The following is a 144,179-nucleotide window of genomic DNA, read 5'->3' as shown; positions in this document are numbered from 1 at the left end:
GCACCACCCTGCTCTTTGCCTGCTGTTGCCACAGTAACAGACGCGCCACCAATAGAAATACAAAATTAAATGGACATTCTCAATCAGTCAGTGCTTAAGTCATTCAATGGATTTAAGAATTGGAGTAAAGGGATATTTCAGCACATTCTTCAACTGCTCCCTGAACTTAGTCTGAGTCACGGCGTAAATCCCAGTGTTTGTGCAGCAGCTCAGGAGCTGCAACATGAAGCCCAATTCCATCACAATATAATCTAGGTCAACTTGCACATTCCCCAGGAATGATATCCGGCTCCATATAGAAAACAATATTAACAATGCCCACAACAGGATGAAATTGGCCGAGATAACGACCAGTAAAATGATTGATTTCCTCCGACTCTCCATCTCTGGGTCGCTGGGACTCTCCCCACTGCTGTGAGCCCGGAGTCTCCTGCGGGCTCTGCTGCTGACTAAAATGTGCCTGACGGTGAGAACATTGAGCAGCAGAATCAAGAAAAATGGGACACAGGGTGTAAGGATGTGATGGAGAAATTCTATAGTCATCCAGACCATAGAGAGCTGAACAGCAAATTATATATCGCAAAACCAGGGCGCGTTCCTCAGAAAATACCCACCTCTGAGCATAAAGTACCAGATGATGTTCTTTAAACAGCTCAGCACAGTCACTGTTCCCAGAACAACGGCCGCTGTTTTCTCGGTACAATATTTACTTTTCAGATTGTGGAGACAAATAGCCACAAATCTATCAAAGGTGAAAGTGACAGTGAACCAGACAGAACAGTCAGTGGCGGCATATAGGAAGACAGCATGGATATTACACACAGGGATAGAATACAGGAAACGAAACTGTTCCGCAAAAACGATCGGAATGTTACTCAATACCAGGTCGAGGATAACGACCAGTAGATCTGCCGCTGACATGGCCACCAGGTAGCGAGCGACACATTTGGATAGACCGCAGTTTCCCCGAGACAGAATGACAATGGACAATAAATTAACTGTGTGGAAGACAGATAAGCATGGAAATTAGCTTGGGACAAAAGTGTCCATTTTGATTAAGCAAGTCTTCAAATGATGATTTGTGCTCTTCTTTCCTGAGCTGTGTGAATATGATTGTGCCGGAACGAACAAAGGAAAAGCCAGTGATGATCTGGAAGGCTGGAGAGATTAAAGCAATAAAAGGTTTTTACAGCAATATTTGAATTCAAATCTATTGCAAATTCTGATATCCTTTCCCTGCATGACTTAATATCATTTGCCCCTTACATTCAACCAGATCTAAGCAAACTTCTCGACCTTCCTACGATCCAAGCTGAAATAGAGTTGTCACAATGCTGAACGCTAAACTATGAGTTCTGGATTGGACAGGTGTTTCTCTTCCAGTTGTGTAATCCCGCTTCCGCTGTCCTTCTCCTTTATTCACCCAGGGGCTGGTAACGCACAAGTTGGTTTGCCTGGGTTACTGACTGGGTTCTCCTATGGCCAACAGTTTTGGGAGTGGATCTCAAACCCCGGGCTTCGGATTCCATGGCAGGGCTTTTCCTGACTGGTCCACAACCTCTCCATGATCAAGGCTCACCGACCTGAAACATCACATTTGCTTCCTCGCTGCAGTTTCTGCCTGTCATATGGAGCATTTAAACAATAACATCAAAAACAACAAACATAAATATAGCACCTTTAGTATAGCCAAACATTTCTAGGCGTTTGACAGGAGCAATATCGGACCAAATACTACAACGAGCTGAAGAAGAAGACATTGGCCCCATTAAACCAGAGCTGGAACACAGAGTTACATTTTACAAAACGATTTAAAAGGAAGAAAGAGAGGCGGGGTTGGGAGAATATTGGAGAGGATACAATCCAATATAATGTAATCAATACAAACTCAATTGTCCAATTCAGAGGCAGTGCAAGGACAGAGAGACCTGGACATGTTTTTGCACAAATCTCTGCCGTGGGCAGGACAGGATAAGAACGCTCTGCATAGAGCTTATGGGATCCCCCACAATGTGAATAGCGGCAGAGGGAACACAATGCACGGCTTTATAATAAATCTACGTAAAGCACTATTTTGATCCCGCTCTGTATGTTGTTTCCAACATCGGGCGCCACACTTTTTGAAAGATGTAAAGGTTTGTGAGGGAGTGTAGGCGATATTTAGCAGAGTGTATCCAGTGATGTAGGATACATGGACATACTAGAGAAGCTGCAGTTGTTCTTGTCCCAACTGCACCCCACCTCTTACCACAACTCCAGCTTGCCATGGATGCTGGGCGCAAGCAGGGATGAGGCAGCGCCGGGGCAGTGGGTGCCGTGGAGGTAGGGACATGGAAAGTGGAAAGGGAATTGGCCTTGCGTTATGGTCTGCTGTAGGCTGTTGGCAAAATTAAGTCTAGGGAGGAAACTGAGGGGAGTAAACTGTGGCACAGAACTGCTCATCTGTGTGTCCGAATTGGGAATGTTGGCTGGCAGTTTGTGTGTGACTCAATTTCAATTCTCCCCTCCGGGTGCGAAGCCTGAAAACAACCTTGACAATGCAAGAAGTTAGGGCCAACAGAGCCCTCAAGTTCACCCATAACCCGCAACGTTAGAAATAAGCAGATAAGAAGTCTGGGGTACGTGGATCAGGAATAGAGTTATTGATCAGAACTTCACACAATGACACTTGTCTTACCAGAATTTAGACGACAAGCACTATAATGAAGTTAAACATGCTTCACAAGTTAATGTCAGAATGTAAAGACTTACCAGGGACACCGAGAATAGCGAGGATGGGATAGTAAACTCCTTGAATTACCAAAAGCGCACATAAAATGAGCCAATTTAACGTTATCCAATGATCTTCTGCAGAAAGTAAGTTAAGCGCCGTGGTGAAGCTCGTCCTCATTGTTGTAACATTCCAATCTATTCTTCTCAGGCCCTGATCCATTGTTGTAACATTCCAATTTATTCTTCACACGTTCTGATCCATTGCTGTAACATTCCAATCTATTGTTCTCAGATTCTGTCCTCTCCTCTGCCTCCCTATTTATCCGATGATGCCGGTTTGTTGCGGATGGAATGCTCCTGATAATACTGTGGGATAACGCATTGAAGAAGGCAAACTGTCAGAGGCACAGTTAAATTCCATGGAGACTGACATTAATTACTGCCACCGAACAAAATGGTTCAGTTAACCCATTTCATTCCAGCATTCCTGTTTCAGGACAGAGATGTACGAGTTTTGCTGAGTGAAGGGTGGTTGATTTAGTGACGCCCGATGACTGGAAGCTTGTAAATGTTCCACCCTGCTTTGAAAAAAGAACAAACACTCGAACTGCAGCCAGGCAGTCGAATGACGCTGGTGGCTCAATTTCTACAGGCCATGATGTAGGGCAAAAATAGTGGCCCTTCTGTATACAATGTATCGGTTCATAGAATACAAGGGACATGGGAATCTTTATAGGAAAGCAAACATGTCTGATGAATTGGATCGTGGCCGCTTCCGGAATAGCTGAAAGTGATGATGGTAGTCATTTTCTTGTCATACAGATAGTATTGCCATCGGCGTGCGATCAGACGTCATTAGTTAGAAATGTAATGGAAACGGAAACCCATGGGGTATAGAGGCAGTTGCAGAGTGGATGTGATATGTGATACTGTGATAGTGTGATACTGTGAACCCTGCGGCAATCTTCAATCCCTTACAGTATTGTTCAATATTCAGACTTCTTCAATTTGTTTCCAGATGCTGCCATGCAGTAACTGAACTTCTCTGAGACTGGGAAAGAGCTGTGCCTGTAGTGGCGGTGAGCGGCAGCAGAGGGTAGGGTTGTATCACTTTAATCCGAAGATAGTGAAACGGGTTTGACAAGAGGAATTCACCCTTTTCAAATTCATTCCTTGATCAAACGATCCAAAGAGACAAAAACTCTGACAAAAGATGCGAGTCCAGTCTGAGGCAGTCATTGTCGAATTGGGATGGAAGCCTTTATAGCCCATGTGAAGTGGCACTGATGTCTGAATACACATTGATGACACAATGAAATAGAATAACATCACTGCTGAGGTTTCTATTGGACATGATCAGTCTGACAGGAGGCAATTAATTTGATTTGAATCATTGTGCTCAGAAGTGGAAGTCCAGCTTGTTTTGGCTGTTGTGTCCACAGGAATCAAGTTGTGTTTTGCTGTGGAAGGAGGCTTTGTGCTGGGTGTGATGGGAGCCACTTTCTGATTGGAATCGGGGGCAGTTACATGGTACTTTGTGTGAGATGCTGATATATGGGCTTTTCCAACAGGGGCTCCAGGTTGAATAATCCCACCCTACACTTTCCCGAAGCCCAATATCAAATATAGGTGGTATCCAGAGTCTTTTCCCAGTTCACAGTATATCTCTGACAGTGCCTGAGGATGGCTCAGCCTGTGTCACAGAGATTTATAATTAATCACTATCACTGGACCTGTTGTGGAGAGTTGGGTCGGGCAGAGCATGAGGAGTAAGCGTGTTCTGGTTGTGAAATCATTCTGTTCAGCTCAGCATTGAATGAGTTTTAGAATCGGAGTAAAGGGGAATTTCAGCCCCTTTCAGAAGAAACTCGATTGCTGCCCATGTCCTTGAATTCTGAACATCCAATGTCACAAAACAAAAACAGGGAAAATTCATGCCCCAATACTGAGCCGTTTACATAAAATACCAGAACACATTCTTCAAACAGCCCAAAAAAGCCACTGTTCCCAGAACAACAGATGCTGTATTTGTGGTGCAATATTTTGCTCTCAACTCAATTCAGCTCAGCATTGAATGAGTTTTAGAATCGGAGTAAAGGGGAATTTCAGCCCAGCATTCAGATGCTCTCTGAACATAATCTGAGTAACTGCATACAAACTAGAGTTTGTGCAGCAGCTCAGGAGCTGCAGCATGAAGCCTATTTCCCGAATAAAAGTGATGATCTTACGTAAGTATAGCCCAAACCTACCATTCGCCACCATAGGGAAAACACAGTGAAGACAGCTCATAACAGGATGAAATTTCCTGAGAAATTAAACAGTAAAATGATGGATTTCCTTCGACTCTCCAACTCTGTGTCTCTGAGTCCCACTGCTCTGGGCCCGGAGTCTCCTGCGGCCTCTGCTCCTCAGTAAAATATACCCCTCCGGTAAAGCATTGATCTCTGAAACCAGGAAAAATTGGACTCCTGGCGTTACAATGTAAAGAAGAAACTCGATTGCTGCCCATGTCCGTGAATTCTGAAGATCCAATGTCACAAAATAAAACCAGGGGAAATTCATGCCCCAATACTGAGCCGTATACATAAATTACCAGAACACATTGTTCAAACTGCCCAACAAACTAACTGTTCCCAGAACCACAGATGCAGTATTTGTGGTGCAATATTTTGCTCTCAACTTACTGCAACAAATAGCCACAAACTGATCGTATGTAAAAGTGACAGTGAACCAGACAGAACAGTCTGTGACTGCGTAAAGCAGAACAGCATGGATATTACACACTGGAATAAAAAACAGGAACATAAACTCGGTAGTATAACGAATTGGAAGATGCCTCAGAAACAGATCGATGATAACGACCAATTTATCTGCTCCTTGCATGGCCACAAGGTAGTAAGTGGCACATTTCGAGAGCCCGCACTTTCCCCGAGAAATAATCACTATCGTCAGTACATTAAATCTGAGGAAGGGAGACAAACGGGTAAATTAATCTTCAGGCTGGGACGAGTTACCAGTTTAACAGAATATGGTTGCATTTTTTAAATGCCTCGTTGTACCCAGTTATTTCTGCAAATGCTGCTGCCCATGACACCGCTATCATCTTCAGAAAGCTTTTGTTTTTAAATAATCTAAACCACTCAATGTTTATTAATATCCGCAATGGGTTAATCCATCAGCACAAGTCGCCCCACAAAATGAGTTAAGAACGTGGCAAAACGACCTTAATATTACAGGAACCCAAACAGCGGAGTCCAATGCGACTGGAAGAAATAAGCCAGCCCTCAATCAAACGATCAAATTAAAGCTCTGCATTTCTGCAACATCTAATGTTGGTTCCATTAAAAGATAATATTCAGACCGGAGGTAGAGGCTCTACAAACACCCACATCCTCAATGATCTGGGCGCACAGCAGGTCAGCACAAAAGACTCGGCTGCAAGATTTGCAACCATATTCGGCCAGAAGGTCCGAGTGGATGATCCATCCCGGCCTCCACCTCACTTCCTCTGAATCGCAGATGCCAGACTGAAGCCACTCGATTCACTTCGATAATATCAAGGTACTTGTGAAGCCTCTGGGTACAGCAAAGGCCCCAGGGGCTGACTGCATCACTGCCAGAGCATTGAGGACTTGTGCCCCAGAATTAGCCGCTGCTCCAGCCAAGCTGCTGTAGGACAACTACATGACAGGCACCTACTGGGAGAAGTGGGTAATTGACCTGTTATGTCCTGTACACACGCGCACACACAAAGTAGTGAAAAGCGGGATCGATTTCAGTCATCAACAATGTGATGGACGGTGTGACAGGCAGTGAATTCAGGCGCCACTTATACATGTTAACCTGGGTACTGAGACTCACTTGATTTATTCCATATCTCATGAGCCAGAAGACTTGGAGACTGCTGCAGCAGATCGTGTATAATCTGATTGTAAACTCAACTCCACAGCCCTGCCTATCCTTGAAAATCTTTTACCTCCATTGCGTATCAAAGACCGAACCACCTCTGCCTTAAAAGAATTCAAATACTCTTCACCAACCACCTTTTGAGAAATAGAGTTCCGAAGGCTCATGACCCTCTAAGAGAAAGAAAAACTCTCCTTATCTCTGTGCACAGTGGGTGACGCCTTATTATTAAACATTGGGCCCCAGTTCTAAATTCTCTCACAGCAGGAAGGATCCTCTGCAGATTGACCGTGCCATGATCCCTCTGAATCTTTTATCTTTCATTCACTCCTCTAAACTCCAGTGGATATAAGATTAGCCCGCCCAATCTTTCCTCATCAGAAAACCCGCCCATTCAGAGAAGGTCTGTTAAACATTCTCTGAATGGCTTCCAACGCATTATATCCTTCCTTAAATAACGAGACCAATACTGTGCACAATACTCAAGTTGTTTTCTCACCAGTGCTCTGTGCATGTCAAATATAACCTCCCAACTATTGCATTAAAAACCCTTCACAATAAATGATAAACTTCTATTACATTTCCTATTTACCTGCGGTACCTACATACTAGCCTTTACTAATTCCTGCACTAGAACACCGCGACCCCTCTGCATCTCGGAGCTCTGCAATCCCTCACCATTTGGATAATAAGATTCTTGTTTAAATACATTTTCCAGCCAAAATTGACAATTTCACATTTTCCCACGTTATTCTCCTTTAGCCACGTATTTGACGACTCACTTAACCTATCTACATGCCTTGTAGCCTCCTTATGTCCTCTTCACAACTTACTATTCTCCCAATCTTTGTGTCATGAGCAAATTTACTAAATACTTTCATTTATTCATTCATATAAATTTTAAAAAATTAGCGCCCTACACTGATCGCTTTGGCAGACCACTCATTAGATCTGGCCAATTAGAGGAAGACCCATTTCTGCCAATCCACTGTTTCCTTTTAGATTATTGTTTACATTGGTTAATTGGATGTGGTCAACTTTTTAGCTTTCTAGGTCAACATTTTTTGCCCAACTCTAATTGCACTTGAGGAGGTGGTGCTGAGCAGCCTTCTCGAACGGCCGGAGTCCCTGAGGTACAGAGGCACCCACAGTGCTGTTCGGGAGCAAGTTCCAGGATATTGCCTCAGCGACAGGGAAGGAACAGCGATAAGTTTCCAAAACGGGATTGTGAGTGACTTGAGGAGAAATTCCAGGAGTTGGTGTTCCAATGTGTCTGCTCCCCTTGTCCTTCTACATGATAATGGTCGTGGGATTGGAAGGTGCTGTCTAAAAAGGCTCAGTGAGTTCCTGCAGTGCACCTTGTACATCGTACACACTGCTGCTACTGTGGTTCGGTGGTAGAGGAAGTTAATGTTTGCGGATGTGGTGCGAATCAAGAGCGATGCTATGTCCTAGATTTGCTCAAGCTTCCTGACTGTTGTTGGAGCTGTACTTATGTTGGCAAGTGGAGAGTATTCCATCACACTCCTGAATTGTGCCTTGTAGATGGTGGACAGGCCTTCTGTAGACAAGAGCTGAGTTACAATCCGCAGAATTCTGAACTATGACATCCTGTTATAGCCACAGCATTTATATGGCTGGTCCAGTTCAGTTTCTGGTCAATGGTAACCCCCAGGATGTTGATAGTGTTAGACGCCTTTGAATGACAAGAGGCAATGGTTGTATTCGCTCTTCTTGGAGATTGTCATTGCCTGGCACAAGCGTTGCGTGAATGTCACTTGCCAGTTGTCAGTGGTATGATCCGTGATGATGTTCCTACGGGAAAAGTCTGATCCCAGGGTGGTACCCAGCTTGAGAGATCTTAAGTTTGATTTTTTGTTTAGATGTATGGAGAGTGTCGACTGAAAAAAGTTACAGGAGACAGCTGATCGGTTTTTAACAATGAATAAAACATTTATTAAACTTGAAAAGATGATAGGTCCTTCACCATAAGTGTGCCTTTCCAGATATATACAGATTTACAAAGAAAGCAGATGTTAGAACATCTATCTTATACTCTAATGTTCACGGTCGTTACACAGTCCATGCAAAACAATGTGCGACTTGTGGTATGGATACCTGACATCTCCCCCCAATCGCTTGTAAAATCTTGAGCTAACCGGTCTCATTGAGCTCCGTCTTTCACACGAGGCTTCCCAACCTCCACTCTCCAAGAACCGATTTGGAATCTCCTCCCAAACCATGCTTTCTCTCAGACGCCTTCCATAACGGTCCATCTGCAGGGCTTCGAGCTCTCCTGGATCGTCACGGGCATTCAAGCTTCCTGCCATGTATTCTCTCTCACTGTCTCAGCCATGCCAAAAGAACACCATTGCTTCACTTGGCCATAGCAAGGCCTTACAGAACTCGAGCTGTCTCCTTGGACCTTCTGCATTTTTGCAAGCAGAAGTTGCTTTAAATCTGCATGCTGAAATTGTAAATTGAAAATTGAAACCTTTCTCTGCTTCTCACTCCCAATACTACCTACCAGGGCCATGTCCAGATTCCTGTTTGCTTCTTTTGATTAGAAGGTCTTCTTCAGACCACTCTTCTTCTCTTTCTGAAGTTCCCTACTGTACAGCTTCTCCTGCCAGCTGGTTTCAAATTTAGTTTCGGAGTTGCTACCAGCCCCTCTCCCAGGTTCCTTCTCCTGGCAAGTCCTTTCAGCATTAGAACATACACACCAAATGAACTCAAACTGCTTTCGGTTTATAACTGTGTGTATGTGTTTGTGTATGTGTGCTTGTGCATATGTGTGTGTCTGTGTGTATGTGTGTGTGTGAGTGTGTGTGTGTGTGTGTGTGGCCACCCTCTCTGGAATCCGACTGCTAGGAAACAGCAAATGTTTTGTACTTAAACTTCCCTAAACCACTACCCCACATGATAACACAGCTCTCCACCTCAAGGGTCATAAAAGTCATTGAAAATGCAGGCACTCAAACCGAGCTTCCACTTGCTCCCGCCTCTCAAAAATGTAACGACATCCCAGGTTTCACCATTTTAACCCACACTTCGAGAAACAGAAATCATACTTGAAAATTAAAGCAAAAAATATTTCCTAAACCAACAAATGCAAATATAACTTACTTAATCTCTCTCGTTCCTAACATCTGCCCAAGCTTGGATATTGTCCAGGTGTTGCTGCATTTGGACATTGGCTGCTTCAGTGCCTGAGGAGTCGAGCATGGTGCTGAACATTGTGAAATCATCAGCGAACATCGCAACTTCTGACCTTATGATGGAGGGAAGGTCACTGATGAGCAGCTGAAGATGCTGGGCCGAGGACTCTACCCTGAACATTTCCTGCAATGATGCCCTGGGACTGAGATGTTGGACCTCTAACAATCACAACCATCTTCCTTTGTGCTATTTATGACTCCAACCAGCGTAGCGAATTCCCCACTGATTCCCATTGACTCCACATATGTTAGGGCCCCTTGATGTCACACTCAGTCAAACGCTGCCTTGATGTCAAGGACAGTCACTCTCACCTCACATCTTGAATTAAGTTCTTGTGTCCATGTTTGAAACAAGAGTATAATGACGTCAGGAGCTGAGCGGACCTGGCAGGACTCCAATTGGGCGTCAGTGAGCAGGTTAATGCTAAGTAGGTGCTGCATGATAGCGCTGTTGATAGCCCATTCCGTTACTTGACTGAAGATCGAGAGTAGACTGATGGGGAAGTAATTGGCCAGGATGGATTTGTCCTGTATTTTGTGCACAGAAAATACCTGGGAATGTTTCCACATTGACAGTAAGTTGCGAGTGTTCTACATGTACTGGAACAGTTCGGCTAGTGCCGCAGAATGTTGTGGAACTCATGTCTTCAGTGTAATTGTCAGAATATCGTCACGGTGCATAATCTTTTCATTATCTAGTGCCTTCAGCCAGTTCTTCATAACACGTGGAGTACATAGATTTGGCTGAAAACTGGCATCTCTGACGCTGTGGAACCCCGGAGGAGTCGAGATAGATCATTCACTTGGCACTTCTGGCTGAAGATTGTTGCTTATGCTTCAGCCTTAGGTTTTGCACTGATGTGCTGGGCTCCTCCTTCATTGAGGATGGGGATATTACTGGAGCCCCCTCATCCACCGCCATTCACGAATGCTTGTGGCATGACTGCAGAGATTAGATCTAATTCTTTGGTTGTGAGATCGCTTAGCTCTGTCTATCACTTGCTGCTTATGCAAGTTTGACATGCAAGTAGTCCTGTGTTATAGCGTCAACAGGCTGACACCTTTTTTCAGATATGCCTGGCGCTGTTCCTGGCATGTCCTTCTGCACACTTCATTGAACCAGGGTTGACACCCACGCTTGATGGTAATGGTAGAGTGGGGGATATGCCGGGCCGTGAGGTTACAGATTGTGTTCGAGGACAATTCTGCTGCTGCTGATGGCCCTCAGTGTCTCATGGACGCACAGCCTCAAGTTGCTGGATCGGTTCGAAACCTATCCCATTCAGCACGTTGGTAGTGCCACACAGCACGATGGAGGGTATCCTCAATACGAAGGTGGGACTTGGTCACCAACATGACTGTGCAGTGGTGACTCCTACCAATACTGTCATGGACAGATGCATCTGCGGCAGGCGCATTAGTGAGGATGAGATGAAGCATGTTTTCTCCCTCCTGTTGGTTCCCTTATTCAACATGGAGGAGCACTGATTCATCAGCTGAGGGACGGCTGTCCGTGGTAATCAGCAGGATGTTTCCTTGCCCATGTTTCATCTGATGCCATGAGATTTCATCGGGTCCGAACTTCATGTGGAGCTCTCCCACCGCAACTCCCTCCTAACTATTTACTCTGTGGCCCTGCGTCTGCGATGGGACTGTCATGCCAGTAGAACAGGGGATACTCAGGGATGGCGATGGTGGTGTCTGGGACATTTTCTCTCTGTATGATTCCGGTAGGACGACTATGTCTGGCTGTTGCTTGACCTGCCTGTGAGACAGCTCGCTCCCGGCCCCCATGTTAGTAAAGAGGATTTTGCAGGGTCGACTGAATTAGATTTATTGTTGTCATTTCCAGTGCCTTCGTCGATGCCTGGTGATTTCTCCGGTCTCATTCCTTTTGGGATATTTCGTGTTCTGAAGCAACTTAGTGCCATTGCTGTGGATCTGGAGTCAGATAAAGTCCCACAGGTAAGAACATCGGATTCCTTTGCCCAAAAGAGGATTAGTTAACCAGATGGATTTGTACCACAAACAACGATGGATTCACAGTGATCTGTAGACGTTTATTTCCAGATTTGTATTATATTCAAATTCGAGTGAGATCCGAATCCGTGTCCCCCGATCATTACCCTGGGTCTCTGGATGACTCCTCTGGCGACGACACAACTTTGTCAACGACTCCCACGTGGTATGTTGAAATTTACAGAGTCCGGTGGTGGCTTTCTACATGTAATATTTTTACATGATGGCATTGATACAGATTAGCATGAGCCTGTTTTCAGAACAGTTCTAAATTCGATGTTTAATAAAAAGTAATCCAATTGTGATCTCACCAAAGCCCTTTCCCAGCCGCTTTGGGCCAGGGAACTGGAAATTGTTGACATTGATATGACGCCTCCTCGTAACCATGAGCGCCCAATCCCTCTACACATCCTCCAACCACCAGGTTGGTCTGAGGGATCTCCGCTTCTTCCTTGAACAGAGGCCCAAAAAATCAACATCCACCACCTCTCTCCTCCTCCTGGCTGAACTTGTTCTCTCACTGAAAATAATCTCCTTTAACTTATCCCTCGCCCTCCAAATAAAAGGGATGGCTACGGCAACCACAATGTCACTAGTTATGCTTGTTTATTTATGGGTAATGTGGAACAATCCTTGTTCCTGTCCTACTCAGTCCACATCCCACTGAAAAAGCTTTTTTAGGTGCATCGATGACTGAATTGGTGGCGCTTTGTGTTCTTGTCTGGGCCTGGAAAGATGTATCAATTCTGCTTGAAATTTGGGCCCCTCTATCACCTTCATATGGAAAATCTCCGACAGTTCCCTTACCATCCTTGACCTCTCTGTTTCCAATTCTGTTGATGGACTGCCCAGCAATGTTCATTACAAGTTCACCAGCTCCTACAGCTGCCTCGACTACAGCTCCTCACAACCCTCTTCCTGTAAGGACTCCATCTCAATCTCTCAGTTCCTTCACATGTGTTCGGATGATACCACTTTCCAAATCGCTTCTGACATGTCTTGCATCTTCCTTAACCGAGGTTACCCCCCTCCCCCACAGTGCTTGACAAGGTCATCAAAAGTGTCTGACCCATCTCCACCGCCTCTGACCTCAACCGCTTCCCTCCCACCCCGAACAATGATTGGGACCGCCTTGACCTTATTTTACACCCCAACAACCTCTGCATTCAAAGGATCATTAAGCACCATTTCCGCCTATTCCAGCATGATGCCACCACCAAACACATCTTCCTCTCAACCCCTCCATCAGAATTCCAATGTAACAGCTCCCCCCGGGACGCTCTGTTCCACGCCTCCATCACCCCCAACACCTCACCCCTTCCCACGGCAACTTCACATGCAATCACACAAGGCGCAACACCTGCCCATTTACCTCACCGTCCTCATCCTTCCTCACTGTCCTAGGGCTCAAGCAATCCTTTCAGGTGAACCAGTGCTTCACTTGCACTTCCTTCAATTTTGTCCATAGCATTTGTTACTCCAAATTCGGACTCCTCTATGATTGGGAGACTAAAAGAGAATTGGGTGACCTCTTTGTGGAGCACATTGGGTCTGTCCACAAGCATGACCCAGACCTCCCTGCCGCTTGCCATTTCAAAACTCCATCCTGATCTCAGCCCACATGTCCGTCTTCGGCCTGCTGCAATGTTCCAGTGAAGCCAAATGCAAACAGGAGGAACAGCACCTCGTCTTCCGACTGGGCACCTTACAGCCTTCCAGATTTTAGATTGAGTTCAACAACATCAGACGATGAGCTCTGTCCTCTATCCTCACCACATTTTAAACCCATTCCCTAGATTGTTTGTTTTACCCACTTATTTTTGTTTATTCTAAATTTCATTCATTTATTATCCCCATTTTTAATCCCTCTATCTGCCCCCCTAATTCCTTTCCAAGTCTAAGTGAATGATTCAATGTTCAAATATATAAATATCTGTTCCTTAGTGAGGCATTCTACCCTTTGATAGGATAGTGGTATTTAAAGAGGGCAGTCACGCCCCTGAGAGAATGAGAGAGTGAGATACAGAGAGGAAGAGACAAAAGCGAGAGAGAGAAAGTGAGACAAGAAAGGCAAGAGTGAATACAAGAGAGACGGTGTGGGAGAGTGAGTGAGAGAGAGAGAGAGAAAAGGACCGAGAGATATGGAGAGTGAGAGACAGAGTGAGGCAATGAGAGAGAAAGATAAATAGTAAATGGGAGAGAGAGGAGAGAGCGTGGAGTGACAGAGAGAAGAGTGAGAGACAAGAAGAGGAAGGCAGAGATTGAGACAATGAGAGAGAGACAGAGAGAGGGATGGAGGTACTGAGAGAGAGACAAGAAGAGTGAGACAAGGGGAGAGAGAGGGGGAGAGAGGGAGAGAGAGAGAGACTCAATTAATTGCAATTCAATGACTGAATAGCCACAGCATTGGGATCAGCATTTAGGAGACAATTTTAGATGTTGTTTTTGGACTGATGTTTCCTATTTTTGAGTGAACAGAGTCAATGCTGGGCGAACGAAACTTGTTAGCTAATGATGTGTTCAGAATTGTCCAGTGAAATCTCAGCGCTAAATATAGACTGTACTGCAGGGAATTAACTCACTTTCGAAGCCTGTTTGCTCAAGTTTAAAACAAATAAGCTGCAACTTAAAATTCCCGGAGGTGTTCGTACAGAGTATTAATTAAAGGCTTTGCGAATGTATCGCCCCACAGTTTAATACAGATAGACTGACACGAGACGAAGGGACAAATCACTTCAGTGAGAATATGATTGAACAGTTTAACAGTTTTAGAAAAATATATTACCTGACTTTGGCAATAATTGGTGTACCCGGTAAGTGAATATAAACATTTAATGTCTGTGAAGATGTACGTGAGCTGCTTTGTGATTTTATTCTGCTACTCATAATATTACATATATGGTGGATCTATATGGGCAGTCGATCAGTGGTAGCATTTTCCACAGTAAAAATACCCTGAATTATCTCTACCGATTCATTATATTGCACCAACTGAAGATCAAGTTCTGCTTATAACTTGCATAGAAACGGTAATATCAAATTATATTCTCCAGTGGCACATTACGTTCTATTATCTGTAAGTGTACAGTTGCACTGAGTATGGGTAACTAGCTGAAATGGAACACCCAGCCACAGTGCCTATGGGTGACTGGGAATATCTGTTAGTGCAAAACTACAGAGGCTGTGGGTCACTAACCCGTGGAATGAAGAGCTGAGGAAGGGATACCCAGTGGCCATGTATTACCGGGATTAACTGTTAGGGTAGACCTATGCTGAATTTGGTTCAATAACTGGCATGCAACAAACTGCTTTGGTTGTGAATGCTTGTTTAGGGTGACGGGTCTCTCCATTTCACATAGCTTTCGCTTTTATTTTTACGGATGTTACCTTTAAACGATGGGTGGATTATTGTTGTGGCTTGTGTAAGTGTAAGTGTATACAATAAAAATTATTGATGTGGGTCTGTCGCCGATTCAACTGCTCCACGAGAAAGAGATGCTTACTGTCAGTTAAACAGGAGAGCAAAACAGACTAATGAATAAGGTCATAAAATGTGGCGTCAAGGGAGAAGTGGCTGAATGGATTGCTAGCTGTATTGAGGACAGAAAGCAGACAGTGGGAATAAAGGGTCGTTATTCAGAGTGGCAGAAGGTAGGAAGTGGTGTTCCACATGGTTCAGTGCTGTGATCAGTGCTCATCAAAATGCATTAATGAGTTGAATTTGGTAATCAAAACACATTGTCGATGATTACCGATGAGAACAGCTTGAGACAGGGTGTGGTCAATACTGAGGAGGATTGCAAAAGTAGATCATTTATGATAAATCTGCATCAAACCTTAGGCAGAGAACATATTGAATACTGGATTAAGTTCAGTTCAGATATTATAGAGCCAAGGGTACGGAGGCACTGCCGAGGGTGGAGAGACTGTGTACATCGATCATATCAGATATACGTGGGTATAAATACCAGGAACGGATTGACAGGCTGTGACTTTATCTGTTGAAAATGGAAGGCTGAGGGGTGAGCTAATTATAAATGTAAAATGAAGAAAGGATTTGATAGAGTGGACACAGAGAGAATATTTCTTCCTGTAGAGAGGGGCATAAATGGAGGCCATCGTTTTGAGAGAATTACCAATAAAGCCGAGAGGGAGTTCAAAGGGAACTGCTTCAACCAAAGAGCGGTGATAATGTGCAACTCGCTACCACACAGAGTGTGTGTTGTGAATACTTTAGATTCAGTTAAGGGAATATGAACAAGGAAGTGAGGGAAAAAGGAATAGAGTGTTACGTTGTCAGATTCAACTGATGAAATCTGGGCGGAGGCTCCAGTGGATCATCAACACTGAAATGAGCTGCTTAGGGCGAATTGCCTGTTTCTGTTCTTTATATCCGACCAATCATATTTAACGCTTCCCCGTCTGAGCTCGGGATTTCACAGGATGGGGATGGGTTGGGGAGGGGTTTGGAGTTTTAATTTCAAAGTTTAGCCTCTGGCAGGGTCCAGAATGATCTGTTTTGTTGGTTGAATATTGGCCTTATTGAGCGTGAATGTTTGATCAGTTAATTTCCAGTCTCTTTACCCTTCTCTCTCTTACAGTTAATTTACTGGCGATTGCCATCTTAACCCGGGGAAAGTGTGGCCTCTCCAACTGCACCACCCGCTATCTGGTGGCCATGGCAACGGCGGACCTAATGGTCATTATCACTGAGGTTATCATGTGGAGGGTAACTTATTATTATTTTGGACAGAGTTTCCTGCTCATCACCCCAGTGTGTAGTGTTCTCGTTGTCCTGACTCGTGCAGCCACAGACTGTTCAGTCTGGTTCACCGTCACTTTCTCCTTTGACCGATTTGTGGCCATTTGTTGGCAGAAGCTGAAAACAAAATATTGCACCGAGAAAACTGCGGCTGTGGTTCTAGCATCAACCGGCATTCTGCACTGTTTAAAAAACATCCCGCACCACTTTACACAGGAACATGGAGAGATAATCGACAATGTTCAGTGGTTCTGTTATCCAAAGCCAAGCTATTTTACTAACCCCGGGTGGGTGGGATTTGACTTGTTTGACACTCTTTTAACCCCATTGCTCCCATTCGCTTTAATTCTGCTGCTCAACGCTCAGACAGTCAGACACATTTTACTGGCCAGTCGAGTCCGTAAGGGGCTGAGGGGTCAGAGCAGGGGAGAGAATCGCAGTGACCCAGAGATGGAGAGCAGGAGGAAGTCTGTGATTTTACTATTTACCATCTCGGGCAGCTTCGGACTGCTGTGGTCGGTGTATGTTATAGATTGCTTATTTTATACCATTACGGGAACAGATCCCAGTGATTACACAGATTCCGAATATATATGTAAACAATTCGGAATGATGCTGCGGAGTTTAAGTTGCTGCACAAACACATTTATTTACGGAGTGACTCAGTCCAAGTTCAGAAAGCAGCTGAAGGATGCAGTGGAATATCCGCTAACATCATATATTCATTTGTTGAAGAGTCAAAACAACTGAAAATAGCCCAGAGGCGGCAATCACGGTTTCCCGGCAATAAATGGTGTATTTAACCACAAACCTCCAATCGGCACGGGCCACTGAATCGCTGAGTCCTTGTGGTGAGGTGAAGGCTCAGGAGCGGATGGAAAAGGGGCAGTAGATGGGTCAAAGTATCCCCTGCTGGAGCAGGCACATGGACAGAAACCAATCTGTATTCTGCAGAGTCGTCGCCGTACTTCCAGAGTATCAGCTGTCCCAGATGTTGATTATGCATTGGGGAAAGCAATCCTGGCGTCCCGGTCAGCCACTAACAGGGACTTTATTCATGGGAACAGGAGAAGGTCATTCAGCCCGCGATCCTGCGACTTTTAAAAAATAACAACAAATTCAACAACCACAACATTATTGAAAAACACCAACATATTCAACAACAACCTCAGATTTGAAAAACACCAACAACTACAACAAACTCAACATTGAATAACACCAACAAGTTCAACAATAAAATCAACATTGAAAACCGCCGGCAAATTCAACAACAACCTCAACATTGAAAAAAGTGAAACAAATTCAACAAGAACCTCAACTTTGAAAAATACCAAAAAATTCAACAAACTCAATATTGAAAACCACCAACAAATTCAATAAAACTCAGCATTTAAAAACACCAACAAATTCAACAACAGCCTCAACCTTGAAATACACCAACAAATTCAACAACAACCTCAACATTGAAAAACATCGACAAAATCAAAAACAACCTCAACACTGAAAAACACAAACCAATTCAGCAACAACCTCAGCCTTTGAAAAAAAAACACAACTGCATACTCAACAACAACCTCAACATTGAATATCACCAACAAATTAAACAAAATCAGCATTGTAAAACATCAACATGTTTAATAGCAACATCAAGATTGAAAATCACCAACAAATTTACCAACAACTTTAACTTTGAAACACACCAGCAAAGTCAAAAAGATTGAAAACCAACAACAATTTCGACAGGAGCCTCAACATTGCAAATCTCCAAATAATTAATTAACAAACATAACATTGCAAAACAGCAACAAATTCAATAGGAAGATTAGCATTGAAAAATACAAACAAATTCAACAACTATAACGTTGAGCATCACCAAGAAATTCCAGAACAATTTCCACATTGTAATAGTGCACACAATCAGCAACAACCTCAACTTTGTAAAAACTCTCACAAAGTCATCAACAACTTCAACATTGAAAATCAGCAACAATCTGAACATTGAAACTCATCAACAACATAAACAATGTAAACATTGAATAACCCCAACAAATTCAACTACAACCTCAGCTTTGATCAAAAGCAACAAATTGAACCATAACTTCAACATGAATAAGCACCAACAAATTCAATAACGTTAACATTGAAAACATCGACTAATTCAAGAACAAGCTCAACATTGAAAAAGAGCAACAAATTCAACAACAGACTCAACATTGATAACATCAACGACAAATTCAACAACGTCAACATTGAACATCACCAACATATTCAACAACAACCTGAATATTGTAGAACACTGACAAATTTTACAACTACTTCAACATTGAAAGTCAGTAACATATTCAACAGCAGCAACAACATTGAAAAAAAAAATCAGCAAACATAACAACAAATTCACGTTTGAAAAACAGCAGCAAAGTTAAAATGATTGTGAATCACCATCAAATTCATAAACAGAGTTAGAATTGAGAACCATCAACAAATTCAGCAATTGTTTGTTAAACGTTGAGGTTGTGTTTGAAAATGTTTGCACTTTTAGTTGATGACATTTTTGTTGAACTTGGTGTTTTTCCGCGCTGTTGTTGAATTTTTAGATGTTTTTCAATGTTAACGTGAATTTGTAGGTGTTTTCAAATGACGAGGTTCCTCTAGAACGTGTTAATGTTTTTCACTGTTAAGCTTGCTGAATTTGTTGATGTTTTTCATTGATGAAGTTGTTGTTGAATTTTTTGGTATTTAACAATGCAGAGGTGGTTCATCGGTTTGTTCTTCATTTTCTATGGCGACGTGGTTTCTGAATTTACTGGAGTATTTCAATCTTGTTGAATTAGCTGGTGCATTTCAAAGTTGAAGTTGTTGGTGAACTTGTTGATGTTTTGCAATGTTGAGGTTCCTGCAGAATATGTTGGTGATAATCAGTACGGAGTTTCTTTATGAATTTGCTGGGGTTTTTGAATGTTGTAGTTGTTGCTGAATTTGTTGGTGTTTCCAATGTTGAGTTGTTATTGAACTGATTGCTGTTTTCCAATGTTGTGTTTGTTTTTCAAGTTGTTGGTGTTTCTCAATTTCGAGGTTGTTGTTCAATTAGTTGGTGTTTCTCATTTTTGAGGTTGTGGTTGAATTTCAATTTTGAATTTCAATTTCAAATGTTTTTCAAAGTTCACGAGCTTGTTGAATTTCTGGGTGTTTTTCGATGTTTATGTTGCTGAATTTGTTGGTGATTTACAATGTAGAAGTTTTTTGCTGAATATATACCTGTTTGTCAATGTTGAGGTTGTTGTAGATTTGCTGGTGTTTCTTAATGTTGATGCTGTTGTTGAATTTCATTGAGTTTTTCAATGTTAAACCACTTATTGAATTTGTTGGTGCTTTGCAATGCTAACCTTATTGTTGAATTTGTTCGTGTTTTTCAATGTTGAGTTTGTTAATTAATTAGTTGGTGTTTTGCAATGAACCGACAAAACAAGCGTGGTTCTTGGGACAGTGACTGTGCTGATATTTTTAAAGAACCTTTTCTGGGATTCCATGCTCACAGGAATGTATCAAATTGTAAACGAACCCTGGTTATGTTCTGTAATACTAGATTTTTATTACTCTACGGTCTGGGTAACAAGCGAGTTTGTCCATTACATTCTAAACCCGTTAGCCCCATTTATCTTGATTCTGCTGCTCAATGTTCTCACTGTCAGACGCATTTTAGTGAACAGCAGAGCCCGCAGGAGACTCCGGGATCACAGAAGTGGGGAGAGGGCCAGAGAGCCAGAGGTGGAGAGTAGATAGAAATCCATCATTTTACTGTTTGTTATCTCGGAAAATTTCCTCCTGCAGTGGGCACGATCATGGTGTGTTCTGTATGAGTCCGGATGTATAATTAGTGCTATGAGTCCATATTGCTGCATCCTTCTGCGCCACACATCCTTGCATTTATGCCCCGACTAAATTCCGGCAGCAGTTGAAGGATGTGCTGACATGCCCCTTTGTCCCTATTGCATAATTCATTCAAAAAGCAGAGAGGAGCTGAGTCTGGGAGTTTCCAGCATTATCTCATTTTAATTTCCATTCCCAATGAATGAGTGGAGGGCAGGGAATTTGGGGGTGGGGAGGGGGAGCTGCCTTTCGACCGAGTGGTGGGCGCAGTAAAATCTCTCCCCCAAAGGCTTTGGACTGTGCGGGAGGGACCTGTTCCCCATGGTGTCCGGCTTATGGTGTGGAGCATGACCAGCACAGGTCCCGGGGAGCGGGCTGGAGGGAAATATTCCCCATGGTGACCGGCTTGTGTTGTGGAGTCTGATCCCCACAGGTTCCCGGGAGCGGGCGGGCGGGACGTGTTCCCCATGGTATCAGTGAATAATATTAGAAAAAGGAGAAAAAGGACTTTAATCTCACCCAGTACATTTAAAAAGGGCTGTTTATTTTGATAAGCTGAGGCTTGAATTAATTCAGCAGTGAACCGGGTAATTAATAGATCCTCAATTAACCCTTCAGTTCGACAGAGACAGAACCATCAGGCAGAGTCTCAGACACTGAATTAGCGAATAATACTGACGTTTATTGAACAGAAGCAAAATCTAGCACTTATCATTCATCCAAAGACTCATCAAGCAACTTGGTCAATGAGGCAGTCCTTCAGTACTGACCCTCTGGCATTGCGGCATTCCATCAGTGCTTACCCTCTGACAGTGCAGTGCTCTCTCAGAGCTGACCATCTGACAGTGCATCATTCCCTCTGTACTGACCTCTGGTAGTGTATTACTCCAACTGTACTGGCCCTCTGACAGTGTGGAAGTCCATCAGCACTGAATATCTGACAGTGGAAAACTCCCTTGTACTGACCCTCCGACAATGCGGAACTCGCTCAATATTGACACTCCAAAACTGCAGCACTCCCGCAGCAATGACCCTCCGACAGTGCAGTACACCTTCAGTCCTGACCTCCCAACAGTGCTGCTCTCCCGCACTAATGGCCTCCGACACTGCAGCACATCCTCACTAAAGATCATGCAACAGTGTGGTGCATCCTCAGTACTGACCCTCAGGCGCCTTGGCCGCTCCCTCAATGCTGACCCTCTGACAGTGTGGCACTCCCTCAGAACTGACAAACCGACAGATCGGTATTCCCTCAGAACTGAACTTTCGACAATCCCTTAGTACTGAACTTCTGACAATATACCACTCCCTCAGTCCGGACCCTCCAACAGCGCAGTTCATCATAAGTTCTGACCCACTAACAGTGCTGCACTCTTTCACTAATGAACCTCCTACATTCAGCACTCCCTCAGAACTGACCGTCCAACATATCGACACTCCCTCGGGACTAACCCTCCGATAGTGCAGCACTCCCTCAGTCCTCAACCAACCGAAAGTGCAGCACTGCCTCAGAATTGATCTTCCGACTGTGCGACTCTCCATCACAGCTGAACCACCGATAGTGCGACATTCCCTCGCTACTTACCTTTGGACAGTGCGGTACTCCCTCAGAACTGACCCTCCGACAGCGCGAAATTCCATCAGAACTGACACTCTGACAGTGCGGCATTGCCTCAGTGCATACCCCCGGACAGTGCATTACTCCCTCAGGACTGAAACTCTGCCGGTGTGATATTACCTGAGTGCTGTCCCTCTGACAGTACGGCACTCACTCAATACTGACCCTTGGAGAGTGCGCCACTATCTCAGGGCTGACACTCCAAAAGTACGGCACCCCCTCAGCACTGACCCTCCGACAGTGCAGTAGTCCCTTATTACTGACCCTCTGACAATATGGCACCAGATCTTTACTGAGCCTCCAGCACGTCACTACGACATCAGTACTGAAGCTCCGAAAGTGCTACAATCCCTCAGTAATGACCCTCCCACACTGCAGCAAATCCTCACTACAGACCAAGCATAGTTGTGGCATATCCTCAGTACTGACTCTCTGACAGCTTGGAGCTCCCTCAGTACTGGCCCTCCAACAGTGCGACATCTCACTCCCAAAACTCCCCATTGTCCAATTGCCTGGTCCCAGTAATCTTCATCAATCCCTATTCACGCTAAAGTTACCACCTATGTCAATGTCTTAATGATGTTCTGTGTCCTAGCTTCTTCACAACACTGAACCTGATAGTAGAATGTCCTCTCCTTCGGCTGTCCGTCAATTTGAGGATGATACCTCGGGGAAGCCACTTCCTGCCGTGGGTCTTCATGTGGATGAACAGGCCGATTCTGGAGCCGCAGAGCTTCGGGCACATGGGGCAGGACGTCCCACCATGTAGTGGGATCCGGAGAGCAGGATTTGCTTCCTTTTCTTCCCGTCACTGTGGCCGCTCTGCATCATCATTAAGACATGGAGACTCAAAGCGAGATGCAGAATGATGGACACATTATCACAAATTTTACCAACGGGCAGCGACCTCCTCTGAGCCATTAACGTCGATGCTGCCACACTTCGATCAGAGATTTAACGTTGCCCCCTCGACCGTTGCCCATTGGAAAGTTGAGAAAACAGGACCTGGCAGCAAGAGACACGTTTCCACAATCCAGACACTGTCCATTCCATTAACGTCGACATTGCGAGAGTTTTTTTCTGAATGCTCATGCAGCCAGCTTCAAGAAGGACACGAGCGTTTGTTCGACAGTCCTCCCAGTGAATCCAGCAGAGTCATTTCTGACCCTCTGACAGTGCGGCTCTCACTCAGTACTTACTCTCTAATTGTACAGCACTACCTCATTACTGGACCTCCGACATTGCATTACCAACCCTCCAACAATGCTGTACGTCTTCACCACTGACCCTTAAACAGTGCTGCACTCCGTAATAATGCCTTTCTGAGAATGCGGCAAATCCTCAGTTCTGACCGTCAGACAGCTCGGTGCTCCCTCAGCACTGACCTTCTGACAATGCAGCGTCCTCTTATTCAAGTCCCACCAACAGTGCTGTACTCCAGCAATGGTGACCCTCTGACAGTGCGGCACTCCATCAGTGCTGACCCTCAGACAGTGCAGTACTTCTTCTGTACTTACCCTACAACAGTTCGATTCTACCTCAGTACTGACCCCCTGAGAATGCGGCACTCCCTCTGATAAATGGAAAATTATAATTTTGTGGTAAATATCTAAGGAGTCACTATTTTGTGAGAGCCCATTCACACCAGCAGCAAAATTTCGTAGCTGCGGATAAGGTTGTGTTTAATATGTGATCAGAATATGCAGTTTAAACAACTCAGCATTGGAAATTCATTCAAAGATGAGGAGAAGCATTTTCTCTCTGAGCTTCGTGGGTCTTTGCACCTCTCTTCATCAAAAGGTGGTGGAAGTAGAATCTTTGAATATTTTTAAGGCTAAGCGAGATACAGTCTGGATTAGCAAGGTGGTGAAAGGTTATCGGCGGGAGGCGGGAATGTGGGGTTGATGATACAATCAGATCAGCCATGATCTTATTGAATAGCAGAGGAGGATCAATGGCCCGAGTGGACTACTCCTGATCCGAATTGGTAAATTCATAGGTATAGCTGCTAATCAATTTCAAAAATAAATTCTCAAAAATTACCTTAAATTATTAATTAATTCCAATATATTATGAGTTAATACATCTAATTATTAACAAAATTGAACAGCATATTATCTATGATTGGTCTAAATATTAATTAATTGCAAAATATAGTGTGAAACAGTACACTTGATTATTAATTAAATTCAGCAGATTACTATGAATTGTAGGCATAAATATTACTTTCAATAAGGAATGGAAAAGTCTAAATATAAATAATAAATTTAGCATCTAATTATCAATTAATTTCTAAAAATATATTATTAATTTTTGGTCCAATTATTAATCAATTGCAACAACAAATTTTGCATTCAAATCCAATTATTAATTAATCTTCTTCCATCTCTAGTAAATCTAGTATTGACTTAATATCAGTGTCGCATTGCCGGAGGATCCATACGGAGGGAGTGTCGCACTGTCGGAGGGTAAGAACTGGGGATGTACGTCACCGTTGGAGGATCATTACTTAGGGAGCGCCGCACAGTCGGAGAGTCTTACTGGGGGTGTGCCTCTCTGTTTGAGGGTCATTATTAAGGGAACGCCGCACTATTTGATGGTCAGTACATGGGGTGTGCCGCACAGACGGAGGTTGATTACTGAAGGAGCGCCGCCTTGTCAGATGGTCATTACTGAGGGTGTGCCACACTGCTGGAGAGTCAATACTGAGGGAGCGCCGCACTGTTGGATGTTCAGTACTGAGGGTGTGCTGCATTTTCGGGGGTTCAGTACTGAGAGAGCGCCGCGCTGTCAGAGCCTCCGTACTGAGGCAGTGCCGCACTGTTGGAGGTTCATTACTCATAGAGGCTGCACGGTGGGAGGGTCATTACTGAGCGAATACCAAACTAGGGTCTTTAATGAGGGAATGCCGTAGTGTCGGACGGTCAGTACCGAGGGAGTGTCGCAATGTCGGTGGTCAGTGCTGAGAGAACGCCGCACTGTTGGGGGGTGTGCACTGAGGGAATTCCGCACTGCTGGATGGTCATTATTTAAGGAGTGCTGCACTTAGTGGGTCAGCATTGAGTCTGTGCTGCAAAGTTGGAGGGTCATTACTGAGGGGGCGCTGTGCTGCCTCGACGGTCAGCATATGTGGTTTGCCGCACTGTCGGAGGTTCATTAATTAGGGAGTGACGCACTCTCGGAAGGTCAGGAAGGAAGGAGTGCCCCACTGACAGAGGCTCAGTTCTGAGGGAGCAGCGCATTGATGGAGGGTCAGTTCTGAGGGAGGGACACTCTTTTGGAAGGTGAGTGCTGAAGGAGCACCGAATTGTCGGAGGTTCCATATTGAGGTAGTGCTGCGCTCTCGGAGGGTCACCGCTGACGGAGTGCCGCATTGTCGGAAGGTCAGTTCTGAGGGAGTGATGCACTGTCAGAGGGTCAGTACCGAGGCAGCGATTGCAATATAGAGGAATGATGTGTTTCCCATGTATGGAGATTACTGTGTGATCTGCTTCCAAGTGATATAGCCTTAAAATTAAATATGGGCTATTAAGGATTAATTTCAGGAATCACACAATCACACATAGGCCAGTGGAAAATTATTTGCTGCGTCAATTGGAAATTTCAAGAAATATATTGATGTGCCTTATTTACGTGAGAATATTAAAGGTGCTGGGTGCAAGCTGGGTCACTGTTATGATAATACAGATGTGCTATAGACCCTCTGAAAACTAGAACAAGGCTAAGGAAGTGCATGACCTTCACCTGTTCTCATATTTAAATCAGTTCTCCGTTCCGTTGCTCCTGTTTGTACATGTTCCTCAATTTGTGGTTTCTGAGAGATCTTACCTGCACCTCTGTTGTCAACAGTCGCTGTCAAACACAGTAAACTCATAATTATTTACAGGCTGACCTTCCCTTGCTCCTGATACGCGGCGTGCAGCATTCAAATCTGCTCAGCACAGAGCCTGTCTCCATCACACAACATCGGCAATGACAAAGGCCCCATAGTGTGGGTGGAGGAGCTTAAAATCTACCATGGACCCTGGAGTTAGCTCACTGAACCGGCCAGTAAATAACATTAGAAAAAGGAGAAAAAGGACTTTAATCTCACCCAGTACATTTAAAAAGAGCTACTTATTTTGATAAGTTTAGGCTTGAATTAATTCAGCAGTGAACCGCGTAATTAATAGATCCTCAATTAACCCTTCAGTTCGACAGAGACAGAACCATCAGGCAGAGTCTCAGACACTGAATTAGCGAAGAATACTGACGTTTATTGAACAGAAGCAAAATCTAGCACTTATCATTCAGCCAAAGACTCATCAAGCAACTTGGTCAATGAAATAAAACTTCTCCAATAGAAAATTAGGGGAGACAAAGTGGAAAATAGGTGTGTCAACAAACGCCTGCAGGACTCACATTTTCAAATTGACTGCCAATCTTTAAGAGAATGACAAACTCAACCACCACAACACCATACCACCCACCCACATCCCCAACTCGCCACTCCTCCCGCGCTGACAGCTGTTCACCAAAGGACTCTGAACCTTTCTGGAGTCCCCACTAGCAGAAATCCTCCTCTGTCTGCCCCCTGGGCCTAGTGCCACATTCACTATCTTTTATTTGTATTCATTCAGGGGATGTAGGAATTATTGGCTGGAACAGCATTTATTGCCTATGCCTATTTGCCCCATAAGAAGATGGTGGTGAGCGACCTTCTTGAACCGCTGTTGTCCAGGTGGTGTAGGTGGAGCCACAGTCCTGTTAGGAATGAAGTTCCAGAATTTTGACGCACCGACATTGAAGGAGTGGACGAGAAATTTCAATGTCAGTATGATGAGTGGCTTGGAGGGTAACTTCCAGTCGGTGTTATTTCAAATGTGCCTTCTGCCCTTGTCCTTCTAGATGGTGGAGGCCTTGGGTTTAGAAGGTGCTGTAAATGGAGCCTTGGTGAGTTTCTGCAGAGATATTGTAAATGGTATACACTGCTTTGGTTTTGCAGGGAAGGTCTGTTTGTGGATTGTGTGCCGATCAAGCGGGGCTGTTTTCTCCTGGATGGTTTCGAGCTTCCTGAGTGTTATGGGAGCTGCAACGCATCCAGCCAAGTGGGGAGTATCGCATCACACCCATGGCTTGTGCCTTACATTTCCTAGACAGGCTTTGGGGAGTCAGGTGGAGAGTTACTCGCTGCAGGACTCCCAGCCTCTGAACTGCCCTTGTCCCCATAGTATTTATCTGGCTTGTGCAGTTCAGTTTCTGGTCAATGGGAATTCCCAGGATATAGATAGTTGTGATTCATTGATGGTAATGTCATTGAACATTTCCGTGGCATGAATGTACCTTGCCACTTTTCAGCCCAAGCCTGGATATTGTCCAGGCCTCGCTGCATTACGACATGAGCTACTTCAGTATCTGAGGAGTCACGAATGTTGCTGAACATTGTGCACCATCAGCGAACATCCCCACTTCTGACCTTATGATGGAAGGACAGTCATTGATGTAGCAGCTGAAGATGGTTTGGCCGAGGACACTACCCTGAGGAACTCCAGCGGTGATATCATCTCCACCCTGGGGTCCACACTGACGGGAATTCTCCTCTGTCTGACCTTCGGCTCAGCGCCACACCCACCATCTCCACTCTGACAGGAACTCCCCTCCGACCCCGAGGTCCTGAAGAGGTTTCCCTTTGCTTGGTGTCCACATCGAGACTTTTCTGTGTTTCACATACCAGAGGGTTGTAACACCACCTTCGTCCATGTCGTTCCAAATGGTTCAGTGGTCACTCATGCTGCCAGGGCTATCGTCATTAGTTCCAGCTTATTTCTCACGTTGCCTTCAACCCAAGGCAATGGATTGCTTCAAGATTCATTCCCTATTTTTCGTACCATACAACAATCCCATTCATTAGGCCCAGAAATATAACTCCAGGGCAGTGTTTTCCGGGAGTATAGGCACCTTTCTCACATCTTCTTTGACAACATTTTCATTAATGTTCCAGACTCCGGTCTTCCAAAGGATGAAGGTACACCCTTCAGGACTGACACTCCAAAATTGCGGCATTACCTCAGTACTGAACCTTCAACAGTGCTGTACACCTTCACGACTGACCCTTCAACAGTGCTGCACTCCATAGGTAATGCCTTTCTGACAGTGCGACAAATCCTCAGTACAGGCCTTCAGGCAGCTCGGTGCTCCCTCAGCACTGACCCGCTGCCCATACGGCTCTCACTTATTACTGTCCCTCCAACAGTGCTGTACTCCAGCAATGCTGACCCTCAGACAGTGCAGTGCTTCCTCTGTACTCACCCTACAACAGTTCGATTCTACCTCAGTACTGACCTTCCGAGAATACTGCAGTCCCTCAGTACTGACCCTCTGAGAATGCGGCACTCCCTCTGATAATTGGAGGATTGTAATTTTGTGGTCAATATCTACGGAGTCACTATTTTGTGAGAACCCATTCACACCAGCAGCAAAATTTCGTAGCTGCGGATAAGGTTGTTTTTAATATGTGATCAGAATATGCAGTTTAAACAACTCAGCATTGGCAATTCATTTAAAGATGAGGAGAAGCATTTTCTCTCTGAGCTTCGTGGGTCTTTGAAGCTCTCTTCATCAAAAGGTGGTGGAAGTAGATTCTTTGAATATTTTTAAGGCTAAGCGAGATAGAGTCTGGATTAACAAGGTGGTGAAAGTTTATCGGCGGGAGGCGGGAATGTGGGGTTGATGTTACGATCAGTTCATCCATGATCTTATTTAATGGCGGAGGAAAATCGATGGGCCGAGTGGCCTACTCCTGTTCCGAATTGGTAAGTTCGTAGGTATAGCTGTTAATCAATTTCAACAATATATTCTCAATAATTACCTTAAATTATTAATTAATTCAATATATTATGAATTAATATATCTAATAATAAACAACATTCAACAGCATATTATGTATGATATGTCTAAATATTAATTAATTGCAAAATGTAATGTGAAACAGTACACCTGGTTATTAATTAATTTCAACAGATTACTATGAATTGTCCGCTTAAATACTACTTTCAATAATGAATGGAAAAGTCTAAATATTAATAATAAATTAAACATCTAATTATCAATTAATTTCTAAAAATATATTATAGATTTTTGGCGAATTATTAATCAATAGCAACAACAGATTTTATATTAAAATCCAATTATTAATTAGTATTCTTCCATCTCTAGTAAATCTAATGTTGACTTAATATCAACGTCGCATTGCCAGAGGATCCATAGGGAGGGAGTGTCGCACTGTCGGAGGGTAAGAACTGGGAGTGTACCTCACTGTTGGAGGATCATTACTGAGGGAGCACCGCAGAGTCGGAGGGTCATTCCTGGGGGTGTGCCACTCTTTTGGAGGGTCATTATTAAGGGAACGCCGCACTGTTGGATGTTCAGTACTGGGCTTGTGCCGCACTGTTGGATGGTCAGTACTGAGGTGTTGCTGAATTTTCGGGGGTTCAGTACTGAGGGAGCACCGCGCTGTCAGAGCCTCAGTACTGAGGCACAGCCGCACTGTTGGAGGTTCATTACTCAGAGAGGCTGCACTGTTGGATGGTCATTACTGAGGGAATACCACACTGATATAGGGTCTTTAATGAGGGAGTGCCGTACTTTCGGACGGTCAGTAACGAGGGAGTGTCGCAATGTCGGTGATCAGTGCTGAGAGAACGCTGCACTGTTGGAGGGTGAGCACTCAGGGAGTGCCACACTGCTACACGGTCATTACTTAGGGAGTGCCACACTTAGAGGGTCAGTATTGAGGCTGTGCGGCACTTTTGGAGGGTCATTACTGAGGGCATGCCGTACTGTTGGTGGGTCATTACTGAGGGAGTGTCGCGTTGCTGGAGGGTCAGTACTTGTGGTGTGCCGCAATGTCGGAGGTTCATTAATGAGGGAGTGCCGCACTGTCGGAAGATCGGGATGGAAGAAGTGCCCCACTGACGGAGGCTCAGTTCTGAGGAAAAGCGCATTGACGGAGGGTCAGTTCTGAGGGAGGGATGCCCTTTCGGAAGGTGAGTGCGGAGGGAGGACCGAATTGTCGGAGGGTCAGTATGGAGGGAGTGCTGCACTCTCGGAGGGTCACTACTGAGGGAGTGTTGCATTGTCGGAGGATCAGTTCTGAGGGAGTGATGCACTGTCAGAGGGTCAGAACTGAGGCAACAATTGCAATAAAGAGGAATGTTCTGTTTCCCATGTATTGAGATTACTGTGTGGTCTGCTTCCAAGTGATATAGTCTTAATATTAGATGTGGGCCATTAAGGATTAATTTCAGGAATGACACAATCACACACAGGCCAGTGGAAAACTATTTGTGGTGTCAATTGGGAATGTCAAGAAATACATTGATGTGCCTTAGTTACGTGAGGATATTTAAGGTTCTGGGTGCAAGCTGGGTCACTGTTGTAATAACACAGATGTGTTATAGACCCCATGAATACTGGAACAAGGCTAAGGAAGTGCATGACCTTCAGGTGTTCTCATATTTAAATCAGCTCTCCGTTCCCTTGCTCCTGTTTGTACATGTTCCTCAATTTGTGGTTTCTGAGAGATCTTATCTCCACCTCTGTTATGAGCAGTCGCTGTCAAACACAGTAAACTCATAATTATTTACAGGCTGACCTTTCCTTGCTCCTGATACGCGGTGTGCAGCATTCAAATCTGCTCAGCACAGAGCCTATCTCCATCACACAACATGGGCAATGACAAAGTCCCCATAGTGTGGGTGGGAGGAGCTGAAAATCTACCGTAGCACACTGAACCGGCCATTGAATAATATTAGAAAACGTAGCAAAATGACTTTAATCTCACCCTGTACATTTAAAAAGTGCAGTTTATTTTGATAAGCTTCGGCTAGAATTAATTCAGCAGTGAACGGGGTAATGAATACATCCTCAATTAACCTTTGAGTTCGACAGAGACAGAAGCATCAGGCAGAGTCTCAGACACTGAATTAGCGAATAATACTGACATTCATCGAATAGAAGCAAAATCAAGCACTTATCATTCAGCCAAAGACTCATCAAGCAACTTGTTCACTGAAATAAAACTTCTCCAGTAGAAAATTAGGGGAGACCAAGTGGAAAATAGATGTATCAACAAAAGCCTACAGGAGTCACATTTTCAAATTGACTCCCGATCTTTAAGAAGAGGATGACAAACCCAACCACCACAACACCATGCCACCCACCCACCTCCCCACCTCGCCACTCCTCCCACGCTGACAGCTGTTCACCGAAGGGCTCAGAAACTTTCTGGGGTCCCCACTGACAGAAATTCTCCTCTGTCTGCCCCCTAGGCCTCATGCCACGCTCACCATCTTCTATTTGTATTCATTCAGGGGGTGTAGGAATGACTACTGGAACAGAATTTATTGCCTATGCGTATTAGCCCAATAAGATGTTTGTGGTGAGCGTCCTTCTTGTACGGCTGTTAACCACGTGGTGTAGGTACAGCCACAGTGCTGTTCCGGATAAAGTTCCAGGATTTTGACCCAGCAACATTGAAGGAGCGGCAAGAAATTTCAATGTCAGGATGATGAGTGGCTTGGAGGGGAACTTCCAGTCTGTTATCTCAAATGTACCTGCTGCCCTTGTCCTTCAAGATTGTAGAGGCCATGGGTTTGGAAGGTGCTGTCAATGGAGCTTTGGTGAGTTTCTGCAGTGCATATTGTAAGTGATATACAGTGCTTTGGTGGTGCAGGGCAGGAATGTTTATGGCTGGGGTGCCGATCAAGAGGCGCTGTTTTCTCCTGGACGGTTTCGAGCTTCCTGAGAATTCCTGGAGCTGCAACGCATCCAGCCAAGTGGGGAATATCCCATCACACTCTTGGCTTGTGCCTCTCATTTCCTGGACAGGCTTTGGGGAGTCAGGTGGAGAGTTACTCGCTGCCGGATTCCCAACCTCTGAACGGCCCTTGTCCCCAAAGTATTTATCTGGCTAGTCCAGTTCAGTTTCTGGTAAGTGGGAAACACCAGGATATAGAGAGTGGGGGATTCATTGATGGTAATGCCATTGAACACTTATGTGGCATGAATGTAACTTGCGACTTTTCAACCCAAGCCTGGATATTGTCCAGGCCTCGCTGCATTACGACATGAGCTGCTTCAGTTTCTGAGGAGTCACGAATGTTGCTGAATATTGTGCACCAATAGCGAACATCCCCACTTCTGACCTTATGATGGAAGGGAGGCCATTGATGCAGCAGCTGAAGATGGTTGGGCCGAGGACACTACCCTGAGGAACTCCAGCGGTGATGTCATCTCCACCCTGGGGTCCACACTGACGGGAAAACTCCACTGTCTTATATTCGGCTCAGCGCCACACCCACCATCTCCACTCTGACAGGAACCCGCCTCTGACCCCGAGGTTCTGAAACGTTTTCCCTTTTCTTGGTGTCCAAATCGAGACGTTTCTGTGTTTCACACTCCAGAGGGTTGTAACGCCACCTTCAGCCATGTCGTTCCAAATGGCTCGGTGGTCACTCATGCTGCCAGGGCTATCGTCATTAGTTCCAGTTTAATTATCACGTTGCCTTCAAGCCAAGGCAATCGATTGCTTCAAGATGCATTCCCTATTTTTCTTACCGTACGACTATCCCATACGTTAGGCCCAGGAATATAAGTCCAGGGCACTTTTTTCCGTGAGTGTAGGGTCCTTTCTCACATCTTCTGTGACAACATTTTCTTTAATGTTCCAGACTCCGGTCTTCCAAAGGATGAAGGTACACCCTCAAGACTGACACTCCAAAATTGCAGCATTACCTCAGTACTGACCTTCCAACAGTGCAGTACACCATCAGTACTGAATCTTCAACAGTGCTGTACGCCTTCACTACTGACGCTTCAACAGTGCTGTACTCCATAAGTAAGGCCTTTCTGACAGTGCGGCAAATCCTCAGTTCTGACCCTCAGACTGCTCGACTCTCCCTCAGCACTGACCTGCTGACGATGCGTCTCTCCCTTTTTACTGTCCCTCCAACAGTGCTGTACTCCAGCAATGCTGACCCTCTGACAGAGTGGTGCTCCATCAGTGCTGACCCTCAGGCAGTGCAGTGCTCCATCTGTACTGACCCTCCAACAGTTCGATTCTACCTCAGTACTGACCTTCCGAGAGTTCTGCAGTCCCTCAGTACTGACCATCTGAGGATGCGACACTCCCTCTGATAATTGGAGGGTTATAATTTTGTGGTCAATATCTACGCAGTCACTATTGAGTGAGAGCCCATTCATACCAGCAGCAAAATTTCGTAGCTGCGGACAAGGTTGTGTTTAATATGTGATCAGAATAAGCAGTTTAAACTACTCAATACTAACAATTCATACAAAGATGAGGGATAGCATTTTCTCTCAGAGCTTCGTGGGTTTTTGGACCTCTCTTCCTCAAGAAGTGGTGGAAGCAGTGTATTTGATTATTGTTATGGCCAAGTGAGATGGTTTCTCGATTAACAAGGGAATGAAACGTTATCGGGGGGAGGCGGGAATGTGGGGTAGTGGTTACAATCAGATCAGCCATGATCTTATTGAATGGCGGAGGAGGATCGAGGGGCCGAGTGGCCGAATCCTGTTCCGAATTGGTAAGTTCATTGGTATAGCTATTAATCGAATCCAACAATATGTTCTCAATAATTACCTTATATTATTAATTAATTACAATATATTGTGAGTTAATACATCTTATTATTAACTAAATTCATCAGCATATTTTGTATGATTGGTCTAAATATTAATTAATTGCAGCATGTAGTGGGAAACAGTACAGTTGAAGATTAATTAATATCAACAGAATATTATGAATTGTCCACCTAATTATTACTTTCAATTATGAATGGAAAAGTCCAAATATTAATAGTAAATTAAACATTTAATTATCAATTAATTTCTAAAAATATATTACAAAATATTGTTCGAATTAATAATCAATTGCAAAAATAGATTATGCATTAAAATCCAATTATTAATTAATCTTCTTCCATCTCTAGTAATCTAATATTGACTTAATATCAGCACCGCATTGCCAGAGGCTCCATACGGAGGGAGTATCGCACTGTCGGAGCGTAGATACTGTTGATGTTCCGCATTGTTGGAGGGCCAGTACTGAGGGAGTGCCGCACCGTTGGATGTTGGAGGGTAATTACTAAGGGAGCACCGCACTGTCTAAGGGTCAGCACTGGGGGTGTGCGACACTGCCGGAGGGTCATTACTAATGGAATGCCACATTGTCGAATGATCATTAGTGAGGGAGTGCCGGACTGTTGGACGTTCTTTACTGAGGGAGCGCCGCACTTTTGGAGGGTCAGTACTGGGGGTGTGCCACACCGTCGGATGGTCATTACTGATGGAGTGCCGCAATGTTGGATGGTCATTACTGAGGGAGAGCCGCACTGTTGGATGGTCAGCATTGGAGTTGTGCCGCACTGTTGGATTGTCAAAACTGTGGGTGTTCCGCATTGTTGGAGGGGCATTACTGAGGTAGTGCCATACTGTCTGACGGTCAGTACAGAGGGAATGCCGCACAGATGGAGTGTCATTAATGAGGGTGTGCCGTACTGTCGGAGGGTGAGTACTGAGGGAGTTTCGCACTGTCGGGGGTCACTGCTGCGGGAACGCCGCACTGTCGGAGTGTCAGTACGGAGGTAACGCTGCACAGTTGGAGGGTGAGTACTGAGAGAGTGCCGCACAGCTGGGGGGTCATTATTGTGGGAGTGTCACATTTAGAGGTTCAATATTGAGGTTGAGCCTCAATGTTGGAGGGTCCTTACTGAAGGAGTGCCGTACTTTTGGAGGGTCATTACGGAGGGAGTGCCGAGCTGTTTGAGGATCAGTACTTTTGGTGTGCCGCACTGTCGGATCTTCATTAATCAGGGAATGCCACACTGTCGGAAGTTCAGGACGGAAGGAGTGCCACACTGCCGGAGACTCCGTTCTGAGGGAGCAGCGCATTGTCGGAGGGGCAGTTCTGAGGGAGGGACGCTCTGTTGGAGGTTGAGTTCTGAGAGGGCACCGAATTGTCGGAGGGTCGGTACGAAGGGACTACCGAACTCTCGGAGGATCAGTACTGAGGGTTTGCCGGATTATCGAAGAGTCAGTTCTGAGGGAGTGATGCAATGTCAGAGGGTCAGTACTGAGGCAGCGCTTGGAATGTATATCAATGATCTTCTTCCCATGTATTGAGATGATTGTGTGCTCTGCCTCCGAGTGATATAGTCTTAAAATTGGATTTGGGACAATAAGGAGTAATGTCAGGAATCACACAATCACACACGGGCCAGTGGAAAGCCATTTAGTGTGTCAATTGGGAATGTCAAGAAATACATTCATGTGCCTTATTTACGTTAGGATATATAAGGTTCTGGGTGCAATCTGGTTCACTGCTGTAATAATACAGATGTGCTATAGACCCCATGAATACTGCAACAAGGCTAAAGGAGTGTCTTACCTTCACCTGTTCTCATATTTAAATCAGCTCTCTGTTCCCCTTGCTCCTGTTTGTACGTGTTCCTCAATTTGTGGTTTCTAAGAGACCTTATCTCCACCTCTGTTGTGAGCGGTCGCTGTGAAACACAGTAAACTCACAAATATTTATAGGATGACCTTGGCTTGTACCTGATACACGGTGTGCAGCATTCAAATCTGCTCAGCACAGAGCCAGTCTCCATCACACAACCTCAGCATTGACAAAGGTCCCATAGTGTGGGTGGGAGGAGCTGAAAATCTACCCTGCTCCCTGGAGTTAGCTCATTGAACCGGCCATTGAAGAAGATTAGAAATAGGAGCAAAAGGACTTTAAAGTCACATTGTACATTTAAAAAGTCCTGTTTGTTTTGATAAGTTTAGGCTTGAATTAATTCAGCGGTGAACCCGGTAATCAACAGATCCTCAATTAACCCTTCAAACTGACTTAGTTCGACAGAGACAGAACAATCAGGCAGAGTCTCAGACACTGAATTAGCGAATAATACTGACGTTTATTGAACAGAAGCAAAATCAAGCACTTATCGTACAGCCAAAGGCTCATCAAGCAATTTGTTCAATGAAATGAGACTTCTCCAATAGAAAATTAGGGGAGACAAAGTGCAAAATATACGTGTCAACAAACCCTACAGGAGTCGCACTTTCAAATTGACTCCCAATCTTTAAGAAGAGGATGACAAACTCAACCAACACAACACAGATACCACCCACCCACCTCCCCACCACTCCCCCCGCGGTGGCTGCTGTTCACCGAAGGACTCTGAACCTTTCTGGGGTCTCCATTGACAGAAATTCTCCTCTGTCTGCCCCCTGGGCCTAGTTCCACACTCACCATCTGTTAGTTGTATTCATTCAGGGGATGTAGGATTCGCTGGTTGGAACAGTATTTATTGCCCATGCCTATTTGTCCCATGAGAAGATGGTGGTGAGCGTCCTTCTTTAACCGCTGTTGTCCTGGTGGTGTAGGTACAGCCACAGTGCTGTTAGGGATAAAGTTCTAGGATTTTGACCAAGCGATATTGAAGGAGTAGACGAGAAATTTCAATGTCAGGATGATGAGTGGCTTGGAAGGGAAATTCCAGTTGGTGTTATTCCCAATGTGTCTCCTGCCCTCGTCCTTCTAGATCGTGGAGGCCATGGGTTTGGAAGGTGCTGTCAAATGAACTTTTGTGATTTTCTGCAGTGCATATTTTAGATGGTAAACACTGCTTCGGTGTGGCAGGGAGTGAATATTTTTGGATGGAATGCCGATCAAGTGGGGCTGTTTTCTCCTGGACGGTATCGAGCTTCCTGAGTGTTGTGGGAGCTGCAACGCATCCAGCCAAGTGAGTCTCTTCCCACTGCATTCTTTCTCTCTGCCTAATAATTCATGGGCAGGTTTTGGGGAGTCAGGTGGAGTGTTACTCGCAGCAGGATTCCAAGCCCCTGAGCTGCCCTTGTCGCCAAAGTATTTATCTGGCTAGTCCAGTTCAGTTTTTTGTCAATGGGAAACCACAGATTATAGATAGTGGGGGATTCATTGATGGTAATGCCATTGAACACTTCTGTGGCGTGAATGTAACGTGCCACTTTTCAGCCCAAGCCTTGATATTGTCTAGGCCTAGTTGCATTATGGCATGAGCTGCTTCAGTGTCTGAGGAGTCACGAATGGTGCTGAAAATTGTGCAAGCATCAGCAAACATCCCCACTTCTGACATTATGATGGAAGGTAGATCATTGAGGGAACAACTGAAGGTGGTTGGGCTGAGGATACTAACATGAGGAACTCTGGCGATGATGTCATCTCCACCCTGGGGTCCACGCTGACGGGAATTTTCCTCTCTCTGACCTTCGGCTCAGCACCACACCCACCATCTCCGTCCTGACAGAAATGCTCCTTTCTGACCCCGAGGGTCTGAAACGGTTACCCTTTGTTTCGTGTCCACGTGGAGGCGTTTGTGTGTTTCACACCACAGAGGGTTGTAACACCACCTTCGGCCATGAAGTTCCAAATCGCTCAGTGGTCACTCATGTTGCCAGGGCCTAACGTCATTGGTTCCAGCTTATTGCTAATTTTGCCTTCAACTCAAGGCAATGGATTGCTTCAAGATTCATTCTCTATTTTTCTTACCTTACGACAATCCCATTCGTTTGGCCCAGAAATATAAGCCCAGGACAGTGTTTTCCGGGAGTGTAGGTTCCTTCCTCACATTTTCTGTGGCCACATTTTCTTTAATGTTCCAGACTCCCGTCTTCCAAAGGGTGAAGGTAGATGCGTCGGAAGCTGTTCAGAGAATGTTCAGCAGGATAATACGAGGAACGGGCGGGTCAACTTATGGTGAAGGGTCGGACTGGCGAGGCTTGTATTCGATGGAGCTTAGAAGAGAAAGAGGCGACTTGATCTACTTGAGATTCTGAGAACTTCAAGATTCTGAGCGGGCCTTGACAGGGAGGGTGTGTGGGGGGATGTTCCCCTTTGTGGGAGAATCTCCAAAGATGGGGGGTCACGGTGTTAAAATGAGGGGTCGCCCATTTCAGACAGAGATGAAGAGATATGTTTTCTCTCAGGCGGCCGTAAGTCTTTGGGGCTCTCTTCCTCAAAAGGCGGTGGAAGAAGAGTCTTTGAATATTTTTATAAACGAGCGAGAGAGATTCTCTGTGAACAAGGGGGTGAGAGGATATCGGCCGGTGAGTGTGTGCGGGGGGGTGGGGGTCTGGTGTTAGGGGCGGGAATGTAGTGTTGAGGTCACAATCAGATGAAGCGTGATCTTATTGAACGGGGGATCAGGCTGGAGGGGGCGAGTTGCCCACTCCTGCTCCAAATTCGCAATTTCGTATGTAATCCTAGCAGAGGAACATTAATGGTAAAATACAGGATTCTGACTTTTATCGGCTATTTGATGTGTGATGACTTATCCCTCAGGTCCAGGGTAATTCAGGTACTATCTTCTAATACAGTTGCTCGTCAGTGAGGAGTTAGTATGGAGTGAGCTTGTTGAGAAAGGTTTGCAACTTAGCATGGCTTCTCTCTACTCATGTTAGTAACAACAAGTCCAAGTGTAGCAAGCCCACTAAATCCCACTAAAATTCAACGAAACTCCCTTCCCCGTGAACCTGCTCTGCTGTCGGATGAGAGAGATGGTGACAGAGCGTGGCTGTCATTGGTCGACCGATCCCGAGGCTCAGGAGAATGTTCTGGGGACAGGGGTTCAATTCACATCATGGAAGTTCCATTTAATTCATGAACCGGGAATTCTCATCTATTTGTTTCTGTGATATGAGAGTGGGGACCGGGGCTGCCAAGAGGAAGAGTGGGGCGAGGTTGCGGCTCAGTGGAGGTATGCCAAAGTAGTGGTACGGGGAGAGCGGGGATAGGAGGTGAGATTGCGAGCTGGGAGTGCCCAGGGCCGGGGCGAGAGCGGTGTTGAATGTTGGAGAGTGGGGCCCGCAGGGATACTGGGTTCAGTGGAAGAGTAATGCAGGGACGTGCCTGTTAGTGTGAGAGAGAGTGAGTGCGAGAGCGAGGGAGTTAGTGCTCTTCTATTCTTCCTGACAAAGTGGATAATGTTACGTTCCTCCACATTATACTCGACCTGCCAGCATGTTGCCTGCTGACTCAAACTGACGATATCTCTTTCCAATTCTTTGTGTCTTCCTCCCAGCTTTACTGTGATGCTGATAAGCTGGGTAGAGATATTTCCACCAGCAGTGACACCGCCGGATTCACTGGATGGTCTATCGAACAAAGGCTGCTGTCCTTCTTGAAGCTAGCTGCACGAGAACTCAGACAAAACTCTCGCAATGGCGACTTCAATGGACTGGACACAGTGTCCGGATGGCGGAAACGTGTCCCTCGCCGCCAGGTCCTGGTTTCTCAACTCTCCAATGGCCAACGGTCCAGGGGACACTGGGAAACTCGCCCTGACGTGTGGCAGCATCGACGTTAATGACTGGGAGGAGCTCGCTTTCAAATGGTCAAAATGGCGACATGGTATCCATCATTCAGCAACATGCTTTCAGTCTCCATGTCTTAATGATGGGGCAGATCGGCTGTAGAGAAGGGAAGGAAAGGAAGGAAATCCTGCTCTCCGGACCGCTACCTGGTGGGACTTCCTGCCCATTGTCTCCGATGGAGATTCGGCCTGTTCATCCACATGAAGACCCACGTCTGGAAGTGGCCATCATCCTCGAGTAATCATCCTCAAATCGAGGGACAGGCGAAGATGAGGATAATTTACTATCCATCTTGGTGTGACCAATCATAGAAAGAGGACACTACGTCCCCTCATTCAGACATTGATGTTTATTGTAAACTTGGTGAGAATAGGGAATGATAAGATTATTGGGGAACAGGTGATGGCCAATGGGAGGGTTTGGGAGTGTGATGGAAAATCCGTACGTCACAGGGTTACTAATCCAGAGAGTGTGACTTCAAATTTCAACACTGGGGTTTGAGACTTTGAGTTTAAATTAAGTCTGTATACAAACAGCCTGGATCAGTAAACGCCGCTGACACTTTGTGAATGTTGAAGGGATTTATACAGTGAATGTTGTCTGTTTAAAACTGTTACTATTAAAATTCCAACCCGCAACTCGCCAATGCTCTTAGACAGCACCTTCCATGTCGACAACCTCTACCATCTAGAACAAAGGCAGCAGATAGATGGGAGCACCACAGCCTGGAAGGACACCTCCAAGCCACACACCGTCCTGAATTTGAAATATATCGGCCGTTCCTTCACTGTCGCTGGGTCAAAATAGTGGAACTCCCTCCCTAACAGCACTGTGGGTGTACCTACACCACAAGCACAGCAGCGATTCAAAAAGGCACCTCACCACCACCTTCTCAATGGGCAATTAGGGATGGGCAATAAATTCTGTCCTGGCCAGTAATGCCCACATCCCAAAAAGGAATGAAAATATTTACCCGGACCATTGCACAATGTTGACCATTAAATGCTTGAGTCCTGGTGCCAATTTCAATCCCCCTACACACTTCCTGATGGGCAACTGGAGGCAGGTTATGATGTAAGGGGAAAAAAAAACTGTTCCAAATATCAGGTGAGATGTTTCCTTGTTTTGTTATCGCAGCTTATTTCATTAATAATCTTTAATTTGCACAAATGTTACCACAATGTAACTCATTGACAAATGATAACGTATCAGCCAAGCAGCGCTGCCAATGGTCAGATGTGAAACCCATGTGATGGGCGGCGTTGGATATATTGTCACGGAGACTGATGCCACTCACAACAGATTGGACCGGAGAGTGAGGAGGCAGCAAATCAACGGGACACCCACTGCATCGCGCACTGTGACATCTTATCTGGAGACGCTGGTAAGCATTCGGCTATGATGTGGCCAGTATAATAAGGTCAGGAATTTGTCATTTTCTAGGTATTGTTTCGATGGGGCGTGTGCTGCTTGTCCTGTCCCTACCGGGCTCAGTAATGGAACGGTGTTCCAATATTAGCACGGTGCCTACACAACGGGGCTGGAGGAGGAGCCAGAGAATAGAGCAGGAACGTCAGGAATACATCGAGTTTATATTTTTGAGGGGTTGAACAAGGATAGAGGGAAGGATTGAACTAAAGCTATGGGTGTTTGTTAGGAAAATTTAAGGAAGTGGAATTCACCTCTGTCGGTGGGGGTGAGAGTGAGTGAGGCAGCGTCAGCTCACTCTGTGTGTTTGGGTCGCAGTGAGTGTACATTTCACCCATTATAACTCGATATTCTCACTATTCCACTGTCCAACTCTGTAATTACAATTCCCTCCCTTTCCCTTTTCTATTAACTCTCCACAGTGCTAATTCTGTGTTTTCCTTCCCAGACTATCGCCCGGTGAGATGGCGATTCTGCTGCTGATTCTCGGTTGCCTGAGTAAGTTATTTACAATGTAATCAAACTCCACCATATTCATTTAAAACAATTATGGAGAGAATCCTTATTTGTAATGTTGTTGAGGGTGATTTCATTGCTGTACCTGGGACACAAGAGCAGATGCCATTGTAAGCAGTGGACATGGAATATAAAATTAAAAATGACTGATTGTTCACAAAATGCAAAACAGTGTGTCAAAATAGCCTTGAATGTTGTCTCATATGAGAACATACCGTCTGCAATCAAAAAGGTTAAAGCAGGGATCTTTCTAATCGGTGACAAATCACAAGGGGTGGATGTCCAAATCGACTTGGGGATCCTTTGTACAGATTATTGCATGTCTTCAACAGGTTCACAAAATAATCCAAAAGCCTAATTGAATGCTGACCTGTTTATCTGTCATAATGGACAACAAGTTTGGAGACATCATGTCTCAGATTCATAAAGCCCTGGTCAGGACACACACAGAATGTGTGTGAGCAGTTATGTGCATCACACCAGAGGAAGGATTGGTTGACCTCGGAGTGAGTGTCGTGTAGATTTACGAGGACGAAACCAAAATTCGAAGGTTTAAATTATGAGGAGATTTTAGACAACCTAAGGTTGTTGTCCCTTTTTAAAAGTGGGGGGAGAAGGGGGAGTTGCTGTCTTGATCAAACTTTTCAAGCTTTTCTGCGGGAGGGATCAGTTGGACAGAATCTATTTCCGAGAGTTGGGAAGTGGGGAATGAGGGGGCGTGATCTAGGGATTAGAGTCAAAGTTACTTTAGTCAAATTAACAAACACTTTTACAAATAAAGTTTGTAAAAGATTGATTTTTTTTTCTGTAAAATACAGCGGATGGTTAACTTCGAAATCTGGGATTGCTATATATTTTCCACACTCTATCAAATGTTTAACATCCATCACAGTCACACTGCCCCCTCTCTTCCTCACATATCCACACTCTCTCCCTCTCTCTCTGTCACACAGAGTCAAAAACTCTCCCCCTCTCTCACACACAGTCACATTCTACCCCCCTTTCTCTCTCACATATTGACACTCTTCCCCCACTCTTTCTCTCACACAGTCACACTCTCCCCCTCTCTCTCTCACGTACTGACACTCTCCCCCTCTCTCACACACAGTCACATTCTCCCCCTCCCCCTCTCTCTCTCTCACATAATGACACTCTCCCCCTCTCTCACACACAGTCACATTCTCCCCCTCCCCCCTCTCTCTCTCTCACATACTGACACTCTTCCCCCAATTTTTATCTCACACAGTCACACTCTCCCCCTCTCTCTCACAAAGTCACACTCCCCCCTTTCTCTCCCTCACATACCCAAACCCTCTCCCTCTCTCTCTGCCATACACAGTCAGACACTCTCCCTCTCACATACTGGCACTCTCCCCCCTCTATCTCTCACACACAATCACACTCTCTCCCTCTCAATCTCACACGCTCAGAGACTCACTCCTCACTCTCACATATCACACTCTCCCCTTCTCTCCCTTCCTCACAGTCTGCCAGTCCCTCTCACACAGTCTCCCCTTCTCTCTGCCAAACACACTCTGACTCTCCCACTTATCTTTCCCTCACCCACACTCTCTTCTTGCTTTCTTGTGCACATTCTCCCCCCTTGCTCACTGATGTTCGTTCCCCTCTGTTTCACAATCTCCTCTCCCTTTCTCACTTTCACCCTATCCCCTCGCTCTTTAACACTCACTCTCGCTCTCTGTCTCTTTCTCTCTCTCTCTCTCTCTCTCACAATCACAATGTCCCGTCTCTTTCACTCACACTCTGCATCTCACTCACATTCTTACACTCCCACCTCACTCGTTCTAGCACTTTCTCACATATGCACACTCCCCCTCTTTCACACTCTCACCTCTCTGTCACACTCACTCTCTCCATGTTTTTCTCAAATATTCACACTAACCTTACAATCACCCATCTTTCTCACAATCAAACTCTGACCCCACCCTCACGCAATCTCCTTCTCTCTCTCACACTGACACTTTCACTCTCCTTCCTATCTCACATGTAAACTCTCTCTCTCCCTCCATTTTTTACTCACAATAACCCCCCCACCCCACCCCCCCATCAAATTCATAGCCTGCCCTCTCTCCCCATGAAATTCAGACTCTTCCCGGCTTTCTGTTTCGACCTCTTTCTCTCTCTCTCTCTTTCTTTCTGTTTGTCTGACTCTCATACACACCTTCACACTCTACTGTCTCTACCACACTCACAAACCCTCCCTCTGTCACACTCAAACTATTTCCTCTCTCTCCTACACACTTCCTCACGCCTTTCTATCGCAATCAAACTCTCCCCTCTTTCTCTTGAACACTCTCACCCCTTTTCATCAAATTCACAGTCTCCCTCTCTCTCATTCACAATTTCTCTCTCTCTCTTACTCAGAGCCTTCCTCTCTCTAGCTCACTCACAGTCTTCCTCTCTATCACACATACACAGTCTCCCTCTCACTCAGTCGCTGTCTCACTCTCGCTCTCATTTACAGTCACTTTCTCACTCTCTCACTCAGTCTCTCTCTCTCGCTCACATCCCCCGCCCCCTCAAATTCCGTCTCAATCTCTCTCACGCATTCAGCCTACCTCTCTCTATCACATTCACAATTTCCCTCTTTCTTATTCAAAGTCTCTCTCTCTCTCTCACATTCAGTATCCATCTGTCTCTGTCACATTTAATTTCCCTCTCTCTCTCACATTCGCGGTTTCCCTCTCTCTGACATTAAGATTCTCACTCTCTCTCCAAAACTTTCACAGTCTCTCCCTCCCTCTCATTAACAGTCTCATTATCTCTGTCCCTCACTCACAGTCTCTCTCTTTCACTCACTCAAAGTCACCCGCTCTCTCTCTCTCACTTACAGTCTCCATCTCTGGCATTCACAATCTCCTTCATTCACTCAATCACCCACTTTCTCTCCGTCACAGGCGACTTTTCTCTCATTCAGTCTCCCTTTCTGTCTCTCGCAGTCAAAGTCTCCATCTCCCTCTCTCACATTCTCCTTCACTCTCACTGCCCCCATCTCTCTCGCTCTGACTCAGTCCTCCTCTCCCTCTCACATCCATATTCTCCCTCCTTCTCCCTCACATTCACAGTCTTCCTCTCTCACTGTCTCCATATATTTTTCTCTCACACAGTCTCACCCTCACACTGTCTCCATCTTTCTCTCACTAACAGTCTCCCTCCCTCCCCTTCACCTTCTCCCTCTCTCACTCATTTTCTAACACTCAGTCTTTCTCCCTCTCCCTCTATCTTACATTCACAATCTCTCCCTCTCTCTCACATTCACATGTTCCCTCTCTCTCAATCAGTATCCCTCTCTCTCTGATTTAAATTACCCCTCTTTCTCATTCTCCACTCTGTCACATCCACAGTCTCCCTAAATCACACTCACTCACTTCCAGTCACCCTCTCTCTCTCTCTCTCACATTCACTGTCTCAACCTTTCCCTCACACAGCCTCTCCCTCTCTCGCTGTCTCCAACTCTCTCTCAATCAGTCTCTCTCTCTCTCTCACATTCACAGTCACCCTGACTCTCTCACATTCACATTCTCCCTCTCTCACTCACTCACTCACATTCTCCGTCTCTCTCTTTCTCTCTCAGTCTCGAACACACAGTCGTCCTCTCACGCTTTCTCCCCCTTTCTCACACATTTACATTCTACCTCTATAACTCAAACACAGTCTCCCACTCTCTCTGACTCACAGTCCCCTCTGTCTCACATTCACTGTCCCCATCTCTCTCACATTCACCGTCTCCCTCTCTCTCTCTCACACTCACATTATCCCTAGCTCTCTCTCCTTCACATTCTCCCTCTCTCTCCCATTGAACAACGGTATCTTCTCTCTCAGTATCCCACTCTCTTTCACTCACAGTCTCTCTCTCTCTCACATTCATCCTCTCTCCCTCACGTTCAGTCTCCCTCTCTCTCTGACATTCTCGATCTATCTCACTCTTATTTGCATTCTACCTCTCTCTCTCACTCACTGCTTCCCTTCCTCTGACTTTCACCATCTCCTTCGCTCTCTCACATTCACTTGCTCACTCTCCTCTCTCTCTCAAATTTAGTGTTTCCCTCTCTCTCTCACACTCAGACTTCCTCCCTTTATCTCATTCAGCCTCCCTCTGCCTCTCTCACTAACATTCGCCCTCTGCCTATCTAACTCACAGGTTCCCTCACCCTCACTTACACTTTCCTCTCTCTCTCTCATTCACAGTCTCCCTGCCGCTATCACATTCACATTCTCCCTCTCTCGCTCACTCCCTCACATTCTCCCTCTCTCTCACTCGCAGTCTCCCTCTCTCTCTTTCTCACTCTCGCACACACAGTCTTCCTCTCTCATGCTGTCGCCCTCTCTCTCAACAATTTACATTCTCCCTATATCTCTCAGATTCTGTCTCCCTCTTTCACTCACATTATCCCTCCCTCTCACAAATTCACACGCTCCCCCTCGCTCTCAAATTCACATACTCTCTATTTCACTCACTCACTGTCTCCCTCTCTCTCGCACTCATTCACTGCACCCATCTCTCCCTCCTCACTCGCAGTCTGCCTCTATTTCACATTCACAGGCACCGTCTCTCTCTCACCTTCTCTCTCTCTCTCTCTCTCTCTTACTGACACACAATCTCCCACTCTCTCTTACTCACAGTCTCCCTCTGTCTCATATTCACGGTCCCCATCTCTCTCACATTCACCGTCTCCCTGTCTCTGTCACTCTCTCATTCTCCCTAGCTCTCTCTCCTTAACATTGTCCATCTCACTCCCACTGACTCACAGTCTCTCTCTCTCAGATTAACATTCACCATCTCTCCCTCACATTCAGTCTCCCTCTCTCTCTCACATTCTCTATCTATCTCACTCTCATTCGCATTCTACCTCTCTCTCTCACTCACTGCCTCCCTTCCTCTGACGCTCACCATCTCCCTTGCTCTCTCACATTCACATTCTCACTCTCTCTCTCACACACACATGTAGATTCTCTCTCTCTCTCACACACATACAGAGTCTCCCTCTGTCTATCTCACTCAGTCTTCCTCTCTTTATCTCACTAAGCCACCCTCTGCCTCTGTCACTCACATTCGCCCTCTGCCTCTCTAACTCACAGGTTCCCTCTCGCTGACTTACACTTTCCCCTCTGTCTCACATTGATAGTCTCCCTCTCTCTCTCACATTCACACCTTCACTCTCCCATTCCCATTCAGAGTCTCCCTCTCTCCTTCACCTTCTAAGTCTCTCTCTCTCTCTCTCGCTCAGACTCCTTATATCTCCCTCACATTAACAGTCTCCCTCTACCTTTATCACATTCACAATCTCCCTCTCTTACTCACTCACAGTCTCCCTCTTTCTCATATACACAGTCTCCCTCTCGCTCACACATTCACAGTCTCCCTCTCTCCGTCACATTCACATTATCTGTCTCACTCACTTACTGTCTCCCTCTCCTCACTTGCAGTCTCCCTCACTGTCAGATTCAATGGCTCCTTCTCTCTCTGACATTAAAAACCTCCCTCCCTTACATTCACCTTCATTTTCACTCTCACTCACTCTCTCCCTCTGTCTCTCACTCACAGTCTCACTCTCCCTCTCTCGCACTCACAGTCTGCCTCTCTCACACTTTCAGTCCCCAACTGTCTCTCTCTCACAATCACGGTCTCCCTCTCTCTCACATTCACATTCTCCCTCTCTCCCTCACATTCATAGCCCCCCCTCTCTCTCTGACATTCTACATCTATCTCACTCACATTCACAGTCTATTTCCCTCCCTCTCTCTCTCATTCTCTCACTCTCACTCCGTCTCCATCTCCCTCTCTCACACCTTCCGTGTCTCCCTCTTTCTTTCTCACATTCAGTGTCTCCCTCTCTCTATCTCACTCAGCCTCTCGCCCTCCCTCACATTCACATTCTCTATCTCTCTCACTCACTCACTATCTTCCTCTCTCTCACTCACAGTTTCCCTCTCTCTCACACTAAGTCTTCCCCTCTTTCAAACTCAACGTCTTCCTCTCTCACTTCCAGTCCCCATCGCTCTCTCACATTCAGAGTCTCCCTCTCTCTCTCGCACTCACATTCTCAAACTCTCTCACATTCACGTTACCCCTCTCTCTCCCACTGATTCATTTTCCTCCTCCACACAGTCTCCCTCTCTCATGCACTCACAGTCTCTCTCGCACATATTCAGAGTCTCCCCTTCTCTCTCTCAATCACGTTCTCCCTCACATTCACAGTCTCTCTCTCTCTCTGACATTCTCCATCGATCTCACTCACATTCACAGTCTAGCTCGCTCTCACACACACTCACAGCCTCCCTCCCTCTCACAAACAACGTCTCCATCCCACTGACTCATCCTCTCCCTCTCTCGCACGTTCAGACTCCCCCTCTCTCTCTTTTGCACTCACGTTCTCCGTCTCTCTCACATTCATGTCATCCCTCGGTCTCTAACTGAGTCAGTCTCCTCTCCCTCAAAATCTCACTCTCTCATTCACTCACAGCCTCTTTCGCTCATATTCAGAGTCTCCCTCTAACTATGACATTCTCCATCTATCTCACTCACATTCACAATCTAGCTCTCTCCTTCTCTCACTCAAAGCCTCTCTCCCTCTCACATACAACGTCCCCCTCTCACACTCATTATCCCCATCCCACTCAGTCATCCTCTACCTCTCTCTCACATTCAGAGTCTCCATCTCTCCCAATCACATTCAGAGTATCACTCTCTCTCTCACATTCATTCTCACTCTTTCCCCCACATTCAGACTGCCGCTCTCTCTCTCAGGTTAACAGTCTCTCTTTCTCACTGACTCAGTCTCCATCTCTGTCACATTCACATGCTCCCTTTCTCTCTCACGTTAACAATCTCTACCTCTCTCACTCACTCATTCTCCCTCTCTCTCTCACTAAGCCTCTCTCTCACTCACAGTCTCCCTTTCTCAAATTCACATGCTCCATCACTCTCACTAACAATCTCTGTCTTTCTCGCTCACACTCTGTCTCTCCTCTCTCGCATTCAGTCTCCCTCTCTCTCACATTCACATAATTTAACTCACATTCTCAGGGTCCCTCTCTCCCTCACCCACAGTCTCCCTCTGCCTCTCAAACATTCGCAGCCTCCCACTCTCTCTCACATCGACAGTTGTCCACTGTCTTTCTCACATTCGCATTCTCCCTCTCTTTCAATCAGTCTCCTTCTGTCTCACATTCACAGCCTGCCTCTATCTCTCTCACGTTCACAATGCCCCTCTCTCTTCCTCATTCACAGTCTCCATCTCTCCCTCACATTCACAGCCTCCCTCTCACACAAATGTTACCTCTCTTTCTCACAGTCTCCTTTTCTTTCTCTCATTCACAGCCTCCCTCCCTTTCTCAAATTAACAGCCTCCCACTTTCTGTCACATTCACAGCCTCCCTCTCTCTCCCACATACACATTCTCCCTCTTTCTAAAATTCACATGCTCCATCTCGCTCCCTCAGCCTCTTTCTCTCTTCCTCACCTCCTTCATAGTCTCTCACAGTCTCCTTCTCTCTCTCTCATATTCGCAGTCTCCTGCTATCTCTCAAAAATTCACAATCTCCCTCTATTCACCTCACATTCGCAATCTCTCTCCCTCTCACTCACTCCGTCTCCCTCTCCCTCTCACTCAGTTCCCGCTCTCTCATATGCACATGCTCCCTTTCCTTAGTCCACCTCTTTCAATCTCAATCACAGTCTCCCTCTCCCTCTCTAACACATAGAGTCTATCTCTCTCTCTCACACACACATTCACATGCTCACCCTCTCTCCCACATTAACCGCCTCCCTCTCTCTCTATCTCTCACTCAGTCTCACTCTGCCCCACATTCTGTCTCCCTCTCTCACTCATTCTCTCATTCTCACTCAGTCGCCCTCCCCCTCTCTCTCACACATTCAAAATCTTCCTCTATCTCCCTCTCACATTCACAGTCTCCTTCTGTCTCTCTGATTCACATTTTACCTCTGTCTCCCTCACTCAGTCTCACTCTCTCTCTCTCTCTCTCTCTCTCAGTTTTCTTCTCTCTCTCACATTCACAGCCGCCAACTATCTCACATTCACATGTTCCCTCCTCTCACATTAACATTCTCTACATCTCTCACTCACTCACAGGCTCACTCTCTGTCTCACTCAGTCTCTCTCTCTCACACACATTTACATACCACCTCTCTCTCACTCAGTTTCCTTCTCTCTCACACAGATTGACAATTCCGCTCTCTCTCTCTCACTCACAGTCACCCTCTCCCTCTCTCACATTTATCTCACACCTCTCTATCACTCACAGTTTCCTTCTCTCTCACACATTCTTAATTCCCCTCTCTCTCTCACTCACAGTCTCCCTCTCTCTCGCTAAGTCTCCCTCTCTCTCACATTGAGATTTCATCTATCGTTCACTCAGTCTCCTTCTCTCTCACACATTCACAATTTCCATCTCACTCTCTCACACTCACATATTCCCTCCTCTCACGTTAACACTTCTCGATCTCTAACTCAATCACAGCATCCCTCTATCAACCAGTCCCTCTCTCTGTCGCTCACAGTCGCCTTCTCTCTCGCTTAATCTCCCTCTCTCTCACATTGTGTTTCCATCTATCACTCAGTCATTCTCCTTCTCTCTCTCACACATTCACAACCACCCCCCCTCTCTCTCACTCACAGCCTCCCTCTCTCTCACATTGAGTTTCCATCTGTCGCTCACTCTGTCTCTTTCTCTCCCTTACATTCACAATTTCAATCTCCCTCTCTCACATTCACAGTCTTACTCTCCCTCCCTCACTGTGTCACTCTCTCTCTCACTCAGTCTCCTCCTCTGTCACATTCAGTTTCCATCTCTCGCACACTCAGTCTCCCTCTCTCTCTCCCTTACATTCACAGTCTCCCTCTTTGTCTCTCACATTCAGGGCCTCCCTCTCCCTCTCACATTCACAGCCTTCCTCTCGCTCTCACTTTTACAGCCTCGTTGTCTCTAAAATTCATATTCTTCCGATCTCACTCACAGTGTCCTTCTCTCTCTCTCTCTCACATTCAGTCTCCCTTTATCTCTCCCATTCACAGCCTCTTTCCTTCCCTCATATTCACTTTATCTCTCTCTCACTCGCACACTGTCTCCTTCATCCTCTGTCTCCATTCCTCCCACTCACATTCTCCCTCTCTCTCATGTTCAGTCCCCATCTGTCTCTCACATTCACCTGCACCCTCTCTCTCACACACATTTTCACACTCTCTCTCGCCGTTCCATTATCTGTCTCTCTCCTACGGACCCACGGTATCCTCTCTCACATATTATCACACTTTCATTCACTCACAGTCTCTCTTACATTCACGTACTCCCTCTCTCCCTCAAAACCAGTCTCCCTCTCTCTCTGACATTCTCTTTGCATAACAGTCGCATTCAGGGTTCAGCACTCTCTCTCTATCTCACAGACATCCTCCCTCCCACACTCACCGCCTCCGTCTCTCATTAATTCTCTCACTCGCACTCAGCCTCCCTCTCCAACACTCTCATTCAGAGTCTCCCTTTGACCCACAAAGATTTAGGGTCTCATTCACTGACTCTCTTCCATTCACAGATTCCCTCTCTCTCTTCCATTCACAGTCTCCCTCTCTCTCTAACTCATATTCACTGTCTGTCTCACTGACTCAGTCTCCATCTCTCTCCCTGAAATTCGCAGCCTCTCTCGCTCTCTCTCTCCCTCTCTCTGACACTCAGTTTCCCCCTCTCTCTCAGGCATTCACAGCAGCCATCTATCTCACATTCACATGATCCTCCCCTTCACATTAACATTCTCTCCCTCTCTCTCTCACTCAGTCGACCCTTCTCTCAAATTCAAATGTTCCCTCTCTCACACTCAGTTTACCTCTCTCGCTCTCACTCACAGTCTCCCTCTCCCTCTCTCACACATAGAGTCTAGCGCGCGCTCTCTCTCTCACACATTCACAGACTAACACTCTCTCCCACATTCACTGTCTCCTTCTCTCTCTCTCAGTTAAAATCTCACTTTGCCTCACATTCTGTCTCCGTCTCTTACTTATTATCACACTCTCACTCAGTCGCCCTCTCCCTCTCTCTCTCACATTTAGAATCTTCCTCACTCTCCCTTAAAATTCAGAGTCTCCCTCTGTCTTTCTCAGTAACATTCTACCTCTGTCTCCCTTACTCAGTCTCCCTCTCTCTCCCTCATTCTCTCTCTCTCTCTTTCTCTCTCTCCCTCTCTCACTCAATTTTCTTCTCTCTCTCACATTCGCAGCCGGCAACCATCTCACATTCACATATTCCCTCCTCTCACGATAACATTTCTCTAGCTCTAACTCAATAACAGGAACCCTCTCACTCTCACTCAGTCTCTCTCTCTCTCACTCACAGTCTCCTTCACTCTCGCTTAATCTCCATCTCTCTCACATTGAGTTTCCACCTATCGCTCACTCATTCTCCTTCTCTCACTGTCATGGAAAACGGAGTGAAGACTCAGATCCAGGAGGTTTGTCTCGTAAGCCTTTATTGAATCGTGATATCATGGTGAGCCCAGCTGCATACAACGGAGCTAGCCGGCACTCTGAGGAAGCATCAGAGTACACACATAGTTACAGTAAAAGCGTGCGTAACAGAGGTCATGCAAATTACAAAGGTGCTTGACCTTTAGTAATTAATAACATTGAAATTTTATCTTTGGTATGCATACAATTATTCTGCCTTAGCTTACAATTACACAGAACCTTGAGTAGTTACGCATTCAAAATTTCCCTCTCCTGCTCTCAGATTCACAGTCTCACTCTCTCTCCCTCACAGTCTCCCTCTCTCTCTCGCTCAGTCTCCTCCTCTCTCACATTCAGTTTCCATCTCTCGCACACTCTGTCTCCCCCTCTCTCTCCCTTACATTCACAGTCTCCCTCTTTGTCTCTCACATTCACGGCCTCCCTCTATCTCTCACATTAACAGCCTTCCTCTCGCTCTCACTTTCACAGCCTCCTTCTCTCTCGCATTCAAATTCTTCCGATCTCACTCACAGTCTCCTTTTCTCTCTCTCACATTCAGACTCCCATTCTCTCTCCAATTCACAGCCTCTTTCTTTCACTCACATTCACATTCTCTCTCTCTCACGCACTCATTCTCTCCCTCACACTCTGTATCCATCCCTCTCACTCACATTGTCCATCTCTCTCACTTTCCGTCCCCAGCTATCTCTCATATTCACCGACTCTCTCTCTCACACACTCATATTCACCCTCTCTCTCTCGCCTTTTCATTATCTGTCTCTCTCATACTGACTTACAATATCCTCTCTCACATATGTCACACTTTAATTTACTCACAGTCTCTCTCTCTCCCATTCACGTTCTCCCTTTCTCCCTCAAATCCAGTCTCCCTCCCTCTCTGACATTCTCTTTCCATCATACTGGCATTCAGAGTTTAGCACTCTGTCTCTGTCTCACAGGCTTCCTCCCTCTCACATTCACCGTCTCCCTCTTGCATTAATTCTCTCACTCTCACTCAGTCTCCCTCTCCCTCTCGCTTTCATTTAGAGTGTCCTTCTCACTCACACACAATTGGAGTCTCATTCACTGTCTCTTCCATTCACAGCTTTCCTCTATTTCTGTTACATTCACAATCTCCCTCCCTCTCTCTAACTCATATTCACTGTCAGTCTCACTCACTCAATCTCCTTCTCTCTCCCTCATGTTCACAGCCTCCCACCCCCGTCTCTCTCTACCTCTCTCTCTCTCTCTCTCTCTCTCTCTCACACACTCACACACACACACACACACACACACACTGTTTCCCTCTCCCTGCTGGCAATCACAGCCGCTATCTATCTCACAATCACATGGTCCTCCCCTTCACCTTAAGATTCTCTCCCTCTCTCTCTGTCTCCCAGTCGCCCTCTCTCACATATTCAATTGTTCCCTCTCTCTCACTCAGTTTAACTCTCTCGCTCGCACTGACAGTTTCCCTTTCCCTCTCTCACACATTCATTCTTCCTCTCTCTCTCTCTCTCACCTTCACAGACTCACACACTCTCTCACATTCACCGCCTCTTTCTCTTTCTCTCTCTCATTAACAGTCTCACCCTCCCTCACATTCTATCTCCCTCGCTCACCCATTCTCTCACTCAAACTCACTCTCGCTATCCCTCTCTCCCTCACACATTCAGAGTCTTCCTCTATCTCTCTCACATTCAGAATCTTCCTCTGTCTTTCTCACTTACGTTCTCCCTCTGTCTCCCTCCCTTAGCCTCCCTCTATCTCCATCACGTCAGTCTCCGTCTCTCTCTCCCTCTCACTCAGTTTCCCTATCACTATCGCACATTTACAGCCGCCCTCTATCTCACATTCACATGCTCGCCCCTGTCACATTAACATCCTATCCCTCTCTCTCCCTCACAGTCAGCCTCTCTCTCACTCACATTCCCCAGCACCCTCTCCCTCACTCACAACCTCCTTCTCTCTCTCACACATTCACAATCTCCCTCTCTATCACTCACAGCCTCTCTCTATCGCTAATTCTCCCTCTCTCTCAGATTACGTTTCCTTCTCTCGCTCGCTAATTCTCCCTTTCTGTCCTTCACATTCAAAGCCTCCCTCTTTCTCTCTCACATTCACAGCTTCCATCTCTCTCACATTCAAATTCTCCCTATCTCACTCAGTCTTCATCTCTCTCTCTCACATTGTCTCCAATTTCCCTCTCACATTCACAGACTCCCTCCATCCCTCATATTCACATTATCTCTCTCGCTCACTCACTCGCTAGCTCGCTCTCTCCCTCACTCATATTCTCCCTCTCTCTCACTCACTGTCTCCCTTTCTCACAGTTTCAGTCCACATCTGTATCTCACATTCACCGACTCCCTCTCTCACACACTCACATTTACCCTCTCTCTCTCTCTCACACGGTTACATTACCCCTCTGTCTCCCACTGACTCACTCTCTCCTTCTCTCTCTCCCACATTCAGTCTCCCTTTCTCCGTCACGTTCAATCTCGCTCGCTCTCTCTCTTACATTCACAGCCTCCCTCTCCTTCTCACATTCAAAGCCTCCCATTTTCCTTCACATTCAAAGCCTCCCTCCCTCTCTCACATTCACAATCCCCATCTCTCTCATTCTCTCTATGTCTCATTTTCAGTCTCCCTTTCTCTCTTGCATGCTCAGTCTCCCTCTCTCTCACAAATACAGCCTTCCTCTCTCTCACATATTCACAGCCTTCCTGTCTCTCTCTCTCTCACACATTCATAGTCTCCATATCTCTCTCTCACTTTCACATTCTCCCTCTCTATCAAATTCACTGGCTTCCTCTCTTTTTCACGTATACAGGCTCCCTCTCTCTCCCTCAGCCCCCTTCTCCCTCCCTCACGTCTCCTTCCTTGTCCCACACAATCTCCTTCTCTCTCTCACATTCAATGTCTCTCACTATATCTCACACGTTCACAATCTCCCTCTATTCCACTCACATTCACAGTCTCCGTCTCTCTCTCACTCAGTCCCCCTCTCTAAAATTCACATGTTCCCTATCCTACAGTCACTTTACCTGTTTCGCTCTAACTCACATTCTCCCACTCCCTCGCTCACACATTCAGTCTCCCTCTCTCTTTCATATTCAAAGACTCATAGTTTGCCCCCTTTGTCTCACTCACAGCCTCACTCTTCATTACATTCTGTTTCCCTCTCTCACACATTCTCTCACTACCACTCAGTCACCCGCTCCCTCTCGCTCCCACATTCAGAGACTTCTTCTCTCTCTCCCTCTTACATGCACATCTCTCCATCTCTCTTACATTCAGTATCCCTCTGTCTGCCTCACTCACATTCTCCCTCTGCCTTCCTCAGATAGTCTTTATCTCTATCCCTCACGCTCAGTCTCCCTCACTCTCTCCCTCTCACTCAGTTTCCTTCTCTCTAACGCACATTCACAGACGCCATTTATCTCACATGCGCTTGCTCCCCGCTCTCATATTAACTTTCTCCCCCTCTCTCTCTCACTCACAAGCACACTCTCGCTCACTCTCATAGCCACATGCACCATGTCTTTCACTCTCAGATTCCTTCTCTACCTCATACATTTACAGTCTCCCTCTCTCTCGTCGCAATCTCCCTCTCTCTCTCACACGCAGTCTCCCTCTCTCTCACATTCAGTTTCCTCTCTCGCTCACTCAGTCTCCCTCTTTCTCTCTCACATTCACAGCCTCCCACTCTCGGTCACATTCCTAGTCTCCATCTCTCTCACATTCAAATGCTCCCTATCACACTCAGTCCCCTTCTCTCTCTCTCTCACACACATTCAGTCCCCCTTTATCTCTCTCTCACTTTCATAACATCTCTCTCTCCCTCACACACACACACATTCACAGCTTTCTACTCTCTCTCACATACAAAATCTCCTTCTGTCACTCACAGTCACCTTCAATCTCTCTCACATTAAGTCGCCCTTTCTCTCTCACATTCAAAGCCTCGCTCCATCTCTCACATTCACATCCTCCGTCTCTCTGTCTCATTCCCAGCCTCCTTCTTCCTCACGTTCAAATCCTAACTATCTCAATCACAGTCTGCTTCACTCTCTCTCACATTAAGTCGCCCTTTTCTTCTCACATTCAAAACCTCGCTCTCTCTCTCACTCTCACAGCCTCCCTCTCTTTCAAACACACATTCACAGCCATCCTGTCTCTCTCTCAGGTTCAATATTTCCTTCTGTCACTCGCAGTCTCCTTCCCTCTCTCTCAAATAAAGTCCCCCTTTCTCTCTCACATTCACATTTACATTCTCCCTCTCTCTCAATCACAGTGTCCTTCTCACTCTTTCACATTCAGTATACCTTTCGCTCTCAAATTTAGAGTCTCTCTCTCTCACTGCCACCCCTACTCTCTGACATTCAAAGTCTGCCTCTTTCTCAAACATTCAGTTTCCCTCTCTTTATCACATCACCGCCTACGTCCCTCTTTCACATTCACAGCCTCCCTCTCTCTGTCATATTCCCAGCCTCCTTCTCTCTCCCATTCAATTTCACCCTATCGCAATCATAGTCTCCTTCTCGCTCTGTCATTCATTCTGCCTTTCTCTCTGTCTCTCCCTTTCGCAGCCTCCCTCTCTCACACATTCACAGCCTTCCTCTATCTCTCTCTCACATTCAAAATCTCCTTCTGTCACTCACAGTCTCCATCCCTTCCTCTCATTAAGTTTCCATTTCTCTCTCACATTCACACTCTACCTCTCTCTCTCACTCAAAGTCTACTTCTCACTCTCTCACATTGAGTATCTGTTTCTCTCTCATATTCACAGCCTCTCTATCTAACATTCTCTACCTATCTCTATCTAACAGCAACCACCTGTCTCTGACATTCACAGTCTCCCTCTTCTCACACATTCACAGTTTCCCTCTCTCTTTCACATCACAGATCCCCTCCCGCTCTTACATTCACAGCCTCCCCCTCTCTCTCACATTCACAGCCTCCCTCTCTACCTCAAAATCCCAGGTTCCTTCTCTCTCATTCAATCACCTTCTCTCTCCCCCATATTCACAGTCTCCCTCTATCACTCATACCTTCACAATCTCCCTCTTCCGCATTACATTCAACATATCCCTCTCTCACACACTCAGCCTCCCTCTCTCTCTCCCTCAGTCCTCTCTCTCTCTCTCTCTCAAATGCACATGCTCACTCTCTCTCAATCAGTTTACCTATCTCGCTCAGACTCACAGTCTCCCTCACCCTCTCTCACACATTCAGTCTCCATCACTCTCCCTCTTTCTTAAATTCACAGACTCCTTCTCTCCCTCAAATTCACAGGCCCCCTCTCTCTCGCATTCGATGTCTCCCTCTCTCTCTTATTCAGCCTCACTCTGAATCACTCACAGTTTTCTCTCACTCACAGTCTCCTTTTTCCTCACTTTCAGTCCCCATCTCTCTCGCACATTCTCAGTCACCATCTCTCCCACTGACTCAGACTCCTCTGACTCACAGTCTCCCTCTCTCTCAATTTCAGTTCCCATCACTCTCTCACATTCTCAGTCACCCTCTCCCCATCATTCACATTCTCTCTCTCTCTCTCTCTCTCTCTGTCCCCCTCTCTCTCAAAGACTCAAATCCTTCCCAATAATTCACATTCCATTATCTCTCTCTTTTGCACACTCACAGTTCCGTTCTCTCTCACAGATGCAAATTACCAACCTCTCTCCGATTACATTCCAGTCCACTCTCTCTCACAGCCTCCCACTCTCTTTCTCTCACCGTGTCCACCTCCCATAGTAACTCTCTCCCTCTCTCTGTCATATTCACATTATCTCTCTCACATTCACAGCCACCTTCTCTCTCTCACATTCACAGTCTCCCTCTCTCCCTCACATTCACAGTCTCTCTCTCTCATTAACTCACCTCCTACCTCACTCTATCACTCTCAGTCTCTTTCTCTCACGCTTTCAGTCCCAATCTCACTCGCACATTCACATTCTCCCTCACTCCCTCACATTCTCAATTTCCCCCCTCACACCGTCTCCCCCTCTCTCCCTTACATTCACAGCCTCTCTCTCCGAACCCTCCCCACCCCCCGCCACACTCACTCTCCCCCTCTTTCTCAATCACAGTCTCACTTTCTCTCTCACAATCACAGGCTCCCTCACTCTCTCTCATTCAGACACCATCTCTCTCACCTTTTCAGGCAATCTCTTTCCCTCACATTCACATTAGCTCTCTCTCTGACTCACTCACAGCCGCCCTCCCTCTCACAGAACGAAGTTACCCTATTCTCTCCCACTAGCTCACGTCCATTCTCTCTCTCATCCTCCCTTTATCATTCACTTACAGTCTCCATCTCCCACGTTAACATTCTCCCTCTCTCTCATACTCACATTCTCCCTCTCTCACTCACAAAGTGTCTCCCCCTCTCACACACTTTCCCTCACTCCCTCTCATATTCACAATCTACCTCCCTCTCTCTCACACTCAGAGTCTCCCATTCATTTTCTCACTCACTAACCCTCTCTCTCACCTATCTCTCTCTCTCTCGCTCACAGTCTCCCTCTCTCTCTCTCTCTCACTCAGTCTCACTCAGTCTCAGTTACAGTCTTACTTTCTCTCTCACATTCACTGCCTCCCTCTCTCTCACTTTCGAAGTCTGCCTCTCTTTCCCACATTTACGTTCTCCCTCTGCCACTCACTCAGTCTCACTCTCGCTCACTTACAACCTCCCTCTTTCTGACGTTCAGATTCGCTATCTCTCACCCATTCAGTCTCCCTCTCTTTCTCACATTCACTAGCTCTCTCCCTCTATCTCCCCAGCTCTATGTCTCTCTGTCTCTCTGTCTCTCTCTCTCTCTCTCTCTCTCTCTCACGTTTACAGTCTTCCACTCTCACATTCTCCCTCTCTCTCTCTCGAAGATTGTTTTTTATTCTCTCTCTCTCTCTCTGTCTCTGTCTCTGCCCCAATCACTCTCTCAGAGTCTCTCACTCTCTCAGGCTCCCTGTCTCATTCATTCACAGTCTCTCTCTTACATTCACAGTCTCCCTCTCTCTCAAACATTCATAGTCTAGACCTCTCTCTCACTCACAGCCTCCCTCAATCTCACAATCTCCGTCTTCTTCTCTCACACGTTCCCACTCTCTGAATCAGAATCCGTCCCCCTCTCTTTCTCACATTCAGAGTCTCCCTCTCACTCTCAATCGGTCTCCCTCTGTCGCTCTCTCACTCAGTCTCCCTCTCTCATTCACTCACAGTCTCTCTCTCTCGCATTCACAGTTTGCCTCCTTATTTATCACTAATTCTCCCCTCTTTCTCCCTCAGTCCTTCACTCTCTCACATTCACAGCCTCCCTCTCTCCCTCACATTCACAGACTGTCTCACACACTAACTCACCATCTCCCTCTCTCTATCACTCTCAGCCACCCTCTCTCTCGATTTCAGTCCCCATCTCTGTCTCACATTCACAGTCTCCCTCTCCCGCTCACATTCTCATTATTTCCCTTTCACTCATTAACTGTCTCCATCTCAATCACATTCACATTCTCCGTCGCTCTCTCTCACTCGCTGTCTCACTCTCTCTCTCACACAAAGTCTCACAAACTCTGTCTCACTCACAGCCTCTATATCTCTCTCTCTCACTCTGTCTCGCTTTCCCTCTCGTACAGTCTCACTCTCCCTCTCTCTCACGGTCTCCATCTCTCTCTCTCTCTCTCTCAGGCTCAGCAACTCCCTCCCTCAACCTCTCACAAAGGCTCCCACCCTCACTCACTCAGCCTCCCTCTCCCTCTCACACTAATTCTGTTTCCATCTCTCATTCAATCGCAGTCTCCCTTCCTAATTCATTCGCAGTATCCTCTCAAACATTCACAGTCTACCGCTCATTCATTCGCACTCTCCCTCTCTCACACACGTTCACAATCTCCCTCTTTCCCTCACATTCCCATTCTCCTTCTTTCACTCACTCACTGTATCCCTCTCTCTCACACTTACATTCTCCCTCAATGTCTCACAATTACATTATCCCTTCTCTCTCATTGAATTACATTCTGCCCTGATTCACAATCTCCCTCTCTCTCGCTTTCAGTCCCCATCTCCCTCTCACATTCTCATTCAATCACTCTCCCTCACATTCACCTAATATTTCTCTTTCTCTAAATCACTCACTGCGTCCCTCTATCTTACGTATTCACATTCAGCCTCTCTCTCCCACTTACTCAGAGCCCCCTTTCTCTTTTCTATTTACATTCTCAATTTCACCCTCACATGCACAGTCTCCCTCTGTCTCTCAAATTATCTCCCTATCTCACTCACATTCACAGTCTAGCTCTCTCACTCTCTCTCTCATTAAAAGCCACCCTTCCTCCCAGATACACCGTCTTCCCTCTCATACACTATCCCACTCCCTCTCTCTTTCACGTTCAGAGCTGCCCTCTCTGTTCCTCACACATTCACAGTCTATCTCTCTCACTCAACCTGTCTCCCTATGCCTCCCTCACTCACATTCTCCCTCTGTATTTCTCACTCATATTCTCCCTCTGTCTCTCTCACTCACAGTCCCTCTCTCTCTCTCTCACACACACACACAGTCTACCTCTCTCTCTCTCACACACACAGTCAACGTCTCTCTCTCTCTCAGGCTCAGAGACTCCATCCCTCTGTCAATAACTCACCCTCTCTCCATCTCTCACACTGACTCAGTTTCCCTCTCCCATTCATATGCAGTCTCGCTGGGCCCTGCATTCGCAGTCTCCCTCTCTCATTCACTCCCAGGCATCCTCTCTCCTTCATTCCGAGCCTCCCTCTCTCCTTCATTCGCAATCTCCCACTCTTATTCATTCGCAGTCTCCCTCTTTCTCTATCACATTCACATTTTCTCTCTCACCCTGTCTCCCTCTCTCTCTCAGTCAGTCTCCCTTTCTATTTCACTCATCTCCGCTCTATCTCATTCACTGTCTCCCTTGCTCTCTCACACAGTCTCACTGACAACCTCCCTCTCCATGTCACATTCTCAGGCTCTCTCTCTCTCACGTTCACAATCTCCCTCTCTTTCATTTACATTCTCCCCTCCTCTCTCACGTTCATGGTCACCCTCTCTCTCTCTCTTACATATGCACGGCCTCCCTCACTCTCACGTTCACAGTCTCCCTCTCTCTCTCTTTCATTTACATTCTCCCTATCTCCCTCACATTCACGCTCTCCCTCTTTCTCTCACATTCTCCATCTCTCTCACGCACATTCACAGTCTGGCTCTCTCACTCTATCTCCCTCTCACAACCTCCATTCCTCCCACATTCACCGTCTTCACCCTCACACAGTCTCCCTCACAATCTCCCTCACTTACAGAGTCTCCCTCTCCTTCTATCAAACTTTCAGAGTCTCCATCTCTCTCTCTCTCACTAAGCCTCCCTCTGGACCTCTCATCTCACATTCTCTGTCTGTCTCTTTCACTGAGTTTCGCTCTTTGTCTCTCTCGCTCACAACAATCTCCCTCCCTCTCTATCATTCACAGTGTTTCCCTTTCTCTCAGTATCATTCTCTCTCGAACACATTCTCCCTCTGACTCTCTCTGGCCCACCGGCTCCCACCCTCCCTCAGTCACTCGGCCTCCCCTCTCTCAACCTAACTCAGTCTCCCTCTCTCATTCTTCCGCAGTCTCCCTCACTCATTCATTCGCAGTCACACTCTTTCATTCATTGGCAGGCACGCTCCCTCAGTCCTTCGCAGTCTTCCTCTCTCTTTCATTCGCAGTCTCCCTCTCATTCATTCGCGGTCTCCCTCTTTCTTTATCATATTCACGGTCTCTCTCTCTCACACACTGTCTCCCTTTCTATCTCACTAAGTCTCCCTTTCTGTCCACTCAGTCTACCTGAATCCAGCACTCAGTGTCCTTCTCTCCCTCACACAGTCTCACTCATTCTGAATCAGTCTCACTCCCTCTTTCACATTCACAGGCTCGCTCTCTCCCTCACATTCACAGGCTCGCTCTCTCCCTCACATTCACAGGCTCGCTCTCTCCCTCACATTCACAGGCTCGCTCTCTCCCTCACATTCACAATCTACCTCTCTCCCTTACACAATCTCATTCATTCTGTCTCAGTCTCACACCCACTCTCACATTCACCGGCTCGCTCTCTCTCTCTCTCACTCACCGTCTCCCTCTACCTTTCAGCCTCTGTCTCGCTCTCTCTCACTTTCAGTCCCCATCTCTCTCTCACATTCACATTCTCAGTCTCTCCCTCATTTTCACATACGGTCTCTTTCACTCACTCAGTGTCTCCATCTCTCTCACACTCACATTCTCCCTCTCTCTCCCTCGCATTTACATTATCCCTCTCTCCTTCAATCTCACAGTCGCCTCTGACTCACATTCTCCTTCTCTCTCTCCCTCCCTCACATTCAGACTCTCTCTCTCCCTCACATGCATTCAGAGTCTTCCTCTCTCTTTCAATCAGTCCAAATCTATCTCTCACACAACATCACCCTCTGCATCTCCCGCTCACATTCTCGCTCTTTCTCTCTAACGCACAGCCTCTTGCACTCTCTCTGATTCACAGTCTCTATATCTCTCTCGCTCTGACTCGTTTCCCTCGCTCAATCATTCGCAGGCTCCTTCCCTCCTTCATTCGCAGTCTACATCTATCATTCATTCGCAGTTTCCCGCTCATTCAATCGCAGTCTCCCTCTCTCTCATACATTCACAATGTCCCTGTTTCCCTCACATTCACATCCTCTCTCTTTCCCTCACTCACTCTCTCCCTCTCTCACACACTCACATTCTCCCTCAATCTCTCACACTGACATTATCCCTCTCTCTCCCACTGATTCACAGTCTCCTCTGACTCAAGTCTCCCTCACTCTCGCTTTCAGTCCCCACTTCTCTCTCACATTCTCTCTCAAATTCTCAGTCACCCTCTCTCCCTCACATTCACATTATCTCTCTCTTTCTGAATCTCTCACTGCGTCCATCTCTCTCTTTCTCTCTCACAGATTCACATTAGCCCTCTCTCTCCATGACTCACATTCCCATCTCTCTCAGACTCTCCGTCTCTCATTCATGCAATCCCTCTCTTACGTTCACGGTCCCCCTCTATCTTTTTCATTAACATTCTCATTTTCTCCCTCACATGCACAGTCTCCCTCTGTCTCTCTCAATCATATTCTCCCTCTGTCTCTCTCACTCAATTGCTCCCTCTGTCACTCTCACTCACAGTCTCACTATCTCTCTCTCACTCACACAGTCTCCATCTCTCTCTCACACACACACACACGATCACCCTCTCTCAGCCTCAGAGGCTCCCTCCATCAGCATCGAACACGGCCTCCCTCCATCTTAAACTCACTCAGCCTCCGCTCACACTGACTCTGTCTCCCTCCCTCATTCATTCGTATTCTCCGTGCCTCATTCATTCGCAGTCTTCCTCTTTCATTCATTCGCATTCTCACACTCATTTATTCACATGCTCGCTCTCTTTCACACAAAAACAACCTCCCTCTTTCCCTCACATTCACACTCTTTCACTCAATCACTTTCTCCCTCTCTCTCACACTCACATTCTCCCTCAATCTCTCACATTAACAATATCCATCTCTCTCCCACGGACTCACAGTCTCCTCTGACTCAAGTCTCCCTCTCTCTCTCTTTTAGTCCCCACTTCTCTCTCACATTCGCAATCACCCTGTCTCCCTCGCAGTCACATTCTCAATCTCTCTATGAATCACTCACTGCGTCCCTCTCTCTCACAGATTCGCATTAGCCCTCTCTCTCCATGACACACAGTCTGCTCTCTCTCACACACTCCCTCTCTCAATCACTCAGTCCCTCTCCCACAATCACGATCCTCCTCTCTCTTTGTCACTTTCATTCTCATTTTCTCCCTTAAATGCACAGTCTCCCTCTGTCTCAATAATTATCACCCTATCTCACTCACATTCACAGTCTAGCTCGCTCACTCTCACTCACAGCCTCCCTTGCTCTCAAATTCACCATCTCCCCTTCACACAGTCTGCCTCCCTGTCCATCTCTCAAACTCAGAGCTGACCTCTTCTCTCTCACACTTTCAGACTATCCCTGTCTCTCACTCAGTCTCGCTCTGTCTCTCTCAGTCACATTGTCCGTCTGTCACTCTCACTCACTGTCTCACTATCTCTTTCTCACTCACAGTCTCACTCGCGCTCTCTCACTCAGTCTCTCACTCTCTCTCACTCAGTCTACCTCTCTCTCACACACATATTCTTCCCCTGCCTCTCTCTCTCAGACCCATAGGCTCCCTCCCTCTCCCAGTCACTCAGCCTCCCTCTCTCTCACACTGATTCAGTCTCCCTCGCTCATTCATTCGTAGGCTCCGTCTCTCATACATTCGTTGGCTCCCTTTCATTCATTCGCAGTCCCCCTCGCTCATTCATTTGCCATCTCCCACTCACTCGCTCGCAGTCGACCTCTTTCTCTCTCACATTCACATTCCCTCACTCACTCATTCTTCTTTCTCTATCACTCTGTCAAGCTTTCTCTTGCACTCAGTCCCCCTCTTTCTCTCACTCACAGTCTCCCTCTCTCTCTCGCACAGCCCCACTGACAGTCTCAGTCTCTCACATTCGCAGGCTCCATCTTGCTCACATTAACAGTGTCCCTCTATCTATCTCACTCAGATTCACTCAGTCTCTCTCATCTCACATTCTACCTCTGTATCTCTCATCACATATTCTCCCTCTGTCTCTCTCAAGCACTGCCTCCCTCCCTCCCTCTCACTCACAGTATTTCCCTCCCTCTCTCTTTGTTCCCCTCTCTCTTGAACACACAGCCTCCCTCTCTCTCTCAGACCACAGGCTCCCTCCTTCTCTCAGTCACTCAGCCTACATCTTTCTCATATTGACTCAGTCTCCCTCTCTCATTCAGCTACAGTCTCCCTCAATCATTCATTCGCATTCTCCCTGTTTCTTTCATTCAGTCTCCCTCTCATTCATTCGCAGTCTCCCTCCAACTCTATCAAATTCGAATCCTCTCCCTGACACTGTCTCCCTCTCTCTCTCTCTCACTCAGTCTCCCTTTCTCTCCCAGTCAGTGGACCTATTTTCCTCACTCACATTCTCCCTCACTCTCTCACACAGTCTGACTCAGGCTCTCTCCCTCTCTCACATTCACTGGCTCCCTCTCTCCCTCAAATTCAAAGTCTCTCTCTCACTCACTCACCGTCTCCCTCTCCCTATCAATCTCAGTCTCCCTCTCTCTCTCATGTTTAAATTACCCCTCTCTCTGAATCTATCTCAGTCTCCTCTGAATCACAGCCTCCCTCTCTCTCTTTCAGTCCCCATCCCTCCCTCACATTCACATTCTCTCTCTCTTACCCTGCGACTCACCTCCTCCCTAATTCACAGTCATTCTCTCTCACATTCACATTCTCTCTCACATTCACATTCTCCCTCTCTCCCTCAAATTAACAGTCTCGCTCCCGCTCCGAAATTCTCTGTCCCTCTCGCTCACATTCACAGTCTAGCTCTCTCACTCTCTCTCTCACTCACAGCCTCTGTTCCTCACATATTTACCACTTCCCCTTCTCACACAGTCTCCCTCTTCTTCTCTCTCTCACATTTAGAGTCTCCCTCTCTCTCACTTTAAGACCCCATCTCTCTCTCACATTCTCAGTCACCCTCTTTCCCACTGACTCACATAATCCCCTTACTCACAATCTCCCTGTCTATCAGTCCCCATTTTTCTTTCAAATTCTCAGTCACCCTCTCTCCCTCACATTCACATTATTTTTCTCTCTGACTCACGCACAGTCTCACTCTCTCTCACAGATTCAAATTACCCAACTCTTTCCCATTAGCTCTCTCTATCTCACAGTCTCACTCTCTCATTCACTCACAATCTCTATGTAGCACATTAACAGTCTCCCTCTCTCTCTTATATTCGTTCTCCCATTCTCTATCACATATGCATCCTCTCCCTCTCTCTCACACACATTCAGTGTCTCCCTCTCATTCTCTCAATCAATCTCCCTCTCTCTATCACTCACAGTATCCTTCTCTCTCAAACTCACAGTCTCAATCGGTCTCACTCACAGTATTACTTTCTCATTCACAATCACAGGCTCATTTTAAATCTCACTTTCGCAGTTTTCCTCTCTCTCGCACATTCACATTCTCCCTCTCTCACTCACTCAGTCTTACTCTCGCTCACTCACAGCCTCCCTCTCTCACATTCACACTCCGAATCTCTTACACATTCACTCTCCCTCACTCACTCGCATTCACAATCTCTCTCTCTTTCTCTCTCTCTCTCTTGCAATCGAGGAAACGTTTGCACTCTCCCACACACTCACATTCTCCTATCTCTCTCAGATTGGCATTCACTCTCTCTCCTCTCTCTGACTCACTCACTCTCTCAAAGTCTCTCTCTCTCTCTCAGTCTCCCTCACTCATTCACTCACAGTCACACTCTCTCTCATATTCAGTGTTCCTCTCTCTCAGACACATTCAGTCTAGCACACTCACTCTCACTCACAGCCTCTCTCCGTCTGTCAATTTCCATCTTCCTCTCTCACACGTTCTCTCTCTCTGACTCAGAATCTGTCTACCTCTCTCACATTCAGAGTTTCCCCCGCTCTCACAGTCGGAGTCTCCCTCTCTCTCTCACTCAGGCTGCCTCTCTCAAACATTTACTCAGTCTCAGTTTCATTCATTTGCAGTCTCCCACTCTCATTGATTCGCAAACTCCCCCTCTCATTCATTCACATCTCCCACTCTTATCCATTCGCAATCTCCTTCTCTCATTCATTTGCAGTCTCCGACTCTTATTCATTCGCAGTCACCCGCTTATTCATTTGCAGTCTCCCTCTCTCACACATTCATAATCTCCCACTTTGCCTGACATTCACATTCTCTCTCTTTCATTCACTCACTGTCTCCCCCTCTCTCTCACAGTCACATCCTCCCTCAATCTCTCACATTTACATTACCCCCTCTCTCCCACTGTCTCGCAGTCTCCTCTGACTCAAAATCCTCCTCTCTCTCACGCTTTCAGTGCCCACTTCTCTCTCGCATCCTTAGTCACCATCTCTCGTTCACATTCACATTCTCTCTCTCTCTGACTGACACTATCCTGCTTTCTCTCACAGATTCACATGACCCCTCTTTCTCCCATTGGTTCACAGTCCCCTCTCTCTCACTGTCTACCTCTCTCATTCACTCACAATCTTTCTCTCTTTCATTTACATTCTCCCTCACATTCAGAGCCTCACTCCCTTTCACATTCTGCGTCTCATCCCTCATACAGTCTCCCCCTGGCTCTCTCTCACACACATTTAGTGCCCCACTGTCTCTCACTCCGTCTCCCTCTGGCTCTCACTCACATTCTGCCTCTGTCTCTCTCACTCACACAGAGATTTTCTCTGTCTGTCTGTCTCAGTCATCCTCCATCTCTCTCTCTCTCTCTCTCCCTCTCTAACTCGTAGGCTCCCTCCCTCTCTCAGTCACACAGCCTCCCTCTCTCTCACACTGACTCTGTCTCACTCTCATTCATCCTCTGTCTCCCTCTCTGATTCATTCACAGTCTCCCTCTCTCATTCATTCGCAGTCTCCTTCATTCATTCATTCGCAATCTCCCTCTTTCGCTCATTCGCAGTCTCCCTCTCTCTTTCATTCAGAGTTTCTGTCTCTCGTTCATTCGCAGCCTCCCTCTTTCATTCATTTGCATTCACCCTCTCTCCCTCACAATCACATTCTCTTTCTCTCTGACTGACACTGTCCTGCTCTCTCACAGACTCAAATTACCCTTCTCTCTCCGACAGACTCACAGTCCCCTCTGTTTCACAGTCACTCTCTCTCATTCAATCAGTTTCTCTCTTTCGTTAACTCGCAGTCTCTCTTTCCCACATTAACAGTCTCCCTTTCCCCCTTACGTGCACATTCTCTCTTTCTCTCTGACTGACACTGTCCTGTTCTCTCACGGATTCAACTTACCCTTCTCTCTCCCACAGACACACAGTCCCCTCTGTCTCACAGTCACTCTCTCTCATTCAATACGTCTCTCTTTTGTTAACTCGCAGTCTCTCTTTCCCACATTAACAGTCTCCCTCTCTCCCTTACGTTCACATTTTCCCTCTCTCTCGCGCATTCATAGTCATCCTCTCTCTCACACATTGAGAGTCTCCCTCTCTGTCACACATTGAGAGTCTATCTCTCCCTCTCACTCAGTATCCCTCTCTCAGTCACTCAGTCTCCCTCTCTTTCACTCACATTCACATTCTCTCTCTGACAGTCACAAACTCCCTTTCTCTCACACATTTACATTATACCTCTCTCCCCCACTATATCGCAGTTTCCTCTGACTCAGTCTGCCTCGCTCTCGCTTTCAGTCCCCATCTCTCTCTCACATTCTCAGTCACACTCTCTCCCTCACATTCACATTCTCTCTCTGAATCACTCACTGTCCCCATTTCTCACACAGTTTCGCAAAATCCCTCTCTCTCCCACTGACCTACAGTCCTCTCTCACTCACAATCTCCGTCTCATTCACTCACATTCTCTCCCTCTCACATTCACAATCTCCCTCTCTCCCTTTCATTCAAATTCTCCCTTTCTCCCTCACTATCATTCACAGTCTCCCTTTCCCTCTGACATTCTCTATATATCTCACTCACATTCTCTCACTCTCTCTCTCCCTCACAGCATCCCTTCCTCTCACATTCACTGTCTCATCCCTCAGTCAGTGTCGCTCTCCCTCTCTCTCTCACATTCAGGTGATTCCTCTCTCGCTCACACATTCTGAGTATTCCTTCTTTCTCTCTCTCTCTCACTAAGTCTCACTCTGCCTATCAATCACACTCTCTCCAGCCTATTTCACTCACAGCCTCACTCTCTCTCTCTCATTCATAGCCTCACAACCTCCCCTCACTCACAGTTTATCACTCTGTCTCTCTCAGTCTCCACGTCTCTCAAACAAAGCCTCCCTCTCTCCCCTACACACAGTATCCCTCTCTCTCAATCTCTGACTCACAGCCTCCCTCTCTCTCACACTGACTCAGTCTCCCTCTGTCATTCATTCGCAGTTTCCCTCTTTCATTTTTTCTCCGTCCCACTGTCTCATTCATTCGCAGGGTCCCTCTATCTACATCACATTCTCACTTTTTCTCACTCATTCACAGTTTTCCTCGCACTAATTCCCCGTCTACCTCTCATTCAATCTCACTCTCTCTAACATTCAGTCTCCATCTCTCTCTCTGCCTACGTCTCCCCCTCTCACTCTCACATTCACTTTTTCCCTCACTCACCCTCTCACACTTTCAGATTCGCTCTCCCTCTGTCACTTAGTATCCCTCTCTCTCTTGCTCGCCCTCTCTCTCACTCTGTCGCCCTTTCTCTTTCAATCAGCCTCCCGTTCCCTCCCTCTCAGCCTTCCTCTCTCTCTCTCACTCAGTCTTCCACTCTTTCAATCTCAGTATCCCTCTCTCTCTCTCACTCTGTCTCACGCAGTCTCACTCACTGTCTCGCTTTCTCTGTCACATTCACAGGCTCCCTCTCACACTCACTCACAATCTCAATCTATCTCTCACTCACAACCTCCCTCTCCCTCACACACATTCTCCCTCTCTTTCTCACATTCACAGTCTCTATCACTCCTACTCTCTCACATTCTCCCCCTCTCTCTCAGATAGAATTTTCTCTCTCACACTCACTCATTCACTCAGTCACTCACTCACTCAGGCTCCCCATATCCCACTCACTCACTGTCTCTGTCTCTCGCTCACTCGCAGTCTCCGTCTCTCACTCGTCCACAGTTTTCAGCTCTCACTCATCCTCACATTCAGCCTCCATCTCTCTCTCAGAATTAGTCACCCTCCCTCTCTCACATACTTTCAGTCTCCACCTCTCTCTCTCACATAGTCTCCCTCTCTATGTCACTAACGGCCTCCCTCTCTCACATTCAACTTCTACCTCTCTCACATTTTCTCTCTCTCTCAAACACATCCTCCCTCTCCCTCCCTCTCATTCTCTCTCCCTCTCTCTCACATTCGCAATCTCTCTCTCCCAGAAATTCAAAGATTCTCTCTCTATCTCACTCACAGTCTCCCCCTCTCTCTCTCTCACTCACACTGACTCCCTCTCTCTCGCATTTAATCTCCCCCTCGCTCTCACTCTCTCAAACTCTCTCACTCATTCTAACTAACATTCTCACTTTCTCTCACATTCAAAGGCTCCCCATCTCGCTCACAATCAGACTCTCCCCCTCTCTCCCACTTTCATATTTTTCCTCTCTCACTCACTGTCTCTGACTCACAGCCTCCCTCTCTCACACATTCACAGTTTCTCTCTGACTCTCACTCTGCCTCCCTCTCTCTCTCCCATATTCAAAGTATCCCTCTCACACACACACACACACACATTTAGACTCCCTCTCCCCCTTTCAAATTCAGTCTACCTCTCCTTCTTACATTCAGAGTATCTCACTCTCATTTACATTCTCGCTCTCTCTTACATTACCTGTCTCTCTCTCAGATTGACTTTCTCTCTCTCTCTCACTCATTCACACACTGCCTCCCTCTACCTCACTCATTCGGTTTCTCCCTCTCTCTCAAATCACAGTCTCCCTCTCTCATTCATTCAGTCATTATCTCTCCCTCAGCCTAACTGTCTCTCACATTCAAATTCTCCCACTCACACTCTCACTCTTAGACTCCCCGTCTGAATCATTCAGTCTCCCTCTTTATCTCTCACATTTACAGCCTCCCTCTACAGCTCCCTATCTGCACGGCCCAGCTCTCTCTCACCCCGACCCCGCTCTCTCTCACCCCGGCCTTGCCCACATCCCGCCGCTCCCACTCTCTATCCCCCCGGCCACGCTCTCTATCCCCCAGCACCGCACTTTATTCCCCTGGCCACGCTCTCCATCCACCCGGCACCGCTCTCTATCCCCCCGGCCCCGCTCTCTATCCCCCCGGCCCCGCTCTCTATCCCCCCGGCCCCGCTTTCTATCCCACCCGGGCCCCGCTCTCTATCCCCCCGGCCCCACTCTCTATCCCCCCGGCCCCGCACTCTATCCCCCCGGCCCCGCTCTCTATCCCCCCGGCCCCGCTCTCTATTCCTCCGGCCCGGCTCTCTATCCACCCGGCCCCACTCTCTATCCCCCCGGCCCCACTCTCTATCCCCCGGCCCCGCTCTCTATCCCCCTGGCCCCGCTCTCTATCCCACCGGCCCCGCTCTCTATCCCCCCGGCCCCGCTCTCTATCCCCCCGGCCCCGCTCTCTATCCCCCCGGCCCCGCTCTCTATCCCCCCGGCCCCGCTCTCTCCCCCACCCCCCGGCCCCGCTCTCTCCCCCACCCGGCCCCAACACTCTATTCCCACGGCCCTGCTCTCTCTACCCCTGGCTACGCTCTCCCCCCCACCCGGCCCCAACACTCTATCCCCCCGGCCCCGCTCTCTATTCCCATGGCCCCGCTCTGACCCCCTCGGCCCCACTCGCTCTGTCGCTCCGGCCCCACTCACTCTCTCCCTCCGGCCCCGCTCGCTCTCTATCTCCGGACCCGCTCGCTCTCTCACCCCGGCACCGCTCGCTCTCCCTCTCCGGCCCCACTCGCTCTCTCCCTCCGGACCAGCTCGCTCTCTCCCTCCGGACCCGCTCGCTCTCTCACCCCGGCACCACTCGCTCTCCCTCTCCGGACCCACTCGCTCTCTCCCTCCGGACCCGCTCGCTCTCTCACCCCGGCAACGCTCGCTCTCCCTCTCCGGCCCCGCTCACTCTCTCCCGCCGGACCTGCTCGCTCTCTCCCTCCGGACACGCTCTCTCCCTCCGGCCCCATTCTCTATCTCCGGAGCCGCTCGCTCTCTCCCTCCGGCCCCGCTCTCTCCCTCCGGCCCCGCTCTCTCCCTCCGGACCCACTCGCTCTCTCCCTCCGGCCCCACTAACTCTCTCCTTCCGGACGAACCTGATGTCTACCTCCTAACCAGCTAACTCCCTCCTGCTGGACACAGTCTCACCGTTTCCCCAGGTCTCGCTCACTCATTCCCTCCAACACCGCTTGCTCTCTCACTCCTGTCACACTCAATATCTCCCCATGATCCCGCAAACATCCATCTTCCAGCATGGCGTGCTCTTTCCACTCAGCCCCACTCACTCTCACTCTCCGGCACCGCACGCTCTCTCACTTCGACCATGCTAACTCTCTCCCTGGCCCTTCTCGCTCTCTCCATCCAACCATGCTTGCCCCTACCTTCCATCCCCGCTTGCTCTCTCCCTCCGGCCCTTCTCGCTCTCTCCCTCTTGCCCTGCTCTCTCTCTCACTCTGGACCCGCTCGGTCCCACCCTCCGGGCTCGATTGCTCTCTCCCACCGGCACTGCTCGCTCTCTACCCCTGGCCCCTCTCGCTCTCACTCATGGTCCGCTTGCTCTCTCCCCTTCGCCACTCTTGCTCTCTCCATCCGGCTCTGCTCGGCTTCTCCGTCTAGCCTCCCTCTCTCTCATCCCAGCGGCCCCTCTCTCTATTCACCCGGCAGTGTACTCTCTCACAGCGGCCACGCTTTCTATCCACCCTGCCCTACTCTCCATCCTCCAGCCCCACTCTTTATCCCAAGGCTTCGCTGTATACTTCCCGGCACCACTCTCAAAAATCCTGGACGCGTTCTCTCTAGCCTAGGCCATGCCATCTCTCCCAACTGAGCCTCTGTCTCTCCCACGGCCGATCACTTTATGTGCAGGCAACGTTCTCTATCCCCCCAGCCCCGTTATCAAACCACCGGCCCCGCTCTCTATCCCCCTGGCCCTGCTCTCAAACACCCAGCCATGGTCTCATTCCCCCCGACCCACCTCTCTCTCCCCCCGGCCCCGCTCTCTATCCGCCATGCCCCGCTCTCTATCCCCCCGGCCCCGCTCTCTCTCCCCCCAGCCCCACTCTCTATCCCCCCGGCCCCACTCACTCTCCCCCCTGCCCCACTCTCTCTGCTCCGGCCGCGCTCTCTATCCCCCCGGCCCCGCTCTCTATGCCCCCGGCCCCGCTCTCTATCCCCCCGACGCCGCTCTCTATCCCCCCGGCCCCGCGGTCTCTCCCCCCGGCCCCGTTCTCTCTCCCCCCGGCCCCGCTCGCTATCCCCCCGGCCCTGGTCTCTCTCGCCCCGGCCCCGCTCTCTATCCTCCCGGCCCCTCTCTGACTCCCTCCAACCCCGCTCTCTCTCCCTCTGGCCCCGCTCTCTATTCCCCCGGCCCCGCTCTCTATCTCCCCGGCCGCTCTCTCTCTCCCTCGGGCCCCACTCGCTCTCTCCCTCCGGCCCCGCTCGATCTCTCCCTCCGGCCCCGCTCTCTCTCTCCCTCCAGCGCCGCTCGCTCTATCCCTCCGGCCCCACTCGTTCACTCCCTCTCGGGCCCCGCTCGTTCTCTCCCTCCGACCCCGCTCGCTCTCTCCCTCCGGCCCCGCTCGCTCTCTCCCTCCGTATCGCTCTCTCTCTCTCCCTCCGGCACCGCTCTCTCTCTCCCTCCAGCCCTACTTGCTCTCTCCCTCCGGCCCCGCTCGCTCTCTCCCTCTGGCCCCGCTCGCTCTCTCCCTCCAGCCCCGTTGGCTCTCTCCCTCTGGCCCCGCTCCCTCTCCCTCCGGACCCGCTCGCTCTCTCCCTCTGGCCCCGCTCGCTCTCTCCCTCCGGCCCCTCTCACTCTCTCTCTCCGGCACCGCTCGCTCTCTCCGTCCGGCTCCGCTTTCTATCACCCTGGCCCAGCTCACTCCCCCCGGCCCCGCTCTCTATCCCCCCAGCCCCGCTCTCTATCCCCCCGGCCCCGCTCTGTATCCCCCCGGCCCCGCTCACTATCCCCCCGGCCCCGCTCTCTATCCCCCCGAACCCACTCTCTATCCCCCCGGCCCCGCTCTCTATCCCCCCGGCCACGCTCTCTATCCCCCCGTCCCGCTCTCTATCCCCCCGGCCCCGCTCCCTATCCCCCCGGCCCCGCTCTCTATACTCCCGGCCCCGCTCTCTATCCCCCCGGCCCCGCTAACTATCCCCCCGGCCCCACTCTCTCTCACCCCGGCCACGCTCTCTATCCCCCCGGCCCCGCTCTCTATCCCCCCGGCCCCGCTCTCTATCCCCCCGGCCCCGCTCTCTCTCCCCCCGGCCCCGCTCTCTATCCCCCCGAGCCCGCTCTCTATCCCCCCGGCCCCGCTCTCTCTCCCCCCGGCTCCGCACTCTAACCCGTCGCCGCGATATCTATCACACCTGCCCCACTCTCTATCCCCTCGGTCCCGCTCTCTCTAAGACCTGGACCCGCTTCATTATGCCGACCCCCCCTCTTTATCCCACTGGCCCCGCTCTCTATCACCAAGGCCTCGCTCTCTCTCCACCCGGCAACGAACTTTATCGACTGGCCCCGCTCTCTAAACAATTGTACAGCTCTCTAACACGCGGCCACGCTCTCTCTCCCCCTGGTCCAACTCACTCTTCCCCCCTGCCCCGCTGTCTATCCCCCCGGCCCCGCTCTCTATCACCACATCCCCGCTCTCTATCCCTCCGAGCCCGCTCTCTATCCCCGATGCCCCACTCTCTCTCCCCCCGGCCCCACTCTCTAACCCCACAGCCCTGCTCTCTATCCCCACGGCCCCGCTCTGTAACTCCCCAGCCCAGTTCTCTATACCCCCAGCCTCGCCCTCTCACCGCCCGTCCCCACTCCCTATCCCCCAATACACATGCTCTCTATCCCACCGGCCCCACTCTCTTTCATCCCCCCGGCACCGCTGTCTCTCCCCCCGGCCCCGGTCTCTATTCCTACAGCCCCGCTGTGTCCCCCTCTCTAACCCCAGCCATGCTCTCTAACACCTGGCGCCGACCTCTAACCACTGGACCTGGTCTCTTCACCACGGCTGCTCTCTATCCACCCGGAATCACTCTCAAGCCCACCGGCTAGGCTCTATATCCCTCCGGCCCTAATGTCACTCCCTCCATCCCTGCCCTCTTTCTCCCCCCTGCCCTGATCTCGATTTCCGTCCGGCCCCAATCTCTCTCTCCCTCCAGCCCCATTTGCGCTCTCACTCCGGACTGGCTCGTTCTCTCCCTCTGGTCCCACTAGCTCCTTCAATCTGGCCTCCTCGCTAGCTCTCTTCCTTCAGCCCCACACATTCTCTCCCTTTGGCCCCACCTACACTCTCCCTTCAAACACAATGACTCTCTGTCTCCGGCCCCGCTCGCACTCACCATCCACCCTCGCTCGCTCTCTCCCTCTGGCCACCTTCACTTTCTCGCCCCAGCTCCCCTCACTCTTTCCCTCTGCCCCCGTTCTGTAACACACAGATCACGCTATCCAGCACCATGGCCCTGCTCTCTAACACCCCGGCCCCATTGTTTCACCCCCCGGCCGCAGTCTCTAGCCAACCAGCCCTGGTCTCCAACACCTTTGCTCCACTCTCTCTATCACCCCGGCCCCGCTCTCTAACACCGGGCCCCATTCTCTCACTCCCCGGCCCTGCTCTCTAGCCAACCGGCCCCGCTCTCCAAAACCTCGGCTCCACTCTCTCTATGACCCCGGCCCCACACTCTAATCTCCCCGGCTGCGCTCTTTCTCCCCAAGCCCTGCTCTCTCACCCTCTCAGCCCAACTCTCTATGCCCCCGACCCCGCTCCCTAACCGCCCGGTCTCGCACACTATCCACCCTGCCCCGCTCTCTCTCCCCTATTCTCTGCTCCCTATACCCCGGCCCCGCTCTCTATCTCTCCGGCCCCAATATACAACCCACGGCCCAGCTCTCTAACTTCATCCCCGCTTCCCTAACACCCGGAGCCTCTCTCTAACCACCGGCGATGGTCTCTCTCTCCCGGGCTCTTCCCTCTATACACCCGGATGCACTCAGAATACCAGCAACGCCGCTCTCTAGCCCACTGACCCAGCGCTATATCCCCCAGGCCCCAATCACTCTCACTCCAGCACCGCTCACACTAGCCGGTGGGCTTGAGAGTGGTTCCGGGTGGATAGAGAGCGTAGCCGTGGGGAAGAGACCAAGCCCCGAAAACTCTCTCCTTCCAGCCCCATTCGCTCTCTCACTCCCGTCCCCCGCTCTCTCTCCCACTGGCCACAATCGTTCTCTCACTCCGGAAAGGCTCGATCTCTCCCATCGGCCACCCCCGCTCTCTCTCCGTGGTCCCACTCTCTCTCTCCCTCTGAAATCACTCGGTCTCTTACTCCGGCCACACATACTCTCTCCCTCTGGCACCACATGCTCTCTACCTCTGAAAACGCTCACTCTCTCCCTCTGGCCCTGCTCGGTCTCACCATCTGGCCTCGATCGCTCTCACCCTCCATCCACACACACTATCTCACTCCGGCCCCACTTACTCTCTCCCTCTGGCCCCGCTCACTCTCTCACCACGGCTCAGCTCATCTCTCCCTCCGACCCCGGTATTTATTGCCCCAGACCCGCTCTACAACCATCTGACCACAAACTCTTTCACCCCGGCCCCACTCCCTATCCACACTGCCTCGCTCTCCGTCCGCCCGGCTCTGAAGTTTATCCCCTGGCCCCGCTCTCTAACCGAAGGCCCATCTCTCTAACACCCGGCCCCGTTTTCACTCCCCCCAGCCCCGATCTCTATACCCCCAATAGAACCCGCATTCTAACCCCCCAGCCCTGCTCTCAAACCACCAGACCCACTTTCTAAATTCCGGCTCCACCCTCGCATCACCCCGGTCCCGATCTCTTTCTCCCCAGCCCCGCTGTCTCGTTCCCCCAGGTCCTGCTCTCTCTCCCCTCAGTCCCGCTGTCTCTATTGCCCAGACCCACACTCTATCCCCGTGGCTTCGAACACTATCCCCCCGCCCCCACTCTGTATCCCCCAGGCCCCAATCACTATACCTGCTGCCCCACTGTCTAACCCCCCGGCCCCACTCTCTGTCCCCCAAACCCCGCTATCTCGCCCCGGCCCCACTCTCTAACCCGCCAGCCCTGCTCTCTAGCCCCTCAGCCATGCTCTCTGTACTCCCGGCCCCGCTGTCTATCCCCCCGGCCCCGCTCTCTATTCCCCGGGCCAGGCTCTCTATCCCCCCAGCCTAGCTCTCTCGTACCGGCCCTGCTCTCTGACCCCAGGGCCCCACTATCTATCCTACCAGCCCCGGTCTCTATCTCCCCGTCCCCGTTCTTTATCACCACGGCCTCGCTTTCTCTCCACACGGCCCCACTCTCTCACCCACGGCCCAGTTCTCTAAAACCTGGCCGCATTCTATCTCCCCCCAGCCCCGCTCTCTAACCCACCGACAGCGCTCTCTATTCCCCTGGCTCCACTCTCTATCTCCTGGCACCGCTCGCTAACCCCCTGGACTCGCTCTCTAACTGCCCTGACCCGCTTTCTAAACTGAGGCCCCGCTCTCTCTCCCTGGGTTCCGCAAAGTCTCCACACGGCCCCGCTCACCAACACACCAGCCCCGCTCTCTAACCCCCCGCAACGGTCTCTATCCATCCGGCGCTGCTCTCTCTCAACCCGGCCCCTCTCTCTAACACCCTGGCCACAATCTGAATCCCAGCCCCGCTATATCTCTCCTTGACCCCACTCTCTATCACCCAGCCCCGTGAACTCTCGACCCATCAAATATCTCTAACCCACTCGGCCCCACTCTCTAACCCCTGTCCCCATTTACCCACCCCTGGCTCCACTCTGAAACCCCCTGCTCTGCTCTCTATCCAAATGGCCCCGCTCTCTATACCCCCGGCCACGCTTTCTATCCCACCAGCCCTTCTCGATAAAATATCCAGCACCGCTCCCTATCCCCTGGCCCCTCCCTAAATCATCCCGGGCCACGCTCATTATCTCCCCGGCCCCACTCTCTAACCTCTGCGCCCCGCCTTCTCTCTCCCGGCCCCGCTCTCTATCCCCCCCGGCCCCATTATCTAACCACCGGCACCTTTCTCTCTCCTCCCTGCTCCATTATCTCTCCCCTCAGATGCGCTCTCTAACCCCTCACTCCGTACTCTGTCCACCTGGCCCGGCTCTCTAAACCGCCGGCCCCAATCTCTACCCACCGGCCTCGCTCTATATCCACCCGTCCCCGCGCTCTAACCCACCGGCTCTGCTCTCTACCACCACTGGTCCGGCTCTCTATCCTCCCAGCTCCGTTCTCTACCCCCTGGCCCCGCTCTCTCTCTCCCCCCGTTCCTGCTCTCTATTCTTCCTACCAGCTCTCCAACATCCCGGCCCCACTCTCTACCCCCTGGCCCCACTGTCTCTCCCCCCGGACCTGCTCTCTAGCCCGCCGTCCCGTCACTATGTCCCCCAATAGACACGCTCGCTATCCCACCAGTCCCGCTCTCATCCTCCCAGACCTGTACTCTCATCCCTCCGGCACCGCAGTCACTCCCCAATCTTTGACCACTGGGGCTGGTCTCTTTTCCTGGCTGCTCTATCTAACAACCCGGCTAGTGTCTCTATGCCCCCAGAACCGCTCTCTAGACCACCGGCCGGGCTCCATATCTCCCCGGCCCTACTCTCTCTCCCTCCAGCCTTGCTTGCTCTCTCCTCCCTGCTCCACCCACTCACTCCCTCCAGCCCCACTCGCTCTTTCATACTGGCCCAGCTCGCTCTCTCCCTCCGGCCTCACTTGCTCCCTCAATCCGGCCTCGCTTGCTCTCCTACTCCGGCCCTGCATATTCTCTGCCTCTGGGCCCACCTACTCCCTTCTTCCGAACCCATTCACACTCTAACTCCGGCCCCGCTCCCTTTACCATCCGGCCTCACTCGCGCTCTACCTCCGGCACCGCACACTCTCTCACTCCAGCCCCACTCACTCTCTCACTTATACCCCGCTCTCTAACCCACTGACCCCATTCATTTTCACCCCCGCCCCGCTCTCTATCTCTCCGGCATGGCTCTTTATTACCCCGGCGTCTCTCTCTCTCCAACGGGCCCCGCTCTTTATCCCCTGACCCTGCTCTCCAGCCTATGGCCCGGTTCTTTAACAACGGACTCCATTCTCTCTCTCCCAGTCCCCGCTCTCTAACCCACCAGCCCCGCTCTCGAACAACCCGTCCCTGCTCTCTAAAACACCGACACCCCTCTCTATCACCCTGGGCTCACTTTCTATCCACGCGGTCCTGCTCCTACTCCCCCTGGCTCTGCTCTCTATCCCCTTGCGCCACACTCTAATACACCGTACCTCCTCTCTATCCGCCCTGACCCGCTTTCTATCACCACGGCCTCGCTATCTCTTTCCCCGGCCCAACTCTCCAACACCACGGCCCTGCTCTCTAACCCCTATGCCCTGCTCTCTATCCACCAGACCCGCTTTCTAAACCCCGGCTCCTCTCTGTCTCCTCCCGGAAGCGCTCACTCATCCACCCAACACCAGTCTCTCTACCCGCGGATCCGCCCTCTCTGCCTACGGCCCCGCTCTCTAACCACCCGGGCCCGCTTTCTAACACCCCGGCCCCGCTCTCTCTCCCCCCGGCCCGGCACTCTATCACCCCGGCCCCGCTCTCTATCTCCCTGGCCCGGCACTCTATCCCCCCGGCCCCGCTCGCTATCCCCCCGGCCCCACACTCTATCCCCCCGGCCCAGCTCTCTATCCCCCTGGCCCCGCTCTTTCTCCCCCCGGCCCCACTCTCTGAAACGCGGCCCCGCTCTCTCTCCCCTTTGCCCCACTCTCTAACAAACTGAACCCGATCTCCTACTCCCCGTCACATTCTCTCTCCTCCCGGCTCCTCTATCAAACCACCCCGGCCCCACTCTCTAATCCTTGGCCCCGTTTCCCCTCCGGTAGGCTTCGCTCTCAAGACCCAGCTCCGCTTTCTATCCAAATGGCACTGCTCTCTATGCTCCCGGCACCTCTCTCTATCCCCTAGACCGCCCCTCTCTCCCCCCGGCCGCGGTCTCTAACCCCCCCGGACCCATTCTGTCTAGCCCCTGCCCCTTTCTCTCTCCTCCCAGCTCCGCTCTCTATCCACCCGGCCACGCTCTCTAAACAAACGGTCCCGATCTCTAATCCCCTGGCCGTGTTCTCTCTCCATATGGCCCTGCATGGTCTCTCCCTCCGACCCTGCTACTCTCACCCGGCCCCCGCTCGCTTTCTTACTCTACCGCCACTGGCACTCTTCCTCCGGCCCCACCTACTTTCTCCCTCTGTACCGTCTCACTTTCTCCCTCCGGCCCCGCTACTCTCACCCTGCCCCCGCTCGGTCTCTCCCTCTGGCCCCGCTCGCTCTCTCCCTCCGGCCCCGCTACTCTCACCCTGCCGCCGCTCGCTCTCTCCCTCCGGCCCCGCTACTCTCACCCTGCCGCCGCTCGCTCTCTCCCTGCGGCCCCGCTCGCTCTCTCCCTCTCTTAACTTGGGCTCCGCCCGCCAGCCCGGCCCGCCCAGCCCGGCCCTTCCCGGCCGTTTGCCCCTCTCTCTCCCCCAGGTCCTTGCTCTCACCCCGGCCTCACTATCTCCCCAACCTGGACCTGTCTCTCTCCACCACCGACCCCATTGTGCAACTCTCGGACCCACATCCAGCAACCCCCCAGCAACTTTCTCTCCACCTGCCCCCCTGCTCTTTACCCCAAGACTCCGCTCCGTACCCCCAGCTCTGCTCTTGTAACAGCCTCCCTCACAAGGGACAAGGTATTTTAGAAACTAATGAGACTAAATGCGGACAAATCTCCAGGACCTGTCGGCCTGCATTCAAGGGTTTAAAAGGAAGTGGCTGCAGAGATGCTGGAGGCTTCCCTCAAAATATTCCAGAACTCACTGGATTCCAGGAGAGTCCAAGTGGAATAGAAAAGCGCTAATTTGATGACACAGTCCAAGAAGAGGTGAAAATGAAAGCAGGAAACTATAGGCCATTCAGACCAACATCTGTACTTGGCTAAAGGTAAGAGGCCATTATTAAGCAAGAAATAGGAGGACATTTAGCAATGCTTAACAAAATGAAACAGAGTCAACATGGTATTTTGAAAGGTAAATTATGTTTGACAAATTGGCAAGTGTTCCTTGAGGATATTAGAGGGAGAGATGATAAAGGGAAACTGGTAGATGTGGTGTATTTGGATTACAAGAAGGCATTCGATAAGGTGCCACATAAAGGGTTAATGCATAAGGTAGGATCTCGCGGTTTTGGGAGTAATGTATTAGTTCTCTCCTCCTGGCCCCTATCGGCCTCCCCTCTAGGCTTCCTCTAAACCCCCGCTGCGCGTTCTACCCCCTGGCCCGGCTCTGTACACCCAAGGCCCCGCTCTCTACAACACCAGTCCCACTCATTAGGCCCTGGTCCCTGACCCGCTGTCTCTCCGTGACCCAGCAATTAGCCCCACGTCTGCACTGCTCCCTCTATCGTGGCTACTTTCTCTAACCCCCCGTCTCCGCGCTCTGCCTACCCTATGACCCTCTACTCACTCCCACTTCCCCCACACGGCTAAGCCCTCAACCCTCCCACCCTCACTCCCACACCGCTCCGCCACCCCCTTTTCTGCTCCTGGTCCTGGATCATATCTTGAAAACTCACCTTCCCTCTGTTTGCCTCTCGTCTGACCAAAGGCTTATTTCTCCCTGAACGTGCTGCTGATAGGCTCACTGGTGAATAAATGCATGGAGGAGCCAGCCAGTGATTGGATGAGAAGCTCCAACCCATTTTTCACGTCTGAGACAGTTGAATATCCAAGACGTTTGGCGGGTGGAGCTAAAGGAGTCGAGGCCTGGATTCTGGCCCGCAGGCATCCAGTTAGATGAGCCTTTTCTAAACCGTCCCAAACACAGTTCACAGAGATTCCATGTTTTCCAATTTCCACAATTCTTTGAGACTAACTTGATCGAGTTTTTCGAGGAAGTGACAAATCTGATCGACGATGGAAGGGCAGTGGATGTTATCTGCATGGATTTTAGTGAGACCTTTGACAAGGTCCCTCATGACAGACTGGTACAGAAGGTAAAATCGCACGGTATCAGAGGTGAGCTGGCAAGATGGATACATAATTGGTTTGGTCAAAGAAGACAGAGGGTAGCAGTGGAACTGAGCTTTTATGAATAGAGAGCTGAGGCTAGTGGTGTGACGCAGGGATCAGTGATGCGACCTTTGCTGTTTCTAAAACACTTAAATGAATTGAAGTTAAATGTACCTGGGCTAATTAGTAAGTCAGCAGACTTCACTAAGGTTGGAGGATTTTCAAATGGTGAAGAGGAATGTTAAAGGATACAAAGGTATATAGATCGTTTCGAGACTTGGGCGGAGAAATGTCACATGGAGTTCAATCTGGACAAATGCGAGTTACTGCATTTTGGAATGTCTAATACTGGTAGGAATTATACAGTAAATGGCAGAACCCTTAACTGCTTTTACGGCCAGAGGGAGCCTGCGTGTGCAGGTCCACAGGTCACTGAATGTGTCAACGCAGATGGGTAAGGTAGTCAGGAAGGCATATGGCATGCTTGCCTTTATTGGCAGGGGTAATGAGTATAAATGCTGGGAAGTAATACAGCAGCTCTAGAGAACATTGGTTAGACCACACTTGGAATGTTGATGGCAATTTTGGTCGCCACATTACCAGAAGGTTATGGAGGCGTTGGAGAGGGTGCAGAGGAGGTTTACCAGGATGCTGCCTGGTCTGGAGGTTATTAGTTATGAGGAGAGGTTGGGGAAACTCGGATTGTTCTCACTAGAGCAACGGAGTTTGGGGGGCGACTTCATAGAAGTTTACCAAGTGTTGAGTGGCATGGACAGAATAGGTAGTCAGAAGTTTTTTTTATTTTTTTTCCCAAGGGTTGAAGAATCGATTACTAGGGGACATAGATTTAAGGTGAGAGAAGAAAACTATAGAGGAGATGTGCGCGGCTTTTTTTAAAGCAGTGGGTAGTGAGTGTCTGGAATTCGCTGCCAGAGGAGGTGGTGGAAGCAGATACGATAGTAGTGTTCAGGAGGCAGCTTGACAAATACATGAATAAGATGGGAATAGAGGGATACGGACCCCGGAAGTGCAAAATGTTTTAGAGTGACAGGCAATATGATTGTTGGAGGCTTGGAGGCCCGAAGGGCCTTTTCCTGTGCTGTACTTTTCTTTGTACTTTGTTCTTTGCCCTATATACACTGGCTCATTAATACATATCAGGAAGAGCAAGGGTAAAAGCATTGGTTGTTAATCAGTGTAAATCACTGTTATTTGTACAAATAATCTCATATTTAATGTAAACGTCATTGTTACAGATCTATGTTGCTTCTATTTTGATGTTGTTTTATTAAAATTCTATTTTTTATATATTTGCACGTTGAAATGATCAGTTACAGGTGTTTTTGTCTCTCACCATCTATACTCAGCGTTCAGCTTGGGTTCTGGTATAGCCCAGGATATCTCCCACTTACATCGAGTGTCCCTCACCATCTGTAGTCAGTGTTCACCTGGGGACTGAGATAGCCCAGGATTTCCCTCACTGACCATCGAGTGTCCCTCACCATCTATACTCAGTGTTCACCTGGGGACTGAAGTAGCCCAGGATATCTCTCAATGGCAATTGATTGTCTCTAACCATCTGTTCTCTGTTTCCGATAAGGACTGAGCTACTCCAAGGTAACTCTCACTAAATAATTGCAGCCTTTCTGTTAACTTGACCTGACGCTGAGGTTATTGCTGTTTTCTGGTAGCTCAGCGTGAATGGTTGATCTAAAATGGGAAATACTGCCTGTGAACATTGAGATGGAGGGGGAGGTTCAACTGAGAGACAGATGGAAACCTGGTGCAGAGAAGGAGGGAAGATTCAAGCTTGAATTTGTGACATTTTCAAGCAGTGGGGAGTGAGAAATTGAGGTTTTGCAGCTTTGGGGGTTACAAGTCACAGTGCAACAGAAAATGTAGTTTATATTACCATGAAACATATTTTGTCTCTCAGTCGTAGACTCGGCACTCACTGACCCGTGTGTAAATCACACCGTCCTGGACCAGGCCTGGAGGAGCATCGATTGTGAAGGGACCGAGTGTAGAAATTGCAATCGGACTGAGGACTCTGGTTGTGACAAGGATCAGAATTCTAGCGGGTGCATGTGTGATAAGAATCTTCAGGAAGGATGGTACCGATTTAAAAGGTAACATGTAGGGAAACTTTCTGATAAACTAGACAAAGAGAGATAAGTGTGATTGTGGACACAGGAAATGCAGAGAGTCGGTGATCATCAGAGGTATCACTAGGGGATTTATTTTTGGAAAAATACACTTTATTCAGAAAATAGCTGAAAGAACCTTACAAAACATTTCAACTTGGTCATCACAAAAATGTGTAATCAAATGCAAGTTCTCCCCATGGACCATGAAGAGCCGTAATACAATCAATGAACATTACAGACATTTCAACATGGCCATGACAGGCAGTCAAGCGGGGCAATTGTATTGGAGTTAGTGAGAAACTGAGGTTCTGTCTGTCCATGGTGTTGCGAAGGATGGGTCTGGCCACGCTGCCACGGAACGTTCCAAGTTGACGGACTGTGCCGTACCAACTGTCCCTCGTGGAAAAATTTATTCACCGATAGACCATTGACAACACGTCCATGAGGCAGTGGTTGGCAAGTAATGGAGATGGTGGATCCTCTCGGATGGTTCCCTGAGCGGACTGTCAAAGCCATTTTGCACAATACCTCATCGCCAGAACTTTCCAACAAGCACCAAGATGTAGCTTGGCTGGTGGTGAGAAAGGCCCTCCTTGTGAGATCCTTCCTGCAGGCTAGGAGTCTCACCCCTTCTGCACATTGCCCTCGAGGTGGCTGTGGGGGGGACGGGGTTGTTGTTCCCTACTTGTGGATTGTGCCTTTGCAAATAAGGTCTGGGTAGATATGTAGTGGTTTATGTTGAAGTTTATCCCGAGCAGTTCTGTGACACAGGACCCTATGCTCTACGGGCTGTTCCAAGGGACACACTTCGAGATAATCATCAACTGCAGCTGGAGGATCATCAACTTGGTGAAAGACCCCCTTTAGTCTGCCAGAAAAATGTTGGTCTTCCAGTGCAAAGACTTGTCCCCGACCAAGTTTTGCAGACTGGCACATTCCAACGTCCATGACTACGTGCTGAGGGACGCACTAAAGCTTAGGGCAGCAGCCACAAAGGCCCAATGGTGAATAGTCGATGATAAGACCTTTCAGCTACAGTGCACAGTGGGGATTGGAAAGGTATAGACACCTTGGGCTGTACGGCTCATAATGAATTTATGCATTGAATACTAAATGTATATATATTTGTATTGAAGCATCTCAGAGTGCAACATGATGTATGTTGATAACCCCAATACCATTGCACTGTCTGACTGTCTGTCATGCCCTCATTGAAATGACTGTGATATTCATTGATTGTATTGAAGTACCTCATGATCTATGTGGAAAATCTGCTTACGAGTGCACTTTTTTTAATGCTATTTTTCAAATGTTTTGTAATATCCTTTCAGATAATGTATAAATAAAGTACATTTTTTTCCAAAAAGATCAACATGGATCGTATTACACAGTGAAGTCTCCAGTAAAATTAGGATACATTTAGTATTCACGGCATACATCCAATGAAAGTCATACAGCCCGAGGGGTCTTTACAAATCTCAGTCCGTCGGTGCACTCTGGCATAAAGGTCTCCGTATCCGTCTGTTAGAGGAAACTCGGTGCATTGTGCACAGTTCTGGTCTCCGTATCCCTCAGTTGCACCAGATTCGGAGCACTGTGCACAGTTCTGGTCTCCATGTCCAGCTTCAAAAACCCTCAAGAAGCTCGACACCATTCAGGCAAAGCAGACTAGCTTGATTGGAAACCAATGAATAAAAATTAATTCGCAGCACCACCGGCGCACAGTAGCAGCAGTGTGTACCATTGAAAGATGCACTGTAGGAATTTATCAAGGCTCCTTTGACACCGCCACCCAAACACACAACCGCTACCATCTAGACGGACAAGTGCAGCAGACACATTGGAGCACCAGAAACTGGAAGTTCCCATCCAAGACACTCACAATCCTGAATTGGAAATATATCGGCCGTTCCTTCACTGTGACTTGGTCAAAATCCTGGCACATACTCCCGAACAGAACTGTGGGTATGTCTACACCACATGTACTGCAGCTCTTCAAGAAGGCAGCTCACCACCAGCTCCTGAAGGGAAAATAAGGATGGGCAATAAATGTGGCCAAGCCAGCGAAGCCCACATCCCGTCAAAGAATAAGAAGCAATCTGGAGCTAGGTCTCATCTGAAGTAATGTGTACGATTCCTGAACCCTAACTTGAATAAGGGCGTCAAACCTTGAACAGGAAAGGGAGGAATTTCACCAGAATGGTTCCAGACGTTTTGGGGAGGCGGGGGGGGCGGGGGCGGGGGAGTGGTTGGGGGGGGGGGGGTGGGGAGGGACGGGTTCCAGCTACGGGGGGAGTGAAACGGATGGTTCCCCCTCGGACAGAGAATGGGATCGGAAAGGTTTTGCAGAGGTGTTCAAATACATGAAGAGTGTGAATAGAATAGAAAAGGAGAGATTGTTTACACTGGAATAAGGTTAGGAAACCACGAAACACAGATTGAATGTCATTGGTAAAAGAACAAGGACAAGATAAGGTGAAGTTTCTATTTGGCAGTGAATTCTTGTGATGTGGAACGCACAGTCTGAAGGGCAGGGAAAACAAAACCAATTAATGCATTTCGACAGGATATCAGCTAAATCTGGGAAGGGGAGATTTTCATTGCACGATGAACAGGAGGGGAGCTGGAATCATTGGATAGACATAACAAAGAGCTTGCTGCCACACAATGGGCCGAATGGCCACATTCTGACCTGTCTTCTTCCCTAATCCTGTGATTCGGTGATTGTCGTTTCAGTTCTGGTGGATGGAAGATTCCGGAGAAACGTGTCACAGAGAAGCACTGCTCCACAAAACATCCAGGCTGGTTAAATAGTATTTTCATACTTTGCAATATCAGATTGTGATTCACTGCCCAACACTGTTCACATCGGTTACATTCTTCGAAATATATAAACCTCATTTCAGGTTCACATCCCACTGTGGGACAGGGAGAAGTCAACAGGACAGTTTGTTTTGAAAGTAAAGGAGATGAAGATAAGTGTGAATGCACACGAGAGATAAAGGTTAAAAACTGCAGCAGTTACTTCGTTTATGAGCTGAAGCCGACGAATGACGACAATGCTGCTTTTTGCACAGGTAAATTTTAGTGAATGAAGGGAGCGGATGCAGTGACTCGGGGGTGTTGGATGTAGTGACCGAGAGGAGTGTGTTACCGAGGAGAGCGGGACGCAGTGACTGAGGGGAGTGGGATGTAATGGTTGACGGGAGTTGGGTGCAGTGACTGAGGGGAGTGGGGTGTAATGACTGATGGGAGTCGGGTGCAGTGACTGAGGGGAGTGGGGAGTAGTGACTGAGAGGAGTGGTGTGTAGGAACTGAGGGGAGTCGGGTGCAGTGACTAAGGGGAGTGCGATGCAGTGACTGAACGGAGAGGGATGCAGTGACTGAGGGGAGCGGAGTGTCGTGACTAAGGGGAGTCGGGTGCAGTGACTGAGGGGAGTGGGGTGTAGTGACTGAGGGGAATGGAGTGTAATGACTGAGGGGAGTGGGATGCAGTTACTGAGGGGAGAGAGATGCAGTAACTCAGGGGAATGGGATTCAGTGATTAATAGGAGCAGGATGCAGTGACTGAGTGGAGCGGAATGCAGAGACTAAAGGGGAGAAGAATGTAGTTACTGAGGGAGGTGGGGTGCAGGGACTGAGGGGAGTGGGGTGTAGTGACTGTGGGGAGTAGGGTGTAGTGAGTGACGGGTGTGGGGTGTAGTGACTGAGCGGAGTGGGGTGTAGTGAGTGACGAGTGTGAGGTGTAGCGACTGAGCGGAGTGGGGTGTAGTGACTGACGGGTGTGGGGTGTAGTGACTGAGCGGAGTGGGGTGTAGTGACTGACGGGTGTGGGGTGTAGTGACTGAGCGGAGTGGGGTGTAGTGACTGACGGGTGTGGGGTGTAGTGACTGACGGGTGTGGGGTGTAGTGACTGACGGGTGTGTGGTGTAGTGACTGAGCGGAGTGGGGTGTAGTGACTGAGCGGAGTGGGGTGTAGTGAATGACGGGTGTGGGGTGTAGTGACTGAGGGGAGTGGGGTGTAGTGACTGACGGGTGTGGGGTGTAGTGATTGAGCTGAGTGGGGTGAAGTGATTGACGGGTGTGTGGTGTAGTGGCTGAGCGGAGTGGGGTGTAGTGATTGACGGCTGTGGGGTGTAATGGCTGAGAGGAGTGGGGTGTAGTGGCTCAGCGGGGTGGAGTGTAGTGAGTGAAAGGTGTGGTGTGTAGTGACTGAGCGGAGTGGGGTGTAGTGAGTGACGGGAGTGGGGTGTAGTGGGTGATGGGTGCGTGGTGTAGTGACTGAGCGGAGTGGGGTGTAGTGAGTGACGGGTGTGTGGCGTAGTGACTGAGCAGAGTGGGGTGTAGTGACTGAGCGGAGTGGAGTGTAGTGACTGAGCGGAGTGGGGTTTACTGAGTGACGGGTGTGTGGTGTAGTGACTGAGTGGAGTGGGGTGTAGATACTGAGCGGAGTGGGGTGTAGTGACTGAGCGGAGTGGGGCGTAGTGACTGAGCGGAGTGGGATGTAGTGACAGAGCAGAGTGGGGTGTAGTGAGTGACGAGCGTGTAGTGTAGTAACTGAGCGGAGTGGTGTGTACTGACTGACGGGTTTGGGGTGTAGTGACTGAGCGGAGTGGGATGTAGTGACTGACGGGTGTCTGGTGTAGTGACTGAGCGGAGTGGGGTGTAGTGAGTGAAGTGTGTGTGGTATAGTGACTGAGCGGAGTGTGGTGTAGTAAGTGACGGGTGTGGTGTGTAGTGACTGAGGGGAGTGGGGTGTAGTGACTGACGGGTGTGGGGTGTAGTGACTGAGGGGATTGGGGTGTAGTGACTGACGGGTGTGTGGTGTAGTGACTGAGGGGAGTGGGGTGTAGTCACTGACGGGTGTGGGGTGTAGTGATTGAGCGAACTGGGGTGTAGTGATTGACGGGTGTGTGGTGTAGTTGCTGAGCGAGTGGGGTGTAGTTAGTGCCGGGTGTTGGGTGTAGTGGCTGAGCGGAGTGGAGTGTAGTGAGTGACGGGTGTGGGGTGTAGTGACGGAGCGGAGTGGGGTGCAATAAGTGACGGGTGTGTGGTGTAGTGACTGAGCGGAGTGGGGTGTAGTGACTGAGCGGAGTGGGGTGTAGTGACTGAACGGAGTGGGGTGTAGATACTGAGCGGAGTGTGGTGTAGTGACTGAGCAGAGTGGGGTGTAGTTACTGAGCGGAATGGGGTGTAGGGATTGACGGGTGTATGGTGTAGTGACTGATTGGAGCGGGGTGTAGTGACTGAGCGGAGTGGGGTGAAATGATTGACGGGTGTGGGGTATAGTTGCTGAGCGGTGTGGGGTGTAGTGAGTGACGGGTATGGGGTTTTGTGGCTGAGCGGAGACGGATGCAGTGACTGAGTGGAGTGGGATGCAGTTACAGAGCGGAGTGGGGTGTAGTGTCTGAGCGGAGTGGGGTGTAGTGATTGATTGGTGTGTGGTGTAGTGAGTGTCGGGTGTGGGGTGCAGTGACTAAGCGGACTGGGGTGTAGTGATTGACGGGTGTGTGGTGTAGTGCCTAAGCGGAGTGGGGTGTAGTGATTGACGGGTGTGGGGTGTAGTGATTGACGGGTGTGTGGTGTAGTGACTGAGCGGAGTGGGGTGTAGTGAGTGACGGGTGTGGGGTGTAGTGACTGAATGGAGTGGGGTGTAATGGCTGAGCGGAGTGTGGTGTAGTGATTGACTGGTGTGTGGTGTAGTGATTGCCGGGTGTGGGGTGTAGTGACTAAGCGCAGTGCGGTGTTGTGAGTGACGGGTGTGTGGTGTAGTGATTGACGGGTGTGTGGTGTAGTGATTGCCGGGTGTGGGGTGTAGTGACTAAGCGCAGTGCGGTGTTGTGAGTGACGGGTGTGTGGTGTAGTGATTGACGGGTGTGGGGTGTAGTGACTAAGCGGAGTGGGGTGTAGTGACTGAGCGGTGTGTGGTATACTGATTGACCGGTGTGTGGTGTGGTGTGGTGACTAAGCAGAGTGTGGTGTAATGAGTGACGGGTGTGTGGTGTTGTACATGGGCAGAGTGGGGTGTAGTGAGTGACGGGTGTGCGGTGTAGTGACCGAGCGGAGTGGGGTGTAGTGAGTGACGTGTGTGGTGTGTCGTGACTGAGCAGAGTGGGGTGTAGTGATTGACGGGTGTGTGGTGTTGTGACTGAGCGGAGTGGGGTGTAGTCAGTGAAGGGTGTGTGGTATTGTGACTGAGCGGAGTGCGGTGTAGTAAGTGATGGGTGTGGTGTGTAGTGACTGAGGGGAGTGGGGTGTAGTGACTGACGAGTGTGGGGTGTAGTGACTGAGGGGATTGGGGTGTAATGACTGACGGGTGTGTGGTGCAGTTGCTGAGCGATTGCGGTGTAGTTAGTGACGGGTGTGGGGTGTATTGGCTGAGTGGAGTGGGGTGTAGTGAGTGACGGGTGTGGGGTGTAGTGACGGAGCGGAGTGGGGTGCAATAAGTGACTGGTGCGTGGTGTAGTGACTGAGCGGAGTGGGGTGTAGTGACTGAGCGGAGTGGGGTGTAGTGACTGAGCGGAGTGGGGTGTACTGAGTTACGGGTGTGTGGTGTTGAGATGAACGGAGTGGGGTGTAGATACTGAGCGGAGTGTGGTGTAGTGTCTGAGCAGAGTGGGGTGTAGTGACTGAGCGGAATGGGGTGTAGGGATTGACAGGTGTATGGTGTAGTGACTGAGCGGAGCGGGGTGTAGTGACTGAGCGGAGTGGGGTGAAATGATTGACGGGTGTGGGGTATAGTTGCTGAGCGGTGTGGGGTGTAGTGAGTGACGGGTATGGGGTTTAGTGGCTGAGCGGATTCGGATGCAGTGACTGAGCGGAGTGGGATGCAGTTACAGAGCGGAGTTGGGTGTAGTGTCTGAGCGGATTGGGGTGTAGTGACTGAGCGGAGTGGGGTGTAGTGATTGACGGGTGTGGGGTGTAGTAACTGAGTGGAATGGGGTGTAGTGAATGAACGGAGTGGGGTGTAGTGACTGAGCGGAGTGGGGTGTAGTGAGTGACGGGTGTGTGGTGTAGTGACTGAGCGGAGTGGGGTGTAGTGAATGACGGGTGTGGGGTTTAGTGTCTGAGCAAAGTGGGGTGTAGTGAGTGACGGGTGTGGGGTGTAGTGGCTGAGCGGAGTGGGGTGTAGTGCTTGAAGAGTGTGGGGTTTAGTGACTAAGGGAAGTGGGGTGTACTGAGTGACGGGTGTGTGGTGTAGTGAATGAGCGGCGTGTGGTGTAGTGAGTGACGGGTCTGTTGTGTAGTGACTGAGCAGAGTGGGGTGTTGTGACTGAGCGGTGTGGGGTGTAGCGAGAACGGGTGTGGGGTGTAGTGAGTGACGGGTGAGGGGTGTAGTGACTTATGGGTGTGTGGTGTTGTGACTGAGCGGAGTGGGGTGTAGTGAGTGACGGGTGTGGGGGTAGTGACTGAGCGGAGAGGGGTGTAGTGATTGACGGGTCTGTTGTGTACTGACTCAGCAGAGTGGGGTGTTGTGATTGAGCGGAGTGGGGTGTAGTGAGTGACGGGTGTGGGGTGTAGTGACTGAGCGGAGTGGGGTGTAGTGATTGACGGGTGTGGGGTGTAGTGACTGAGCGGAGTGGGGAGTAGTATTTGACAGGTGTGTGGTGTAGTGATTGACGGGTGTGGGGTTTAGTGACTGAGCGGTGTGGGGTGTAGTGAGTGACAGGTGTGTGGTGTGGTGACTAAGCAGAGTGAGGTGTAGTGAGTGACGGGTGTGGGGTGTATTGACTAAGTGGAGTGGGTAGTAGTGAGTGACGGGTGTGGGGTGTAGTGGCTGAGCGGAGTGGGGTGTAGTGAGTGACGGGTGTGGGGTGTAGTGGCTGTGCGGAGTGGGTTGTAGTGAGTGACGGGAGTGGGGTTTAGTGACTGAGCGGAGTGGGGTGTAGTGATTGACGGGTGTGGGGTGCACTGACTAAGCGGACTGGGGTGTAGTGATTGACGGGTGTGTGGTGTAGTGACTAAGCGGAGTGGGGTGTAGTGATTGACGGGTGAGGAGTGTAGTGATTGACCGGTGTGTGGTGTAGTGACTGAGCAGAGTGGGGTGTAGTGAGTGACGGGTGTGGGGTGTAGTGACTGAGTGGGGTGGGGTGTAATGGCTGAGCGGAGTGGGGTGTAGTGATTGACGGGTTTGTGTTGTAGAGATTGACGGGTGTGGGGTGTAGTGACTAAGCGGAGTGGGGTGTAGTGACTGAGCGGTGTGGGGTATACTGATTGACGGGTGTGTGGTGTTGTGACTAAGCAGAGTGGGGTGCAGTGAGTGACGGGTGTGGGGTGTAGTGACTGAGCAGAGTGGGATGTAGTGATTGATTGGTGTCTGGTGTTGTGACTGAGCGGAGTGGGGTGTAATGAGTGCCGGGTGTGTGGTGTTGTAAATGAGCAGAGTGGGGTGTAGTGAGTGACGTGTGTGTGGTGTAGTGACTGAGCGGAGTGGGGTGTAGTGAGTGACGTGTGTGGGGTGTAGTGACTGACCAGAGTGGGGTGTAGTGAGTGACGGGTGAGGGGTGTAGTGACTGAGCAGAGTGGGGTGTAGTGATTGACGGGTGTGGGGTGTAGTGACTGAGCGGTGTGGGGTGTCGTGAATGATGGGTGTGGGGTGTAGTGATTGAGCGGAGTGGGGTGTAGTGATTGACGGGTGTGGGGTGTAGTGACTGAGCGGAGTGGGGTTTAGTGATTGACGGGTGTGGGTTTGTAGTGACTGAGCGGAGTGGGGTGTAGTGACTGACGGGTGTCTGGCGTAGTGACTGAGCGGAGTGGGGTGTAGTGACTAAGCGGAGTGTTGTGTAGTGAGTGAACGGAGTGTGGTGTAGTGACTGACGGGTGTCTGGTGTAGTGACTGAGCGGATTGGGGTGTAGTGACTGAGCGGAGTGGGGTGTAGTGACTGACGGGTGTCTGGTGTAGTGACAGAGCGGAGTGCGGTGTAGTGACTGAGCGGAGTGGGGTGTAGTGACTGAGCGGAGTGGGGTGTAGTGAGTGACGGGTATATGGTGTAGTGACTGAGCGGAGTGGGGTGTAATGAGTGACGGGTGTGGGGTGTAGTGACTGAGCGGAGTGGGGTGTAGTGACTGAGCGGAGTGGGGTGTGGTGAGTGATGGGTATGTGGTGTAGTGACTGAGCGGAGATGGGTGTAGTGACTGACGTGTGTCTGGTGTATTGACTGAGCGGAGTGGGGTGTAATGAGTGACGGGTGTGGGGTGTTGTGAGTGAGCAGAGTGGGGTGTAGTGACTGACTGGTGTCTGGTGTTGTGACTGAGCAGAGTGGGGTGTAGTGAATGACGGGTGTATAGTGCAGTGACTGAGCGGTGTGGGGTGTAGTGAGTGACGGGTGTGAGGTGTCGTGTCTGAGCGGAGTGGGGTGTAGTGAGTGACGGGTGTCTGATGTCGTGACTGAGCAGAGTGGGGTGTAGTGAGTGACTGGTGTGTGGTGTAGTGAGTGACGGGTGTGTGGTTTTGTGTTTGAGAAGAGTGGGGTATCGTGACTGAGCGGAGTTGGGTGTAGTGAGTGACGGGTGTGTGGTGTTGTGACTGAGCTGAGCGGGGTGTAGTCGCTGAGCGGAGTGGGGTGTAGTGAGAGACGGGTGTGTGGTGTAGTGAGTGACGGGTGTGTGGTGTTGTGACTGAGCTGAGCGGGGTGTAGTCACTGCGCGGAGTGGGGTGTAGTTAGTGACGGGTGTGGCGTGTAGTGAGTGACGGGTGTGTGGTACAGTGACTGAGCAGAGTGGGGTGAAGTGAGTGAATGGTGTGGGGTGTAGTGACTGAGCTGATTGGGATGTATTGATTGAGGGGAGCTGGATGTAGTGACTGAGGGGTATTTTTTGTTGTGACTGAGCGGAGTGGGGTGCAGTTATTGACGGGTGTGTGGTGTAGTGATTGAGGGGGGTGTGGCATAGTTAGGGGAATGGGATATATTGACAGTTGGGATGTTGAGACTGATTTGACTGGGATTTAGTAACTGGGTTACATTCTGTAGTTACAGAGCGGATTGTCATAGGTGAGTTTCATACTGGATAAACAATGAAGTGTATCGTTTTGTAAACTTTCCTACCAATTGGAAGCACTCTTGAGGTGATCCGAACTCCACAATCTCCCATGTCTCCTTACTTCATTGCAGTTCCTGGTTTAACACCAACTCTGAAATATAAGGCACACTCGACTCGAAAATCCACCGTCCCTGCTTCAACCAGCCCAACAGTTTCTGAAATAACCGTTATCAGTGACTTAGGGGAGTGGGAATAACGTCTCAGGGGAGCATGATGTAGTGACCGAATGGAATGGGACGCGGTGGCAGAGGAGAGTGGGATGTCGTGGGAGAGCGGAGTGTAACGTAGTGAGGGACGTGGAAGAAATGTACTGCCCAATCCTCAGGAAGACGAATGGGAATCCTGGGTTCTGCACAGTTGTCAGGATTCACATTTCAGCTCTGTCTCTATGCTACTGGGATGAAGTGAAGCTGAGTATAATGCCACTTTCTCTTACCTGAGAGCTCATTTCCCATCCAGAAAAGATCACTGCCTGTGAGCAATGAGTTACAGGGTGAGGCCGAGCTGGGAAACAGAGGGAAACCACATCCATGCGAAGGATAAAAATTCCCAGGTTCAGTTTGGGGGAATTTTATCCCAGAGTGGAGAGTGAAACTGAGTTAATTTGTGCTTCTGGGGTTGCAAGTCGCTGTGTGATATTAACTGTACTTTATACATTAACATTGGACATCTTCCTGTAATTCAGACCCAGACTCCACACTCACTGACCCGTGTGTAAATCACAGCGTCCTGGACGAGGCCTGGAGGAGCCTCGATTGTACTGATAGAGATTGTTCTGGCCAGTGGAAGTCTGATCGGGATCTGAAGTACGGATGGTACCGATTTAACAGGTAATGTGAAGGGGAAAATCCAAGTCAACCCACCAAAGGAAAGATTGACGGGAAATCTGAGGTAAAGGAGTCGAGAGGAGTGAAGTGAAGATAGAGAAGAGAAGAGTGTGCTAGTGGGGGAAAAGGAACTGCTGGGAGACTGGGATCATAACTCCGGACAATGGGGTACGGAGTGAATACGGAGAATGGGGAAGGACGGGATACGACTTGCGGAGGACATGAAATGGATGAAGAACAGGGAGACAGATTAATGGGAGACAACTCGGACTAATGGGGGGCGGGTTATAGTAGTACTGCTGAAAACTGGGAAGTGGCGATCCACAGGGATCAGTGCTGGGACAATTCTTCTTTCACGTTTATAACAAAGATTTTGGATTATTTATGCAAATAAAAATGTGTTGATCCGACCAAATTGGTGGGTGTGGTTAATTCAGAGGGGGAGAGTGCGACAATGTAGAAAGCATGAATAAACTTACAGATTCAGTGCATAATTAGAAAATTAACTTCAATGCCTATCACTGGGAGAGATGAACATTGGGGTGTATAGACAGGAACTGCCACACTCCTTCAAAATGTAAGAGTCCGAATGGGGTTGAGGTGTAGAGTGATCCGGGGGAGTGAATAAACAACTCGTGTAAAATAGCGACACAAGTTAATACGTCTTTGGAAAGGAAATAAAACAGTGGGTTTAAGTACAAATGGGCTGTATGTGAAAAGCACTGAAGGTATGATTAACCTTCACAGAAGCTCGGTTACACCACACTCGAAGCACCGGGCACAGTTGCAGTCTCCGTATCCTTCGGTTAGACCACACTCGGTAAACCGTGCACAATTCCGGACTCCGTATCCCTCAGTTAGACTGCACTCGGAGCACAGTGCACATTTCTGGTTTCCGTATCCTTGAGTTAGGCCACATTCAGAGCACCGTGCACAGTTCCCGTCTCCGTACCCCGCGGTTAGGCCACACTTGGAGCACCGTGCACAGTTACGGTCTCCATCTCCCTTGGTTAGAATGCACGCGGAGCACCGTGCTCAGTTCCAGTTTGAGAGTGTTTAAACTATCAGGACAGAGTGAACAGGCTGGGGCTATTTTCCCTGGAACAGAGAAGGCTGAGGGTTGACCTGATCGAGGTCTGTTAGGTGATGAAAGGTGTTTTGATAGGGTCAACGTACAGATGTGTCCACTCGCAGGGGATACCGGAACTCAGGAGGGGATTTCGTCTCAATATTAGACAGACAGTAATAAATCCAATGGCGAATTCAGGAGAAACTACTTCACACAGAGAGTGGGGAGAATTTGAGATTCACTACCACAGGGACTGGGGCTGTGGGGAATTGAGTTGATGTATTTAACGGGCCGGCGCGGGGATCGGTTAGAATGAGATGAGGGAGATCATAACAGAGCGAGATGTTGATGGGGGGAGTTGAGGATGGGGTGGGAGGAGTTTCGTATTGAGCACAAACTCCGACATGGACAATTTGAGTGAACTGTGCAGTAAAGACTCTGTCAGCCCAAATTAGGATATCGAATGGGGAAAGAGGGTAAAGGGTGATATAAAAGGAGAAATGTAGGATACAGAGGAATGTGAATCGGGGACAGGGTGAGTGAGAGATGAAGCCCAGTTTCTGGTCCTCTCTGCCGGTACCAACCTTTTTATCAGTTACTCAGTGTGATCAGTTCAGGAGCTGATTGTGTGATTATTGTTTCAGTTCTGGTGGAGGGAAGATTCCAGAAACTGCTGTCCCAGCGTTTCACTGCTCCACACATAGATCAGGCTGGTTAAATGGTACGTCCAGACTTTCTAATATCAGGTTTACATTCACTGTCCAGCACTGTTCACATCGGTTACATTCTTCAATATTTATAAACCTCATTTCAGGTTCACATCCCACCGTGGGACAGGGGGAACTCACCACGACAGTTTGTTTTAACTGGGATGGAAAGCGTTGCTCCTTGACCCAAGAGGTAAAGATTAAAAACTGCAGCAGTTACTTCATTTATGAGCTGAAGCCGCCGCCAGACTGTGAAGCTGCTTATTGCACAGGTACATTGCTGTTTATAAATGACCCAGGAGGGTGACTCTGGATGTGCCTGGTCACTCACTGAAAAAATAATATTCCACGTGTTCCCCGTTGTTGTAAGAGCCACAACGGATAAAGGTCTGAAACATAAAGTGAAACAATTCCCCAAAGAGGGGAGGTAACTGAATCAGACATTGTTGTCCGTGATAACCACAGACTCTGGTCCTTGCAATGCCCATGGATCTCAATGGGCCACAATGATGGATATGAGCGTTGCATGTTGCATCTCCAGATCCTAGAATTGGGGGGTTGAACGGGATATAGCGACAACAGGGTTGACAATATGAAATTATATAGCGCCTGTAGCATTGAACCACATCGCAAGGCGTCTCAGAGAGGCTCTATCATTCAGAAAATTGTACCTGGTGCAATATCAATACACAAAGAGCAAACACTTGATCAAGAGGTAGGTTGTAAGGAATGTGTTACAGGAGGAGAGAGGGTAAGGGAGCCGTAGTGGAGTCCGGAAGGAAGTCCATAGCTTAGATTACAGGGAGCTGAACACTGGCCTGTCAATGTGGGGGTTCTGGAAGTGGAGGAGTAAAGAATTATTTGAGGGTGGTGGGTTTGCTGGGAGGTTTCACTGCGATGTAGTGTTGGGAGGTGGGGAATGTGCTGTGGGATTAGGGGTCATCCAGGGGATAGTGTGGGGGATGGGGGTCTGCAAGGCCCTGTTGGTCTGGAACCACATCGTAAGGGCAACATGGGGGTCTCCTGGTTAATAAAGTCAAAACGCAGCCCCAACTTCCATGGGTTCCGGGATGAACAAAATTCCTGTTTCAAAACTGCAGCTTCTCCGCTGGGACGAAGTGAATCTGAGATCACTGCTGCTTTCTGTTAACTGAGAGCTGGGGGTGAATCTCGAATGGGGACGGCCTGTGAGCCGTCAGTTAGAGGGGGAGGCCGAACTCGGAGACAGAGGGAAAACTGCTTTGGAGAAGGAATAAATATTCCATCAATAAATGGTTGGGACTCCTACATGTCGGAGAGGGTGAGACAAAGGTTACTGGCTCTTCGGAGGATACAAGTCCCTGTTTAATAATCACTATACTTTATATTAACATTAAACACCTGTCTGTCAATCAGTCACAGACTCTGCAGTGACTGACCCGTGTGTAGATCACACAGTCCTGGACCAGCCCTGGAGGAGCACGGATTGTACTGAGACCGGGTGCACGGGTCTGAAAAGTGATGACAAACTGAACCACGGATGGTACAGATTTAACAGGTAACAGATGGACCCAGATTGAGGTTAACGAGGGGTTACACTTGGGGAAACAACGGTATTAATGAAAGAAAGGCGAGAGAAGGAACAGGGACTGATGGGGGCCTGGGCTATCATGCAGAACAATGGTGGAAGGAGATTATACAGGGATTGGAGAAGAGTCAGACAGAGAGAAACAGGGAAAATAAAGACAGCTCCTGAATGGAGTGGAATATAGAGCAGGGAGCACGAGTAGATGACATTACTTGGAGGGGGATATAGAACAGGACAGAGAGTTGAGGCGATATCACTCGATGGAGGGGGAGACAGAACAGAGACAGGGAGCAAAGGGAGATTAAACTCGATAGATGGGGTTATAGAACATGGACAGAGTGCAAGGAGAGATAGCACTGGAGAGAGGGTACCTAGAACAGAGACATGAGAGTGAAGGGAGTAAACACTGGATAGAGTGGGATATAGAACAGGGACAGAGAGTAAAGCCTTATAAAACTGGTTACAAGGGATATAGAACAGAAGCAGAGCCTAAAGGGATATATCACAGGATAGAGAGGTTTATAGAACAGGGACGGAGACAGCCCCAACCATTTCCAAATATTTCTTTAATAACTTTCCTTCCTTCATAAGAACAGAAGTGGAGATGTTCGCTGAAGATTGCTCAATGTTTAGCATCGTTCACGACTCCTCAGACGCTGAAGTAGTCCATGTCCAAATGCAGCAAGGCCTGGACAATATCCAGGCTTGGGCTGACAGGTGGCAAGTAAAATTCGTTGCACAAAAGTGTCAGGCAATGATCATCTCCAACAGGGGAGAATTTAACCATCGCTCCTTGACATTCAATGGTACTAACATCACTGAGTCCCCCACTGTCAACATACTGGGGGTTACCATTAATCAGTATCTGAACTGGACAAGCCAGATAAATCCTAGGGCAACAAGAGCAGGTCAGAGGCTAGGAACACTGCGATGATTAACTAACCTCTTGACTACCAGTGGACTGTCCACTGACTACAAGGCACAAGCCAGTAGTGTGTTGGAACACTCTTCATTCACATGGATAAGTGCAGCTCCCACAACACTCAAGAAGCTCAACACCTGCAAGGACAAAGCAGCCCGCTTCATTGGCACCGGATCCACAAATGTTCACTCCCGCTACCACTGAAGCACATGAGCAGCAGTGTGCACCATCTACATGATGCATTCCTGGAATTCTGCAAAGCTCCTTCTACAGCACATTCCAAACCCCCGACAGCTCCCATCTAGCAGGACAAGGGAAGCAGTTAGCTGGGGACACCAACAACTGGAAGTTCCCCTCCAAGCCACACACCATCCTGATTTCGAAATATTTCGGCCGTTCCTTCAATGTCGCCAGGTCAGTGTCCTGGAACTCCCTCCCTAACAGCACTGAGGGTTTACCTACACCGCATGGACTGCAGTGGTTCAAGAAGGCAGCTCAACAGCAACTTCACAACGGGCCATCAGGGATGGGCAATTAAAAATTATGGACCAGACAGCCGCACCCACATCCCGTTAATTCATGAAAAATAAATAGCGTGATATAGAACAGACGCAGAGAGTAAAGGGAGATAACACTGGATAAAGGGGTATATCGAACAAAGACAGAGAGTAAAGGGAAAGAACACTAGATTGGGGGTAATATAGAACAGAGACAGAGAGTAAAGGGAAAGAACACTGGATACAGGGGATGTATTAATCTACTGTAGAAGCAAAGGGAAGTTTGGGTTGACCGATCACTGGGCTCGGGTAATGCGGTGGGAATGGTCGCTTCTGAATTCTGAATCAGGAGAGGAAGATGTATTTAAGGTGGTGACCTCAGACTGGAGGTGGTGTTAATGGCGGCGAATGAACAGTTGAAGGTTGACGATGCTGGGATGGAAGGTGAGCGCTTAGGTTGATTCATTGAGGGAGAGTTAGTGGTGAGGGCTGTGGCAGGAGGAATGGGATGGACGTGATCAATGGCCCTGTCTAACCAATAAGGCGGATAGTGGGAGTGCCAGGCGTCTGTTTAGGGAGCAGGATGACATGTCAGAAATAATGTAATGGGAGGTGTCATTTCAGTTCTGGTGGATGGAAGATTCCGGAGACTATGGTCACAGACAGACACTGCTCCACACGCGCCACTGGCTGGTTACAGGGTACGTTCAGACTTTCCAATATCAGATTAACATTCGCTGTCCAGCACTGTTCACATCGGTTACTTTCTTCTATATTTATAAATCTCATTTCAGGTTCTCATCCCGCTGCCGGACAGGGGGAAGTAACCAGGACAGTTTGTTTAAACTGGAATGGAAATTCCTGCAACTGGGTCCATGAGATAAAGATTAAAAACTGCAGCAGCTACTTCGTTTATGAGTTGAAGACATTACACCGTCATGCAGCTTATTGTACAGGTACAATCTCATTTCTAAATGATTCAGAAGTGTGGTTCGGGATGCCACATGTCACCAATAAAACTGAGAAAATCGCAGGCCTCTCTACTTTGTGTAAGGGACACGACGACTAATGGATCTGAAAAACAGTGAACTTTTCACCAGAACTATAGTGATTTGCCCCAGTGACTGTTGTCTGTGTCTATCGGACACTCCGCTCTAAGCAGGGTCCGAGGGTAGAGGAAGGCTCTGAATGAGGAGCTGGGCAACAGCCGCTCCCTCTGTGGGACACACTGTTAAGGAAGAGTAGCGCTGGATGATCAGGGGATTGATGAAGGTGCCTCTGACATTCCCACCATGAAACAGATGAAACGTTTCAGCACAATACACACTTTACTGTCCCTTCATTGCAGATCCAAATACAGCCCAAACTCAGGAAAAGCCGGAACTGTCGAGTCCAAAGCCGGCTGACCGTTCATCACCGCCCCAAGCAAGTTCTGAAAACTCAGGTATCGAACATAAGTCAATGATTCAAAACAGACTTGGCACCCAGTGAGAGCTCAGTCCCGCAGATATGTCCAATTCACAGTGAAGGACAACGAGAAGAGAAAATGAGGGAAAGGTAGCGGGATGCAGTGACTGAGGGGAGTGGGATGCAGTGACTGAGGGGATTGGGATGCAGTGACTGAGGGGAGTGCGATGCCATTACTGAGGGGAGAGGGATGCAGTGACTGAGGGGAGTGGGATGCAGGACTGAGGGGAGTGGGATGCAATTACTGAGGTGAGTGGGATGTATTGAGTGAGAGGGATGCGATTTAATTACTGGAATAAAGTCGGGAGTAACAAAGCGAAGTGATATTGGTGAGTTTCAGACTATATAATTGATTAAGTGAATCATTTTCTAAACGTTCCTAACAAGCAAATGCTCTCTTGAGGCCATCCGCACTCTGCAAGCTCCCATGTCTCCTTCCTTCATTGCAAATCCAGGAAAAACAACAACTCCAGAATCAGAGGAACACTCGAAGGGAGAAGCCACTTTCCCTGCATCATCTTACCCACCAGGGTCTGAAATTACAGGTTACCGTCTTCAATGGAAATTCAACAGAAAAATTTCAAACAATATGATCACTGAAATCACATGCTGAAGGGAGCCTGATGTAGTGAATGAGGGGAGTGGAATGCCGTAACTGAGGGGAGTGGGGTGTAGTGACTGAGGGGTGTGGGGTGGCTTGACTGAGGGGAGTGGGAGGCAGTGACTGAGGGGAGTGGGAGGCACTGACTGAGGGGAGTGCGAGGCAGTGACTGATGGGAGTGGGAGGCAGTGACTGAGGGGCGTGCAAGGCGGTGACTGAGCGGAGTGGGAGGCAGGGACTGAGGGAAGTGGAAAGCAGTGAATGAGGGAAGTGGGAAGCAGTGAAAGAGGGGTGTGGGAGGCAGTGAGTGAGGGGAGTGTGAGGCGGTGACTGAGGGGTGTGGGAGGCAGTGAGTGAGGGGAATGGAATATAATGGGTGAGAGGACTGAGTGTTAGTGACTGGGGCAGAGACAGCTGCGACAGGGCAGGGTGAGATTGGTGGGCTTCAGAATTTATTAATATTTAAGTGAATCATTTTCTAAACTTTCCTAGCAATTGAATGATCTCTTCAGCTGATCCACACTCTGCAATCTCCTTTAACTCCACTCCTAAAGCAGGTGCCTGTTTAACTGCTTATTTCTAGGTTAGAATCAGACTCTTATTCTACAATTTCTCTCACTCTAAAAGTAAACTTGAATCAGATTTACCATTCCAATTCTCACTTTGAACCAAACTCGAAATTCAAATATATACTCAGTCGGTATCTGCATCACTTAGGTCAATGTCTCCTCTCACTGACTTTGCGTCCATTTCTGACTGTGAGCTTTAAAATTCCCTGTCTTATATTGTGCTGTGTTGATATATCCCCCATCCCTCACTTCTTCATTTCGGCTTCTTGCTGCAGTCATCAAAATCTATTCAGGAAATCGTGATTGACAGCAGCGTTTGGGGGATCAACAAGCACTTATTGTGAGTAATACCCTCTTCTCCTATCACAGAGCCGAAGACGTCACACAAGGAGGGATCAGAGGAACTATGTACTCGAGAATCCACTCAGCGTCCATCCTTTGTCAGAGTCGGATCATCAGACTCAGGTACCTGACTTGTCAACTTAATTTGAGGGCAACCTTCTCCTAATACCGCTCCATCGCGGAGAGACATTCAATCTGTCAGCGATGCGGTGGAACGGAGCCTGAACCTCGACGCTTGCCCATCCCTTCTCCCCCACTCCAACCCCTCCCCTCCAATCCACCTCCGTTCACAGTTCTCACTCCCACCTGTAACCCTGCCCAGGGGCTTTGTGTGGGTGTGTCTGAAGCCTTGTCCTCTCGATGTTACAGTGGTCCTGGACTTCAGCAAAGTGAATTGTGACCAGATCAATGCGGAAGTCCAAGTGATGTACGTCGGGAAGAACAAACTGGACACTCGCGAGGAAAAGGTGAGCGGGGTACACCCTACAGTCATTCTTGGGCTATGGGCACCACCCATTAAATAACCCGAGTTGTTATTACTTAAACTTTCCATTGATGGGCCATCTCTAGTTGGCATTGAGCCAACGGCAGGGATAAGAATTCCCTTCCTCTTATTCCGGTAGTGGTTGGACTAAACCGATGGTGGGGGAGGGGTGCCGTGGGGTTGAGCATTCCCAAGACGCTGAATGGCGAGAGAGTGAGCTGGTGTGGAGGGGGCAGGGTTGTTCGGATGTTGAGGTGTGGGGGGTGACATGTTCCCCCCGTGTTCAGGGAAGGAAATTCCCTCGTGTTAAGGGGCCAGTCGATGTCTCCTGAGAGGCCACTTGTCAGTTGGTCAGTAACTGCGTTCCCTGCTCTTTCTGACCTGACTGCTCACCTGTCCATTCCCAGGTACATGAAATGCTGAAAAAATATCTTCCCTGCAAGAAGCTGATGCCAAAGCAACAAGAGGATTGCGGCGAGGAGAAGAATGGCTGACCGCCAAAAACATTGAACCCCGAAAAGCCCATAATACTGATCCACCAAACCCCCTCCCAAAACTGAAACTACAACCACTGATCACCCAAACCCCAACCCAACACTGAAACGACAACCACTGAAACCGCAAACCCCCAGCCAACAATGAACCTTCAAACCACTGAGAACCCATACCCCAACCCAGCACTGAAACTACAACTACTGAACCCCCAAACCCCCACCCAACACTGAAACTACAACCACTGAATCCGAAAAACACTACACAACACTGAACCACGAAACATTGAAACCGCAAACCCCCACACAACACTGAACACCAAGCCACTGAAATCCCAAATCCCCACACAGCACTGAACTTCCAAACCACTGAAGCCACAAATCCCCACATAACAATGAATCTACGGCCATTTCACCCCCAGTCCCCCACCCAACAATAAAACTCCAAACCACTGAAGTCCCAAACCCCATCACAGCACAGAATCTGCAAACCACTTAAACCACCAAACTCCAACCCAACATTGAACGTCCAAAACACTGAACCACCAAACCCAAACGCTACAGTGAACCCTCACCACGGAAACCCCAAACCCCCACCCGACATTTACATCCGAACCACTGACATGCCAAACCCCCACCGAACACTGAACCTCCAATCCAATGAACTGCCAAACCCCCAACCAACACTGAACCTCCAAACAACGGAAACCCCAAACCCCTACCCGACATTGAACCCCAAACCACTGAAATCCCAAACCCCCACCCAACACTTAAACTACAACCACTGAAACCTCAATACACCACAGAACACGGAACATCCAAACCACTGAAACCCCAAAACCCAACCGAACACTGAGCCTCCAAAACACGGAAACCACAAACCCTCACCCAACACAGAACCTCGAAACCACTGAAACCGAATAAAACACCCAACACTGAACCTCCAAATCACTGATTCCCCAAACCCCCACATAAAACTGAACCTCCAAACCAATGAACCCCCAAACCCCCACCCAACACTGAAAAGCAAAAAAGCCCAAAACAATTAAAGCCACAAACTCCCAAAATACTGAAAACACAAAACTCAATAATACTGAAACCCCCAAACCCCCAAAACACTGAAAACCACAAAACCCAAAAAACACTGAACAGTCCCAAACACCAAAAAATGAAAACCCAAAAAACCCAAAAACACTGAACAGCTCCAAACCCCCTAAACCCCACAAAAACTGAAACCCCAAACCCCGAAAAACACTGTAACGCTCAAATCCCCAAAACACTGAACACCCACAAAACACTGAAACATTTAAACACCTAAACCCCTAAAACACTGAAATCCGAAGCACCAAAAACACTGAACAACCCAAACCCCCAAAACACTGAAACCCCCCAAACCTCCAAAACACTGAAACCCCTCAAACCTCCAAAACACTGAAACCCCCAAACCACCAAAACCTTGAACTGCCCAAAGCCCCAAAACACTGAAACCCCCAAATCCCCAAAACACTGAAACCCCCAAACCACCAAAGCAAGAAAATACCCAAAACCCCAAAACACTGAAAACCCAAAACCACAAGGCACAGAAATCGCCCAAACCCACCCCGCCCCCAAAACAAAAAATACCCAAACATCCAAAGCACTGAAACACCACCCCCCCCCCACTAACACCCAATGCACAGAAATCTCCTGAAACCCCCCAAATCACATCAAATACCCTAAACCCCAAAACACTGAAACCCCCAAATCCCCAAAACACTGAACACCCCCAAATCCCCAAAACACCAAAACCCCCAAACCCCCAAAACACTGAAACACCCAAACCCCCAAAACACTGAAACACCCAAACCCCCAAAACACTGAAACACCCAAACCCCCAAAACACTGAAACCCCCAAACCCCCAAAAAACTGAAAACCCCAAATCCCCATAACACTGAAACCCCCAAACCCCAAAACACTGAAACACCCAAACCCCCAAAACACTCAAACCCCCAAACCCCCAAAACACTGAAACACCCAAACCCCCAAAACCCTGAAACACCCAAATCCCCAAAACACTGAAATCCCCAAACCCCCAAAACACTGAAACCCCCAAACCCCCAAAACACTGAAACACCCAAACCCCCAAAACACTGAAACACCCAAATCCCCAAAACACTGAAACACCCAAACCCCAAAAACACTGAACACCCCCAAACCCCCAAAACACTGAAACACCCAAACCCCCAAAACACTGAAACCCACAAACCCCCAAAACACTGAAACTCCCAAACCCCCAAAAACACTGAAACCCCCAAACCCCCAAAACACTGAAACACCCAAACCCCCAAAACACTGAAACCCCCAAACCCCCAAAACACTGAAACCCCTAAACCCCTAAAACACTGAAACCCCCAAACCCCCAAAACACCAAAACCACCAAAACCCCACAAAACCGAAACCCCCAAACCCCCAAAACACTGATACCACCAAACCCCCAAAACACTGAAACACCCAAACCCCCAAAACACCAAAACCCCCAAACCCCCAAAACACCAAAACCCCCAAGCCCCCAAAACACTGAAACGCCCAAACCCGCAAAAACACTGAATCCCCCAAATCCGCAAAAGACTGAACACCCACAAAACCCAAAACAGTGAACACCCCGAAACCCCAAAAACACTGAATCACCCCAAAACCACAAAATACTGAAACCCCAAACCTCAAAAACCCTGAGTACCCCCCAAACCCCCAAACACTGAAACCCTCAAACCCCCAAAAACACTGAAACCCCCCGAACCCCCAAAAAAATGGAACCCCCAAAACCCCCGAAACACTGAACACCCTCAAACCCCCAAAATACTGAATCCCCTAAATCCCCAAAACACTCAAACCCCCAAACCACAAAAACACCAAAACCAAATCCCCAAAAACACTGAAACACCCAATACCCCAAAACAATGAAAACCCCAAACCCCAAAACAACAGAACCCACAAACCCCAATAATATTGGGCCACACAAACCCCAGGTACTATGAAAACTCCCAAAATACTGTAACCCCCAAACCCCAAAAACCCAAATTCCCCAAACCCCAAAACACTGATCACCCCAAACCCCACTAACACTGAACTCCCAAACTCCACTAACACTGAACCCCAATTCCCACTAATACTGAACCCACAAACATCACTTACACCGAACCCCAAATTCCACGAAGACTGAACTCCCAAGCTCCACTAAATCTGAACCCCAATTCCCACTCACACTGAACCCACAAACTCCTCTTACACTGAACCCCACACCCTACTAATACCGAACACGCAAACTCTACTTAGACTGAACCCTTAACCCCACTAACACTGAACCCACAAACTCCACTAAAACGAAACCCCAAAAACACTGAAACATATTCATATTATCTCTTTGGAGTAATCGATCTCAATCTATTTTTTACATAGCGACATATTAAGCCACTTGGATTAACCATTATTCATCATGATTTTTTAACTGATCACTTCAATCTGCTAGGAATATACGTGATGATTCATTAAGCTTTTTTCTCTATTATCCGCAATGCTACTAATTATTTTCTGCTATTTATCCAATGTTGATTCATCTCACTAATGTATTACTATTCTGAACATTTGTTTATCGTTTTAAACTGAATATATTTTGCAATTAGTGACTCGTTAATACACCTGATTGTTAATTAGTCTCAATTCATATATGCTATTACATGTTAAAACATGGCAATGCATTTCGTTATTAAATAATCTTATTATATAATTCCAAATTTTAATGCATTGCATTATTAATTAATTAAATTAACCTACCAATATTTAGTCTTGATTTTAAAATTCATTCCATTGTCACTGGTCAAATGTTACAACATTCTCTGAATTTAATCTACTATTCGCCTAATATTGTATTATTAGCAGTAATTGAGAGTAAGCAATCTATTTTCAGTTAATAACTCATATTAATGGAATAAGAAATAGTTTTAAATCTGTTTTATAAAATGAATGTTGTGTACATTTTATATTAAACATTGATATATCATAATTTGAATTTCATTAAATATCGATTATGAATTAATGTAAAGATCCCATTCATAATAATTAATGAAAAGTAAATGTCAATGATTAATTACCGTCAAATGTGTGATTGACAAGTTATTCGCACACTCGGTTGTTCCAACTCTCCGATTAATTAATTACAATTCTCCTCTATTTATACACTGGGTTGCTCTCTCTCCCTCTCTCTCTCTCTGATTAATTAATTACATTCCCTCCTCTATTTGCACACTAGTTTTCTCTCTCTATAATTAATTAATTACATTCTGCCTCTATTTGCATACTGGGTGGCTCTCCCTCTCTGTAAATTAAGCAAATTCCTCCTGTATTTACACACGGTGTTGCTCCATCTCACTAATATATTAATATAATTTCCTAGTGTTGCTCACTGGGTTGCTCTATCTCTCCAATTGGTAATTGCATTCCTCCTCTATTGGCTCACTGGGTTGCTCTCTTTCTCTCTCTAATTTATTATTTACCCCGCTCCTCCATTTTAACTCTGGGTTGCTCTCTCTCTCTCGTCGTTTAAATTATATTCCCCAGTGTGCACGCTGGTTTTCTTCCTGTCAAACAAAATGAATTACATTCTTCCTTTATGTGTACACTGGTTTGTTTTCTCTCTATATATATATTATTAATTGCATTTCTCCTGTATTTGGGCACTGGGTTGCTCTCTCTCTTTTTCTCTCTCTCTCTCTGTCTGATTAGTTACATTCGTCTGTCATGTGTACACTAGTTTGCTCTCTCATTTATTAATAGCATTCCATCTCTATTTGCGCACGTGTTGCTCCCTCTCTAATTTAGTAATGGTGTTCTTCCTCTATTTGCACACGGATTTCTCTCTCTCTCTAATTTATTAATTAAATTCCTGTTCTTTTTGCACACTTGGTTGTTCTCTGTCACTCTCTAATTAATGAATTACTTTCCACCTCTGTTTGCACACTGGGTTACCCTCTCGATATTTCATTCCTTTCATTGCTCCTCTATATGCACACGGGTTGCTCTCTCCGTCTGAATTATTAATTGCATTCCTCCTCTATTTGCACACGTGTTGCTCCCTCCATGTAATTAATTAATTGTATGCCTCCTCCTTGCATACACCTGGGTTACCCTCTCTCTAATTCATTCTTGCTTTCCTCTTCTGTTTGCACACTAGGTTTCTCTCCCCAATTTTTAAATTACATTCCTGTCCCTCCTCTATTTGAACATTGCGTCTCTCTCTCTAATTTAATACTGGCGTTCTATCTTTCCCTCTCATTAATTAATTACATTCCCCCTATATGTTCACAAGGGTTGCTCTCTCTGTCTGAATTATTAATTTTATTCCTCCGCCTTTTGCACTCTAGGTTGCTCTCTCTATCTAATTTATTTATTGTATTCCTCCTCCTTTTGCACAATGGGTTGTTCTCTCTCGAGTTTATTAATTGCATGGCTCCTCTATTTGCACATAGTTTTGTCTCTCTCTCTTTCATTCTCTAATTTATTAATTGCATTCCTCCTCTATTTGTATTCTGGCTTGCTTTCTCTCTAATGTATAAATTACATTTCTCCTCTGTTTGCTCTCCTTGGTTTGCTCTCTCATTTATTAACCACCTTCCTCCTGTATGTGAACATTGGGTTGCTCTCTCTGTCTCTAACTTATTAATTGTATCGCTATTCTAATTGCACACTGGGTATCTATCTAATTCATTGAGTGCATTCCTCTTCCATTTGCTCTCCAGGTTTCTCTTTCCAATTTATAAATTACATCCTCCTCTATTTGATCACTTGGTCCCCCTCTCTCTCATGGATAAATTGCATTACTCAACTATTTGCAAAGTGGTTTGTTCTCTGGAAATTATACTTTAAATTTCTCCTCTATTTGCACATTCGTTTGCTCTCTCTCTCTCCAGTAATTAGCTTGTTCAATGCTAAATTAATTCAAATTCAGTTAATCAAATCAAATAGCCCCTTTTAAATGAACGGGGTGAGATTAACCTTCTCCTGCTCATACTTCTAATGTTCTTCATTGGCCGGTTCAGTGAGCTGTCTGCAGGGTGCAAGGATTTTTTTCAGCTTCCCCACTATGGGGCCATTCTCAATACTGAGGTGGCGTGATGGAGACAGGCTCTGCGCTGAACAGATTTGAATCCTAATCGTCACGTGTCAGAAAGAAGATAATGGCAGCCTTTTGAAAAGTTCAGGGGCTACAGTGTTTGGCAGCAGCTGTTCACACCAGTGCTGGAGATAAGATCTCTCAGAAAGCACACATCCAGGAACATGTGCAATCAGGGGCAAGAGAACAGAGAGCTGTTTAAAAAAATGAGAACAGGAAAAGGTCATGCACTCCCTTAGCCTTGTTCCAATGTCCAGGCTGTCTAATGGCACATCGGCATTACTACAAGATGACCCAGCTGGCAAACTGAGCCTTTAATATTCTTACCGAACACAGACCCGTCAATCTTTGTCTTGAATTTCGCATGTAACACATCGAACAACTTCCCACTGGCTTTTGTGTGGCTTTGTGATTGCTAGCATTAACCGTGAATGGCACAAATCTAATTTTAATGTTATACCCTCGGGGGCAGACCACTCAGTGTTCTTACTACATGGGAAACAGAATATTCCTCCTTGTTGTAATTGCTGCCAGTGGAGCTCTGCCACACTACAGTCCCTCAGGCACTGCAGAACTCCCTCACTAATAATCATCCGTCAGCGCAGCTCTCCCACACTACTGACCCTCCGACTGTGCGGCACTCCCTCAATACTGTTCCTCTGACAGTCCTCAGACAGGAAGGGACTATAAGGTACTTCGATGGAATGAAAGGCGCCTTTTTTTATTGCAAACAAGTGACACATGAAGAAAATGGTGGATTCCCCGCAGCTCTTCGCCGTTTCAACCTTCTGATGAAAGGATTCTCTGCTGACATGGTAAAGCCAACATCAGAAATGCAAAAACCCGAGTGGAGCCGATAATTCAAACTATGTGCTCCAGTTCCTATATATTGGAGAGCGGTGGCGTTTGATAGGGCAGTGGGTGACTGAGCGGGTGGCGGTGAGGTGGTGGTTGATGGTGGGAGGGCTGCTTGGAATTTCGCTTGGCAGAACGGACAGGACATTGTGACTCTTCCTCAGGGATTGATGGGCAGAATCTGGCCTTCTTTAATACCCACGAGCTTGTGCTTTGAGAGCAAACCAGAGGGTCTAAAGGCGTCGACAAATCGGGTGAGAGGCTGCGGTTCCAGGCTATTGAATCCAATCAGCTGTCAATTCCTAGTCAAGTAGATTGTTAAACATTGTTGATGTCATGTTTGTTACATCGTTAAGTGCAAGACAAACAGATGGTGGCTATTAATTATCATTCTGTACGTATAAATATGGAAAACACAATTTCAATTGCATTAGATAAATTCTCTTTGAAGATGTGTATTTTGTTTCAGTGTCCCTTGCAGAGGCTGTCAATTTCTTCATTAGTTTGGAGTTAGCCAATAAAATAAATCAAAGAGTATAAATGTGGGATAGCTGGGGCACTGGTTGTGTGGGAGGGAAGTTGAGAGACTGAACAAGTCAACAGACTCCCCCAGAGAAGAAACGCTGTTTTCTCGGTTACTGATTCTCAAGCCAGATTAGATCCTGTCCACTACCGCTGCCATCAACAATCGCAGAGTCCCATAATAACAGACGTCTTGTGACGCCCCTTAGCATTTCTGGAAAACCCACCACCCACCCGGGCCCTCTCTTGAAAACACGAACAAACACAGCAACGGGTGTAGAAATGTTTGCCATCGTTTTGCCTCCCAACCCACATAAAGATGTTAGGAATGATGGAGCAGATTCCAGCCCATCCCCCACACAGAGAAAGGACATTAGTAGGAATAATGGAGCAGATGCAAAACCACCCCTCACACAGATGGTGGGCAATGGTAGGAATGATGGCGCAGACGCCAGGCCAGCGCTCCCTCAATGCCACGGCATCATTGGCTGGAGTAGCAGGTGGTGGCGGTTGGGGTTCTTCTCACGGATGGCCGGGAACTTCGCCACGCATTCCTCGATGAACCAGCACCGCAGCCTCATAAGGCCGCAGTTTTCCCTCATTTTGTATGTCCTCTTGAAGGAGCAGTCCGGCTGTCCCGGCCCCCAGCACCTTCCGAGGGCAAAGCAAAACGTAAACCAATATAAACCAGAAAGTGGTCAGTGCTCGCAAGGCGGGATAGGGATCCTTTGCTGCATCTCAACAGAAACAACCCATAAGAACCCAACCCTTTTCAAATAAAACAACCTGAACCATAACCAAACCACTCCATTCAAATTCTACAATCTGAACCATAACCACCCCACCCCATTCAAATGAAACAACCTGACCCATAACCACCCCATCCCATTCAAATCAAACAACCTGACTCATAACCTCACCACCCCATTGAAATCAAACTACCTGACCCTGGACCACCCCACCCCATTCAAATCAAACAACCTGTCCCATGACCACCTCACCCTATTCAAATCGAACGAACTAACCCATAACCACACCACCCAATAAAAACACTAACTACTTAACCAATAACCAGCCCACCACATTCAAATCAAACAACCTGAACCATAAACACCTCACCACAACTTAATTCTAACCAACCTGATCCATAACCACGCCACCCAATTCAAATCAAACCACGTGATCCATAACCACCCGACCCTATTCAAATCAAACCAACTCACCCATAACCATCCCACCCCATTCAAATCAAACAAACTGACCAATAACCACCCGACCCCATTCAAATCAAACCACCTGACCCATAACCACCCCACCCCATTGAAATCAAACAAAATGACCCATAACCTCCCCACTCCTTTCAATTCAAACAACCTGACCCATAACCACCCCGCCCGATTCAGATAAAACAACCTGATCCATATCCACCCCACTCATTCTTAAACAAACAAGCTGAAGCATCACAACCCCACCTCTTTCAAATCTAACAATCTTACCCATGACCACCACAGCCCATTCAAATCAAAAAATCTAAACCTTAACAACCACAAAACATTCAAATTAAACAAACTGACCCATAACCACCCAACCCGTTCACATCCAACAATCTGTCCCATAACCACCCGACCCCTTTCAAATCAATCAACCTGAACCATAACCACCACACCCCATTTGAATCATTCAATCTGAAAAATAACAACCACCCCATTCAGATCTATCAACCTGACCGATATCCACCACACACCAATGAAATCAAAGAACTTAACCCATAACCACCTCAGACGATTCACAACAAACAATATGAACCATAAACACCTCACCCCATTCAAACCAAACAACTGCCCCATAACCACCTCACCCCATTCACATCAAACCACTGCCCCATAACCACGTCACCCCATTAAAATCAAACAACTGACCCATAACCACCCCAACCCACTCAAATCAAAGAACCTGACCCAGATCCACCACGCCCCATTCAAATTAAACAGCCACATTCGTAACTACCCCACAATATTCAAATTAAATGTGCCGACCCATAACCACACCACCCAAGTCGAATCTAAGAAGCGGGCCGATAACCACCCCACCCCATTCATAATAAAAAAACTGACCCTTAACCACCCAACCCCATTATAATCAAACAACCTGACCCATAACGAAGTGACCCCATTTAAATAAGATAATCTGACCCATAACCACCTTGCCCTATTCAAATCAAACAGCCTGACCCCTATCGACCCTACCCCACTCAAATGAAACATTGTGATCCATCACAACCCCACCCCATCCAAATGAAACAAACTGACTCATAACAACCCCAACATATTCAAATCAAACAATCAGACCGATTACCACCCCACCACATTCAAATGAAACAAACTGACTCATAAAAACCCAACGCCATTCAAATCAAACAACATGACTCATAACCACCAGACCATTTTCAAATCAAACAACATGACCCATAACCACACCACCCCATTCAAATCAAACAAACTGACACATATCCACCTCATACCATTCAAATGAAACAGCCTGACCCATAACCAACCCCACCCCATTCATAATAAACAAACTGACACTAAACCACTCCACCCCATTCAAATAAAACAACCTGACCCACAACGAAACCACCCCATGCAAATCAAACAGCCTGACCCATAAACACATCACCCCATTCAAATGAAACAACGAGACCCATGGCCACCCCACGCCATTGAAATCAACCAAGCTGAATCATAATCACCCCACACTACGCAAATCAACAAGGTGACACCTACCCACCCCACACCATACAAATGAAAGAAACTGACCAATAAACACCCCACCCTATTAAAATCAGAAAATCTAACCCATAAAAGCCACACCCAATTTAAATCAAACAACCTGACACATAATTACCCCAACACATTCACATCAAATCAATCTCATCCAAGAAAAAAACCCACCCCATTCACATCAAACAACCTGACACGTAATTAACCCAACACATTCACATCAAATCAATCTTATCCAAAAACACCCCACACAATTCAAATCAAACAACGTGACCCGTAATAACCCCACCCATTTCAAATCAAACTACCTGACCCAAAACTACCCCACCCCACTCAAATTCAAAAACCTGACTCATAAACACCCCACCCCATTCAAAACAAACAACCTGACCCGTAGCCAAACCAGCCAATTAACATGAAATAAAGCTAACCAGTAACCAGCCCGCCACATTCAAATCAAACAATCTGAGCCATTATCAGTCCACACATTTCAAATAAAAAAAAACTGGCACAAAACCTCCCCACCCCATTCACACCCAAAAAAATCTTAACCATAACCACCCCACCTCACACAAACCAAACAATCTGACCCATAACCACCCCACCCCATTGTAATCAAACAACCTGAGCCACAACAACCCCACCCCATTCAAACCAAACAATCTGACCCATAACCACCCCACCCCACCCCATTGTAATCAAACAACCTGAGCCACAACCACCCACCCCATTTAAATCAATCAAACTGGCCCATTACCAACCCAGCAAATTCAAATCAAAAATATATAACCCATAACCAGCACACCACATTCAACTTAAAAAATGTGACCCATAACCACCCCACGGCATTCACATCAAACAACCTGACAAATAACCACCCCAATCCATTCACATCAAACAATCTGACACATAACCACCCCACCTCACTCAAACCAAACAATCTGACACATAACCACCCCACCTCACTCAAACCAAACAATCTGACCCATAACCACACAGCACATTTAAGAAAAGTAACCTGACCCATAACCACCCCATACCTCTCAAATCTAATAACCTGACCCAGAACCACCCCAACCCATTCAAATCAAACAATCTGACCCATAACCACAGCACCACCTTCAAATCAAATAATCTGACCCATAACCACCCCACCCCATTCATATGAAACAACCTGACCAATAACGACCCCACCTCACTCAAACCAAACAACCTGACCAATAACCACCCCAACTCACTCAAACCAAACAATCTGACCCATAACCACACACCACATTCAAGCCAAGTAATGAGGTGTCAGCTGTGGCTCAGTTCATAGCACCCTCGCCTTTGAATCAGAGGGTTGTGGGTTCATGTCCCACTCCCGGAAACTAAGAACAGTGATTGTACTCGAAAGAGTTGCAATCTGTGACTGTTGATAACTCAAAAGATTTTCAAGCCAAGTAACCTGAACCATACCCACCCCACCCCATTAAAATCAAACAATCCGAGCCACAACAAGCGCCCCCACCCCCATCCAAATCAAGCAACCTGACCCATAACCAACCATCCCATTCAAATCATGCAATCTGACCCATAACCACTTTCCTAATCCAGTCTGAACGCGTATCCCCTGACTCGCAAATAACCTGTGAACTTCAAGGGTCTCCCTCTGTTCACTTGACCCGATTGGACCTCTGTCCATTGATCCAATTTCATCCCTGATTCCCCCTGACGCTTTGTCTAACCCCTGAGCCTCTGCCTAACCCCTTACCCTCCGCGTAATCCCTGGCCAACGGCACAACCCCTGACCATCTGTCTAACCGCTCACCCTCTGCTGAACCCCTGATCCTCCGCCTAAACACTGACATTAGTTATAAACCATGACCCTTTGCCTAAACCCGACCCTCTGTCCAACCCCGACCCAGCCTGTTCCGTAACTCTCATATAACCTGTGACCTCCAAGCTGGCCTTGGTTCTCCTGACACCGTGTGACCACTGCTCCCTCGACTGTGCGTCTCACCTTGATTCACACGACCCTTGACCTCACCCCTCACCCTCTACTCGACCTTTCTGCTCCGACCCACAAAGTAGCCTTAGACACTCAGCCAATCTCCACCCTGGTCAAACCCATGACCAACCCAACCCGGGCCAGATCCATTGCTGCCCCAACCCCTGACAATGTAGAAAGTGTGTGTGGGGAGGGGAATGAGAAGTTAGATTGAGATGAGGAAGATGGGAGGACTCTCGAATGCAGCCTAAGCAGTAGAATTCCCTGGATATAGTCAACCGCCTCGTCCACTATTCCATATCCTAAGGATTCTCTGTGAATCTGATTCACTCCATTCCGGCTGGTTCAGCTCCTAAAGGCTGCACCAGTTTAATGAGGACAGTTAATGTTATAGACACTGCGCCGCCATCTCACAGCAGTGGGGTGAGTTTATCATTGCTCCACCAGCCTGGCAGCTGAAGGATCAACTTACAGGTGATGGATGAAGTCAGAGATGATCGGTCTGTATATTGGGGCTGATTCAGGTTCTGGGCGATGAGTGAGCTTTTTGTGTCTGAGGTGCTCTGTCACCTTATTAGACTTTTATTGTCTCTCTGCATCTGTAAGTGTCTCTGCCAGTGAAGGCCACATCTGTCATACACCCCATCACTGCCTTTGAATATTGGGAATTGTGTTCTGAGATTTGGGGATATTATTTTCACACCCAGTTAAACATAAGTTGTGAGGTGTGGAAAATAATAAGGGAGTGTTGACCAGGGTTAATCTAATCCCTTTGCTCAGGTAATTAGCATCAGTCCCCCTGGATACACACTCACTCTGCCAACAGAAGGGTTCCCAGTGATGTAAATGGGGAAATGCATTCCAAAGTGTCATTGCACACAGTCAGTGTGAACATCAGCACCGGCTCTAACACAGACAAGGAGCTCCGCAGTGAGGCCCACAATGCACACGGGTTATTCACTGGATCTGAGGATTGAAATGTTCCTCTATGATGTTCAAGAAATTTACTATCCATTGCTCGCTGCTGTTGCAGTTCCTGGTAAGTCTCTGCACCCAGCATTGTCTCTGTCAGACAGATATTATTTTATTCGTGTTCCTGTCATTGAGTGTCTCCTCTCTTCACTGTTACTGTTGTTCCTGGTAAGACTCGGTGTTCCGCAATTATTCCAGCAGCTATCATTCGCTGCATTATCTTACAACTCTTTAAGTCTCTGCACTCAGCATTATGTTATCCTCCTGTGCTGCAAATAGGCGTTGCCTGCTCCTTGTGTGCTGCCAATGTTGTTGCCGCTGATCAGCATTAGCCTGAATGTTGCCTGTGTGGTGCTCTGTGTGGAGACATTCCGCTTCAGTTTTCCAGAAGTGACGAATAGTGCTCTGCAAGGTACATTGATCAGGGAACAACTCGACGCCTGTCCTTATTTTGGAGGGAGATTCATTGCTGCAGCAGTTGAAGATCGCTGGGAGTAGGACACTACACAGAGGGACTCCTGGAGCTCACCTACTTAGCCTCAAACAACCTAAATCACCTTCCTTTCGCCGTACTGCTGGCCAACACAGGGTCAAACGCGGCCTGAAGTCAAGGACAGTCACCACTATCTTATATCTTGAATTGACATTTTCCCCTGTTAGGCCCATGGCTGTAATGAGGGCTGCCATCCAGTGGCCTTAGCTGAACACAGAGTGATCCTCGGTGCTCAGGTTAGACTGTGTAAGTGGCGCCTGCTTTCACTGCCTTCCATTACGTTGTTGATGACTGAGATCGATCCCACTTTTCTCTTCTTTGTGTGTGTGCGTGTGTACAGGACATAACAGGCCAATAACCCACTTCTCCCATTAGGTGCCAATCATGTAGTTGTCCTACAGCAGCTTGGCTAGAGCTGCGGCTCATTCTGGGTCACAAGTCCTCAATGCTTTGGCTGTGATGCAGTTAGCCCCTGGGGCCTTTGCTGTGCCCAGAGACTTCACACGTACCTTGATATTATGGAAGTGATACGAGTGTCTTCAGTCTGGCATTTCACAACCAGAACACGCTCACTCCTCATACTGTGCCCGAGCCAACTCTCCACAGCAGGTCCAGTGATAGTGATTAATTATACATCTCCGTGACACAGGGTTAGCCATCCTCAGGCACTGTCAGAGATATACTGTGAACTGGCAAAAAAATCTGGCTACCGCCTAGATTAGATATTGGGTTTTGAAAAGTGTAGGGTGGGATTATTCTACCTGGAGCCCCTGTTTGAAAAGCCCATATATCAGCATCGCACACAAAGTACCATGTGACTGCACCCCACACCAATCAGAAAGTGGTTCTCATCACCCCCAGGACAAAGTCTCCCCCCACAGCAAAACACAAAGTGATTCCTGTGGATCCAACACCCAACAACAAGCTCGACCACCTCTTCCGAGCTCAATAATTCAAATCAAATTAATTCCCTCCTGTCAGACTGATCCTGTCCAATACAAACCTCAGCAGTGATGTTATTCACTGTCTATGTGGTATCAATGCGTATTTAGACATCAACATCACTTCACATGGGCGATAAAAGTCTTCCATCCCAATTCGACAATGACTGCCTCAGCCTGGACTCGCATCTTTTGTCAGCGTTTTTGTCTCCTTGGATCGTTTGATCATGGAATGAATTTAAAAAGAGTCATATCCCCTTGACAAACCAGTTTCACCGTTTTGGTATTAAAGTGATACAACCCTACCCTCTGCTGGCCGTTCACCGCCACAACAAGCGCTGTTCTTTGCCAGCCTCAGAGAAGTTCAGTTATTGCATGGCAGCATCTAGAAACAGATAGAAGAAGTCTGAATATTGAACAAGACTGTCAGGGATTGAAGTTTGCAGCTAATAGCACTGTTCACTCGGGTGGTGCATTCGCTCTTTTACCAACTGACCCTGTAGATTAACTCTCTCCTCATTCCCCATTGAAGGTATTGTTTGGAGATGGTATTTGGGGATTATTTCAGACAGATAGGTACACATTTTATTCAGTTATATGGATCTACTCCAATTCTCAATGGGAGTCGATTAACTTTGCTGTACTCTGTAAATCATCTGCAATTCATTATCAATGTTTAAACAGACACGTTGGATTTTGATAAAGACTTTTACGAAATATTTTTACAAGATAATTTACTCGGTTTCTCAAACAGATTGTTTGTCCTAGAAAAAAACATTGAAAATGCAAACAATAAATGGGAGATAATTTATTTTCACATCTTTACAGCCTCCATTCACATTGCCTCCATGCTGGCATTGATATGAAGAGCTCTGCCATCTATTCCCATTTTGCAGCTCTTGGTCTGCACTCCTGTCGGACACAGAGAGAGGCCAGCTGAGTTGGAGTCCAAATACACAAAGTCCACTCATGACCCGTATTTAATCCGCCAGCTACAAACAACAAAAAATCTCCAACAAAATTGTCAAGGAAAGTTTTCCTTTCATAAATCTGTGTTGACAATTGTGAAAGTGGCGACGCTTCTCCAACGCACAATAGACACACAGAGGCTAAAAGATATCTCAGTAATTTATGGAAGCAGTTAACATCGACAGGGCACATGGTGTGTAAAATGATTCTGTTCCAAAGGTGGAATGTGTTGCTGTTTTATAATGCCAATCACACTCTCTATCTCTCTCTCTCTCTCACACACACACAGACACACACACACGTAGACAGATACACTCACACTCAAGTGCAGACACAGACATAAACACACTCACCCAAATTCATACACATAGACTCAGCCTCACACACAGACACACAAACACACACACACACACACACAGTCACACACATGTATGGACACACATATACAGTGACACTGATAGACAGCACAGATTGTTCATGTCAATATCAGCCTAGTCACTGGTTTATTAGAGGAATAAGAGAAAAGGAGTTGAAAATCCCTGTGTTTTTTTTATTCTGAAATGAGACAATACAAATTCAATAAAAACCTGAAGATTTAAAATCACCAACAAATTTAACTACACCCTCAACTTTGAAAAACAATAACAAATTCAGCAAAATCAACATTGAAAACACCAACAAATTCAACAACAACTTCAACGTTGAAAAACAACAAAAAATTCAACAACAGCCTCAACATTGAAAAACACCGACAAATTGAACAACAACCTCAACGTTGAAAAGCAACCAGTTCAACAACGACAACATTGAATGACACCAACAATTCAACAACAACCTCAGCATTGAAAAACACCAACAAATTGAACAACGACATGAACCTTGTAAAACAAAAGCAAATTCAACAAAAACCTCAAGATTGAAAATCCTCAACAAATTCGAAAACAACCTCAACATTGAAAAACAGCTACAAGTTCAACAACATAAACATTGAAAAACACCAACAAATTCAACAACAACATCAAGATTGATAAACATCCTCAAAATTGAAAACATAAACTTTTTAAACAAGAACCTCAACATTGACAAAAACAACAATTTCAACCACAAACTCAACGTGGATTCACCACAACAAATTCAAAACCAACCTCAAAATTGAAAAACGCCAACAAATTCAACAACAATCTCAAGGTTTAAAAAAACACAACGATCAGAACAACAAGCTCAACTTTGAAAATCAACAACAAATTCAGCAACCTCAAATTTGAAAACACCGACAAATTTAACAACAACATCAATATTGAAAAACAACAACAATTTAAACAACCTCATCATTGAAAACAACAACTTTTTCAACAGGAACATCAGCATTGAAAAAACCCAACAAGTTCAACAACAAACACAGCGTGGAATAACCCCAACAAATTCAACAACTAAATCAACATTGAATAATACCAACTAGTTCAACAAAATAAACAATGAAAACACCAACAAATTCAACAACAACATTAACGTTGTAAAACACCAACAAATTCAAAAACAACCTCAAGATTTAAAAACACCAACAAATTCAACAAAAACCGCAACTTTGAAAACACCAACAAATTCAACAACAACTTGACATTGAAACCACCAACAAATTCAACAACAACCACAACATTGAAAAGCAGCAAGAAATTCAACATTGAACAAACTCAAAAATTTCAACAACAACCTCAACATTGGAAAACAACAACAGATTCAAGAATACTCTAAACATTGAAAAACATTAACAAATTCAAGAACAACAGCAACATTGAAAACCACCATCAATTTCTTCCACAACCACAACTTTGAAAACCACCAACAAATTTAACAACCAAAAAATTGAAAAGACGAACAAATTCAACACCAACCTGTCCTTTGAAAAATTCCAGCAAATTCAACAACTTCAACATAAAAATTGAATTCAACAACAAATCAACATTGAAAAACGCCATCTAAATCAACAACAAACTCAACATTGAAAACTACCATCTAAATCAACAACAACCTCAAGAATCAATAACACCATGTAATTCAAAAGCAACATCAAAAATGAAAACCATCATCTAATTAAACAACAACGTAAACATGGAATAACACCAACAAATTCAACAACAACCTCAACATTGAAAAATACCCTCTAAATCAACCACAACCTCAAAATTGAAACACACCAACAAATTCAACAACAACCTCAACATCGAACAACCGCATCAAATTCAACAACAACGTCAAGATTGGAAAAACACCAACAAATTCAACAACAACATCAACATTGATAAACACCGGCAAATTCAACAACAACCTCAAAATTGAAAACACCAACAAACTCATTAAAAACATCAAAGTTGCAAAGCACCAAATAATTAATTTTAAAACTCACAATTGCAAACAGCAACAAATTCAACAACTCGATAACATTGAGAAACACAAACAAATTCAACAACAACTTCAAAATAAGAAGAACTAACAAATTGAACAACGACCTCGACATTGATAAAACGGCAACCCTTTCAACATAGTCAATATTGAATGTCACATACAAACTCAACAGCAACCTGAAGATTGATTAACACTGACAAGCACAATATTGAAAAAAACCAACAGATTCAAAAACTTCGTCATTAAACATTACCAACAAATTCAGCAACAACATCAGCTTTGAAATACACCAACAATTTCAACATCGAATAACACCATCAAATTCAAAGCAATCTCAACATTGAATAACACCAATAAATTCAACAAGAACCTCAAAATTGGCAAACACCGACAAATTCAACAACAACCTCAACATTCATAACACCAACAAATTCAACAGCAACCTCTACATTGAAAACACCAACAATTTCAACATTGAAGAGCACCGACAAATTCAACAAGAATATCATCATTGGCAAATACCGACAAATTCAACAACAATCTCAACATTCAAAACACCAACAAATTCAACAACAACCTCAACATTCAGAACAAAAACAGAATTAACTGGAAAAACTCAGCAGGTCTGGCAGCATCGGCGGAGAAGAAAAGAGTTGACGTTTCGAGTCCTCATGACCCTTCAACAGAACTAAATAAAAATACTAGAGGGGTGAAATATAAGCTGGTTTAAGGTGGGGGTGGGGTAGAAGTTTTGCGGGTGGGGTGGTTGTAAGGACAAGCAAGCAGTGATAGGAATAGATAATCAAAAGATCTCACAGATAAAGGAACAAAGCGGTGTTTAAGGTGGTCATATTATCTAAGAGAATGTGCTAATTAAGAATGGAAGGCAGGACACTCAAGGTACAGCTTTAGTGGGGGTGGGGTGGAAAGACTGACAGGGCATTACAGATATAGATTTAAAAATAATGGAAATAGGTGGGAAAATAAAAATCTATATACATTATTGGAGAAAACAAAAGGGAGGGGGAAGAAACGGTAAGGGGGTGGGGATGGACGAGGGAGTTCAAGAGCTAAAGTTGCTGAATTCAATATTGAGTTCGGAAGGCTGTAAAGGTCCAAGTCGGAAGATGAGGTGCTGTTCCTCCAGTTTGCGTTGTGCTTCACTGGAACAATGCAGCAAGCCAAGGCCAGACAGGTGGCAAGAAAGCAGGGTGGAGTGTTATAATGGCAAGCGACAGGGAGGTTTGGGTCTTTCTTGTGGACAGACCCCAGGTGTTATGCAAAGCGGTCGACCAGTTTACTTTTGGTCTCTCTAATGTAGAGGAGACCGCATTGGGACCAAGGAATGCAATAGACTAAGTTAGGGGAAATGCTAGTGCAATGATGCTTCACATGAAAGGAATGTTTGGGCCCTTGGACGGTGAGGAGAGAGGAAGTGAAGGGGCACGTGTTGCATCTTGTACGTGGGCATGGGGAGGTGGCATAGGAGGGGGTTGAGGTGTAGGGGGTGATGGAGGAGTGGACCAGGGTGTCCCGGAGGGAACTATCCCTACGGAATGCCGCCAGGGGGGGTGAAGGAAAGATGTGTTTGGTGTTGGCTTCATGCTGGATTTGGTGGAAATGGCGGAGGATGATCCTTTGAATGCGGAGGCTGGTGGGGTGATAAATGAGGACAAGGGGAACTCTATCATGTTTCTGGGAGGGAGGAGAAGGCGTGAGGGAGGATGTGCGGGATATGGGCCGGACACGGTTGAGGGCCCTGTCAACCACCGTGGATGGAAAACCTTGGTTAAGGAAGAAGGAGGACATGTCAGAGGAACTGTTTTTGAAGGTAGCGTCATCAGAACAGATGCGACGGATGCGAAGGAACTGAGAGAATGGGATGGAGTCCTTACAGGAAGTGGGGTGTGAGGAACTGTAGTCGAGGTAGCCGTGGGAGTCGATAGGCTTGCAATGGATATTGGTGGACAGTCTATCACCAGAAATTGAGACAGAGAGGTCAAGGAAGGGAAGGGAAGTGTCAGAGATGTACCGTGTGAAAATGCTGGAGGGCTGGAGACTGGAAGCAAAATTAATAAATTTTTCCAGGTCCCGATGAGATCATGAAGCAGCACCGAAGTAATCATCGATGTACCGGAGAAAGAGTTGTGGGAGAGGGCCAGAGTAGGACTGGAACAAAGAATGTTCCACATACCCCATAAAGAGCAGTTTAAGAATGTGCTGAACTATCCCTTTACTCAAATTCTTCGATGCTTTCGATGATTTGAAGAAATTAAGCAGTGACTGTTTCTACTTTTCTTTCATTTGATATCACTCTTCCAGCGGGGCGGTGAGCTGCCTCTGTTGTGGCAGAGTGGTGACCAGCCCTGTCCCCATTGTAAAATGTGGGGGCCAGGGCGTGTCCCTGTCACAGCAGAGCGGGCGGCCACCTATCGCCCTGTTGACAGAAGGGATGGTGGATCCTGTGGCCATGGTTAGAGAGTGGGGAGGGCCCTACGGCCATGAGGACAATGAGGCTCGTGACGTTGAAATGGAAACGAAGAGAGAATGGAGCCTGGCGCTGTGGTGGTAGTGAGGGGCAGGGCCTGTCGCTGAGGTGGGCAGAGTGAGGCTTTCCCTCTGGCAGAGGGGTGAGGGTGGCGAGTGGAGTCTCTGACTGTGGTAACAAAATGGGAAGGGCGCTCCCTCTATGGGGACAGAGCCAATCTAGCACCTGTCATCATTTGCGTAGCCTCATCCCAATCCTGGCGTCCGCTGCCTCCCACTTGGGCCCTCACAAATTGGAGCCTGGATGAATTGAGGGTGGGGGAGTGCGGACAATGCCACCGTCGGCCTGCAGAGAAATAAGAACAGGAAGAGGGGAAGTCATACCAGATAGACTGGGCGAAGTTGCTTCTACTTCAGGTTACTGAGGAAGAGTGAGATATAACAGGAAGACGGTGGAATGGGTTGTGTGAACAGATGCATCATTGGGTGTTTATTATAAAACTAAATGTAACAATGAATTATTTCCAATATATTGTTTGTGTTTTCAATATATTTCCTACAGATAAATAATCAGTTTGAGGAATTGGGACAGCTATCTTGGGAAAAAAAGTAACTTTTAGCATGATGCAATGTGTCGGGTTAAACATTGACAATATATTGCAGAGGAATTACAGAGCACAGCAAAGTTTATCTACTCCCATTCTGAATTGGATTAGTGTCTGATATCTGTAACGAATATGCACAAAGCAGCCTGGAATATTCACCATCTCCAGCCAATCTCTCCAATGGGGGAGGAGGAGAGAGTCCACGTACAGGGTCAGTTGGCAGAAGAACGAATGCCCCACCCGAACGAGCTGTGCACTCTCTGCAAATTTCAATCCCTCGCTGTATTGTTCAATAATCATACTTCATTAATCTGTTTCCAGATGCAGACATGCAGTTGCTGAACTTCTCTGAGTCTGTCAAAGAACAGTAGTGGCGGTGAACTGCCAGCTGAGGTTGGACATGTATCCCTTTAATCGTAGGCGAGGCCTGTTGCTGTCTTGTCAGAGAGGGCGGGGCCTGTTACCTCATTGTTAGAGTAGGGGCGGGGCCTGCTGCTCCATTCTCAGAGCGGGGGCGGAATCTGTTGCTCCATTCTCAGAATGGGGGCGTGGTCTGAAGTGTCAATTTCAGAGCGGGGGCGGGGCCTTTACTACCTTTGTTAGGGCGGGTCGGGTGCTGCCATTGTGATGTCATGGTTGGGCGGGGCCTGTTACTGTGAGAGAGAGGCTGTGGATATGGGGTGGGTGCTCACCATTTGAAGCAGAGTGGACGAGCTCCTCTCGGCCACGTGATCACAAGTTGCCCCTCCCACTATGGTATCCATAGTAACCACGAAAGGAGTCCAATCAGAACACTAACAGGTATGGTTTGATGTCGCAGGAACATGGGAGGAGTGGTATCGGCGGGTAGGGGGAGATATACCATCTCCACCGGGTGGCAGCGTGTCCATGTCCCCCAGTGAGTAAGGAGGTATACATGCTGCATTGTGGGTGGGCGTTTATACCCAGTTCACCGTAGCCAGGAGGTAGATTGATGAGGTACATGCATCGTTAGATGTAGACAAGATTGACGTGGGTAGAAGGTGATATGCCAGGCACTCTGGGCATGGAGGAAGGAAGGCGGCTGTGTGAATTTTGAAGCTGACTCTTGGTAATGGAGAGATATTCCAGCCCCCGTGATCAAGCAGTGTGATATAGAAGGTACGCGAGGGGAGAGATTTACTCCATACTCCGACCTGGTGGAGAATAGGCCAGGTACACACGAGGAGCAGGGAGGAGCGATTCCTTTGGCAGACAGTGGATGGAAGATGAATATAGCAGGTACACAGGGGCAGGGGTAAATGTACCAGCTACACCAGGGGAGGGCTTGTTATACTTCGAGGAGGGAGGGAGGTTTACGTTTACAAGGCAAAGTTGGGGTGAATATGCAAGTTGCCCCGGGGTAGGGTTTGTATGAGGTTGATGGGCGAAGGCGGAGATAGATGGACCTCTGCTGAAGCTCTGTATTCCTTTCAGAGGCTGCAATAGTTTCAGGATCTGTTTTAGGCTCAGGGATCGCGTTTTAGTTTTCAGAACCTATACTGGAATCACGGTCTATTTTACATTCAGGTCCTGATTTAGGTACATCCTTTTATTTTAGATACATTCATATCAGGGTGTGTTATGCTGCCTTGCCGAGTTTTCCCCAGGATAAGCGTGACCTTTTGTGGTGAGCAGCTTGATCGATCTTAAATTATTTGTTTGTTTAGATATGTGGAGAGTAGCTACTAAACAGAGTCACATGAGCCAGCTGATGATCATTTAACAAATGAATGAAACATTTATTCAACAAGAAAGGATGAACCATATTACAATACACCTTCACCCACAACTATACCTTTAAGATAACTATAGGTTTATAAGGGTAACACAAGTTAAAAAAGCAATCTTATGCTTTATTGTCCACATTAAGTACTCAGCCCATGTAAACCTAAGGCGCCCTGTGGTCAGACAGACCACACTCTGACCTCATGTGACAGATACTTTCTCAACCAGATGCTATGGATCTCTCTTCAGCTCCCTCCAGACAACCGTGAGACAACCATTCTATCTGAATTTTGTTCTTTTGACTACGGTCCCAGTCTTCACTCTCCAATACCTCGCCCTGGAATCTTCTCCCAATTTGAGGTTTTTTTTTTACAAGACACATTCCACAAGGGTTCAGATCCAGTGTTTAGAACCATACTTCCGATGTTCCTCTTCCCTTGGTCACCACATGCATTCAAGCTGTCTTCCAAGCACTCTCTCTCACAAGCTCAAGTTAAACAGTACATCACTGCTTCACATGCCCATAGCAAAGATTTACAGACCTTCAGTTTTATCTTTTAAACTTGTTGCTTTTTGCAAGTTGTTCTCACTTTAAATCTGAAGCTTGGAGCATTTCTCCCTGCCCCTCACTCTTAACTGCGCTTAACAGGACCTTTTCCCAGGTCCAACAACTTCCTTTGGCTGTAAGGTCTCCTTTGGACTTTTGCTCATTCACTCTCCCGGCTTTTGGGGATTTCACTTTAGCATGAGACATGTCTGTTATTCTGGGGAATCTGCAGTTCCCTCCCCCGGTGCCCAGTCTCTCTGGGGTCCTGGCTTCAACTGAACTTAAAACTGCTGTTTCTTTATATATGTATGAATATCTGTTGGAGAAAGCTGCCTAGCTGGCTCCTTGTTGCTAGGCAACAGCATTGATTGTCTACTCTTGTGTCTTTACCTTTACCTTAGAGCAGCCATAAACCCCAGGTTTGAAATGCAAGCAGCATTTAAACGTGAAACTAAACCTCCATTTAACCTCTCCTAAAACACAGAGATACAGAAATACATATCAAAATGAAACATTAAAGTTAAAACTCATCCTAACTCCCACAAATTCAAATATAAACTACTTAAACTATCTCGATTTCCTTAAAGGGCGTATATTAGTTTTAATTTGTGTTTGTTTAAGTGCCTGTGCAATTTTAAGTAGTTGTATTAAATTCATGTCCTTTAAGCGATTCATTGGTTCTATAAGTTTCTGGATCTGTATTAATTGCATGGTCCATATCAGTTTCCTTGTCTGTATTATTTCAGCGACACACTTGTGTCATCGGCTCTCTAGGTTTCAGCGTCTGCATTAGTCATAGACTCTGTATTAGTTTTAAGGCCGGTATTAACATCTTGGGCCGTGTTTTTTTTTTCCCTTGGTTAAGGGTCTATGTAATTAAAGGCTCTTTAACAATTTCAGTGCCTGAAATTTGCTGACTCCAAACGACAACAGCACAGGAGAAGCCGGAAATTCTTAAGGAAAACGAATGAATTTCAGCCTTTCTCTGAAACAGAAAGTGGAGCTTAAGTTCAAGAACCAGAGCACAGCAGTAAAGCAACAGATAAACAGGCAAAGCCTGAGAGCCCTGAACACTATTGAAGGGATGATGGTGACAGAGAGCTGGAGATGGCCCCTTCTCCTTCATAGTCACCTCGGTCACCCTTTAGAATATCCACTGGAATGATTGAGAAAGAAAAAGCACAGACACACAGAGACGAGTAAAATACAACCGGGAAATCAAATCAATGAGAAGGAATAGATAAGACCCTGTGCACTTGAGTAGCATAGAATATTTTGTATTTAAAATAAACATAAACATCATGCTAATAGCTGATTGTGGTTGTGGACTCAAGCATTAGATACTATACGGTGCTCTACCAGATACGACCTCACATGACCAGAGGGGGGCTGAAGGTCAGAAACACATGTTGGAAACTGTCTTGATAGAATTCAAACACTGTAGATAAGTATTCATGTGAGTTATGAGGCAAGGTTTCTGCCTGGGGAAAAAATAGTGACGTACCATGCATGTACCTGTTACCAGAGATATTTGTTTAAGGTTAACTGAAATATTGATGGGATAGGAATCTGGAAACTGTTCTTGTATGTAATCAATAAGGTATAAATACGTGGAACACTTCTAATTTTGCAGAGTGCGATCTCAAGCTACTTTGAGATGGTTCTCTCCTTGCAATTGCTCGAATAAACGATGGTGACCTGTACCTGAGCTCCCTGTGGTCCGTTAGTCAAAGTAAACACAACAGTTTGGCGTAGTCGGCAGAATACTCAGATCGGATCCTCGGGGCGGCTCTGCAAAGTGGACGAGTCTATTTCATTTACCACCTGTAGTTAGCGCAGTAAGCCTACCCGAGAACGGTCCGGTCAAGTTTCAAAATAATCGGGAGGACGACTCAAGAGAGGAGATAGGAGGCGCCGGTAGGAGGCAGAGACGCGCAGGTGGGCTAGGATTAGACGTTCAACCTTAGCCAAAGCCACGCACCACAGACCCCAGTTGAGAGGAGGTAGAGCCGTGCAGGCGGGCTATGGTTTTTGATACAACCTTAGCCAAAGCCGCGCAGGCCAGACGCCAGTTAAACAATTCGACCGCTTATACCTCAAATAGCTAAATTGTTAGGGCCGCGGGAACCTACCGCGCCAAGACAGACGGGGATATAAGAACAGAAGGCCGTCAGAAAAACAGAACAGAGCTATCGAACTCGACTGGGGAACCCCGGACCCCATTACTAGGTACATAGCGGAACAACATTCAAGGTTAGTCACTGAAATGCAGAAAGTGGGGTGGAATCCACAGAGAACCCTCGGAGAACAAAAACAGTGGTGCGTAGAATTATAAGGTTAAGGCAAAGAAAGGGGCGATGGTTATTCTTACCTTGCATAATTCATCTAAGTTTCAAGAGCTGCTTTAGCTGAGAAGAGAAAAAGGGAGAAAGAGAGAAAACCGGGTAGCCCTAGGAAGTTAATAAGCACTGACAGGCAGGAGCAGGGGAAATGTGAGCTTTCGTCAGCTTGGCGGGCCTAAAGGTGGAGCCTTCAAGATCCCTTTATTTCCCCCATTGCTATTTGAAGTTTCATTTGGAATATGAGAGTCTTAAGTCGTTAAGCCAAGGATACAGGAATACAAATACAGACCTCTAAGCATATGTTTGTTTGTCTGCAATGAAGCATTTGTATGTGGGGTTTAATGTATTTTCTCCCGTAAATTGTCATTTGTGCGTATAGTTCAGCACTTTAGGGTGGAAAGCCCCATGTTAGATGAAAGGAAAGGTATACTGAAACATTCCAAAGTTTTGTGTATGAGGTTTGAATTGAGATTTCTGGCAAAGAAAAATCACAATTTGAAGGTATCATGAAGCTAAACAGGGTTAGATGAGACACCCCTTTTCAGACTAGTATCAGCAGATTCCAAGCTGACTGGGATTGACCTATACGAGTTGGTATTCTAAAATTATTAGGGGAAAAACATCACCTGAAATTCAAAAGAATTCTAGGAAAACCAAAAGACACAAACACACGGACTAGGTTCCAATAGATAAAAAATGGGTTTATTCTAGAGATGAACTATATATTAAGCGAAATTTGCTTTTCAACAGCACTGTAATTTGAATTTGGGACAATATTGAGATGTAAATTGCAGTGTAATTTAACATGTTTTTTTTGAATACCGGGGATGCTATCCACAGATAAAGAAATTGTTCATAAACATATGGGGCATCTAATCTGGATACCGATCATTACAAATGCAAAAGAGGTAGTTTTAATTTTGATAATTTAAATTACATTTCTTGTAAATTTTAAAATTTGAGGCTTGGTTCCTGGTACTTTCTCAAAAGGAGATTATAATTTTTAAAGGTTCGACAACAATTGGAACTGATTCAAATATTGCAGGCATCATCTACAAGGCACAAGGCAGGATTTTGATGCAATACTCCCCACTTGCCTGGATGAGTACAGCTCCGACAACACTGAAGAAGCTCGACGCCGTCCAGGACAAAGCAGTCTGCTTCATTGGCACACCATGCGCAAATGTTCACTCTGTCCACCACCGACGCACAGGAGCAACAGTGCTCAAACCCTCGAAAGCATCGAAGACTTGGAGTAAAAGGATATTTCAATACATTCTTTACCTGCTCCCTGAACTTAGTTTGGTTCACGGCGTAAATCCCAGTGTTTGTGCAGCAGCTCAGGAGCTGCAGCGTGAAGCTCAATTCCTGCACATTTGGAGAGACCACAATTTCCCTCAGTTAAGATCACAGTTGTCACTATGTTCACTGTAAGGAACAGAGAAAACAGTGGACTTATACATGAAGCTTAAAGTAAAAAAATATCAGTTTGCCAGAAGGTGCTGAATATATCCACGATGTTGTTGCATCCAGTAACACACTGAAACTATTGTACCTGAAATATTAAACTGAAATGACTGTGATATGGTAGAAGACAGTAGAGGTTAAATAGGGATACATATGATACCGAAATTGCGGAACTCGATGTTAATCATTATTCTGCCATCTCTGCTCTCCGAAGCTGCTTTGAAATATTGCCCTCTCGGAACAACTGAGCTTTTGGTGAAAAGGAGTTTAACATGGTTTATTGAACTGATCGTCGTATACAGTGAGACTTACTATTCAACCCATCCCTGCATCCCTGTCAATCACTTCTGAAATCATTCTTCCCGTTACTGACACGGAATCCAGGATCATCAGCTTCTCGTTATTTACTCTATTAACGCCCATCATGAATTTAAATGTCTCCATTAAACCTCCCCTGAATTCTCTCCACCTAATTCAAGTCCCTCATCCCTGTTCCAATTCCAGTAAAATTCCTCTGCACCCTCTCCAAGGCCCTGACATCCTTCCTAAAATGGGTTCCCCAGAATTAGACACGATACTTCACAAAGACTTATAGATTTACAGATTTTTTGTCTGACTGTCTTACTTTTGTAAACTCTGGTTCCATTTCTCAATAAAAATATATTGTTATTTTTATAATCTAAAATGTGTGCCCTGCAATATTTAATGAATTGCTTTTGTCCACCCCATCTTTTGCATTGAACAAGTCATTTATTTCTCAGATTTTCTATTTCTCAATCCTCTCTTCACACTTTTCCGACCCTAAAAAACAGTCATACACCCCAGCTAGACCAGCTAAATATATCACTTGAGTGGGTTGCAAGAGGAATTGGATTGAAAGAGTTAACTGAACCTGTTTGTTCAGTGGCTGGAATGAATGCCAGTCTCCATGGATGCTTCCCGCTGCTGTTAATAAGGGAGTCTCCCCAATTTCTTAGTTCATAGTGACAGCAGAACTCTCAGCTCTCTCACTAACCGGGACCTGCCGTTCCAAGAGAGAGGGGGAGACTATATGACAATCTGAGAGCAATAGATTGGAATGTTACAACAATGGATCAGAGTCTGAGAACAATAGATTGGAATGTTACAACAATGGATCAGAATCTGAGAACAATAGATTGGAATGTTACAACAATGGATCAGAATCTGAGAACAATAGATTGGAATGTTACAACAATGGATCAGAATCTGAAAACAATAGATTGGAATGTTACAACAATGGATCAGAATCTGAGAACAATAGATTGGAAAGTTAGAACAATGGATCAGAATCTGAGAACAATAGATTGGAATGTTACAACAATGGATCAGAATCTGAGAACAATAGATTGGAATGTTACGGCAATGAGCAGGAGTTTATCGGCGGCACTTTATCAACGTTCTACATATTATAAGTGGATGTCATTGGAAAACCGGGTCTATTGGGTGCTCCAGGTTATTCAGGCGTGTTACTATCCCATCCTCGCTATTATTGGCGTCCCTGGTAAGTCTCACTGTACATGGCAATTAATTGTATAAAACATGTTTAACTGCATTACACTACTCCATCAAAATTTGAAGTGTTTCGAGACTGCTACGTTTTTCAACCAGTTCAGGAAAGATGAGACATCAGGATTATGATAATCATCGAGTTCCGCAATTTCTGTGTATATTTCATCTACATTGCCTTCTGCCATATAACAGACATTTCAGATTATTAGTGAATCTACAGCAGTTTCAATATGTCACTAGGTGCAGCAACATAGTGGAACATTTCAGCGCCTTCAACAACACAGATTTTTGTAATTTGAGCATGTTGTATAATTCCACTGTTTTCACTGTTTCTTACAGTAAACCTACTGACGATTGTGATCCTAACTCGGAGAAATTGTGGTCTATCCAAATGTGTCACTCGCTACCTGGTGTCCATGGCAGCAGCGGATCTACTGGTCATTACTGTCGACCTGATATTGAGACACATTCCAATTGTTTATTGGGAATATTTTAATTTCCTGTGGTCCATGCATGTGTGTAATATCCATACCGTCCTGCTTTATGCAGCTACTGACTGTTCTGTCTGGTTCACCGTCTCCTTCACCTTTGATCGGTTGTGGCCATTTGTTGCCAGAAGCTAAAAAGTAAATATTGCACTGAGAAAACGGCGGCTGTGGTTCTAGGATCAGTGACTGTGCTGAGCTTCTTCAAGAATATTTTCTGGTATTTTATGCTAACACGTTTGTATGCGTTGAGGAACAAACCCTGGTTTTGTGTTGTAACATTCGAATTTCAGGATAATCCGTTCTGGATATCTGTCGAATTCCTCCATCACATTCTAACTCCCTGTGTCCCATTTGCCCTGATTCTGCTGCTCAATGTTCTCACCGCCAGACACATTTTAATGAGCAGCAGAAGCCGCAGGAGGCTCCGGGCTCACAGCAGTGCGGAGAGGCCCAGAGACCCAGAGATGGAGAGTCGGAGGAAATCAATCATTTTACTATTTCTTATCTCGGCCAATTTCATCCTGTTGTGGACATTGTTAATGGTGTATTCTATATGGAGGCGAATGTATTATACGGTGGCCGATTTTCTTGGATGGATGAATATGTGCGGGAATTGGTCTTCATGCTGCAGCTCCTGAGCTGCTGCACAAACACTGGGATTTACGCCGTGACCCAGACTAAGTTCAGGGAGCAGTTAAAGAATGTGCTGAATTATCCCTTTTCTCCAATTATTCGATACTTTCGAGGATTTGAAGAAATGAATCACTGATAGTTTCCAATATTTTATCACTTGATTTCTCTCTTCCAGCGGGGAGATGAGCTGCTTCTGTTGTGACAGAGTGGGGTCCAGTCCTGTCCCCATTGTAACATGTGGGCGGCAGGGATTCTCCGTGCCGTGAACAAGCGGGTTTTCTCCTATCGCTCTGGTGACAGAGGGGATGGTGGATAGTGTGACTATGGTTAGAGAGAGGGCAGGGCTCGGCTGCCATAGGGACAGTGAGGCTGGGGCCATTCGCTCTGGTGCTACTGAGGGGCAGGTCCTGATGCTGTGGTGGGAAAAACCGGGCATTTCCTCTTACTCTGTTGGCAGAGGGGCGAGCGGAGATCTGACTCTGGTAACAGAGTGGGGAGGGCCCTATCTCTATGGGGACAGAGCCAAGATAATACCCGACGTCGTGGTTCCTGGAGCGGTCACAGCCTAATCCCATTCCTGGTGTCAGCTCTCTCCCTCTGGGGACCTCATCCATTGGAAACTAGATGTAAAAGGGACCGGGATGTGGTTAAATGTCACCGTTTGCCTGCAGGAAAATTAGAACAGGAAGGGGGAAACCATGGCTGGGAGACTGTGCGAGTTTTCTGATACTGCAGGTTCACTGGGGAAGAGTGAGACATACCAGGAATATGGATGGATGGGGTTCTTATAGAATCAAATCTAAGAATAAATCATGTCCCAAACACTTTTCGTATTTTCAATATAATTTCTATGGACAAAGGATCTGAGAGAAATTGAGAAAATTAATTTGAAGGAGTATTTAAAAAAAAACTTTACCAAGATCCAACGCGTCGGGTTAAACATTCCAAATGTATTGCAGCTGAATTACAGAGTACAGCAAAGTTTATCTACTTCCATTCTGAATGGGATTAGAGTCTGATAACTGTACCGAATGTACACATTGCAGTCTGAAATAATCCACAAATAGCATCTCCAGCCAATATCTCCAATGGGGAATGAGGAAGGAGTTCATGTTCAAGATCAGGTGGTATAAGGTCGAATGCAGCTGCCGAGGGAACTGTGCACCTTGCTGCAATTTCCAATCCCTGACAGTACTGTTCAATATGCACTCTTGATCAATCTGTTCCCAGATGCAGCCATGCAGTAACTGAACTTCTCTGAGACTGGCAGCGCCTGTAGTGGCGGTGAGCTGCCAGCAGAGGATAGGTTTGTATCACTCTAATCTCAAACCAGCGAAACGGGTTCGAGAAGAGGCTTCGACAGTGGGAGCTGTGATTGTGGAACCAACTAAGAGCTCCCACTCCCACCCTGTCTGATGCTGACCCTCACCACTCAGTGAGCAGCCCTTAAATGAAAGGGAGAGAAAAAGGTTTATGATGATACAGCCATTCCCAGGAAATGGGAGCGTTTTGAACCGTTCAGGTTAAGCGTTGAGGAATTTAATGAGCACAAAATTCAATTAATAACAATTACACACAAAGTTATAAAACAATAAGATTTCCCTTCCGAGCGGATTATCAGAGATTCGAGCGTGTTCCAGTTGTAAGCTCAGTATTCAGCCACTCAAACCTTTGTAATTGGAATACTCCTTGCATTCTGCCACTTTATTGATGCCTTTCTAACGGAGAGATTTCCTTGTCTGATTGCCCATCAATGGAAGCCCTGCTTGCTGACCTGTGCAGTTTGACAGGTATACCCTGCAGGGTCAATGGATCATTTCACAACATTTCTATTGATGCTCGTCAATGAATTTTTTTAAAAAAACTTCACTTTTCACTTTCTCAGGAATTAAATTCCCTGTCAGGAATATGTCAATCAAACCACCTCCTATCAGTAACTTCAGTTAATTCAGCTGCTCCCCTTACATATTCTTCCTATCTCACCAGCATCAATATATGTTTATACAGCAGGACTAACACAGCTATTGTCACACATAATTACTCTTATATACAATAAAATCTTGATTTGTGAGTCTGTTTTTGATTCTGCAAATCCCAGCAGCCAATTATTCCCCCTTTCTACAGAAACATTGATTAAAAAAATGATATCTTCCCAGAGGCTGGCCTTCAACGAGGGTCTATCTGTTGTCCTTGTGCCCGTTCTCAGTGTTGACAGCTCCATGAAGCTTTAGGACCTGTGCACAGTGGGAGATCTTTAATCGAACACCTTCATTAAACAGGAGATCACTTCATTCCTGAAACAAGCCGGAGCTGGAAGGGTCAGTCTGGATTCAGCCTGACCAGCGATCACTAATTTAAAAGAGGGACATCATTTTCTATTTAACAAAGCAAAGGCTGTAAAACTGCCTCCCAGCCGTGCAGTGTGGAGCGGAATCAATAGCGGTATCAGAATCACACATGTCCAGCTGTAGATGATCACTTTGCTGACAGATTCATTATGTTATAGAAGCTGATGTTAAAGCAGAGCCGTCATCGAGCGAGTTTGTAAAGCACACGGAGAGGGGATCACGGCTGATCAGTGACAGTCTCCATCTGATTCACGGTTCCGGAGGATCAACACCTGAGCACTGAATGTCTTCCCGCTTCAAGTCCTTTAGACATTGATTCTTCTGGAACTGCCGCAAACAGAAGAAATGATGGATGAGTGTCACAAGCAAGGGAGGGATTGGGCAGGATGACTGGGTGTGTGAGAGATGGGTTGATCATGAGAAATATCTCCTTTTACTATTCATTCGTGGGATGTGGGCTTCCAGGTGGTGGTGTTCCCATTATCTGCTGCCCTTGTCTTTCTAGATGGTAGTAGTTGGCGGTTTGGAAGATGCTAACTAAGGATCCTTGGTGAGCACTCTTTGTTCAGTGCGTGCTCGGTGTTCAGAGTGAGCTCTGTGTACATTTTGATCTCTGAATTGCGCACGTGCTCTGTGTTTCCTGCGGCCGTTGTGTTCAGTGATCTCTGTGTTATTTGTTGGTGCAATGTTCAGGGTGCGCTCCACGTTCAGTGTGGGCTCTGTTTTTAGTGTGGTCTCTGTGTTCAGTGTGGGTTCTGTGTTCCGTGTGGGCTCTGTGTTCAGTGTGGGCTCTGTGTTCAGTGTGTGCTCTGTGTTCAGTGTGGGCTCTGTGTTCAGTGTGGGCTCTATGTTCAGGTTGAGCTTTGTGTTCAGTGTGGGCTCAGTGTTCAGTGTGGGCTCTGTTTTCAGTCTGGGCTCTGTGTTCAGTGTGGGCTCTGTGCTTAGTGTGGGCTCTGTGTTCAGTGTGGGCTCTGTTTTCAGTGTTCACTCTGTGTTCAGTGTGACAGTGTGCATTTGACATCATTAATCTTATTAATAAACGTTTAATTTAGCTTTATAAATACCTTGAAGCCTTGGTGGTATTATAAATACATTATTAAAGGTAAGCATCTCAAATTCTATACAAACCTCAAAACCAGTTGTGACAGTTGTTTAAAGTTCCCTTTGGGATTTTAACAATTCAGCATTTATCATCAGCTGTGTTGTAGCAGTACATGTGTGTGCATTGGGTGATGTTTTGTTTTGGGGTGAATTATTTTTAAAATGTCAAAGCCTCTGTTTCTCAAACCTGTTTTTCTATCCTGTGATTTAAGTGGTACAATTGCACCCACTCCTGACGTTTGGATATTCCTACGGTCAGAGGGAGGATATCATCCGGGGTTCAATCAGAGAGAGCTCGGTATTGCACAGCTTCCACCAACAATGACAGGAGCGTGAAAACAGGCCCAAGTTCAGTGTGAGATTAGAGAGGTGATCATTGTTTGATGGAACTCTGACTAAGGAGTTCGATAAAATCTGAAGCCACTTCAGTGAAAACATTTCTAGACATGTCAATTTATGGCAAACTGTGATTGCGCATTTCGTGTGGTCTAGATGGATTTATTAAAGGCTTTTGACAAAGTAACAGAAATCGGGCTGGTGAAAAATAAAATCCCTGCAGATCCAGGGGGATGGGGCAAGCTAGATACAAAATTTAGGCCCAACGGCAGGAAACAAAGCATCATGGTTTATGGTCATTTTTGTGACCAGATGATTGTTTTCTCTGGGGTTCCACACGTCTCATTTTGAGCTCCCCTCCAATATTATGGTATATATTAATGATTTGGGCATAAATGCAGGTGTGTGTGATCAAGAAATTTGCAGATATTGCAAAATATAAAAATTGGCAGCATGGTAGATAGGGGGGAGGATTATTGTAGACCAGAGGGAGATTTCAATGGACTGGGCAGATGGGCAGAAAAGTGACGAATACATTCAAAGCCAGAGAAGTTTGAGGTAATGGTCTTCGGGAAGTCAAACAAGAGAAAGGTTTACAAGGCAAATGGCAGCATAATGAGAGGTGTAGAGGAAGTGAGGGGCATTGAGGTGAATGTCCGCAGTTCCCTAAAGGTAGCAGGCCTGTTCAAAAATGTGGTTAAGAAGGGGCATCGAGTGACTTGATTGATTAGTCGATGTGCAGTTTTGGTCACATCATTACAGAAAGGGTGCAATTGCACTAGAGAGGGATCAGGGGAGATTTACAAGGATGTTCTCAGGACTGGAAAACCAATGTTGTTCAGAAATGTCCTTTAGAGTAGGAAATCTGCCGTCCTTATCGGGCCTACAAGTGACTCCAATTCCACAGCAATGTTGTTGACTCTTAACTGGTCACTGAAACAGCCTAACAAAGCTCTCAGCTCAAGAGCAATTTGGGATGGGCAACAAATGCTAGTTTTGCAAGCGCCATGAAAATCACATCAATAAGTATTTTTTAAAAGGTCAAGTAACCAGAATATACAAGGGATATAGCAATAGTGGGGAACATGAAGAAAGAATCACGATAATGGTGCCAGAACTGAAAGTTTTTGACCGTCATGAAATCTTGAACACGTCTTTCCTAAGGAATATCTGCACTGTCCAACTCAGGGAAAAAGGTTATATGTTTCAGCGACTGCATCATTCACTCTAAACTCTGGGGAATATTATGCCATGTTACTCTCTCTCTCCTCATAGCACAGTCGCCTCATCTTTATTGTTGGGTTATGGTTTTAACGTTATAACCGGCTCCCACGGCCCTGGTTTTGGAAGCGGACCTGGTAAGGAAGATGATGGGCATGGTGAAATTTCCACCACCCCTCTCCCTGTGTCAGTATATACGAAGTAGGCAGGTGAAGCAGGGGAGTGTTGATTTTCAGAGCTTTTCAGGTCACCTCACATTCTCACTGTGCCTCAACATATGACCGACACCGACACCCGAAACTCTGTGACATGCTTCCCCTACAATCTCCCCAGTTATCCCCATCAGAACGCTTCACTCTCTTTCTCTCTGCACCTCTCTCCATCTATTTCTCTATCCATTACTTTCTATCTCTCTCTTTCTCCCTCTCTATTTCTCCCTCGCTTTGTGTCTGTCTCTGCCTCTTTCCCTGTCTCTCTCTCTCCCCCTCGGTCTCACCCTCTGTGTACCAATCTCTGTGTCACTACTTATCTCTCTCCCTCTCTGCCTCTTTCGCCCTGTCTCCCCCACCCTCTCCCTCTCTCTCTCTCTCTCTCTCTCTCTCTCAATACTCCTCTCTCTGTCAATATCCCTCTCTCTCCCTCAATCTACTTCTCTCCCTCTCTCTTCCTCTTTCATTCCTGCTTCCTGCTCTCTCTCTCTTAATCTCTGTCCCCATTCTGTGTCTGTCTCCCTCCCTATTATTTTCTCTGGCCTTTTCTCTTGATCTTTCTCTCAGGCACTCTCCATTTCTATGTTTCTCTCCCTCATCTGCGTGCTATAATGTTCTGCCTCTCTTCCCCTCTTTCCCTTTCTTTCTCTCTCTCCCCTTCTCTCGTTTTCTCTCACAGTCTCTGTGTGTAAGAACATCTCTCTCACGAACTTTATCTCTGCTTCCCTCTCAATTTCTCTTTGTGTCTCACACTTTCTCTCTCCCTCTCTCTTCCCCACTCTCCCTCACTTTCACTCTCTCTCAATCCTTTTCACTTTCTCTCTGTCCCTTTCTGCCTCTCACCCTCCCTCCGTCTCTCCATCTCTCTATGTCTCTCTCTCCCTCACCATCTCTACATCTCTCACTTCCCTTCTGTCTCTATCGATCTCTCTCTCCCTCACCTTGCTGGACTTCTTTCTATAACTGTCCGTCTCTCTCACTTTCTCTCTCTCTCTCTTGCTCCCTCTGCCTCTCGCCCTGTTGCTTTGAATGTCCCTCTCCCTCTCGAAGTCACTCTATCTCACACTATGTCTATCTATACTTCTAGCCCCTTCCTCACCCTCTCTCTCTCTCTCGCTCTCTCTCTCTCTCAGACTCCCCAGATATGTCTGTCTCTAAATCTGCTTATGTTTATGGCTCCTCCTCCCTCTGTCATCCTTTCCTTCGTTCCCTTTCTCGGTCTCCCCCTCTGTCTCTCCGTGTCCCTATATATGTCTTTCTCTGTCTCTCCCTTCCTCTACCTCTGCCTGTATCTCTATCTCTGTTTGCTGTCACGATCCAAGGGGATAGTGTTCTGTATTATGAAGTCCATCTTTTCCCAGAGCCGTGCATATTGTGTAAAGTTTGGCCAAACGACCGCATTGCCCCAATTCTGTTTTAATGTTTAAGCTAGATTAAAGGAATACCAGCACCATGTTTTTAAACCTAAGAAGTAAAGAACTATTTATTGAACAAACTGTCTTAACAAGTTGCAAAAGAAGAAAATCCGAATTGCCAACTTCTAACTCAATAACTGAAACTCCACCTCTTCTTAAACCCCTATGCACACAAACACAGACACACACACACAAACACACGCACACAAACAGACGCATGCACAAACACGAAATTAAAAGAATGGAATTTAAGGGGTGAGGGAAAGCTGTTCAAAAACACTAATCCGGAGTACAGGCTTAAATGGGTTGCTTTTGATTGAGGTCATCAAAATTCCTTGCGTGTTCTTTTGTTAATGACACGAGCTAGTCACCCAGCACCTTCCGTCTGTTATAAAAACAAAAAGCTAAAAGCACCTTCCGTCTGTTGCTCACTGGTTGAAACCATTGTGTTTAATCTCTCTACTGGTGATTTCCCCCCTTTGCTTCTTTACAAAGGTTTTCAGAGAAAGCAGTTTAAAAATTGTGAGAAATATCCAGCTAGCTGCTTTCTGCAATCTTGAAAAACACAGTAGAGAGAGAGAGGTTTATGTCTCCCCTTTGCAGGCTAGGATCTGAACTGCCTGCAATGTTACCACACAAAACCCTGTCACCTGGTTAGGAGATAATTAAAATGTTGTCGTCAGGCAATTCCCGTTAGTCCAGGGATACAAGCAAAGAATTGCGGATGCTGGAAATCCAAAACAAAAACAAAAACAGAAATACCTGGAAAGACTCAGCAGGTCTGGCAGCATCGGTGGAGAGGAGCACAGTTGACGTTTCGAGTCCTCATGACCCTTCAACAGAACTGTTATCCAAGGATCCTTTCCGGAACAATCCTCTTCTTTTATGGCACGCTATTTGCCACGATACCAAGATTGTGGATATTCCTCATTCCATTCCAGTGAACTGGCCATTAAACAGTAGCCATTGTCCTTTTTAAAGCCACAGTCCAATTTTAAAGCGACAGTCCAATAAAAAGAATTTTCTTTACACTCTCTAGTTCTCTCACACTCTCCCTTTCTCTTTCCATATCTGTCACTATCTCACCCTCGAAGCCTCTCTCTCTCCCTCTGTCTCTCTCTGACTGTCTCTGTATCTCTGTCTCTCTTTAACTCTCTCTCTCTATCTGTGTCTCTGGCACTCCGTGTGTGTGCTGTCTATCTCTGTATATGTCTGTCTTCTTGTCTCTTTCTCTCTATCTGTCTCGCTCAATCACTGTCTGTCTATCGCTCAGCCTCTGGCTCCCTCTGTCACTATGTCTGCTTCAGTCTTCCTCTTCCTTTCTCTCTCTCTTTCTCTCCCATTCTCTCTCTTTCTCGCTTTCTCTCTCAGCCTCCATTTCTTTGGCCGCCCCTGTCAATCATTGTCTCACTCTTTCTGTATTATCCCCGATCAAATTCTCTCTCCTTGTTTCTGTCTTATTGTATCAATCTTTCTATGCCTCCCCTTCATCTCCAACCCCCTCTATTTTTCTCTGTGTTTCTCGTGCTTAATATGTTTCCATCTCTAACTGTCTCTTTCCACCTCTCTGACTCTCTATCTCCCTTTCTCTCCCTCTCCCGTGAGGTCTGCCCCTGATTTTCTCGGTGCCTTTCCTGCTCTCCCTGTCTGCATTTATCTCTGTATCTCTCTTTCAATCTATTTCTATCCCTGCCTCTCTTCCTCTCTTTGCATCCCGTTTGCTGTCTCTGCCTTTGCCTGTGCCTGTCTCGCTGTCTCTCTCTCTGCTTCACTCTGAGTCGCCCTCTCTTTCCCAGCCACCGTCCCGTTCTGCCTCTCTTTCTCTTCCTCTCACTCTCCCTCTCTCTCTCTCCCTTGCTCTCTCCTCTCTCTCCCTCTCCCGTTCTGTTGTTTTATCTCTCTCACTCTATCTCCCGCGCTGCCCCTCTCTCTGCCTCTGGCATCCTGTAGATGTCTATCTGCCTCTTTCTCTTTCTCTCTGGCTGTCTCCCATTATTTCTCTCGCAACTCCGTTTATCTCACTTAGACTCTGTGACTCTCAGTCTCTGTGACTCTCACTCTTTGTTGCTGTTTACTCTTTTCTCTCACTCTCTCCATTTCACTCTGCCTGTGTCTCTACCTCCCTCCCTTTGTCAATATCTTGTGCAATGTGTATTTCTCTATCAGTCTCTCTCTGCCGCTCTCTCTCTCTTTGCCACTGCCCTTGTATCTCTCTCTCGCTCTTTCCCCCTTGATGACCTTCTCTAACTAACTCTCTCTATGTCTCTGTTTCACACTATCTGTTCCTTTTCTCTCTCTCTCTCTAACTCTGTCTCTGTCATTCAGTCTGCTGTCTGTCTCTCTCTCTCTCTCTGAGTACTGATGTAGTGCAGCATTCCGGAGGGCCAGTAATGAGGATTTGGGTGTGTGTGGCTGAACTGTCAGGCAATAGATAGGGCGAAAGTACTGCAATGTCTGAAGACCAGTTCTAATTCTGCACTGCACTGTCATAGAATCATTACTGTGGGATTGATCGAGCATTGCACTGCCAAGTTTTCAGTGCAGAGGGCGTGCTGAGCTATAAGGGTTGTCAGCATTGCAAACACGCACCATTGTCAACCAGTCAGTACTGAGGGAATACCACAATGTCAGAGAGCCACTCCTGAGGGAGCACAGCACGTTTGGAGGGTCAGCCCTGGGGTAGCCCCGGAGTGAAAAAAGGGTCAGTTCTGAGGGAGCGATGCACTTTCGAAGGGGCAATAATGCAGGAGTGCTGCTGCACACTGAGGGTGCGCTGAGCTGACAGAGGGTGATCCATTAATCTGAGCTGCAATGTGTGTGGGAGTGCTGCTGCACACTGAGGGTGTGCTGAGCTGACAGAGGGTGATCCATTAATCTGAGCTGCAATGTGTGTGGGAGAGCGGCTGCACACTGAGGGTGTGCTGAGCTGACAGAGGGTGGTCCATTAATCTGAACTGCAATGTGTGTGGGACTGCGGCTGCACTTTCATATAATCAGCACTGAGGGAGTTTGCATCTTAGAAATCAGTCCGGAGGGATGACTGAACAGTCGGACGGTGAGTACTGATGGAGCGCTGCACTTCCACATAATCGGTACTGGAGACGCGCTGCGCACTTGGAGGGTTTGTATTCACACAGAATCGCAGAATCATAGTGCAGAAGAGGCCCTTCGGCCCATCGGGTCTGCAGCGACACGTGAGAAACACCAGACCTACCTACCTAATCCCATTTACCATCATTTGGCCCATAGCCTTGAAAGTTATGATGTGCCAAGTGCTCATCCAGATACTTTTTATAGAATGTAAGGCAACCCGCCTCCACCACCCTCCCAGGCAGCGCACTCCAGACCGTCAACACCCTCGGGGTAAAACGGTTTTTCCTCAGATCCGCCCTAAACCTCCTGCCCCTCATCTCGAAATTATGCCCTCTTGTCACATACCCTACAGCTAAGGGGAACAGCTGCTCCCTATATTCCCTGTTCATGCCCCCCATGATCTTGTACACCTTGATCTGGTCACCCCTCAGTCTTCTCTGCTCCAATGAAAACAACAGAAGTCTATCCATGCACTATTCTTAACTTAAGTGTTTCACCCCAGGGAACATCCTGGTGAATCTCCTCTGCACCCCCTGCAGTGCAATCACATCCATCCTATGATGTGGCGACCAGAGCTGCACATAGTACTCCAGTTGTGGCCTCAATCAGGTTCTATACAACTCCAACATGACTTCCTACCTTTTGTAATCTATGCCTCGATTGATAAAGGCAAGTGCCCCATATGCCTTTTTCAGCACCCCACGAACATGCCCCTCCGCCTTCAGAGATCTATGGACACACACGCCAAGGTCACGTTGTTCCTCAAAATTCCCTAGTGTCATGCTGTTCATTGAAAACTTCCTGGTCACTGCTATGCGTGTACCTGCACCAGGTGGAATGTAACGGATCAGGAAGGCAGCTCATGACCATCTTTGCAAGGGGTCATTTAGGGATGGGCAATAAATGCTGGCGCAGCCAGCGAATCCCACATCCCCTGAATGAATATTAAGCAAAGCTGGTGAGTGTGGCACTAGGCCCAGCGGGCAGAGAGTGGAGAATTCTTGTCAGTGTGGTTCCCAGGAAGGTGCAGTATGCTTCGGTGA

Source organism: Cetorhinus maximus, unplaced genomic scaffold (genome assembly GCF_964194155.1).
Source record: "Cetorhinus maximus unplaced genomic scaffold, sCetMax3.hap1.1 HAP1_SCAFFOLD_235, whole genome shotgun sequence".
NCBI classification, from domain to species: domain Eukaryota; kingdom Metazoa; phylum Chordata; class Chondrichthyes; order Lamniformes; family Cetorhinidae; genus Cetorhinus; species Cetorhinus maximus.
The sequence above is the reverse complement of the archived record's forward strand: the minus strand, read 5'-3'. Positions refer to the sequence as shown.